The sequence below is a fragment of the Haliotis asinina genome, chromosome 15 (genome assembly GCF_037392515.1).
Source record: "Haliotis asinina isolate JCU_RB_2024 chromosome 15, JCU_Hal_asi_v2, whole genome shotgun sequence".
In the NCBI taxonomy this organism is placed as follows: domain Eukaryota; kingdom Metazoa; phylum Mollusca; class Gastropoda; order Lepetellida; family Haliotidae; genus Haliotis; species Haliotis asinina.
The window spans coordinates 52,608,096-52,720,045 of NC_090294.1; the positions used below are offsets into that span (position 1 = coordinate 52,608,096).

The following is a 111,950-nucleotide window of genomic DNA, read 5'->3' on the forward strand; positions in this document are numbered from 1 at the left end:
TCGGAGTAGTGTAATGTCACTATAGTAGTAGTGTAGTGTCATCTTCGTAAGGTACTGTCATTATCTTAGTGTCATTATCGGAGTATACTGTCATTATCGTAGTAGTGTACTGTCATTATCGTAGTAGTGCACTCTCATTATCGTAGTGTGCTGTCATTATCGTAGTAGTGCACTGTCATTATCGTAGTGTGCTGTCATTATCGTAGTATTATACTGTTATTGTCGTAGTATTATACCGTCATTATCGTAGTGTACTGTCATTTTCATAGTAGTGTACTGTTTCTATTGTAGTAGTACGAGTATACTGTCATTATCGTTATAGAGTACTGTCATTATCCTAGTGTACTATCATTATCGTGGCGTACTGTCATTGTCGTAGTAGTGTGCTGTCATTATCGTAGTGTACTATCATTATCGTAGAAGTGTAATGTCATTATCGTAGTGTCATTATCGGAGTAAACTGTCATTATCGTAGTGGTGTACTCTCATTATCGTAGTAGTGCACTCTCATTATCGTAGTGTGCTGTCATTATCGTAGTATTATACTGTCATTATCGTAATATTACATTGTCATTATGGTAGTGTACTGTCATTTTCATAGTAGTGTCTGTTGTTATTGTAGTAGTATACTGTCATTATCGTTATAGTGTACTGTCCTTATCCTAGTGTACTATCATTATCGTGGCGTACTGTCATTGTCGTAGTAGTGTACTCTTATTATCCTAGTGTGTTGTCATTATCGTAGTATTATACTGTCATTTTCGTAGTGTACTGTCAGTTTCAGGGTAGTGTACTGTTATTAATGTAGTAGTATACTGTCATTATCGTTATAGTGTACTGTCATTATCGTAGTGTACTGTCATTATCGTAGTCTACTGTCATTATCGTAGTGTACTGACATTATCGTAGTGTACTGACATTATCGTAGTGTACTGTCATTATCGTAGTAGTGTACTGACATTATCGTAGTGTATTGCCATTATCGTAGTAGTGTACTGACATTATCGTAGTAGTGTACTTCCATTATCGTAGTAATGTACTGTCATTATTGTAGTAGTGTACTGCCATTATCGTAGTAGTGTACTTTCATTATCGTAGTGTACTGACATTATCGTAGTAGTGTATTGTCATTATCGTAGTAGTGTACTGTCATTATCGTAGTGTAGTGACATTATCGTAGTGTACTGTCATTATCGTAGTAGTGTACTGACATTATCGTAGTGTATTGCCATTATCGTAGTAGTGTACTGACATTATCGTAGTAGTGTACTTCCATTATCGTAGTAGTGTACTTTCATTATCGTAGTGTACTGACATTATCGTAGTAGTGTATTGTCATTATCGTAGTAGTGTACTGTCATTATCGTAGTGTAGTGACATTATCGTAGTGTAATGTCATTATCGTAGTGCACTGTCATCATCGTAGTGCACTGTCATCATCGGAGTGTACTGTCATCAGTGCATCAAAATAGCATTTTGTTATATTTTTCAGTAGTCAAATAAGGCTTCGCCGTTTAAGGCAGTTTAAAACTGTGATATATTTGCTGGAAATGTTGGGTATGGCAAGGGTTGTGTCCAGAGTATTTCCGTAAGTATATCATTTACGTCATGGTCAGCACCATTCTAAAATATGACTTGCAAGCAAGCAATTTAAACATCTAGATATATAGAAAAAGAAATTACATAAACAGCACCAGTTGGATTTTACTTTAGCATAAGCTTCTGGTTATTGATAGTTTCTGAGCAGGTATTACTGTCTTCATATTTGGCATATCAAATCCTCCATCTTGTTTGTCACAGTTAAGCTGACTTCTGTTATTTTATCAGGTTTATTATCCCAGATACATATAAGCATTTCTGTTGTTAGTTTCATTATGTTTATGTAGCAATTTTCCATCATGCAACAGTTCGTGAAAAGTAACCTTTTGCTGAAGACACATATGTGACCACTTGGGTAGGAAATCCATCTATAGCATCATGTACCTGTACCATGATTTAAATGTTCTGCTTATGTGCCGGTTGATTACTTGATGTTGCAAGAACATGTTCGGGCCGGACCAGCAGTGGTATGTTATTTTTTTAAGTCTTTTTAAATGAAACTATATTTAAAAGTTGATGCAAACAATATGTATTGTTTTGTGCCGTTCACGTTCAATACATAATGTCTTTTACTTCCGTAATCATCACATGACAATCAGACATACGGCGAATTTAGCTGACGAATATAATCACTTTTTTGGTCAATTGGCATGTAAAAAGTAGTCGTTCAGTACATGCACAGTAAAGATTCTGACAGCTTGTGTTATGGACCTGGTCGCTACATGTCGGCTTGATGCAGCTGACGACAGGCTTTCACACTCGTCTGACGTGCCACGGTGAAGCAGAGTCAGTCACACTCGTGCATTGTTTAGTCCGGCCACGCACCCGGTTCAGGTAGCAAACGTTCACTTTGTAATATCTGCTGTCTCCATATTTACGGCTGTCGTTCATATAAAACACGACCGCGTGGTTCATTACCTCCCTTGGTACATCACAAATGTACAGTGAAACACTACTACAGTCACCCTATACATTGTAACTGCTAATCGCTATAGACTTCGTACATAACATGCATTCCTTTACTTTGTTGATCATTAACAACTGTCACAAAGTGGCTTCGAAAAATGCAGATAGACAAGGATTGTGTTGTACGTCACTCTTATTTTATTTCCTTGGAATTAGGACTTCCAGAACCTCCTGATGTTCACTTTCTTCACCTGGTCACATGACCGGATCGTGTTCCTGTCAAATATAACAGGCGTGTATAAAGAGTGTGTATTCACCCCGAACAATTTGATTTATTATTAAGATGCTAGTATCATGAACCACGTTGATTGTAACAGGTAAATGTGGGACTGACAGTGTATACGACATAAACATCAAACGAGCCTGATGAAAGCCCACTGACGTTCTCTGAACCTTAGTTAGGGTGATTCACCACATGTCCTTCGCTACGATAATTGCAGAATATTTGGCAAGCACCTTTCTAAACGTCCATCATGACGTATGCCTTGATCAACGAGCTGATCCACAGTCAGTCCTCTTTGTTTGGTACAGTGGAATACATGAAAGTTTTTAATTCAACATTCATAGACGAAATGTATTTCACCTCGCTTGACCTATGTCTAATGGAACAATCACAGGTGCTTCACGCTTGCTTTAGGCAGCTCGAAGCCAGGAGATTCGCTGTTGTGAATGAACTGTTTAAAAAAGATATAAGACTATTTTTTTCAGAAAAAGAGGTTTAGAGTTATTTCCCTTTGCAAAACATGTTTGAACATCAGAAATTCTTCATAGTCTTCAAACTGGCTTTATCCCAGTTAATCACAATCATGTAAGTAATTATTCTTCCCACCTCTCAGTGTAATGCTATTTGCTGTCATTTAAAGCCTAAATCATGTCATGAATTTCTATAATCTTGTCCAAAACCCACATTTTACACTACTGGAGTGCTAGTCATTCTAATGTTTCTTACTTAATTTACCCTCTCCGGAGGTTCTGTGGAATGACCAAAACTGAATAAAAATCAGAGAACACCACAGCTGCCATCTGTTGTTCTGTAGAATCTGATACAACTAACACAGGAATCTTTAACTTATGGAACTCTCTCGTCCATGATAGTCAAAGAGCTTCCAGATATTAAACTAGATATCCAGAACGAACACGTATTCCCTGGAGCGGAATGTTCTTGTGTGCACTAAGTGAAAACTTTCCACATGTCCTATTCTACGAGGGGATGTCAATAAGTTTTGAGCCTTCAGCATTTTTCATACCTTGAGCATTTTTCACAGCCTATGGTGCGCCATTGAACCTTGGGGTGTAGCTGATAAGATATATAAGTTTTGGTATCCTACTCTCAGAAGTTATTGAACAGCTCACATTGACAGAAAGAGAGCCCCCAGTTTGTGGGAAGCCTTCCCCCTCATCTGCTACCATCAAACGATGGGTCAATGAATTTAAGCATGGTAGAGAGAGTCTTGAAGATGACGCCCGTCCAGGTCGCCCAACAACAAGCACTAGTCAGGAAAACATTGACAGAGTGCATAGACTTGTGCTGGAAAATCGTCGAATCCCACTCCAAGAGTTAGAGGAGACCACAGGCATTTCACACGGATCCATCGAGACAATTCTTCATGAACATCTCGTCATGTCTAAGGTGTGCGCAAGGTGGGTGCCAAGAATGCTTACAGATGAACAAGGGTCACCATAAGCAACTCCATGCTAACCAGATACAACATGAATCCAGAAGATTTTCACTTTAAGCTAGTAACCTGTGATGAAACCTGGATCCACCACTATGATCCTGAGAGCAAAGAAGAATCCATGGAATGGAAACATGTCACTTCTCCCAGGACCAAAAAGTTCAAAGCCTCCAGATCAATGCAGAGGGTGATGGCGACAGTCCCCTGGGACACCAAAGGCGTCATCCACATAGATTACTTACCAAAAGGCAGAACAATGAATGGGGAATATTACGCTAACTTCTTGAGGCACGTGCGACAGTCAATCAAGGAGAAGCGCCGGGGCAAGATCAGACTTGGTATTCTTCTACATCAAGACAATGCTCCAGTACACACCTCTCGCGTTGCAGCCACTGCTGTCCAGGAATGCGGGTACGAAATCTTCCCGCTTCCCTTCTACTCTCCAGAACTGGCAGCAAGTGATTACCATCTGTTCCCAAATCCCAAGAAACACTTGCGTGGTCGTAGATTTCAGGATGATAATGAGCTTTATTGCTGCTACTGAGGCTTGGTTTGTGGACCGAAATGGCGCCTTCAACAGAGATGGCATCAGCGACTGGCAGAAAAGATGGAACAAGTGTCTTGACTCACAAGGGGGCTATGTTGAAAAATAAATGTGGTTCATGCCAATATTTTGCGTTTTTCTATGCAAGGCTCAAAACTTATTGACATCCCCTCGTATATATCGTGTTTTGTGGCCTTTTAAGAATGAAAACTGAGAAAAGCCTTGATCTTGTCAACTCCAGAAATAGACTCCTTTAAGGAAGACAGCCTACAGATTAGTAATGATCATATCGTATCTGTATTACGTCATATAGTAAGATTTGTCTTCACAAGCACTGTGGTACTATTATATGACTTGCTTAAAACTATGTTTTAAGTCATTATTAAAGTATTTGGATAACTATGATCTCAGCGCGACGGCTGTTCTCTGCACTGTGAGGCTGAGTAGTCTCATGGTAACACAAGCATTGACTTACCTTTGTTTGGCATCAGCACGGCGGCTGCTCTGTAGACCGCGATATAGCCTCATGGTAATACAAGCATTGACTTATCTTTGTGTGGCATCAGCACGGCGGCTGCCCTGTAGCCCGCGATATAGCCTCATGGTAACACAAGCATTGACTTACCTTTATTTGGCATCAGCACGACGGCTGCCCTGTAGACCGCGATATAGCCTCATGGTAATACAAGCATTGACTTATCTTTGTGTGGCATTAACACGGCGGCTGCCCTGTAGACCGCGATATAGCCTCATGGTAATACAAGCATTGACTTACCTTTCTTTTGCATCAGCACGACGGCTGCCCTGTAGACCGCGATATAGCCTCATGGTAATACAAGCATTGACTTATCTTTGTGTGGCATCAGCACGTCGACTGCTCTGTAGACCGCGATATAGCCTCATGGTAATACAAGCATTGACTTATCTTTGTGTGGCATCAGCACGGCGGCTGCCCTGTAGACCGCGATATAGCCTCATGGTAATACAAGCATTGACTTACCTTTCTTTGGTATCAGCATGACGGCTGCCCTGTAGACCGCGATATAGCCTCATGGTAACACAAGCATTGACTTACCTTTGTTTGGCATCAGCACGGCGGCTGCCCTGTAGACCGCGATATAGCCTCATGGTAATACAAGCATTGACTTATCTTTGTGTGGCATCAGCACGGCGGCTGCCCTGTAGACCGCGATATAGCCTCATGGTAATACAAGCATTGACTTACCTTTGTGTGGCATCAGCACGGCGGCTGCCCTGTAGACCGCGATATAGCCTCATGGTAATACAAGCATTGACTTATCTTTGTGTGGCATCAGCACGGCGGCTGCCCTGTAGACTGCGATATAGCCTCATGGTAATACAAACATTGACTTATCTTTGTTTTGCATCAGCACGGCGGCTGCTCTGTAAATCGCGATATAGCCTCATGGTAATACAAGCATTGACTTACCTTTCTTTGGCATCAGCACGACGGCTGCCCTGTAGACCGCGATATAGCCTCATGGTAATACAAGCATTGACTTACCTTTGTTTGGCATCAGCATGGCGGCTGCCCTGTAGACCGCGATATAGCCTCATGGTAATACAAGCATTGACTTATCTTTGTGTGGCATCAGCACGGCGGCTGCTCTGTAGACCGCGATATAGCCTCATGGTAATACAAGCATTGACTTACCTTTGTTTGACATCAGCACGGCGGCTGCCCTGTAGACCGCGATATAGCCTCATGGTAATACAAGCATTGACTTATCTTTGTGTGGCATCAGCACGGCGGCTGCCCTGTAGACCGCGATATAGCCTCATGGTAATACAAGCATTGACTTATCTTTGTGTGGCATCAGCACGGCGGCTGCCCTGTAGACCGCGATATAGCCTCATGGTAATACAAACATTGACTTATCTTTGTGTGGCATCAGCACGGCGGCTGCTCTGTAGACCGCGATATAGCCTCATGGTAATACAAGCATTGACTTATCTTTGTGTGGCATCAGCACGGCGGCTGCCCTGTAGACCACGATATAGCCTCATGGTAATACAAGCATTGACTTATCTTTGTTTGGCATCAGCACGTCGGCTGCTCTGTAGACCGCGATATAGCCTCATGGTAATGCAAGCGTTGACTTACCTTTGTTTGGCATCAGCATGGCAGCTGCTCTGTAGACCGCGATATAGCCTCATGGTAATACAAGCATTGACTTATCTTTGTGTGGCATCAGCACGGCGGCTGCCCTGTAGACCGCGATATAGCCTCATGGTAATACAAGCATTGACTTATCTTTGTTTGGCATCAGCACGGCGGCTGCCCTGTAGACCGCGATATAGCCTCATGGTAATACAAGCATTGACTTATCTTTGTGTGGCATCAGCACGACGGCTGCCCTGTAGACCGCGATATAGCCTCATGGTAATACAAGCATTGACTTATCTTTGTGTGGCATCAGCACGACGGCTGCCCTGTAGACCGCGATATAGCTTCATGGGTAATAGCACAAGCATTATCTTACCTCACACATGAATGTCGCTTTCCGATTGGCTAAGCGCTATTTTCAATGTACCCTGCTTACAGGCGATGTATTATTTTCAATGTACACCGCGGGGAATTCCGAACTCTTCTGGTGCTTCATGGTAGAATTTCTTTGCCTCGAATGACATTGAATCACGCATCAAGCACGGAAGTTACCGATGTTTTGCGATTGAAAATCGGTGGAAGGGAGATAACTCTAAATGTGTTTACCTTGTGTCGTCTGCAAAATGCCGATTCGTCTAGCATTCAACAGAAGTGCCTCAAGCAGTTCAAAATTAAAAATCACATGTTCGGTAAGATAAATACGCTGTTCACTGGTCCCTTGGGGTCCATGGGCACATAAACACATAAACACACCTCGAGGGTACTTGGCCCCCTCGTGACAAGTGAACAACTTATATTGACTTACCCTTCTGTGGCATTGGTTAGTGGAAGGCTGAACGCTCTGGGTTGGATGGTCTGGAAGCTGTCGGCATTGTCACAGATGATTCTGGACAGCGAGGCCTTCTTCAGTTGATCGATTTGAGCTGAAAGAGAATCATCGGATATCACTGCGAGGGACGTCAGAGCTATTCTTCGCATCTTGTTCACTTACTGGGCCCAAAAATAATAGTAGTGTTTGGACTGATGCCAAACTCCGTTACTCCTTATTATGACCCAATATCCGTACTTTAAACAGTTCAAACTTAACACAGAGGTGTTCTATAAGATAAATTCGTTGTTTACTGGTCCACCGGGGACCATGGGTTCGTGTGCCCTCAACCTCTATATAGAGCAAAGATAGAGGGTACATCAACCCATATCCCCCTCGTGACCAAGGTATTTAGCAATTATATATATGCTATCATTTCATGTACGTTTCTTTCCTGTTCTGTTGATATACAATGCACTAGACAAACGATTACATACAAGGATCATGCAGACGCTGTGTAAACCGGCTTTCTATGGTTATTAATAATCAGAGTACTGTAGAAGCCGGATGATTACAGGTGTCATGCATTAGCTACGTGAAGCGGCCTTCTATTGTTGAGTATTTTTTCTTGAAAATAGATTCCTGACACCTGCCAGACTGAAGATACCTTTCCTAAATATTTAAATGCGTAAGCTAACAGTTGTGTGAAAATCTACCCAAATTTCGCTTACAGGCTGTGAATCCTGTGACGCTGTCCGTCGACTCGAACCAGAATCTGTCGCCATCCCTGAGTTTCCTGAATTGTTCACCAATCAAACACATGTATGTCTTTCCCACAGCCGCTGGTAGGTTAGGAACTTCGGAAATGCCCCCACTGTATAGGTCAATGTCATCAACGCTCTCACTGGTAACAGAATGATAGAATATGTTTGTACAACAACTAACACTAGATACTAGTCCTACACTTAATACTAGACCTACATAGTCTAGATCCTAAAACTCCACCTACTTCGTCTAAATCCTAGCACTACACCTACATCGTCTAGATCCTAAAACTCCACCTACTTCGTCTAAATCCTAGCACTACACCTACATCGTCTAGATCCTAAAACTCCACCTACTTCGTCTAAATCCTAGCACTACACCTACATCGTCTAGATCCTAACACTACACCTACTTCGTCTAAATCCTAGCACTACACCTACATCTTCTAGATCCTAACACTACACCTGCATCTTCTAAATCCTAGCACTACACCTACATCGTCTAGATCCTAACACTACACCTACATCTTCTAGATCCTAAAACTCCACCTACTTCGTCTAAATCCTAGCACTACACCTACATCGTTTTTATCCTAGTACTATACCTCCATTATCTAGATCATCCTAGCACAACACCTACAGCGTCTAACTCCTAACACTACAACTACATCTTCTAGATCGCAACACTACACCTACATCTTCTAGATCCTAGCACTACACCTACATCGTCTAGATCCTACTACTACACCTACATCGTCTAGATCCTAACACTACACCTACATAGTCTAGATCCTAAAACTCCACCTACTTCGTCTAAATCCTAGCACTACACCTACATCGTCTAGATCCTAGCACTATCCTTACATCGTTTTTATCCTAGTACTATACCTGCATTATCTAGATCATCCTAGCACAACACCTACAGCGTCTAACTCCTAACACTACACCTACATCTTCTAGATCGCAACACTACACCTACATCTTCTAGATCCTAGCACTACACCTACATCGTCTAGATCCTACTACTACACCTACATCGTCTAGATCCTAACACTACACCTACATTGTCTAGATCCTAAAACTCCACCTACTTCGTCTAAATCCTAGCACTACACCTACATCGTCTAGATCCTAGCACTATCCTTACATCGTTTTTATCCTAGTACTATACCTGCATTATCTAGATCATCCTAGCACAACACCTACATCGTCTAGATCCTAGCACTATAACTATATCGTTATGATCCTAGCACTACACCTACATCGTCTAAATCCTAGCACTACACCTACATCTTCTAGATCCTAACACTATACCTACATCGTCTAGATCCTAACACTACACCTATATCGTCTAGATCCTAACACTACACCTACATCGTCTAGATCCTAACACTATACCTACATCGTCTAGATCCTAGCACAATACCTACATCGTCTAGATCCTAACACTATGCCTACATCGTCTAGATCATAACACTACACCTACATCTTCTACATCCTAGCACTATACCTACATCTTCTAGATCCTAACACTATAGATACATCGTCTAGATCCTAACACTATACCTACATGGTCTAGATCCTAACACTATGCCTACATCGTCTAGATCCTAACACTACACCTACATCTTCTACATCCTAGCACAATACCTACATCGTCTAGATCCTAACACTATAGATACATCGTCTAGATCCTAACACTATACCTACATCGTCTAGATCCTAACACTACACCTACATCGTCTAGATCTTACTACTACACCTACATCTTCTAGATCCTAACACTATACCTACATCTTCTAGATCCTAACACTACACCTACATCGTCTAGATCCTAGCACTATACCTACATCGTCTAGATCCTAGCACTACACCTACATCTTCCACATCCTAGCACTATACCTACATCGTCTAGATCCTAACACTATAGATACATCGTCTAGATCCTAGCACTACACCTACATCGTCTAGATCCTACTACTACACCTACATCGTCTAGATCCTAGCACTATACCTACATCGTCTAGATCCTAACACTATAGATACATCGTCTAGATCCTAGCACTACACCTACATCGTCTAGATCCTAAAACTCCACCTACTTCGTCTAAATCCTAGCACTACACCTACATCGTCTAGATCCTAACACTACACCTACTTCGTCTAAATCCTAGCACTACACCTACATCTTCTAGATCCTAACACTACACCTGCATCTTCTAAATCCTAGCACTACACCTACATCGTCTAGATCCTAACACTACACCTACATCTTCTAGATCCTAAAACTCCACCTACTTCGTCTAAATCCTAGCACTACACCTACATCGTTTTTATCCTAGTACTATACCTCCATTATCTAGATCATCCTAGCACAACACCTACAGCGTCTAACTCCTAACACTACAACTACATCTTCTAGATCGCAACACTACACCTACATCTTCTAGATCCTAGCACTACACCTACATCGTCTAGATCCTACTACTACACCTACATCGTCTAGATCCTAACACTACACCTACATAGTCTAGATCCTAAAACTCCACCTACTTCGTCTAAATCCTAGCACTACACCTACATCGTCTAGATCCTAGCACTATCCTTACATCGTTTTTATCCTAGTACTATACCTGCATTATCTAGATCATCCTAGCACAACACCTACAGCGTCTAACTCCTAACACTACACCTACATCTTCTAGATCGCAACACTACACCTACATCTTCTAGATCCTAGCACTACACCTACATCGTCTAGATCCTACTACTACACCTACATCGTCTAGATCCTAACACTACACCTACATTGTCTAGATCCTAAAACTCCACCTACTTCGTCTAAATCCTAGCACTACACCTACATCGTCTAGATCCTAGCACTATCCTTACATCGTTTTTATCCTAGTACTATACCTGCATTATCTAGATCATCCTAGCACAACACCTACATCGTCTAGATCCTAGCACTATAACTATATCGTTATGATCCTAGCACTACACCTACATCGTCTAAATCCTAGCACTACACCTACATCTTCTAGATCCTAACACTATACCTACATCGTCTAGATCCTAACACTACACCTATATCGTCTAGATCCTAACACTACACCTACATCGTCTAGATCCTAACACTATACCTACATCGTCTAGATCCTAGCACAATACCTACATCGTCTAGATCCTAACACTATGCCTACATCGTCTAGATCCTAACACTACACCTACATCTTCTACATCCTAGCACTATACCTACATCTTCTAGATCCTAACACTATAGATACATCGTCTAGATCCTAACACTATACCTACATGGTCTAGATCCTAACACTATGCCTACATCGTCTAGATCCTAACACTACACCTACATCTTCTACATCCTAGCACAATACCTACATCGTCTAGATCCTAACACTATAGATACATCGTCTAGATCCTAACACTATACCTACATCGTCTAGATCCTAACACTACACCTACATCGTCTAGATCTTACTACTACACCTACATCTTCTAGATCCTAACACTATACCTACATCTTCTAGATCCTAACACTACACCTACATCGTCTAGATCCTAGCACTATACCTACATCGTCTAGATCCTAGCACTACACCTACATCTTCTACATCCTAGCACTATACCTACATCGTCTAGATCCTAACACTATAGATACATCGTCTAGATCCTAGCACTACACCTACATCGTCTAGATCCTACTACTACACCTACATCGTCTAGATCCTAGCACTATACCTACATCGTCTAGATCCTAACACTATAGATACATCGTCTAGATCCTAGCACTACACCTACATCGTCTAGATCCTACTACTACACATACATCGTCTAATCCTAGCACTACACCTACATCGTCTAGATCCTACTACTACACCTACATCGTCTAGATCCTAGCACTATACCTACATCGTCTAGATCCTAACACTATAGATACATCGTCTAGATCCTAGCACTACACCTACATCGTCTAGATCCTACTACTACACCTACATCGTCTAGATCCTAGCACTATACCTACATCGTCTAGATCCTAGCACTACGCCTACATTGTCTAGATCCTAACACTACACCTACATCGTCTAGATCCTAGCACAATACCTACATCGTCTAGATCCTAACACTATAGCTACATCGTCTAGATCCTAACACTATACCTACATCGTCTAGATCCTAACACTACACCTATATCGTCTAGATCCTACTACTACACCTACATCGTCTAGATCCTAACACTACACCTACATCGTCTAGATCCTAACACTATAGATACATCGTCTAGATCCTAGCACTACACCTACATCGTCTAGATCCTACTACTACACATACATCGTCTAATCCTAGCACTACACCTACATCGTCTAGATCCTACTACTACACCTACATCGTCTAGATCCTAGCACTATACCTACATCGTCTAGATCCTAGCACTACGCCTACATTGTCTAGATCCTAACACTACACCTACATCGTCTAGATCCTAGCACAATACCTACATCGTCTAGATCCTAACACTATAGATACATCGTCTAGATCCTAACACTATACCTACATCGTCTAGATCCTAACACTACACCTATATCGTCTAGATCCTACTACTACACCTACATCGTCTAGATCCTAACACTACACCTACATCGTCTAGATCCTAGCACAATACCTACATCGTCTAGATCCTAACACTATGCCTACATCGTCTAGATCCTAACACTACACCTACATCTTCTACATCCTAGCACTATACCTACATCGTCTAGATCCTAACACTATAGATACATCGTCTAGATCCTAACACTATACCTACATCGTCTAGATCCTAACACTACACCTACATCGTCTAGATCCTAGCACTACACCTACATCTTCTACATCCTAGCACAATACCTACATCGTCTAGATCCTAACACTATAGATACATCGTCTAGATCCTAACACTATACCTACATCGTCTAGATCCTAACACTACACCTACATCGTCTAGATCCTAACACTATACCTACATCGTCTAGATCCTAGCACAATACCTACATCGTCTAGATCCTAACACTATAGATACATCGTCTAGATCCTAGCACAATACCTACATCGTCTAGATCCTAGCACTACACCTACATCGTCTAGATCCTAACACTACACCTACATCTTCTACATCCTAGCACAATACCTACATCGTCTAGATCCTAACACTATAGATACATCGTCTAGATCCTAACACTATACCTACATCGTCTAGATCCTAACACTACACCTACATCGTCTAGATCCTAACACTATACCTACATCGTCTAGATCCTAGCACAATACCTACATCGTCTAGATCCTAACACTACCTACATCGTCTAGATCCTAACACTATAGATACATCGTCTAGATCCTAACACTATACCTACATCGTCTAGATCCTAACACTACACCTATATCGTCTGGATCCTACTACTACACCTACATCGTCTAGATCCTAGCACTACACCTACATCTTCTACATCCTAGCACTACACCTACATCGTTTTTATCCTAGTGCTATACCTGCATTATCTAGATCATCCTAGCACAACACCTACAGCGTCTAACTCCTAACAATACACCTACATCTTCTAGATCGCAACACTACACCTACATCTTCTAGATCCTAGCACTACACCTACATCGTCTAGATCCTACTACTACACCTACATCGTCTAGATCCTAACACTACACCTACATTGTCTAGATCCTAAAACTCCACCTACTTCGTCTAAATCCTAGCACTACACCTACATCGTCTAGATCCTAGCACTATCCTTACATCGTTTTTATCCTAGTACTATACCTGCATTATCTAGATCATCCTAGCACAACACCTACATCGTCTAGATCCTAGCACTATAACTATATCGTTATGATCCTAGCACTACACCTACATCGTCTAAATCCTAGCACTACACCTACATCTTCTAGATCCTAACACTATACCTACATCGTCTAGATCCTAACACTACACCTATATCGTCTAGATCCTAACACTACACCTACATTGTCTAGATCCTAACACTATACCTACATCGTCTAGATCCTAGCACAATACCTACATCGTCTAGATCCTAACACTATGCCTACATCGTCTAGATCCTAACACTACACCTACATCTTCTACATCCTAGCACAATACCTACATCGTCTAGATCCTAACACTATAGATACATCGTCTAGATCCTAACACTATACCTACATCGTCTAGATCCTAACACTACACCTACATCGTCTAGATCTTACTACTACACCTACATCTTCTAGATCCTAACACTATACCTACATCTTCTAGATCCTAACACTACACCTACATCGTCTAGATCCTAGCACTATACCTACATCGTCTAGATCCTAGCACTACACCTACATCTTCTACATCCTAGCACTATACCTACATCGTCTAGATCCTAACACTATAGATACATCGTCTACATCCTAGCACTACACCTACATCGTCTAGATCCTACTACTACACCTACATCGTCTAGATCCTAGCACTATACCTACATCGTCTAGATCCTAACACTATAGATACATCGTCTAGATCCTAGCACTACACCTACATCGTCTAGATCCTACTACTACACATACATCGTCTAATCCTAGCACTACACCTACATCGTCTAGATCCTACTACTACACCTACATCGTCTAGATCCTAGCACTATACCTACATCGTCTAGATCCTAACACTATAGATACATCGTCTAGATCCTAGTACTACACCTACATCGTCTAGATCCTACTACTACACCTACATCGTCTAGATCCTAGCACTATACCTACATCGTCTAGATCCTAGCACTACGCCTACATTGTCTAGATCCTAACACTACACCTACATCGTCTAGATCCTAGCACAATACCTACATCGTCTAGATCCTAACACTATAGCTACATCGTCTAGATCCTAACACTATACCTACATCGTCTAGATCCTAACACTACACCTATATCGTCTAGATCCTACTACTACACCTACATCGTCTAGATCCTAACACTACACCTACATCGTCTAGATCCTAACACTATAGATACATCGTCTAGATCCTAGCACTACACCTACATCGTCTAGATCCTACTACTACACATACATCGTCTAATCCTAGCACTACACCTACATCGTCTAGATCCTACTACTACACCTACATCGTCTAGATCCTAGCACTATACCTACATCGTCTAGATCCTAGCACTACGCCTACATTGTCTAGATCCTAACACTACACCTACATCGTCTAGATCCTAGCACAATACCTACATCGTCTAGATCCTAACACTATAGATACATCGTCTAGATCCTAACACTATACCTACATCGTCTAGATCCTAACACTACACCTATATCGTCTAGATCCTACTACTACACCTACATCGTCTAGATCCTAACACTACACCTACATCTTCTACATCCTAGCACTATACCTACATCGTCTAGATCCTAACACTATAGATACATCGTCTAGATCCTAACACTATACCTACATCGTCTAGATCCTAACACTACACCTACATCGTCTAGATCCTAGCACTACACCTACATCTTCTACATCCTAGCACAATACCTACATCGTCTAGATCCTAACACTATAGATACATCGTCTAGATCCTAACACTATACCTACATCGTCTAGATCCTAACACTACACCTACATCGTCTAGATCCTAACACTATACCTACATCGTCTAGATCCTAGCACAATACCTACATCGTCTAGATCCTAACACTATGCCTACATCGTCTAGATCCCAACACTACACCTACATCTTCTACATCCTAGCACTATACCTACATCGTCTAGATCCTAACACTATAGATACATCGTCTAGATCCTAACACTATACCTACATCGTCTAGATCCTAACACTACACCTACATCGTCTAGATCCTAGCACTACACCTACATCTTCTACATCCTAGCACAATACCTACATCGTCTAGATCCTAACACTATAGATACATCGTCTAGATCCTAACACTATACCTACATCGTCTAGATCCTAACACTACACCTACATCGTCTAGATCCTAACACTATACCTACATCGTCTAGATCCTAGCACAATACCTACATCGTCTAGATCCTAACACTATAGATACATCGTCCAGATCCTAGCACAATACCTACATCGTCTAGATCCTAACACTACACCTACATCGTCTAGATCCTAACACTACACCTACATCTTCTACATCCTAGCACAATACCTACATCGTCTAGATCCTAACACTATAGATACATCGTCTAGATCCTAACACTATACCTACATCGTCTAGATCCTAACACTACACCTACATCGTCTAGATCCTAACACTATACCTACATCGTCTAGATCCTAGCACAATACCTACATCGTCTAGATCCTAACACTATAGATACATCGTCTACATCCTAACACTATACCTACATCGTCTAGATCCTAGCACAATACCTACATCGTCTAGATCCTAGCACTATAGATACATCGTCTAGATCCTAACACTATACCTACATCGTCTAGATCCTAACACTACACCTATATCGTCTAGATCCTACTACTACACCTACATCGTCTAGATCCTAGCACTACACCTACATCTTCTACATCCTAGCACTACACCTACATCGTCTAGATCCTAACACTATAGATACATCGTCTAGATCCTAGCACTACACCTACATCGTCTAGATCCTACTACTACACCTACATCGTCTAGATCCTAGCACTATACCTACATCGTCTAGATCCTAACACTATAGATACATCGTCTAGATCCTAGCACTACACCTATATCGTCTAGATCCTACTACTACACATACATCGTCTAATCCTAGTACTACACCTACATCGTCTAGATCCTACTACTACACCTACATCGTCTAGATCCTAGCACTATACCTACATCGTCTAGATCCTAGCACTACGCCTACATTGTCTAGATCCTAACACTACACCTACATCGTCTAGATCCTAGCACAATACCTACATCGTCTAGATCCTAACACTATAGATACATCGTCTAGATCCTAACACTATACCTACATCGTCTAGATCCTATCACTACACCTATATCGTCTAGATCCTACTACTACACCTACATCGTCTAGATCCTAACACTACACCTACATCGTCTAGATCCTAGCACAATACCTACATCGTCTACATCCTAGCACTATGCCTACATCGTCTAGATCCTAACACTACACCTACATCTTCTACATCCTAGCACTATACCTACATCGTCTAGATCCTAACACTATAGATACATCGTCTAGATCCTAGCACAATACCTACATCGTCTAGATCCTAACACTACACCTACATCGTCTAGATCCTAACACTACACCTACATCTTCTACATCCTAGCACAATACCTACATCGTCTAGATCCTAACACTATAGATACATCGTCTAGATCCTAACACTATACCTACATCGTCTAGATCCTAACACTACACCTACATCGTCTAGATCCTAACACTATACCTACATAGTCTAGATCCTAGCACAATACCTACAGCGTCTAGATCCTAACACTATAGATACATCGTCTAGATCCTAGCACAATACCTACATCGTCTAGATCCTAACACTACACCTACATCGTCTAGATCCTAACACTACACCTACATCTTCTACATCCTAGCACAATACCTACATCGTCTAGATCCTAACACTATAGATACATCGTCTAGATCCTAACACTATACCTACATCGTCTAGATCCTAACACTACACCTACATCGTCTAGATCCTAACACTATACCTACATCGTCTAGATCCTAGCACAATACCTACATCGTCTAGATCCTAACACTATAGATACATCGTCTAGATCCTAACACTACACCTACATCGTCTAGATCCTAACACTATAGATACATCGTCTAGATCCTAACACTATACCTACATCGTCTAGATCCTAACACTACACCTATATCGTCTAGATCCTACTACTACACCTACATCGTATAGATCCTAACACTATACCTACATCGTCTAGATCCTAGCACAATACCTACATCGTCTAGATCCTAACACTATGCCTACATCGTCTAGATCGTATCACTACACCTACATCTTCTACATCCTAGCACTATACCTACATCGTCTAGATCCTAACACTATAGATACATCGTCTAGATCCTAGCACAATACCTACATCGTCTAGATCCTAACACTATGCCTACATCGTCTAGATCCTAACACTACACCTACATCTTCTAGATCCTAGCACTACACCTACATCGTCTAGATCCTACTACTACACCTACATAGTCTAGATCCTAACACTACACCTACATAGTCTAGATCCTAAAACTCCACCTACTTCGTCTAAATCCTAGCACTACACCTACATCGTCTAGATCCTAGCACTATCCTTACATCGTTTTTATCCTAGTACTATACCTGCATTATCTAGATCATCCTAGCACAACACCTACAGCGTCTAACTCCTAACACTACACCTACATCTTCTAGATCGTAACACTACACCTACATCTTCTAGATCCTAGCACTACACCTACATCGTCTAGATCCTACTACTACACCTACATCGTCTAGATCCTAACACTACACCTACATTGTCTAGATCCTAAAACTCCACCTACTTCGTCTAAATCCTAGCACTACACCTACATCGTCTAGATCCTAGCACTATCCTTACATCGTTTTTATCCTAGTACTATACCTGCATTATCTAGATCATCCTAGCACAACACCTACATCGTCTAGATCCTAGCACTATAACTATATCGTTATGATCCTAGCACTACACCTACATCGTCTAAATCCTAGCACTACACCTACATCTTCTAGATCCTAACACTATACCTACATCGTCTAGATCCTAACACTACACCTATATCATCTAGATCCTAACACTACACCTACATCGTCTAGATCCTAACACTATACCTACATCTTCTAGATCCTAGCACAATACCTACATCGTCTAGATCCTAACACTATGCCTACATCGTCTAGATCCTAACACTACACCTACATCTTCTACATCCTAGCACTATACCTACATCTTCTAGATCCTAACACTATAGATACATCGTCTAGATCCTAACACTATACCTACATGGTCTAGATCCTAACACTATAGATACATCGTCTAGATCCTAACACTATAGATACATCGTCTAGATCCTAACACTATACCTACATCGTCTAGATCCTAACACTACACCTACATCGTCTAGATCTTACTACTACACCTACATCTTCTAGATCCCAACACTATGCCTACATCGTCTAGATCCTAACACTACACCTACATCTTCTACATCCTATCACAATACCTACATCGTCTAGATCCTAACACTATAGATACATCGTCTAGATCCTAACACTATACCTACATCGTCTAGATCCTAACACTACACCTACATCGTCTAGATCTTACTACTACACCTACATCTTCTAGATCCTAACACTATACCTACATCTTCTAGATCCTAACACTACACCTACATCGTCTAGATCCTAGCACTATACCTACATCGTCTAGATCCTAGCACTACACCTACATCTTCTACATCCTGGCACTATACCTACATCGTCTAGATCCTAACACTATAGATACATCGTCTAGATCCTAGCACTACACCTACATCGCCTAGATCCTACTACTACACCTACATCGTCTAGATCCTAGCACTATACCTACATCGTCTAGATCCTAACACTATAGATACATCGTCTAGATCCTAGCACTACACCTACATCGTCTAGATCCTACTACTACACATACATCGTCTAATCCTAGCACTACACCTACATCGTCTAGATCCTACTACTACACCTACATCGTCTAGATGCTAGCACTATACCTACATCGTCTAGATCCTAGCACTACGCCTACATTGTCTAGATCCTAACACTACACCTACATCGTCTAGATCCTAGCACAATACCTACATCGTCTAGATCCTAACACTATAGATACATCGTCTAGATCCTAACACTATACCTACATCGTCTAGATCCTAACACTACACCTATATCGTCTAGATCCTACTACTACACCTACATCGTCTAGATCCTAACACTATACCTACATCGTCTAGATCCTAACACTATGCCTACATCGTCTAGATCCTAGCACTACACCTACATCTTCTACATCCTAGCACTATACCTACATCGTCTAGATCCTAACACTATAGATACATCGTCTAGATCCTAGCACAATACCTACATCGTCTAGATCCTAACACTACACCTACATCGTCTAGATCCTAACACTACACCTACATCTTCTACATCCTAGCACAATACCTACATCGTCTAGATCCTAACACTATAGATACATCGTCTAGATCCTAACACTACACCTATATCGTCTAGATCCTACTACTACACCTACATCGTATAGATCCTAACACTATACCTACATCGTCTAGATCCTAGCACAATACCTACATCGTCTAGATCCTAACACTATGCCTACATCGTCTAGATCGTAACACTACACCTACATCTTCTACATCCTAGCACTATACCTACATCGTCTAGATCCTAACACTATAGATACATCGTCTAGATCCTAGCACAATACCTACATCGTCTAGATCCTAACACTATGCCTACATCGTCTAGATCCTAACACTACGCCTACATCTTCTACATCCTAGCACAATACCTACATCGTCTAGATCCTAACACTATACCTACATCGTCTAGATCCTAACACTACACCTACATCGTCTAGATCTTACTACTACACCTACATCTTCTAGATCCTAACACTATACCTACATCTTCTAGATCCTAACACTATACCTACATCGTCTAGATCCTAGCACTATACCTACATCGTCTAGATCCTAGCACTACACCTACATCTTCTACATCCTAGCACTATACCTACATCGTCTAGATCCTAACACTATAGATACATCGTCTAGATCCTAGCACTACACCTACATCGTCTAGATCCTACTACTACACCTACATCGTCTAGATCCTAGCACTATACCTACATCGTCTAGATCCTAACACTATACATACATCGTCTAATCCTAGCACTACACCTACATCGTCTAGATCCTAGCACTACACCTACATCGTCTAGATCCTAGCACTATACCTACATCGTCTAGATCCTAGCACTACGCCTACATTGTCTAGATCCTAACACTACACCTACATCGTCTAGATCCTAGCACTATACCTACACCGTCTAGATCCTAACACTATACCTACATCGTCTAGATCCTACTACTACACCTACATCGTCTTATACCTATTACTCCACCTACATCGTCTAGATTTCAGCACTATACTTAATATTACACCTACATCGTCTAGATCCTAATAATACATATGTGTTTTTTAGATCCTAGTACTAAACCTTATGCAACATCTACTATATATCTTCTGGATATCAACAGCCAAACACCTACTGTATATCTTCTAGGTTATAGTACTAGACTCTAGTATTAAACTTGGTACACTCTTGCTCTTAACGCTAAACATTACACAGCACCTATTTTAACCTTGAGCATCCAAGTACTTGGTACTGCAGCTACATTATATCTTCTAGATGCTGGCATTATACCTACTATATATCTTTCAGATCCTGTGCTTGAATCCCTCCAAAATCCGTGCCGTTCGTGAAGGAATTGATCTTGGTTAAACCACAGTATTCTCTCCACTCGTTGTAAGATCGAAGACCATGTTCTCTTCCTCTCTGAATGTTTAGTGACACGATATCAAGCCCATCTTTAGCAGCGGGATCCTCCTCGAACATTCTATCTCTCATTCCATCCACGTACCATGCATCGGCCCGTTCACCTGGAGCTTCCAGAAGACTACCCACTACGTCATTGAGATTGTTGATGAGGAAGTTGGTTCTCTTGAACAGGTCGCCGGTATCTACGACTTTGGAACCTATGGTAAAGTTTTCTGGCACCATCGAGTGCCCAAATCTGAAAGCGGCCGTGGAGAAGACGTTGCTAAGAGACGGATCAAGGCTTTCGTTATAGTTGTAGTTGCCAAGATTAAGGTTGTACTTTGACATACCGTCCTTGCCAAGAATTTCAGGTAACCACTCGTCGTATGTGATCACCTATTGGACAAAGAAATATAAACATATATTTTCTGAATTATGATACTTTCAAACGTCGTAAATATTTCAATGCAGGACCGCTCTCACCAAATTTAATTCAAACATTTACTATGATGTATCGATAACAAGATGTGATAAATCATAACATGATATGATAACAGCCATCCGATTACATCATCGAAGGATCTCATTAGCGAGTGCCATACCTGTTATCGTACGGAAGGAAGGCTCCTCATCTTTGGTGATTTCAAGTTCAGCGTTGAGATACGTTTGTGCTATATTGATCAAATTCGGTTCTAACGACCTCATATTGATGATAAAGTGGCAGTACTTGCTGCGGACTGGTTATTGTACCCAAGTGTTGTTATTGTACTCAAGTGTTGTTATTGTACCCAAGTGCTGTTATATCCGTGGAATCGCATGAACGTAGATCAGCCTCTGAAGTACCTCCAGGATGTATGTAGTTTCTACTCACCTGTAGTTCAGCTATGACTATTTTCCTTGCCTCCTGGAAGAGAGTCTCGTCATTCCATAGTGGTTGGATGGTTTTCAACACTCCTGCTACACGATTGTGTTCTCTCAGAAAGAGGGTGTGGAGAAGAGACAGTCCGGGGACCACATTCACTCTGGAGTCACCTGGTGGTATATGTTGGTAAGACCCAATAAGCGGTGCAAGCCTACGGTCAGATAATCTCTCATTTAAGTGAATTTGCTTGGCCTCAACGACAGATGTTCATTTGGATATCATGAAGTCATAGCCGGTAAGGATTCGGGATTCATTTTGTGCGCTTTGAGTATGTCACAGACATAGATGTATGCGCTATATAAATAAACTTATTATTATTAGAATGATATTCCTATGATTATTGTAAGCAGTGAACTAATAGATCTGGTTCTCAGGGTCATTGACTGGTTATAACACCAAGGGCGTTTTTGTTGTGTGCTAAACAACCTGAAAGGAGAACAAGTAACTAATGAACTGGTTTTCTGAGTCTGCACGCACCTGCTTTAAAACAGAAGCTGTTTGAATCAGAAGTGTTCAGGAAACAGTCGGAGTCATCTCCCTTTGGTAGGAGATTCCCATCGCTTACTTTCATCAAGCCGGCTGAAAGACAAATAGTGAAAAATAATAATAATCAGTTTCAAAAAAATTACATAATCCCTGTTAGAAGTATAAACTGTTTTACGATTTCATTTTGATGCTGAATGTGTAAGAATCGCCGTCAAGTAGCAATTAAACCACGCTAGGAGATTATCATGTCCTAGCCCATCAGATATGCCTATCACAAACAAACAAACACACACAAACATCACATAAACAAACTCGAGAAAATGCATCAGATATCCTGTTATCAGTTGGAATTAGTCAGCTTTAAGGTATTCCAAAGGAGGCGGACACCGACCTTAGCCACTTTGGGGGATTCATGAAGTAACGTTTTGCAAGCCTTTTTCACATTGATTAAGAAATTACACATATCTTCAATTGTATTAAAGATATGTGTATCATGTGTAAATTTGACAATGATGCTTTAAAGATATCTGTAAATAACTAAAGATATCTTGAACGAATTTCATACATCCAAGATAGAATTGCTGATGTATGAAAATGTTATGGAGACGCCAATAACGTATTTCGTGATATCTCTAAATATGTTAAACATATCTTTAAAATAATTACAGTTATGATGTACATATTTGAATTAGAAATTAAATGAACATATTGAAATAATTGATTGATACTCACAATTGTATTAATTAGATAATAAATATCTTCAATTTTGATACTATTGATACCTAAACGTGTTTTAAAGATATCTTGAATTGAATAAGAAATGTCTTGACTGGTAACGATTTCAAGATATCTTAAAATGCTTCTGGCCACATATCCGTAAGTACTTCCGGTTCAGAAAATGGCGGGTGACCGTATACAGGCTCATACAGGTCCTGTATAATTTCTAAATTATCTCAAGGAAACGTGAGGGGTAATCGGCCAAGAAAACCTGAATGGGACTAGGTTGAGTTTTACGTCGTATCAGCATTACTTCAGCTGTTTAGCATCGTATCTGATTGGTATTTATACTTATACAGGCGGTCTTCTCGGCCGCGATGCTGGGTCATGTCTTCATTGTACAGGGCCGCATCTCTTCTGTTGGCATGTACGAGGTATACATGCATGGTTTTATGAACCGGAAGTATTTACGGATATATTGCCGGAAGTATTTGAAGTTGTCTTGAAATCGTTTATACAAAGATACCTTTAATTTATTTCAAAATATCTCATACTCAATTCAATATATCTTCAGATCAAGATATCTGTAAATCAATTAAGATATCAGCAATTCCTCAATACACATTCTCTATTTCAAATATGTTTAATTTTTTTAAAGATGTCCCTAATTCAGTTCAAGATATCAGCAATTCTTTATAAGATATCCTTAATACATGACTAAACATATCCTTTATTCAATTCGCGATATCATGAACTTTTTTGGTGAAATCCATAAATATCTCAATTCGAGATATCTTCAATTCAAAATATTTTCAGCTCAATTCAAGATATCTTTAAGACAATTGAAGACAATTGCTTAATAAGTGAAACGGCTTTCTGTGAAGTAGGACAGGCACCGACCTGAACTATGAAGGATTACACTCTCGGCGAGGGGTTCGAACCAGTGATTAGAGGAAGATTTGTTTGCAACAGAAATATATCAGGATGTCACAGTGATTGCTTGTGGCACATTGTTTGATATCCTCGGTGATGTTTGGTAAACTTGTGTTGCCTGACCCACACCTACCTCCTGATGTTTTATTTCGGAGATCATCTGTCTCAGTCGTGGAAATGCCGTAGATGTGGGAGCCATCGATGAAGGCAGACAATTCGTTATATTGTTGTCTTGGATCTGAATGACAACCGTATTACAGAAACGTGATTTTCATAATGCTTGTGTAGTTGAGAAGGAAGATTGACAACACTGAGCCAAATTCACACTGACAACTTCTTGAATGCTATCAGTACTCATAATAACATGCCACACTCATGCTTTTACATGCAAGGAATAACCTTACCAGCTTGTCTGTGATGTAAGAAACAATCTTGTGAGCTTGTTTATCAAACAAGGATTAGTCTCATCAGCTTCATTATCTCTCTATCATGTCAGGAATAGGTGCTCAAGGCGTTATCAGTTTATCAGTTATCAGTTTACAGGAGATACACTTACTTGAGGAGTTTGTTCCCGTCCCCGAGGCGGCCTGGGATCTCACTGAGTTCATGCACTTCCCTTCGGGAAAGAAAGGATCACCGGCCTCGATATGAATAGGGTTACACGGCGAGTCTTTGCTGGGAATTAGATACAACGTTTGCATATGTACAGTGAATCACAGACTACGTAAGTGATTTCGGGGGATGGGGTTGGGATGTGGGTGTGGGTGTGGGTGTGGGTGTGGGTGTGGGTGTGGGTGTGGGTGTGGGTGTGGGTGTGGGTGTGGGTGTGGGTGTGGGTGTGGGTGTGGGTGTGGGTGTGGGTGTAGGTGTGGGTGAAGTGATAATGACTGGCTGATACAATATGGCTTTTTATTAATTTCCTCATGGTCAGTCGCCTTGCGAATATCGTTCGAATGAGAGTCTGCTAGGTGCGCAACACCGTTTCACTGCTATGTATTTTACCTGTAGGATTGTAGCATGACCAGCAGTGACTCTATCAATTTTGCAGATATATCTATGCTTTTTCTTTCGTATATAAGGGACTTGATGGCATAAGAGGGTAGCTGCTTATTGCCTGTCTTCTGATATTATATCTCACGTCAACAGAAAACCAGCGCTGTCTGTGATGATTACACCATACCTAGAGGTGAAAATTACCGTTAATGTCTTTATTGCTAAGATCACTGATCTTGTATTATATTACCTCTGAAACTGAACTGCAACAAAAATTTCACTAGCACTTTTGTATTGATTTGTGATGACAGCATCATATAACTACCATTATGTTTAGGCACCCTAGACACCTTGCCGTACTCCACACACTGGCCTAACACATGTAGACAGCTGACGGCAACTTTCAGCTTGTTTGTTTTGATACGTAGTGGATAATCAGACACATGAGCAGGAAGACATCGTTCAAATCATGACTTACTTGCTTTGAACTGAGTCGGGCCATGTGCAGCAGTCAATGTCCTCGTCTCCATCTGCCACAAAGCACAGTCTTTATGCATGCTGTTTAGCATACGTGTTGTGAGACACAGTAAACGTTTACTTTCTTCAGTGACCGAGGGCTGTTACTGAAGTCATCGTTAAAAGTCCCCCTTTCCAATGCAACATGGTGATTGTGTGACATACACACAATTATTCAGGCATAGGTCCTTCATATTTGAATATCATAATTATTCAGACAATATGATGTGATCATCGATGTACCAACCTCCCATCACCGTAGCTCCTGTTATGTTAGACAATGTTATCTGGTCATCAATGTACCAACCTGTCATCACCGGAGTTCCTGTAATGTCATGATCAATGAACTGTCCCCACTGCATCACCATGATGGTGTTTTTGTTGGAGAGAAAGCTCTTCTCGAAGTGAACGTGATTACTGATTACCCTGGGGTGGGGCAAAGGAGCACCACTGACAGCAAGGGTCCGAGGGGTTCCGACACCTGTACGTATAAGAGTTCACAGATTACTGCAGTTAATTAAATGCGAAATATTTCGTAATACAAAAATATACTACCCATCAAAACTTTAGACTCACTGGTGTACAATTTCTACTGAAATTGTCAATTTATACTGAACTGTTTAGATGTATCGTTTACACAGGTCTTGACGTAACGTAAAGCAAATTCGTAACACCGGTTCCCTCACTATCTTGAGTTCCATACAGAATGAAAGTTCTTGAAAAATGGTAAAATTTTCACAAAACATCCCATCGAAACGCAGCTGCTGACATGCATGCAATTTTCATGTGCACTTAGCAATTTGCAGCATGATCCTCGTGCAATTCACCTTTATAAGGTTTGCAGTTGATTCCTTTGAGTTAGTGGCAAAATTTATCCTTGAAGTGACCAAGGGTCGTGGAAGAAGTTTAACCATTGATCAACGACATCAAGCCTTAGTACTCCTGCAAGATGGGAGATCACAACGATGTGTTGCTGGACGTCTTCGTGTATCCCAAAAGACAATTTCCAACCTATGGATACGGTTCCAGCAGTCAAACTCTGTCAAGGATCGACCAAGATCCGGTAGGCCAAAAGTGACGTCACAACAGGATGACAGGTACATTCGTTTGACTGCTCTCAGGAGCAGACTAGTCACCGCCACTGCAGTCAATAATGCGTTTAGACAGGCTTCTGGACACCGTGTATCTGTATCAACAACACAGCGCCGATTACGTCAGTATGGACTGCGGGCGCGACGTCCAGCCGTTAGATCCCCTCTTACCCCACGCCACCGTCAGTCTCGATTGAATTGGGCAAATGGGCATTTGCCTTGGGATGCTCGCAGATGATCACGTATTCTGTTCACGGATGAATCAAGATTTCACCTGCACTTCAATGATCGAATCCCTGTTTACAGACTTAAAGGTGAACGTTTCGATGACGCCAACGTTGTTGAACACGATCGCTTTGAAGGAGGGTCAGTTATGATGTGGGGCGGCATCACAATGAATGGCAGAACTGATTTAGTGGTGGTGGATGGTAATCTGACCTGCCAGAGGTACCGAGATGAAATTCTCATTCCAGTTGTCATTCCATTCCTTAGAGCCATGCCAGGACGTGTTGTTTTTCAAGACGACAATGCCAGACCACACAGAACTCACATCGTGAGAGCCTGTTGGCAGTAGAATGGTGTCAATCACATGGAATGGCCGGCACTATCCCCCGATATGAGCCCGATTGAGCATGTATGGGACATTTTGGGACGTCGCGTGTAGACTAGAGTTCCTCCCCCTGCCAAGCTTGACCATCTTCGAAATGCGTTGTTGCAAGAGTGGAGAAACATTCCCCAGAGACAGATTGGACTGTTGGTGCGTGGTATGCCACGTCGATGCAATACCTGTGTTGCAGCCAGGAGTGGTCACACCCAATATTGACTTTTTGTCATTCACGTTTTGAGGGTAGTACTCTTTAGTGCTCCATGTTTAAATTTGGGTCAACTTAACCTCCGATATTGTACACTGACTAAAGAAATAGATGAACGATGTAGTGTTTATTGATTATTTTATAACACATATGACTTTTCCCTGCAAGATATCTACATTTTATTAACTGACTCTAAACTTTTGATAGGTAGTATATGTTAACATGTTTTGGGGTGTTTTTCATAATCACTAGTTGACTTCTGGTCGAAATCTGCATGAGTTGAGACAAGATATCGTGACACGCCTTTGAAGAGATTTGGCGTCAAAAGTCAGTTTACAAATACGGTATCGTGTGTGTCCGATTTGCGTTGATGCAGGTTTGACAATGACAACAATGACAATGACATTAGGCAGTTGACAAAAAGCTTGAGGAAAGCTCCTTGACTGAATCGTCGCTTGCCCCTGTTCAGCTAATGTCAGCGGCTTTTCTCGGCTGAATCAGTGACTGATTCTCGGCTTGACAGAACACTGAGGCTCCTGTGTGCCCGGAATGTACTTCTGTCTCTGTGAATGTGTCACAACACGAGCGAAATGTGGACTCTCATCAACGTGCTGAATTGCACGTGATTTTACGTCGCTGTCCTTGAATACATCCTTGTGTCGCAGACCTGTCAGATTACCATTGACAATTACAATTGTGTCGAACCATAAGATGTGACAGCACCCCATGCTATAATGCTCCCCTACCAAGATGTCAACGTTGACCTCGTCGTCTTTACACCTTCAGCTCTTCAGATGAAAACTTCGCCAATGAACCAAACCCCAGCCCATTCTCGTCTCCTGCACCGCACATGTCACGTGCACTAAGCCGTTCATGCCGCTGACATTGTAGCAAAATAGGACGAACTGCAGGCCGTGGAGGCCAGAACTCATCTAAGCAGTAAAACTGGAAGTCTGCAATCGATTCCTTAGATGGTTCAGACGAATGCGTCACGTGATGTCATGCCTGGACGACCGGTTCGAAACAAATATCTCGCGTTCCCATTTTGTTGGAAACGTTTCCATAGAGATTAGATCATGGCCACTTCATTATGAGCCATTCCAGTGTCCAGCACTCATACGGCGCGGGGAAGCTGTTATTCTGTAAGGAGTTGCATGGCGTATGGTTGAAATTGACGTGTTTCCAACAGCTTTCAGAAGCTAGAGAATAATCAAACATTCTCCAAATTTCAGTTTCAGTTGTGTGAACTTCACTCAGTTGTGAAAAAGCATGTAAAGTTAGCATGTAAAGTTCATAGTGTACAAATTGCACGTGCCATACGCGATACGTGACACCAAAGTTCAAGCTTTGCTACATGTGTATTTAAGTTTATTTTGATAAATGTCCAAATACCTTTATCCGTGTGTATTAGTTACATTTAGCCTCACGTGGACACAAGTGTACTGACGATGAGCGGCGAGTCGGGCTCAAATTAAGATGAACAGATTGTGGGAATGATAAACTGTCCCTCTATTCAGAATGCGGGTAGATGATCACATGAACCTACTGTTCCAGCAGTCACTCCAATTATACCCATTCATTTGAGTAACATGATGCTTCTATATTTGCCTTGGCTGCCTGTTTGTATAATCGTATTCTGGTTGTTCTGGAACGGTTGGCCTGCATCCCTTGGTTCGTCAGTAAAATGTACATTCACCCCACCAGCATGGATATTTGCTCAGAATGTCGATCACGTCAAAGTTTGATGCGGAACGTATACTGCGACGGTAAACTTGATTTTCATATCATGATTATATTGCAAATTATTTCTTCCATTGAAAATTTTGTTTCACCCTAATTAACTCGTCTACCCCTTGTGTCAGCTCGTGCTTACCGTCAGCGTACACTGGAGTGAGAGTCCGACGGAGAGGGACTCCGGCTGCTCCCCACAGGCGGTTTTTCACATTGTTGCAGCTCCCATCAGGTGTTCGGTAGGTCTCAGATCCGTCACAGGATGATGCTCGTCTGTCATGGAAACAACGTGTGATGATTCATGTAACACATTGATCATAATCCGATACAGATTCAATTGGACAACATCTAATTTTCCGATGCCAACTCGACTCATTTTGTTCATAATGATCTCAGAGGACACAATCAGGGGCACGTGGTACCGTCTCTATGTCCATGATCTCATAATGAACAAAATCAGGGGAACACTGTACCGTCTCTATGTCCGTGATCTCATAATGAACAAGGTTCGGGTTCGTGGTGCCTTCTGTATGTCCATGATCTGATGATGAACACGGTCATGGGCACCTGATACAGGGGTACAAGGACAGGTAGTACCGTCTCTGTGTCCTTTCTCTCATCATGACTAAGATCAGGGACACTTGGTACCGTCTCTATGTTCACGATCTCATATGAACAAGATCGGTTGCGCTGGATCAGTTCCAGGACTTACGAGTCAGTCTTGTGTGGACAACTTACCTGTTTCTGTTGACGGACTCCGTGTACTTTCTGCTGTTCGGTGACCGGGAGAGATGGGCGCATGGCGATCTGCTCCCACCTCCCTCTGTGCAGACACATGTTTTGTGGTTTAATGAATTATACGTCATATGTTAGATGTCTGTTTTATGTGATATATATTCAGATATTTCAGGGAAGATGAGTGCACGATATAAACATCAGGCAAGAAAAAATTATTATAAAATATTAAAATTAATATTAACCTGAATACTGTCTCTAGTTCGCTGTCTCTTTTGATCACATCTTGGAAAATACATATTAAATTTCTAATCACTGTGCACGTTTCCTCGCCTGTACATCTAAACTGATTTCAGTTTTTCTTTAATTCATAATCTATGTGAAAAAAGAACATACCAATGAAACACTCACCCGCTAGAGCAAAAAAGAGCGTGAGCGAAAGGACCTCTATGATGAAGGTGTGCATCGTGATACTGACACCTTACCAAGTGGAATGGCTCCAATTCACTCCCCCTTATATACATCCAGTTACAAGCAATTTCAGACCTACTCCAAAACACCATTATCAAGAAGATAAATGTCTGTCGCTCGAGGGTAGAGGCATGTCGATAGGCTCACTTAAGTGATTTTGACGTCAATAGACTCCAGAATGCACAAACAGGGCATCATTAACTGGGAAAGTCCTATACAATTACGCACTAGTAGGATAACAATAGGGACATCCATTGTGAACACATGGCTTGAAATCAGGTAGATGATGGCGATTGTCCTGCAACAATACAGCTTAGATTGGACTGGAATACATGGTGTTTTTGATTCATCAACAATACTCTGATATATACAAAACACAATATAGGATTTGGGAACTATTAATTACTTTAAAACTATAATACAAAGGACGAGGACTTAAGATGAATAAAGATATAGAAACAGGTGTCCATTCACACCTGGGAAATGTCACGTTGGGTATTCCAGAGTAATTAAACATGGACTTCAAAATCGACCCTCACCTGATCTTGACAGCATGGATTATAATACACGGCTGTGCGAGAACCGGATGATTTTATTTATCGTGTTCTGTACATGTACATACTGTGCATATGTGCGCGTGTGATGTCCCCGCTCTTTTGGCGGCAATCAAGGCAAACAGATATTCCTAACCATATGACCAATACTTTTGAAATGTGTGCACAAGAAAGAATTATGCATGCGAGTTTCGACAGTACAGCCCATTAGAGCAATGTCTCATATTTTCCCGTGTCTCACGTCTGGCTCAACTCAACGGCCACAGATGCACGTATGTGTGATGTAGTACACAATGATTACTTTATTTTGAGGACACACAAGTTATATTCTAATTTGGCGATTTGTCAGCTCTCATTTATGATACTATATAATTTTTAGTTTAAAAGAGGTAACTCGATTTGAAACTCGGAGATAGGATTACAAAAAGCCACAAAAGTCAGCATACAATGTTCGCTATATCAAGCCAACAGAGCCTTGTACCTATTTATTTTACCTATTGTACCTGTGGTGATGCAAGACTCATGATGAAAGCAACGAATTCCACAGCTATTTTAAGCGTGCTAAGGTTGCTGGACTGAATCTGAAATTCAGTATTTACCATTGTTATATATTTCTAGATTAGTAAGCACTATGATCTTCTTCCTCGGACCAGGTCTTGCCAGCAGAAAAAAAGACGTTTGATTTAAAAAAGCCTGTCGGTCGTAATTCAGTTATATCTCTGCGTGGCACCTCGGTAAAATACACCCACACAGCATTGTTTACGTCATCACCTCGGTGAAACACACCCACACAGCATTGTTTACGTCATCACCTCGGTGAAATACACCCACGCAGCATTGTTTACGTCATCACCTCGGTGAAATACACCCACACAGCATTGTTTACGTCATCACCTCGGTGAAATCACACGTGCAGAGTATGGTACCTGCTAATCTAGGAAACTGTAACAATGGTAAATGATAAAGGGATGGGAGTGGAGAACATGGCGTTCTGACGTTTTGTTTATTAACCTGTCTCCGATTTTCTCTGCAGTCAAAAGTAGGTTCCTTTCAGAATCGGGTTGACTTCTGCCCTGACTTTGCACCGATCATTTTGAGATTTCGGAATGACCACGATTTATGATTGGTACAATTTTGTCTTTCTGTCACTGTTCGTAAAGTGTCACGTTATTGAAAACCCTTCGCTCTCTAGCCTAGTGGTTTTATTGTGATGAATGAGGCTTTTCGTCAGTATGAACCATGTGTTCGTGTAGGACACGGATAACCCTGGCACTGCGCGTGGAAGACAAAGTGTTGATGGGCAATTCCATCAATGTTGTTTTGTTCAGTGCACAAACATTTGCATAAATTGAAAAGAATGTCTGTTTCTGTTTAACATCCATGACAGTTCACGATTTCTCGGCTTTTCGTGGCAAATGTGAACCCTTGGAATCTGTAAAACCCCTCGGGCCTTCGGTACCTCCTCCGCGAGTTTTACCGAAAACATCGGAGAAGTGTTTTATCCTTGACACCAAGGACAATAAACAGCAAATCAGGGTAATTCCAATCAGTCATCATTGTTGTTCTATCTTCTTATTTGAAAAGATTTGTGACATCCTTGATGCAGACACTTTCGTTTATTCCTGTCATTCCTCCTTGGCGGTATACCTGGCGACTATAAAGATGTTACATCTGGTCAGCCGTGATAGTAACCAATAGTTCCTCCGTTTGCAGGTGGGAGAGCATTGTTCATGAATACCTACAGGTCTTAGCGTACCCCGACATTGTTCATGAATACCTACAGGTCTTAGCGTACCCCGACATTGTTCATGAATACCTACACGTCTTCTCGTACCCCGACATTGTTCATGAATACCTACACGTCTTCTCGTACTCCGGCATTGTTCATGAATACCTACAGGTCTTCTCGTAATCCGGCATTGTTCATGAATACATACACGTCTTTTCGTACTCCGGCATTGTTCATGAATACCTATACGTCTTAGCGTACTCCGACATTGTTCACGAATACCTACACGTCTTAGCGTACTCCGGCATTGTTCATGAATACCTACACGTCTTAGCGTACTCCGACATTGTTCATGAATACCTACACGTCTTTTCGTACTCCGACATTGTTCATGAATACCTACAGGTCTTAGCGTACTCCGGCATTGTTCATGAATACCTACACGTCTTCTCGTACTCCGACATTGTTCATGAATACCTACACGTCTTAGCGTACTCCGGCATTGTTCATGAATACCTACACGTCTTCTCGTACTCCGGCATTGTTCATGAATACCTACAGGTCTTCTCGTAATCCGGCATTGTTCATGAATACCTACACGTCTTTTCGTACTCCGGCATTGTTCATGAATACCTATACGTCTTAGCGTACTCCGACATTGTTCACGAATACCTACACGTCTTCTCGTACTCCGACATTGTTCATGAATACCTACACGTCTTAGCGTACTCCGGCATTGTTCATGAATACCTACACGTCTTCTCGTACTCCGACATTGTTCATGAATACCTACACGTCTTAGCGTACTCCGGCATTGTTCATGAATACCTACAGGTCTTCTCGTACTCCGACATTGTTCAAGAATACATACACGTCTTCTCGTACTCCGACATTGTTCATGAATACCTACACGTCTTAGCGTACTCCGGCATTGTTCAAGAATACATCTGGTCAGCCGTGATAGTAACCAATAGTTCCTCCGTTTGCAGGTGGGAGAGCATTGTTCATGAATACCTACAGGTCTTAGCGTACTCCGACATTGTTCATGAATACCTACACGTCTTCTCGTACTCCGACATTGTTCATGAATACCTACACGTCTTCTCGTACTCCAACATTGTTCATGAATACCTACACGTCTTCTCGTACTCCGACATTGTTCATGAATATCTACAGGTCTTTCACAGTTGAATACTAGTATATAGTATAATTACAGATAGTTGATCGTTTTCTGTGCTGTTCCCATCACATAAATGTAATATTCATTTTTACAAAGGCAATGCAGAATATTTATCTATATATCCCCAGTATATCTACAATGTCAGAATGTTGACTTCAGTGTATGTGTATTCCAAGGATGTTTACTCCAGTATATCTGTATTCCAAGGATGTTTACTCCAGTATATCTGTATTCCAAGGATGTTTACTCCAGTATATCTGTATTCCAAGGATGTTTACACCAGTATATCTGTATTCCAAGGATGTTTACACCAGTATATCTGTATTCCAAGGATGCTTACTCCAGTATAGCTGTATTCCAAGGATGTTTACTCCAGTATATCTGTATTCCAAGGATGTTTACTCCAGTATATCTGTATTCCAAGGATGTTTACTCCAGTATATCTGTATTCCAAGGATGTTTACTCCAGTATATCTGTATTCCAAGGATGTTTACTCCAGTATATCTGTATTCCAAGGATGTTTACACCAGTATATCTGTATTCCAAGGATGTTTACTCCAGTATATCTGTATTCCAAGGATGTTTACTCCAGTATATCTGTATTCCAAGGATGTTTACACCAGTATATCTGTATTCCAAGGATGTTTACTCCAGTATAGCTGTATTCCAAGGATGTTTACACCAGTATATCTGTATTCCAAGGATGTTTACTCCAGTATATCTGTATTCCAAGGATGTTTACTCCAGTATAGCTGTATTCCAAGGATGTTTACTCCAGTATAGCTGTATTCCAAGGATGTTTACACCAGTATATCTGTATTCCAAGGATGTTTACTCCAGTATAGCTGTATTCCAAGGATGTTTACTCCAGTATAGCTGTATTCCAAGGATGTTTACTCCAGTATATCTGTATTCCAAGGATGTTTACTCCAGTATATCTGTATTCCAAGGATGTTTACTCCAGTATATCTGTATTCCAAGGATGTTTACACCAGTATATCTGTATTCCAAGGATGTTTACTCCAGTATATCTGTATTCCAAGGATGCTTACTCCAGTATAGCTGTATTCCAAGGATGTTTACTCCAGTATAGCTGTATTCCAAGGATGTTTACACCAGTATATCTGTATTCCAAGGATGTTTACTCCAGTATATCTGTATTCCAAGGATGTTTACTCCAGTATATCTGTATTCCAAGGATGCTTACTCCAGTATATCTGTATTCCAAGGATGTTTACACCAGTATATCTGTATTCCAAGGATGTTTACTCCAGTATATCTGTATTCCAAGGATGTTTACACCAGTATATCTGTATTCCAAGGATGTTTACACCAGTATATCTGTATTCCAAGGATGCTTACTCCAGTATATCTGTATTCCAAGGATGTTTACACCAGTATATCTGTATTCCAAGGATGTTTACACCAGTATATCTGTATTCCAAGGATGTTTACTCCAGTATATCTGTATTCCAAGGATGCTTACTCCAGTATAGCTGTATTCCAAGGATGTTTACTCCAGTATAGCTGTATTCCAAGGATGTTTACACCAGTATATCTGTATTCCAAGGATGTTTACTCCAGTATATCTGTATTCCAAGGATGTTTACTCCAGTATATCTGTATTCCAAGGATGCTTACTCCAGTATATCTGTATTCCAAGGATGTTTACACCAGTATATCTGTATTCCAAGGATGTTTACTCCAGTATATCTGTATTCCAAGGATGTTTACTCCAGTATATCTGTATTCCAAGGATGCTTACTCCAGTATATCTGTATTCCAAGGATGTTTACACCAGTATATCTGTATTCCAAGGATGTTTACTCCAGTATATCTGTATTCCAAGGATGCTTACTCCAGTATAGCTGTATTCCAAGGATGTTTACTCCAGTATAGCTGTATTCCAAGGATGTTTACACCAGTATATCTGTATTCCAAGGATGTTTACTCCAGTATATCTGTATTCCAAGGATGTTTACTCCAGTATATCTGTATTCCAAGGATGCTTACTCCAGTATATCTGTATTCCAAGGATGTTTACACCAGTATATCTGTATTCCAAGGATGTTTACTCCAGTATATCTGTATTCCAAGGATGTTTACACCAGTATATCTGTATTCCAAGGATGTTTACACCAGTATATCTGTATTCCAAGGATGCTTACTCCAGTATATCTGTATTCCAAGGATGTTTACACCAGTATATCTGTATTCCAAGGATGTTTACACCAGTATATCTGTATTCCAAGGATGTTTACTCCAGTATATCTGTATTCCAAGGATGCTTACTCCAGTATAGCTGTATTCCAAGGATGTTTACTCCAGTATAGCTGTATTCCAAGGATGTTTACACCAGTATATCTGTATTCCAAGGATGTTTACTCCAGTATATCTGTATTCCAAGGATGTTTACTCCAGTATATCTGTATTCCAAGGATGCTTACTCCAGTATATCTGTATTCCAAGGATGTTTACACCAGTATATCTGTATTCCAAGGATGCTTACTCCAGTATATCTGTATTCCAAGGATGCTTACTCCAGTATAGCTGTATTCCAAGGATGTTTACTCCAGTATAGCTGTATTCCAAGGATGTTTACACCAGTATATCTGTATTCCAAGGATGTTTACTCCAGTATATCTGTATTCCAAGGATGTTTACTCCAGTATATCTGTATTCCAAGGATGTTTACACCAGTATATCTGTATTCCAAGGATGTTTACACCAGTATATCTGTATTCCAAGGATGCTTACTCCAGTATAGCTGTATTCCAAGGATGTTTACTCCAGTATATCTGTATTCCAAGGATGTTTACTCCAGTATAGCTGTATTCCAAGGATGTTTACACCAGTATATCTGTATTCCAAGGATGTTTACTCCAGTATATCTGTATTCCAAGGATGCTTACTCCAGTATATCTGTATTCCAAGGATGTTTACACCAGTATATCTGTATTCCAAGGATGTTTACTCCAGTATATCTGTATTCCAAGGATGTTTACTCCAGTATATCTGTATTCCAAGGATGTTTACTCCAGTATATCTGTATTCCAAGGATGTTTACACCAGTATATCTGTATTCCAAGGATGTTTACACCAGTATATCTGTATTCCAAGGATGCTTACTCCAGTATAGCTGTATTCCAAGGATGTTTACTCCAGTATATCTGTATTCCAAGGATGTTTACTCCAGTATAGCTGTATTCCAAGGATGTTTACACCAGTATATCTGTATTCCAAGGATGTTTACTCCAGTATATCTGTATTCCAAGGATGTTTACTCCAGTATATCTGTATTCCAAGGATGTTTACACCAGTATATCTGTATTCCAAGGATGTTTACTCCAGTATATCTGTATTCCAAGGATGTTTACACCAGTATAGCTGTATTCCAAGGATAGTTACTCCAGTATATCTGTATTCTCAGAATGTTTACTCCAGTGCATCTGTGTTCTAAGGATGTTTACTCCAAACTAAAAGTGCTTTATGGTTCAACTTCTTTATTATACAAGGTCACAACGTTTCGAGACAGAAACCTAATCAACACAAGCCTGCACACCAATCAGTTTAAGCCTGCACATCTCAATCAATCAAACCCTGTACATCAATTAATAGAAACCTGTATATCTTGTTACCCATTGTTATCAGTCTTTCAGTATTTATGTGTATATATACTACAACCCTTTAGTTTTACCCTCACTTCACCTGAAGAAGACTAGGATCGGTCTTGAAACGTTGTGACCTTGTATAATAAAGAAGTTGAACCATAAAGCACTTTTACTTTGATTCCTCCAACTTCTAAATGCCTTTGAAACAACTTACTGTTTACTCCAGTATATCTGTATTCTGAGGATGCTTACTCCAGTATATCTGATTTCTAAGGATGCTTACTCCAGTATATCTGTGTTCTAAGGATGCTTACTCCAGTATATCTGTATTCTAAGGATGCTTACTCCAGTATATCTGTCTTCTACGGATGTTTACTCCAGTATATCTGTATTCTAAGTATGCTTACTCCAGTATATCTGTATTCTAAGGATGTTTTCTCCAGTATATCTGTATTATGGCGATGTTTATCTTAGTACGTGTCCTCTATTTCACCAATTTTTGGATATTTACTCCAGGATCTAGATTTTGATGATATTTATTACAGTATATTTGCATTGTACCTTACTCTTAGTGTATTGTCTGCTTTTATGATCAGCAAGTAGAGATTACGTATTATTGCAACAAAATGGTATCAAACAATAGAGAGATGGCTGAAATGCTTGTTAATGGCGTGTGTGTTGTAGATACATGCCACTTTATGCTTCTACGAGCAATCTGAAACAGAGCCCTTGGGAAAGTAGGATTTTGTGATGATACCATGTGTTTTCGATACATGCATGGTGCGATGTTTGCAGAACACCAGCCACACATGCGTGTTAAAAGAATGTTTGGGTGTATATACAGTTGCGGAGAGAAATTTACATTGCGACTATCCAAATATACAGTAATTCTTTCCAGTTCCCCTTGACGTTTGAGCAATGAAGCATACGACTTTATGAATATATTTACTGTAGGCAGCGTTCAAGTTAAAATATGTTTTGTACGTGCTGTGTTGTGACATACATGCAATAGAAGGTCAGCGGTACACAGCTGGATGAGACCAGTGAGGGAATAAGCCCACTGACCTTAGTTACAAAAAGCCTTCTGGCCTCATCCGGCTCTGAGCTAAATGCTCGAAACAAGGACAAAGCCACCAATTGTTTTGTTGTGCCAGTCCCCCGTCTTCTCTTTCGTTGAAGTAGTTGATTAGACAAACTAGGACATCCATAGAGTTGACCGCCTGACCAGAAGGATCATGTCTGATAACAGTGCACACCACCCTCGTTCCTCTCTTAATTGTTTATATGTGCCAATCAGTTCTTCAGGTCGGGGTTTGATTAATGTGGAGGCTCTTCATGACAGAATTTTATTGTGCACGTTTGTACCTATTTATCTATCGGGTGATCCTGCGGTGATACATGTCAAGATTCATGATGAAAGCAACGAATTCCAACGAATCTGAAATTTTAGGCTGCTTTTATTCATGGCTTTGCACTGCTGGAAGGAACAGCGATGGGAGTAAACCAGGTGAAGTTATTCGCAAAGTCTGCTCAGAGTCAGTCATTTGTAGAGAAGCTTTTCGAGAAGCCTGCTTTGAGAGAGCCATGACATATGTACATATTGTTATTAATAATCGTGCATCGTGTGTCAGCAATTCCACTGACTGCTTTGCCTTGATGAAGTTGGCTGGCTTCCTTTTTGCTCTTCAGGACCAGTCACCTCGCAATCGCCAAAGTGCTAAATTTCGAGTATGTAATGAATTCCCAGAGACCGTCCAATACCTTGTCAGTGGATGCCCTTCAATGGCACAAATAGCATGGCTTAAAAGACATGGCATGACTCGCTGTTTCTACTACCGTCTTCGCCATGCCTGTAGGTTTGCTTCTGAGGTCCATCTGTGAAACGACGTCATGGAAAATTATGCTTTCAAACGTTTTTGGAACAGGCCCAAATACAGCCTTAGAAGAATAAGAAACCTGATATTGTCCTTTTTGACCAAGCCAGTGAATTTATTTATATCTTTGAATTTTGTGTCCCTTTTGACAGCATAGTGACTGGCATGAATCATTAAAAGCATGTTAAGCATGCGATCCTCGCATTTGAAATGTCCGTCTTGCATCCCAAGTACACTGTTGTCAGACTAATCATTGTCCTCGCTGCCCCCCCCCCCCCCCCCCCCCCCCCCCCCCAGTTTGGTACTTGCTGATATCTGGGCACAGATCAGGAGAGTGCCCAGATTCTCCACCAGGAGCACAGTCCTGACACTAATGTAATAATGTAGATGGCTGCAGTGTTGGGGAGTCTATATATGCTCTGGAAAGTGTTTGGTGGGTTCAATAAGGCAGTTTTTCCTGGGAGAAGTCCTATGTGCTGTCTGGCCTGCGTGTAGAGGGGGCCGAGGGCATTGAGATGATGATGAGTGAGTGAGTGAGTTAACATTTAACGTCACATCGGCAATATCTCAGCCATATCGTGACGAGAACATTCAACAATGAAAAAAAGCATATATACATCATAAAGACCTGTCGACGAAGGACAGTAAAACAACTAGAATATCACAATTTCAATTAAAACTAGCATGGAAAGTTAAAACTAATAGCACTATTTAGACAATACAGTATAAAAACAGACTATAGATCGCCAACAACAGAAGGTAGATCACCACACTAGGAACCATGGGGACTTGCAGTACCTTTGCTACCTACATGGTCCCTAGTTGGATTTACACCATCCCTTCAGCTGCTGGCGATTGTATGAAAAGTTAGCCGAAATTAAAATCACATGATTACTACGATTAAAATCCTGGTAGACTTAAATTTACTGTGAATGTTGTGGACTTGCGTACCCTCTCAGGAGGACAATAATTTTACAGTACTTCAATCCCCTTTGAGGGTACAGCCACCAACAATTCAAGTTACTAATCCAAACTACCAATCATTAAAATACATCTATTTACACAACATAACATTCAAAATTCCATCAAAAAATCAATTTCTTTTAAAAAACCTATAATTAAAAATGAATTAACGCTGGTAAAAAGATCCTTCATTGTTTTAACTGTAAAATATTTATCCCTTGTGATGGAGAATTCAACACAGTCAAGCAGAATATGCTTGACCGTGACTCTCTCATCACAAGGGATACAAAACGGAGGATCCTCACCTTTTAACAGGTGCACATGAGTATATCTAGTATGGCCAATACGACATCGTCTTAAAATAACCTCTTCAAATCTGGACTGACAACCCAAGTAGGTGAAACCAATATACGGTTTTATTTCATGTAATTTATTTATACCTACTTGGGTGTCCCACTTCGTCTGCATCAGATCTCGGATGTAAGTTCTAATGCTAGCTTTATAATCAGAGTATGGAATAAGAAGTGGTGTCACAGATTTGTTGAGTGCTGCCTTGGCAGCAAGATCGGCCATTGCGTTACCAGAAATGCCTACGTGGCTGGGTAACCAACAAAAGACGATGTCGTATTGGCCAGTGGCAAGCTTATTATACAATTCAATAATTTCAATTAAAAGTGGATGTTTGCAAGAGATATTTTTAATAGCCTGAAGACAAGAAAGAGAGTCGGAATATATTATATACTGTTTACGTTTCGGGCGTCTTTGAATATATTTAAGAGCTGTTAGTATGGCGTTAGCTTCTGCTGTAAAAAAAAGAACTCTTATCTGGTAATCTAGACGATATTGTTCTGGATCCAATGACAGTGGCACAAGCCACAGCGCCACCGTCCTTGGACCCATCTGTAAATAAGGATTTATAATTGCTATATTTATGTTTCAGTTGATTATATTCTTGTTTATACTGTAATTCATTCGTTTCTGATTTTTTAAATGTTAATGTTAGGTCAACTTGTGGCCTAACCATCTGCCAAGGAGGAGAAGAAAGAAGACGGGAAGGAGCTATGTTTTCCAGCTCAATGCTGGCAGCAGAATTAAGTGGTTTTATTCTTAAACCAAGAGGCGAAACAAGAGAAGACTTCTCATTGTATAAATCCTCATACAGGGGATTGAAAACACAGTTATATGCAGGGTTTGACTTATTTGAATATAGTTTTATTACATACTGTAAAGCTAATTTTATACGTCGCTGCTCAAGAGATGGTTCATTAGCCTCGACATACAGGCTGTCAACAGGTGAAGTTCTAAAGGAGCCAAGACAAAGTCTTAGACCTTGATGATGGACTGAATCTAATAGTTTTAAGTTGCTTTTGCAGGCTCCACCATAGACAATGGAGCCATAATCGAGTTTAGAACGCACGAGAGATCGATATAGATGGAGAAGGGTAGCTTGATCCCCTCCCCATTTAGAATTTGAGACCACTTTCAACAAGTCAAGTGCTTTCAGGCATTTAGTCTTTAGTGATTTAATATGCGGTAAAAACGTTAAGTGTGAGTCAAAAATGAGACCCAAGAACTTAGCTTCCTTCACAATTTTAATTGGTGTGCCATCTAGAGATAGTTCAGGGTCTTTATGTGGTTTATATTTACGACAAAAATGTATACAGTTAGTTTTCGATTTAGAAAATGTGAAGCCATTTTCAAGACACCATTTATTAATTTTGTTTAAACACAACTGTAGTTGTCGTTCAATGGTATGCATATTTTTACCACGACAAGAAATATTAAAATCATCCACAAATAACGATCCATCAATTGAATCGTTTAAAACTTTTGATAGACTGTTTATCTTAATACTAAAAAGTGTGACTGACAAAATGCTGCCTTGTGGAACACCCTGATCCTGATTGTAATGATCAGACAGGGTAGAACCCACTCGGACTTGAAATTGTCTGTTATTTAAAAATTTTGCCTATGAATTCAGGCAAACGACCTCGCAAACCGAAGTCATGTAAATCTCTCAGAATGCCATACTTCCAGGTTGTGTCATATGCCTTCTCAAGATCAAAAAAGATAGACACAGCATGTTGTTTATTAATCAGCGCATTTTTCACAAATGATTCTAAACGCACTAAATGATCGACAGTACTTCTGTTTTTACGGAAACCACATTGTATATCTGTGATAAGGTTATTTGTTTCCAAGTACCAAACAAGTCGATTATTTATCATGCGTTCCATGGTCTTGCAAACACAGCTAGTTAATGAAATCGGACGATAATTGGATGGATCCGTATGATCACGTCCAGGTTTAGGTATGTGTACTACTATAGCATCACGCCATGAAGAAGGAAATTTCCCGGAAGTCCAAATATCATCAAAAATTGACAAGAGCGTCTCTAAACAGGATTCTGGTAAGTGCTTCAGGAGCTGATAATGGATGTTATCAGCTCCAGTAGCAGTGTCATGAGCTTGATCAAGAGCAGTATGGAGTTCATGAATAGAAAAAGTTTCATTATAATCTTCCCCATTATCAGAAGTGAAATTAATACTTTTCTTTTCTTGTTGTTTTTTATATTGCTGAAATTTAGGTGTATAATTCGGAGAGGCAGAGTGTTTAGCAAGAGTTTCGCCCAGTTTATTCACAATATCTAATTTATCAGTAAGTAATTGATCTCCATGTTTAAGATGATGGACAGTAGATTTAGTACCTTTACCTTTGATTTTCTGGACCATGTTCCATACTTTGGACATGGGTGTCCGAGAATTTATTTTGGATACATAATTTTGCCAAGATTGGCGTTTGTTCTGCTTAAAAGTACGCCGCGCTTTAGCATTTAAAATTTTAAATTTATTTAAATTATGCACCATAGGGTGAGTGAGTGAGTGAGTGAGTTAATATTTAACGTCACATCGGCAATATTGCAGCCATATCGTGACGAGAACAAGTAATTATGATAATACAAATGAATTAATAGCACATACATTGTAAAACCCTGTCGACGAAGGGCAGTAAAACTAACTAGAATATCACAGAGTAGAATGTAAAACTAGTGAATAGACCTAAAACAATGCATCTATAGAGGACAGTACAATATAAAAATGGGCTATAGGTTGCCAACAACTGAAGGCAGATCACCATACTAAGGACCATGGGGACTTACAGTACATTTGCTTCCTGCATGGACCCTAGCTGGATTTACATCATCCCCTCAGCTGTTAGCAATTTATACAAATCTAGCAATAAAGTGAAAACACACTTATTCTACGATTAAAAGGATGGAAATCTTAAATTTACTTCAAATGTTTTTGGACTTATATACCCTCTCAGGAGGACAATTATTTTACGGTACTTCAACCCCCTTTGAGGGTACAGCCACTAACGATTTGAGTTACTAATTTAATCTTCCATTTTTAAAATATTTATCTATTTACAGTTCAATTAACAAATCTAATTCCTTTAAAAATGCAATAATTAAATGAGGGCTAATATTGCTAAAAAGATCCTTCATAGTTTGTGAATTAAAATACTGATCCCTTGTGATGGAATACTCAACACAGTCAAGCAAGATATGCTTGACTGTGATTCTTTCATCACAAGGGATGCAGAATGGAGGATCCTCACCTTTCAAAAGGTATTCATGAGTATATCTCGTATGGCCAATACGACATCGCCTCATAATGACCTCCTCAAATCTGGACTGACAACCCAAGTGGGTATAACCAATATAAGGTTTTATTGAATGTAATTTATTTACACCCACTTGGGTGTCCCACCTCCTTTGCATCAGATCTCGAATATACGATCTAATTGTAGTTTTATAATCAGAGTATGGGATAAGAAGTGGAGTCACAGATTTGTTGAGTGCTGCCTTGGCAGCAAGATCGACCATAGTATTGCCAGAAATGCCCACATGGCTGGGTAACCAACAAAAGACGATGTCGTATTGGCCAGTTGCAAGATTATTAAATAATTCAATTATTTCTATTAAAAGTGGATGTTCACATGACAGGTTTTTAATTGCCTGGAGGCAAGAAAGAGAATCGGAATAGATAATATACTGTTTATGTCTAGGATGTCTTTCAATATATTTAAGAGCCGTTAATATAGCGTTTGCTTCTGCTGTGAAAATAGAACTATTATCTGGTAATCTGAAAGATATTGTTCTGGATCCAATGACAGTGGCACAAGCCACTGCGCCACCATCCTTGGACCCATCTGTAAATAAAGATTTGTATGTATTATAGTTACTTTTTAATTGATTATATTCTTGTTTATATTGTAATTCATTTGTTTCTGACTTTTTAAACCTCGTCAGTGTTAGGTCAACTTCGGGTCTAACTAACTGCCAAGGTGGAGACGAAAGTAGACGGGAAGGAGATATATTGGCTAGCTCAATGCCGCAAGCAGACAGAAAAGGTTTTACTCTAAGTCCAAGAGGTGGAACAAGAGAAGACTTTTTATTGTATAAATCCTCATAAAGAGGATTAAAAACACAGATAAATGCAGGGTTGGCCTCATTTGAATACAGTTTTGTTATATACTGTAAGGAGAGTTTTATACGCCGTTGAGTAAGAGATGGCTCATCGGCCTCGACGTAAAGACTATCAATAGGAGAAGTTCTAAATGACCCAAGACATAGTCTTAGACCTTGATGGTGGATAGAATCAAGTATTTTGAGGTTGCTTTTACAGGCTCCACCATAAACGATGGAGCCGTAATCAAGTTTCGAACGGATGAGAGATCTGTATAAATGGAGTAGGGTAGTTTGGTCTCCTCCCCACTTTGAATTGGAAACAACTTTTAACAGATCAAGTGCCTTCAGGCATTTAGTGTTAAGGGATTTAATGTGGGGTAGAAAAGTTAGATGTGAGTCGAAAATAAGACCCAAGAACCTGGCCTCCTTTACTATTTTGATGGGGGTGCCATTTAAAAATAGTTCTGGATCTTTATGCGGTTTATACTTTCTGCAGAAATGCAAGCAATTTGTTTTTGTTATCGAAAATTTAAACCCGTTTTCAAGTGACCATTTTTCAATTTTATTGAGACAAATTTGTAATTGCCTCTCTATTGTATGCATATTTCTACCTCTACAAGAAACATTAAAATCATCCACAAATAGTGATCCATCTACTGAATCACTTAAAACCTTAGAAAGACTATTGATTTTAATACTAAATAAAGTCACAGACAAAATACTACCTTGTGGAACACCCTGATCTTGATGAAAGTAGTCCGAGAGGGTTGTTCCCACACGTACTTGAAACTGTCTGTCATTTAAAAAATTAGATATAAACTGAGGCAAGCGACCTCTCAACCCAAAAGAATGTAAATCTTTCAAAATACCATGCTTCCAAGTAGTATCATATGCTTTTTCAAGATCAAAAAAGATTGATACTGCATGTTGCTTTTTAATGAAAGAATTTTTAACAAATGATTCCAAACGAACCAAGTGGTCAATTGTGCTTCGGTTTTTACGAAAACCACATTGTATATCAGTAATCAGATTGTTGGTTTCCAAAAACCAGACTAAGCGATTATTTACCATTCGCTCCATGGTTTTGCAAACGCAGCTAGTTAAGGAAATAGGTCGGTAATTTGATGGATCTGTATGATCCCTCCCAGGCTTTGGAATAGGAACAACTGTGGCTTTTCGCCATGAAGAGGGAAAATGTTGTGTTGTCCAAATATAGTCAAAAATGCCAAGTAACGTTTCGAGACAGGATTCAGGCAAGTGTTTTAAGAGTTGGTAATGGATATCATCAGGTCCTGTTGCAGTGTCGTGAGCCTGTGATAGCGCAGTATGAAGTTCATGTAATGAAAATACCTCATTATAATCTTCACCATTATCAGATTTAAAATTCACTGGTTTCTTCTCTTGGTGTGTTTGATAAGTCTGGAATTTTGGATGATAATTTGAGGAGGACGAATGTTTAGCCAAAGTTTCACCCAACTTGTTTGCAATATCAGATTTTTCAGTTAGTATGTTATTATCATTTTTGAGAATACTGAATACTACTGGATTTGGAACCCTTGCCTTTACTTTTTTGGATCATATTCCATACCCTTGACATAGGTGTACGGGAATTTATTTTGGAAACGTAATTTTTCCAAGTATTTCGTTTAATGTGTTTAAACGTTCGTCGAGCTTTAGCGTAACTGACTTTTACATTATTTAAGTTATGAACAGTGGGATGAAGACGAAAATATTTCTCTGCTTTCTTCCTGTTTTTCCAAGCCTGTTTGCATTCATCATTAAACCATGGTTTACGGATGTGCGGATTTACAGAGGACTTAGGAATAGTTTCATCAGCTATATGTTTCAGTTTGTCCGAGAACATTTTAATTGGATCAGGTACATCCATGAAAAGGTCTGGTTTAAGTTCCTTAAGGCAGGTGACCTGAAATAATGGCCAAATGGCCTTTGAAAAATTCCATCTTGTTACAGGCGGATCATCGGAAGGGTTAATTGCTGTAAGTACTGTTGGAAAATGGTCACTACCACAAAGATCATTATGGACTGACCATTCAAACTCATTATAAACGTTTGAATCAGTGAGTGACAGGTCTAAGGAAGAATATGTTCCCGTTCCAGGATGTAAATATGTGTCAGAGCCATCATTGAGTATACATAAATTATTATCAGATATAAACTCTTCAAGAACTTTCCCTTTACTGTTGGTATCAGGACTTCCCCATAATGGGTTATGACCATTGAGATCACCCATTATGATACAGGGTTTTGGTAATTGGTCATACAAATCTTGAAGATCATTCTGATGGAGAATGGAAGAAGGGGAGATATACAAGGAACAAAGAGTAAGGGTTATATGTAAAGTAAGACGAACAGCAACGGCCTGAAGATTGGTTTTGAGAGGAACAGGGCTATGAATTATACCATGTCTCACCAATATGGAAGATCCACCAGTGGCTTTGTCACCAGGGGGTGAAAAAGAATGATAAGAATGGTATTTACGCAATTCGAACTTATCATTTTGTTTCAGGTACGTTTCTTGAAAACTAAATGCTGATGGTTTATAATCCTGTGCTAGTAACTGTACTTCATTAAAATTGGTCCTAAGTCCTCTGCAATTCCACTGGATTAAGGAGTTATTGTTCATTTTATAGCAGGTGGTAGTACTGGGGACCGACTTTTCCCCTTCCGAGGCTAACTGCTTCTATTTCGCGCACGGGGATGAGGAGAGACGTCCATGTCTTCTAAAAGTTGAAACTTGTTATAGATTTGAACAGGATCACGTGATCCCTTTGGTACTCGATCAGTTTTTTGTCTGTAATCCACTTTTTGACAAGTATTTTTCACAATAGGTGATATTGTTTGTGATTCAGTCTGACAAGCTGATGTGGCATGATTCTTATCACCAGCAGAATCTGTTGTACTTAAAGTTTGTTTGTCAGCTTTGACCCAGGTGATATCTGTCTGACATGAAACAGACAGCACAGATTTAGCATGAGGGCGAGAGCAACGACAGCAGAGTATGTTATACTTGATGACTGAGGCGAGGCTGCATTTACTAAACGTTTTGCCTCATGATAGGTGACATTCTTTTGAGTTTTGATTTTGATAATTTCATATTCACGTTTCCAGATTTCACATGACTTAGATGAAGACATATGGTCTCCCAGACAATTAACACATTTTGGAGAAGACAAACAGTCAGAACCTTCATGATCTTCTTCACCACATCTGTAGCATGTTGCACGATTCCTGCAAGATTGGGCACCGTGACCAAACTTTTGATACTTGTAACAACGAAGTGGATTTGGAATATATTGCTCCACTTCGATATTACAATATCCAGCTTTGATATACTTTGGATGTTTCGGTTGTGAAAAAGAAATCAAATAAGTATTGAAAGTTTCTCCATTTTTCTTAAAAGTGAATCGTTTGACATGAGTGACTCCTTGATTTTGTAGTTCAGTGGCGATTTCTGTTTCACTCATGTGGGCAAGCCACCGGTCCCTGTCTCTCAAGATGCCTTTGCTGCTGTTCAAAGACTTATGGGGTGAAACAGATACTGCAGTATTTGCAAGCTGTTTTGTACCTATGAGGGTAGCTGATTGTTTCGCTGTTTTACACTCTATGAGGAGAAACCCAGATCTAATTTTTGTAACAGCTTGGACACCCCCAACAAGTCCATAAATTGCTTTTGATGTGGCAAATGGATTGAGTTTTAGAGGTTCACCGTCAGTAGAAGATACAACCAAAAATCTGCTCCATGTATCCGGTAATCTGTTTGTAGCACTGTCCTCGTCCGAGGACAAACACTCATCTAGTGCTCGTTTGTGTTTTTTGGGTTGAGCCATGGTAAATAATAGAAAGTTCACCATCCCAGCTCCCCACCCTCCACCGAGTATCACATGGACAATGCTATATACCAGTGGCTCTCAGACTGGCAGCACCAAGGATACTGGAATGGTATACTCCAGCAGGAGACTAATTCAAAAGTAATCGATCCACCAGATTGGCCCATGAGCCACCGCCTTCTGGGCATAAGACTCTAGGCAAAGTTCATAACGTCAGTTTTCAAATCTAAAAGTTATATATGAATGAAAAAGCCAAGGCCAAAATTGAAACAGTACAAAATCAAATCTGTGCAATTACATAAAGAATCCACGCACAGGGCTTGGCATGACCAGCCGATTTGTCGAACCGGGCCCATTCGACCACCCGTCTAGGCGAAGTCAGGGCCAAAGTGGTGTATTGAGCAACAGGAACACGGTTACAGGTCCCTATTGCCCTCAACCACCAGGATCCCCTCCTCCGCCGACACAGGGCCGCAACCCACGCAACCCCGGGTCCACTACGGGGGTGTCGGCGAGCTCTTGGCGTTACCCAGCACCCACCACGAGGAGGTGGCTCGCCACGGGTGCCTATGCACCATAGGATGGCGACGGAAATAATGTTCTGCTTTTTTCCTTGCCTTCCTAGCTTGTTTGCATTCATCGTTGAACCATGGTTTTCGAATGTGTGGAACCGCAGAGGAATTTGGTATACACTCATCAGCTATGGAGTTTAGTTCATCCAAAAAACATTTAATAGCATCGGGAGTGTCAATAAAACGTTCGGGTTTAAGTTTTTCATCACACAGTGTTTCAAACAAAGCCCAGTTAGCCTTTTTAAAATTCTGCCTTGATGATGGAGGTACATCTGATGGAGTTACAGGCTTTAGAATAGTAGGAAAATGGTCACTTCCGCAGAGGTCATCGTGCACTGACCATTCAAATTCATTTAGTAATTCTGAATTTGTGATTGACAGGTCGAGAGAAGAATAAGTCCCTGTAGCAGGGTGTAAATATGTGTTGGAACCATCATTATAAATACATAAATCATTATCAGAACAAAACTCTTCTAGTAATTTACCTTTAGTGTTTGTAGTTACACTACCCCAGAGTGGGTTGTGTCCATTCAGATCTCCCATTATAATACAGGGCTTCGGGAGTTCATACAGCACTTGAAGATCGGTTTTGTGAAACGTTGATGACGGAGAAATATAGAGAGAGCATAATGTAAACGCAACATGCAAAGTTAGTCGCACTGCAACGGCCTGAAGATCAGTAGTAAGTGAAACAGGGCTATGGATAATATTCTGTTTGACTAGGATGGAAGACCCTCCCGTGGCCTGTCACCCGAAGGTGAAAAACAATGATATGCCTTGTAATGACGCAGGTCAAAAGTATCTGTCTGTTTTATATAGGTCTCCTGCAGACAGAAAGCTGATGGTGTTAAATCCTGGACTAAGAGCTGCAACTCATTAAAATTAGTCCTTAGACCTCTACAATTCCACTGTAAAAGATTATGCTGATAACCTATCTTTTGGGGGGTTTATTGGGGATCTACCCCCGCACTTTTTTGGTGGGCGACAAGCTGTGAGCCCTAGAATGGACGTTTTCACACACGTCCATATCCTCAAGCGATCCGTATTTATTGAATAACTGAATTTTATTTTGTGACCCTTTCGGGGCTCTCCCACTCAGTTTCTTTGAAGAATCTTGCTGTTTACCTTTAATTTTACTGAGACTTTGCTGAGACTTTGTCGATGACAAAGAAGATGGTTCTAGATCAGGGGATGTTTCTAATTGTATTTGGGACGTACCAGTAAGTGATTCTCGTGTTTGAGTAGATGTAGCGGGTGAGAAAAGGTTTGGGGAATCCGTTTTGACCCAAGTCAAGTTTGTCTGACAGCTAGTGGATACTGTAGGTACTCTAGATGCTGTTTCTGGCGCTCTTCTGGCAATGGAAGCATAGCTTTCTGTTTGATCTAAGCTTAACACTTGTCTCTTTGCATCAGCAAAGCTGATGTTTTGTGTAAACTTTAGTTTATTTATTGCCATTTGTTCTTTCCAAACAGGACACTCTTTAGAATAAGACGGGTGATTCCCTGAGCAGTTGGTGCATTTTGTAACAGAACTGTCACAATCCTCTGTTGTGTGTGTCTTTTCACCACAGCGAGCACACACAACGGATAATGTACAAGAATTTACACCATGTCCGAATTGTAGGCATTTGAAGCATCTGAGAGGATTCGGAATGTACGTGTCAACATTTAGATTGCAATAGCCGGCCTCGAGTGATCTTGGAGCAGAAGGTAGGGAAAAGGAAAACAGATAAGTGTTGGTTGTGACAGTTTCATTATTTTTACGAGTTGAGAATCGTTTCACATAAAGAACACCCTGATCTTTCATTTCAGAGGCAATATCTAATTCTGACATGTCAACGAGTAATCTATCGCGGTCCCGTACAATTCCCTTACTCGTGTTGAGCGTTTTGTGTGCCGTGATGGTGACGGGAATGCCGACAAATGTCTTAGTGTTTAACAGGTTTGTTGACTGTTGCCTTTTGGTACACTCAATCAAGAGTGCACCAGAACGTAATCTTCTGATATTTTTCACGTCCCCAGCAATGCCTTGGATACCCTTCGACACAGCAAAAGGGTTTAATTTCAAGGGTATTCTATCTTCAGTCTCAACAACTAGAAAACGTGGCCAGTATTCAGTAGGATTGGACAGTCTAAGGTCAGTATCAGTATGATCTTCTTCAAGGAGACGTTTTGGTTTTTTGTAGGGGGTTTCATACGCCATGGTTATTGTTTTTTGTCATTTCATCATCCGAGCTCCCCGCCCACCACGGAGTATCACAAGGACAATGCTAAAGCAAGCGGACCTCCAGCTTGCAGCACCAAGGATACTCGGATGATATACTCCAGCAGAAGAATTACAAATAACAAATCCACCAGATTGGCCCATGAGCCACCGCCTTCTGGCATAGGACTCTAGGCAAAGTGCAAAACATCATTGTTCAAAAGTTTAAACATCTTTTATGAACAATTTCACCAAGACCCAATGGTTAACATTAATAAATCCAATTTGTGTGATGACAAATAAGTATAGTCCATACACACAGGGCTTGGCGTGACCAGCCGATTGATACAATCGGGCCGATTCTACCACCCGTCTAGGTGAAGTAAGGGCCGAAGTGGTGTGTTGGGCAACAGGAACACGGTTCAGGCTCCTGCTACCCTCAACCACCAGACTACCGTCCTCCACCGACACGGGACGCAACCCACGGCAAACAGGTTGCCCAACTCGGTTGCTCCTTGCAACCAGCAATGGGGTGCTATGGACCTAGTTGACCCGGGTCCACACGGGGTTTTGAACGGCTCTTGGCGTGACCCAGCACCCACCACGAGGAGGTGGCCGTTCACGGGTGCCCAGCTGATGATGAGCCTCACCAACTTGAATGAGCAAGGATCAGCCAAACCCTCTCTGCTGCATATTATCTTTATTCCGCAAAACATATTAATATTAATTAGTCCATTTATGGCATGCTCATACCTCAGGTAAGATAGGCTGTAGGAGTCACTTGTAAAACACAGAGAAAAGGTATGTCTTTAGGTTTGCTTTCATATGTGTGACGTTTCACTTTGTTCTAAGGTGAGCTGGTAACTCATTCCACTTGCAATGAGCGAAAACCATTTTTGATTGTTAAGTAAGTTTTTTGTAACCGGGGCGAAGCTGTCTGCATGGAAGATATGATTTGAACAATTCTTTGAGGATGTCGGAGCAGTGCCTAGTATGTGTAACCCAGTCCAGATGGGTTTTAATGACGTCCAAACACAGCCTACGGGTGTGAGATTTTATTTCCAACACGTGGTAAGAGAGGTAACGACACCCTGCAATACACAAAGCAATAAAATGAGATAGTATCCAAAAGACAAGCACATCTGTAGCATAGAAGTACACGTGCATGTTCACATATAAATGTCTTTGTCAATGAGGCATAAAATCATTGTCTGGATTTCATAACTGTTCCATCAAGGGTGATGACTCCGTGTATGTGTAATATGCATGAGGTATAAAATGAACATGTATTCTTGTTATAATTTTATAACATACATGAGATGTTATCAATACCATAATTAATTACCACTTGGTGGTACTTTTACAGTAAATACAGATAATAAGTATTTGTATTCAAATTATCATACCCTGATGATGACACTGGGGTAATAACTCTGGGGCAGCCGCCTCAGCTGTTCAGTGATAGCTATCACCTACAACTGAGCTCATGATTTCTAAGTCATCGATACCATATCATAGACACCCGATGCACAAAAAATATCAGGAGAGGAATTTTAGGTACAAGAAATGCCTGAATGCTGAGAGAAGTGCTTCACATTGCAAATAATATTTAAAAGACGTTAATTAGGGTTGCGGATTCACTCACTAAACATTCACAGGGAAAGAATACAACATGTCAGAATAATTAATGGCTGTGACTACTGATTACATGATCACCATACCAAGATAAATATATTAAAGGTGTTGAAATATGATTAGACATGGCTTAAACTACATATAGCATATGCATATAAAACAGCCATCAATGATATGTATGACTAACCTTTAACAATTAAAATCCTCTGTTCCAAATACTCAAGATCAGACGAGTCTGTAAGTCGGTGTCTTGTCAAGTGCAAGATGAATGAAAAAGTATACAGTTTAAAAAGAAACGATCGAAAACCAAGGCTTATGTTAGAACAAATGATATACTGACTTATAAATGAAATAACCTACAGTGACACTCAGGCACGTTGCAAGAATCTTTGGTTGTTCTCGTGTTACCGATGGCAACTTGTTGCTACGTTTCAGTCAAAGTGGTCTTCACGGACGAAAGCAGGTTCTGCTTATTTAGAGGTAATGGCAGACAGTTTGCTTACCGTCGCCGAGGTGAACAGATAGTTGGTTGCTGCGTTCAAGATATTGTTCCATACGGCTGTGGTGACGTTATGGTTTGGGGAGACATTTTTGGAGCCCAGAAAACACCAGTCGTCGTCATCAATGGAAACCTCAATGCGTACTGCCAGAGATGACATTCTCCGCCAATTAGTGCTGTCCTTCCTTCAGCAACAACCCGGAGGTGTTTTGTATCAACATGTCATCACCTGGCCCCACGCAGCTTGTATCCTTTCCACCAACAACGTCGACGCCGTATTGTGGCCGCCTTACTGACTCGACTTATCACACATAGAACACCTCTGGGACATCTTGGACTGAGGTATGGTGGCTATACTCGATTTTAGAGTGACACAGTTTGTGTCCGTGACCACTTTCTGTGAAAATCTGGACAACTGAATTTTGAACTTTGTTTGTCTGGTGTACAATCGTTGTCCATGTGAAGTCTGAGTTGTTGACAACTTTGTAAAATTGTTGGTTTATTAAATATACTTTATCTGATACTTTTGCTATTTATGGTCTATTAATCACAGTCACTTCAGTCTGGTATAAAGTTTCTTTTGCAGTTCAGTTGATAACAATATTGAACATGGACTAATTTAATATTTACGTTTGGATTATAGACACTATCCATAGTGATCTGTATACCCTCGTAAATGTGGACAGTTGACCATTGATACAGTGAACAATGGATCTTAGATAATGTCCACAGTTGACCATAGATACAGTGAACAGTGGGTCTTCGGTCCTATCCACAAATGACCATAGATACAGTGAATAATGGGTCTTAGACACTGTGCGCGGCTGACCATATATTCAGCGAACAATTTGTCTTAGATACTGTCCACAGTTGACCATAGATACTATGAACAATGGGTCTTAGATACAATGGAAGCTGTCAAAACCGGCATCTGTCCAATCCGGCAAGCTGTCAGCACCAGCATAAAATCTCAGTTCCACCTTTGGCTTCTACATTTATCTCCAGGTCTACAATCAAGGACGTTGTCTAAACCGGAAATTTCCTCAGTCCCGATGTGTGTCCGTTTAGACAGCTGCCACTGTATTGTGCGCGGCTGACCAAAGATACTGTGAACAACTAGTCTTAAATATTGTCCACAGTTGACCATAGACACTGTGAACAATGGGTCTTAGATACTGTCCACAGTTGACCATAGACACTGTGAACAATGGGTCTTAGATACTGTCCACAGTTGACCATAGACACTGTGAACAATGGGTCTTAGATACTGTCCACAGTTGACCATAGACACTGTGAACAATGGGTCTTAGATATTGTCCACAGTTGACCATAGACACTGTGAACAATGGGTCTTAGATATTGTCCACAGTTGACCATAGACACTGTGAACAATGGGTCTTAGATACTGTCCACAGTTGACCATGGTCACTGTGAACAATGGGTCTTAGATACTGTCCACAGTTGACCATAGACACTGTGAACAATGGGTCTTAGATACTGTCCACAGTTGACAATAGACACTGTGAACAATGGGTCTTAGATACTGTCCACAGTTGACCATGGTCACTGTGAACAATGGGTCTTAGATACTGTCCACAGTTGACCATAGACACTGTGAACAATGGGTCTTAGATACTGCCCACAGTTGACCATATACACTGTGAACAATGGGTCTTAGATATTGTCCACAGTTGACCATAGACACTGTGAACAATGGGTCTTAGATACTGTCCACAGATGGCCATGCGTTCAGTGAACAATGGGTCTTAGATACTCTCCACAGATAACCATGCGTTCAGTGAACAATGGGTCTTAGATACTCTCCACAGTTGACCATGCGTTCAGTGAACAATGGGTCTTAGATACTGTCCACATTTGACCATGGGTTCAGTGAACAATGGGTCTTAGATACTGTCCACAGTTGATCATGCATTCAGTGAACAATGGGTCTTAGATACTGTCCACAGTTGACCATAGACACTGTGAACAATGGGTCTTAGATACTGTCCACAGTTGACCATGCGTTCAGTGAACAATGGGTCTCATGTGATGTCCACTATATCTCCACTGTGCAAACCAGTGAAATATGAAAATCTCCAGACTAACAATCACGATTTTTGTGGCGAATCGTAACAATCTGAAGGGTGTAAACGGGATCGATGCGGCTTCGCACGACAAATTACAGTCTACTATCACAACTGTCTCCATCACTGATTTATTCGTACAACTGCCAATGAAATATCAATCTAACATTACAACAGAATGATGTGGTGCACAAGCATGGTTGCAATACTTTCATTCTCTAAAATTTCATTGTACGAGGATAACATGATCTTCAGGGTCTGAGTGCCTGTTAGGATCTGCAAGGTCTCTCGAGCCAATTGTGTCACCGTCACACAGAATGTTTCTCAACCTCTCCTTAAAAAGTGCCTTGGCCTCAGTGTCATTGCACCAAGGCATCATTGTGGTAGACATCATCAGTGCTCGAAGTGATGACGTCACGAAATCTACTTTGATCGGGTGTAGTAAAATCACCACAATGTCAGTTTCATGTTTGAGAAATGAGTAAAGAGCCATCTGAAGCTCAAACTGGCACCAGTCACTCTTCATGTACTCATTGGAGATTACCAGGATGGTTTTCCTACTGCTGTCCAAGGCTCCCATGACATTGTCGACAATGAATGTTCCTACTTGGAAGTCTCTGCTGTGTTCGCACAGAGACAATCCAAGCTCCCTTTCGAGGAAGTCCAAAAGCTCGTCATAAACCCAATCTCCGTCAGATTCACTGTAGGATACAAAGGCGTCGAATCGCTTCTCTTCTGTTCCACTTTTGGTTTGTCGTCGTCGTCTGAACAGCGATATCCAGTACAGGAGGTGCCACCGATACCGATAGACTACAAGAACTGTTACAGTAATGGTCAGACTCACAGTCAATACGACTGTAAGAATTAGGGTGTACAGTTTTGTGATTGTGCATGATTTTTCTGTAGGATGGAAATCCTCAAGACTGAGAGCGTTGATATTCGGTGCTCTACAGTTGTATCTGTGTGGGTACTGGGAAAATGTAATGCTCCTATTAGACCTCACTTTATCTAGCCATGTTTTAAACCACAGCAAATCACATGTACACACAAAAGGGTTATTAGCTAAGTCAATTTCCTTTATGCTTAAGCGGAATTCCAACGGCAGAGAGCTTTCATTGATTGTTTTTATGTTGCATCCGTCAAAGAATATGTGCTTTATGTTGGTGACGTTAGCAAATACGTCTTTACTCCATCCTGTTAACATGTTTCCTGAAAAGGAGACATTTTCTAGCTTTGATAATTTTGAAAAAACACCTGTTGGCAACTCCTTGATAAATGTTCGCTGCATCGTGAGGTGTTTAACATTTTTAAGTGTAAGGAGTAACGCCTTCAATTCGTTCACACTTATATCGAGTTTAGTGTTGGTGAGATCTAGTGTTGCAAGGTTAGGAGTTTCCGAAAACAAAGACGCAGGTTTGAATTTCCTGTTTGTCATTTTAGGATTCTCGGTAAAAAGTATTTTAGATAAAGATGTCGAATTGAAGGCCAAATGCTCCACGTATTGTAATGACGTCAGTCTTGACAATTGAAGTTCTGTGAGTTGTGCTAATGTTGCAAAAACGTTATCGTTCAAGGTTTCGATTCTGTTTTGGGAAAGTACCAACTTCTTCATGTTCTTCAAGCAAGATATTCCACGTGTTTCCAAAATTCGGATAGCGTTGTCTTGTAGAATAAGTATGGAGAGTCTTGGAATGGTTGGGACAGACATGTTTAAACAGAGTTGAGGAATCTCCGTCAGGTCATTTTGCCCCAGATTTAAGTGTTTCAGTTTCGGCAAGTTCTCTGTGAGTGAGAAACTGCTCAATCTGTTGGTACTTAAGTCCAAACTAGTCAAGTTTACTAGTTGGCTTAATCCTGTTGCATTGAAGAATTTCAACTGATGCATGTTTATCTTAAGTGCTTGAAGATTCACAAGGCTTCGAAAGCTGGATGCAGACGCCACATGCTTGTCAAGGATCAACGCGGATATCGAAATATCACTGATTTTACTGGACACGTGTTCAAGCAACAGTTCAAAGTCGGAAAGTGGAAAGAAATCTTGCTCCCAAAACAGTTTCTGCAAATAACGTAGGTCAACAAACGCATCGGTGCCAATGCCTGTGATGTTGTTTTTCTTCAGGATCAAGTGTGTGAGCACACAGTGTGTCAGGTTCATCATGTGCTCTTTGGTCAAGAGACCAATACTGGCGCCGCTCAGCTCGTACTTGGTCACGAAGCTTGGTGCCCTTGGTATATAGGTGAGGACCGCTCCATGACAGGACATGGCGTGCTTCGTCTCGTTACACACGCAACGTTTCGGACATCGTTTGATGTGGGAAGAAGCTTGTATAATGGCCAAGAAAAAGACGATGCGACGCATCACGTCCATTGCGGGCTCTATAACAGAAATTATAGACATGAAAAAAATGATAACATGTAGCATTTGACAAAAGGCTTAGCACTGTGGGTTGGGGGTGGGAGGGGTACATGGCACATGTTAAGTGACATATTTTCCATAAAATATATGCTTAGTATTTTCCACATTGTAAACAGTTGGGTAACTGAGGCGTTTAGTGGGGCGGCAAAGGCAAAAAATTGTGCACTCTGGGTTAAATCAACTAAATTGGCACACTTATATATTGAACCATTCCAAACATTTCTGGATATGGATCACCCTCAGCAGCACCCCCTGGTGGCAGAAAATCCAAGATGGCAGCTAATTTGACCGAAATCTTTAATGATGTCAGTCTACGCTCAGTATGTCATAAATTATTGTCACATTCACTATTTTCTTTCACTTTCATGATTGTATCTCACAGTGCCCTATATATGCAGTGCCACCTGGTGGTGATAAAAATGCGTTGTGGCTGCAAAACTAATATTTTCGAAGAATTATTCTTGTTTCTACAACTCAGTGTGAGTATTATTTGTTCAGTGCATTTCAATTTTAGATTAAACAATTCCATGTTATGAGTTATTGAATGTTTACCTGTTTATGGCACTGCTATTCCCATTTAAAGCATCGTTTTATATTGTGTTACTCAGAAAATGTAAAATGTCATTGCTTACAATGTTAAACTACAATGTAAGCAAAAACAATTCCATAATCTTTGCTCAATGCACTTCAAACTTATTTACTTTAGGCATTAACAAACTTTACACTGTGTATTGAAATTGTACAAAGACATTTGGTTGAATACGCATTGGAACAGCATTTCATTAAACTTATCAAAAATTGTTTACCAGTAATTATATATAACTCATTATTACTACAACTAATATAGGAATAAATGTAGAAGTGATATGAGTTCAAAGTAACTTACATTTGTTCCTTAACATGCTGTAATTAGCAGACAGTGAGGTGAGCAACTTTCCCGCATGGTGATCAGGCAGACTGAAGTGCATGCTTTTTTAGACCATGTGCTACCTTAGGGATGTCATGTGATAAACAAGTGCTGGAAACGAGGCCAATTTAAATACATAATGAATATGAGCTAAATTAGTTACAAACATTTTACCTGGTGCAAGGGGGATTTGAACCTGTAAGTATAGGATTTCAAATCCACAGCCATAACCATTAGACCAACGAGTTAAGATGTTTGAATTTGAAGTTTTAGTGAACTTAAGTTTAAGATGAAGTTTAAACTTTAAGCGATGTTAACACATAAAATTAATGGAATATTGAAACATGCAATCTTGCATTTACAAGTAAACACAATGTAACATGACGAATGCAGTGTTTATCCAATGAATTATGTTACAGTCAGTTTACCCACATTCAGCTGGAGATATGATGGCAGACATGAATGTAAGAATTCAAGTGAAAATGATTCTCTACTTTGTACAACCTCTGCTGAAGGTTTTTGTTTTCATCGAAACATTTAGAAATTCATTGGAAGTAAGGCCTGTATTTCACCTTGAAAATCTGCAAAATCTATACTCATGTAGACTGCATGAAGTTGGTTTGAAGTCTGCAACTGTACGCACCACATGACTACAGAATCAAATATTGTCAGCAATTCCACATCTAAGAACACACAATTAAAGCAAACAAGTCCTGCTGGCATTTGATAAGGATACTGGTCTGCCTTTTAAGCATGCTTACAGTCATGATTATGATTCCGTGGCATTGGGGCTAGCTCGGACAGCAACGATTATCTTTAGAGACAGCTTGAAACAAACTTTCAGGGGCACATTTTCTCCAGATTTCAATGAACAGTCTGTCCCTGTCAATTTGAAAGCCCTTGTGACACATTTCACAATGTGGGTTTGTGCATTTTTCATGACTGCGTCTTGTGTATTTCGACAGACATAGCCAACAAAGTCTGTGATATGTACGAGGACGAAAGTTAGGTATGCCCAACACAAGTCTTAAGAGATCTCAGCAAGTGTTGACAACATTGGTCATAATCCCAGCTTTACGACAGCAACAGGATCCTTTCATGGTACCATCATTCCATTAATGTAGCAGCCATCACATACAGTTCTGCTAACGGGAAAAAGTAGTAAAAACAGGAAGACCATTGCCAAGCTGCAGTTAGTCTATACCAGTGTACCCCCAGCATGTTTTACCGAGGCAGATCACTATGTGCTTCCCCTAAACGGACCCTTCACTCAAGACGTACAGGAGTACGCAATAAATGATCATGAGTATGAGTGGTTGGATTTCCTCTCATAGGCAGCATTCAATGCATCATTAACAGTCCCCACTAACAATGAATCATTGCAGACCCCACTAACACTGCATCGCTACAGACCCCACTAACAATCAATCATTACAGTCCCCGCTAACAATGCAACATTACAGACCCCACTAATAGATCCTCCGACCACGATTGTGCTTGTGCCTTTGTTTCTAGAATGTGTGCACTCTGTATGATATAACATTCAATGAATGCGGTAAGGAAGGCTGTTGAGCACGTAAATCCAGGTCAGATGTCTTTACCTACCATGGATCAACCTTTGTATGCAATTGCTTAAACAATCCAGTGGAACTTTCCAGAATCATTTGGAGAATCCAATTTCCTTATTGGTTGGTGAATTGCATATTGAAATAGGATCCATTCAGGATCCTGGGTTGAAGGGAGTGGATGGACAATCTGTGGTAGTATTTGTGTCTAGTATTTCACCTTTATAATACCATTTCACTTTAGCAGCAAAATTACCTCTCTTCCTTAAAACGACTATTTTAGTTTTGTATATATTTACGCCTAGTTTCCATTCATTGCAGTATTTTTCTAATTCATATATTTCTCTGCTTGAAAAGTATGATATCATCAGCAAATAATAGAAGAAATAGCTGTACTATGTCGGGATATAGCTGGATACCATTTGAGCAGTTTTCATGGATCTGCATTGCTAGTTCATTGATAAAGAAAGAAAATATAAATGGACTCAAGATACAACCTTGTCTTACTCCTATGTGACTCTCAAAAGTTTCAGATATTTCATTATTGTTTCTCACGTGCATCTTTACGTTATCATGGATACTTCTTAACAGTTTACTCATCTTATAGCCTAGAATGATTATCTAGAAGATCCCGTAACTTCTCTCTGTGAACAGAATCGAAAGCCTTTGCAAAATCAACAAAGAGAATATAAAATTCGGTACCTTTCTTATTAAAGTATTCCTGTATAGGTGAGTGTAAAACAAATATGTTGTCAGCAGTAGTATCTCCTTTTCTAAAACCATCTTGGGATTCAGTTATCTTATCAAAGGATTCTGCCCAGAATACTAAACGTTTGTTTATGATGGCTGTGAACATTTTACTGAAGATACTTAGAAGAGTAATGCCTCTATAATTTCCAGTTTGGTTTTTATCCCCATGCTTATGAATAGGTACAATGATACCAATGGACCATGAATGTAGGAAAACCCCATTCTCAAGCATAACGTTAAACTGTAATTCAACATATGGGGAGTAGAATATCTGATGAGTGTAATAAAAATTCGGATATAGTATCATCTATTCCTGGTGATTTGTTCAGCTTCCGTTGCCCAATGCTATTTAAAATGTCTTCTGTACTTTTGTCAATATTTGTCAATACGAAATCTACTGACTGTTTCAGTAACTCTTGGGTACTTTCTAAGAACATATTTTGTGTAAAGTTCAAGTTTATCATTATCCCAAACAAGTCTGTATGACGATTCCTCAGTTGTATGGTACGTGTGAAGCGCACGTAACTTCACAGTGAGAGGAAGATGGTCAGATTCTGAGCGAGACGGGATTGCAAAGTCAAGCAAAACTATCAAATATTGAAGTAAAATTTATCATATAATCTACTACACCTGTTCCGTTATGACCAATAATTGTACATGTAGGCTCACCTTTTTCTGAATCGGATCCTCATCGTCCATTCATTATATGAATGTTGAGAACTGAACATAGGTCTAACAAGCATTTGCCATACGCATTTACAATTTGGTCAGTTGAAAATCATTTAATACTTTCTAAAAGGAAATCCCACACTGAGTGGTCTTGTCCTTCTGTATGGTCAATGATATCCCACACTGAGTGGTCTTGTCTTTCTGTATGGTCGATGATATCCCACACTGAGTGGTCTTGTCCTTCTGTATGGTCGATGATATCATCCACAATGAAATCGGACTCTGTACCTGTACGAGCATTGAAATCCACTCCCCACAAAATATGTACATCTGACATGTTTGATGAAATATCTAATAAACTATCTTGGAAAACAATTATGCCATTTTGCAGTACAGACCAGGTCTGTTGTAGAATGTGGATCCCTCTGGGTGGATGTATGTACAAGAGCACAGTAAATCTAGATTAAGACCGAAAAGCGTATCGAATAGAATGAATATTGCATTTTCTGTTACTTTTGAAGATAAAATGAATTCTTTAAACTGTTTTCTCACCATGACAAAATTTCCACCCGAAAGTCGCCCACTCGATGATATCGTCTCTGCATTTTTATTGTATATTTCATAGCATGGAAATGTATCGCCTAAGTCAATATCAGAGGTCCATGTTTCACATAGATCAATGATATCAAATTTGTTGATATAACTGGCAAAATCTTTGTCACTTAGCTTTCTGTAAATACCTGCTATGTTCCAAAATTAAAAGTCAACAAATTGACGTGTTATCCTTCGAGTGTGTTAATGTCATTGTCAGTATCTCTGTGCTGAGGCGTAAAATCACCGAGACCCTAGTCGGCTACCTATGTGCTACCTACCTACCTTAGCACACACTCTCTCCGATCCCCTGGTGGTATTCTTCTTGACCCCTGCTTCTGTCTTCTTGGTTCTTGGTTTCTCTAGCACAATTTAGAATATCCAAGACTTTAAGCTTGTTATCTGTATAGGTCTCCTTTGGAGCCCCCGGTATTCCCACATTACCACATCATTCCGTCGGTTTCGCCGTTCTTGATCTTCTTGAAGCGAGTTTCCGTATCAGACGTCTTGTCCACTAGATATGTTACATCAACCCTCATTTCCTCTTGTTCCTTTCTAGTTGTCTTGATGTCTGCTCGTAATTTGTTTAACTCATCTTTTGTTGATTTTACGTCCTCTTTAACAGTGTGTATATCACTTGATAATCTTTTCTCTGATTCCCTAATTTCCAAAATACAAGATTTCCTCATCTCTTCCAGTTCCCTAGTTCCAGACCCAGGGTTACGCTCAACGTCGCCAGCTCTATGAATCATTGATGGCCCATAGGTCCGAGACAACATGTACCCTTCATAATTGTTCGGTTTTCGTACTGTCAACAAACAACATTTTGTTGAAAACTTGTCGCAAATCTCACCTGGGGGACACATGGTGGGGGACACATGGGGGCGGAATCATGTCTGGAGCCATGTGTTCTATCCAAGCTGCTGTAAGTGTGCCTAGCGAGTTTACAGTTAATAGCAGAATCCCACATAACAAGTCGGCATGCGTCAGCCATACCCGGCGTTCATTGTGACTGGGGCGTGTAGCGGCGAAGATTTTCTACCTGCCTACAACTCCTTGGATGCAAGAAAGTCAGTAACCGAGCCCTCCAGACGTCAATGGGGATCACCACTGTTATTGTATAATAAATATTTTGCAGTGTACAAGTAATAGTATATCGACTTTCGTTCACTTATATCAGAGATCAAGTTGACACGTCTCACTTGCCAATAAAGGGAGACAATCACTTCAGTCAGAAATGGATGTCAGTATTTCATGCCGTCACCGGTTGTGATGTCACTTCAGTTTTTGCTGGGATAGGGAAGAATCTGTTTGGGATGCTTGGAATCCTGAAGTCACCACTGCATTCCTGTCACTTGCAGATGCCCCAGAAGTTATTTCTGACAACACAATGCGGCTCCTTGAGCGGTTTGTCGTTCTTATGTATAATAGAACTAGCGTGGCTTGGGACATCAATAAGGCCAGAGAGAATCTCTTTTCAAGACGATCTAGGCCCATTGAAAACATTCCACCTACATAGGCAGACTGAAAACAACATGCAATGTGTGCAATCGTCCGGGGGGGTGGGGGGGTGGGGGGGAGGGCATGTATGGGGTGAGGTTCTTGTCCAGCCCTGTTGAGTCCTCCAGACTGGACTTGGAGGTAGGCATGTAATAATACATAAATACCTAAGTGGACAATACATGGTCAGGCACATGAACAGTGTTATGAACTAATATACTGCAACTGCAAGACGCCTTGCACAGGCCTTTGCAAATGTTACAAAGCCAGTCTGATGTGCACTGCTGTGTACCACTGTGAAGGAAAGTGTTTCAAGTGACTGATCATGAATTATCGAACTGTAGAAAGAAACTGGTCAAATCTCAAGGAACATAAGGTGGTTTCATAAGTTCATACACAAAAGTGAACCAGTTTATACGTTTATCTATTGCTATTTAAAATGTCTCCTCTGAATATTAGATTTATCTAAATTAACTTTTCTAAAGCCAAAAGTTAATAACTTACAAATTGATATCAACATATGTAGTACATGCAAATTCTGAGATTTAAGCTATTTTGGCGGCCGCCATGGATTTTTATCACCACCAAGTGGCACGGCATATTAGCCTAGGAATATATAGAGCACTGTGAAGTATAATCCTGAAAGAAAATAGTGAAAGTGACAAAATAATGTATGACATATTGAGCACCGACTGACATCATTAGAGATTTCGGTTATGACATGGCATGACATTTGTCTGCACTAGAAATCAAAACGTTTTGTCTTACAATACCAATGAGTGTGATCAGGCCAAAAACTTTCATTTCGAAAACAATTTGTGACACTATTCACTTATTCAACTCAAAACATTGCGTGTCATCGGTTTTGTGAAGGGGTCGAGCTGTCTCAGACGAGCACGGTTTATCAGACACGTTGGACACCATGCTGCTTCCCCATGCCGTGGTTGTCCGTCTGGCACGTTGTGTTATCAGTCGGACTTTACCGCCTTTCTCATATCTGTTCAAATAGTTTGACATTAGGAAAAACCGTGACGACACATTTTCTTGACTACCCTCTCTCTCTCTCTCTCTGCTGTAGTAAATAATGCAGGGACAATTCCCCGGTTGTCACTTATACAACCCCATGTCTGGTTCAATGTTTCTAGTATCGACACGTATATAGCAACGCCTTGAACAATAAATCACAGTGGGCAAACATAATTTGAGTGAACAGCGCCAATGCCTGAATATTTCGAGCATCTACCGCTGTGGTGAAAGTCGTACTGGGTAAGACAGACATTAGAATCAGAGCGAATACAGGAATCGAATCGGCTCATGGCACAAACACGACAAGCAACTCTTAAACTTATCGTCGGCGTTCCCTTTGATCTGAAGCATTGCTCCCCTGAGTATATTTATAAGTATACAAGTATATCAGAACACGTTTATCAGGACACATATGTAAGAAAACACATCCATCAGATCACATATCAGAACACGTCTATCTGGACACATATGTCAGAAAACACATCCATCAGATCACATATCAGAACACGTCTATCTGGACACATATGTCAGAAAACACATCCATCAGATCACATATCAGAACACGTCTATCTGGACACATATGTCAGAAAACACATCCATCAGATCACATATCAGAACACGTCTATCTGGACATATATGTCAGAAAACACATCCATCAGATCACATATCAGAACACGTCTATCTGGACACATATGTCAGAAAACACATCCATCAGATCACATATCAGAACACGTCTATCTGGACACATATGTCAGAAAACACATCCATCAGATCACATATCAGAACACGTCTATCGGGACACATATGTCAGAAAACACATCCATCAGATCACATATCAGAACACGTCTATCGGGACACATATGTCAGAACACATATCAGGACACATCTTTCAGAACACATTTATCAGGACATATATGTAAGAAAACACATCCCTAAGGTCACATATATCAGAACACGTCTCAGGACACATATATCAGAACACATCGATCATCCAGTTAAGCTAAGAGATCCAATTACGGTCTTTGCACTGTTTCATGCAAGCACGACTCCTCAAGTAAATGCAATACGTAATGCAGTACAGATGCCACAATGTCAAGCACATGTAAATATACATACTGAAAAAGGATTCAAGAATCGATTGTACTTTTCCTTTTGACCTTGGGGCTCGTGTTTATTGATTCAATAAACCAATATTAACATACATCTGACTGGGTGTCCCTGTCCTCGCTGCCACTGCCTACTGTTTCCTGGTAAAGAACATTCTGATGTACTTGCCTGACAATGTTTTCGAATCACGCCGTGGGCCTTGTGTCAATGTAGAACAAATGCAAGAGTGTCCACTGGGAACTGTCCTGTTGGGGATGAAATGAAACTCCGCTGAATGTTTCCTGAGATGTGGTACACGATGTTTCAACAGCGCACGCTCTGAAATCGTCACTGTGAGTGGGTGTCAAACATACAAGCAGATCACGTGACACCTGATTGCAGTTTGCACTACGTGACAGAGGTGGGGAGAGCATAACTAATATCCTGGCCATCATATCACGTTAACCTACTTCCTGGCAACAGCATGTAAAGTTGTTTTTTAGAACATTTACCTTGTGTTGTGACGACAAACTTGTGTACTAGATTGTATTTAGTTTAACAAAGAAGTAGGTAAGCTGGAAGATCGAATCTACGATTGGTCATCCCTTGGGATCGGATGGCCAGACTCGTTGACTTCGTTGATGTATATCGTGGTTACCCTATTGCACAGATAGATGCTTGTGATGTCATTCACTAGATTGTCTGTGCCGACTCGGTGGTCCATACATTGCCGTCATATAACTGGAATATTGCTGAGAACGACGTTGCACAACAAACAAATCAAGCAGAACAAAGTAATTGGAAGTGCACACACACACTCCCAGTTTGTTCATCCAAGTACACTCTCGCCAACATCAAACAAGTTTGATAGGTGTGTTCACTGTTGTGCTCTCTGTTTAACAAAAACATTATATCTAACCATACGCACAGCATGATTTGAACATGGTATTGTTTCTAGACATGAAAAGTCATTTAGCATGAACAAAACGCGAAACACGTCATTCACGCACAGTTAGTCATGTGATCACCCTTAGAATTTCACTGAGTACTGAGTCAATGTTAAACAGGAAAACGCATTAAAACAACGGTGCAACCTGTTCCAGCAGTTGCACGAACCATGTGTTTTTACCGTAAGACAATATATATAGTCACAGAACTAGCGTGCAACAGTGTCACGTTACACCTACAAATCAGGTAACATCATTTCGGCAATCAGTTTGTGAAAAAAGTCCATATTGCATCACTAGTACACAATATGTCAGAGTTGGAGTGTCGGCAAATACTACCAGGAACTGAACCACTGGTATCCATGCTAGACGGTCATACGCAGGTCCTATCCTGACGCTTGTAATGTGTTTTTTTTATGATGGATGCCAAATTCCTCCAAAGGCAGTGGGACAGGGCTGTCTAAACGCTTCACGCAGCGGTGGAAGGGTATGGGTGTGGTGATGGCAAGTGTCCAAAACAGCGGTGTGCTCATGATGCTAGCCTATTTGAAGGATGCAGGGTAATGATTTGAGTAACAATCTGTGTCAGTCGTACACCTTTGCTGATTGCCATTTAGGTGTTTCGTGCTGCCATGCCGTATAGAGACAACATTGGCACCCCTGTATTTGTGACATTATACAGCTACACGATTTCTCTTTCAGCATGACAGTCCAATATTGCGATTCTGAAGAGCAGCAGTGACCCTGGTGTTGTTCTCAGAGTTTGACAGCACATGACTGAATCCCAGACCTTACAGTAACTCCAGCCAGCACACACTGAGCATTGGCGAAAACATCCGGTTATTGTTCCGGCAACAGAAGGTGGGCAAACAATGTCTGTTGCCGCAACACAATGCATGTCTTCTACAGAACGAGTCACCAAAGCGAGAAACAATTAAGAAAATAACTCGGGATTAACTAATCACGCAACTTTAGAAGGCGTCTCTTCTTCTCCCACACAGAGCATCGACTACCATAGTGTTGAATGACGAGAGAAAATGAGGTCACCTCAACTTCCAAAAAGTCTATCAAAGAATGAGTGAGTGAGTTTAGTTTTACACCGCACTCAGCAATATTCCAGCTTTAAGGTGGCGGTCTGTAAATAATTTCGTCTGAACCAGATATTATCCAAGTGATCTGCAGCATGAGCATCGATCTATACAGTTGGAATTCGATGACGTGTGAACTAAGTCAGCGACCCTGACCAATCGTCCCATTAGTCGCCATTTATGACAAGCATGTGGTAGGCTACTGATGGTCAATTCCGGCCCTGTTCCTCACGTGCTGATCAAAGAAGAAATTGGAATTGATTAAATATTCAGTGTTATGGTTGGTGAGATGAACTTACATAAATCATTCTTAATTACAGCTCCTGGGAATGAGGCAGTTCTTACTTGGTCTTACGAAAACATCAGTTTCCTTCTGTTCAGCTCCTAAATTTTAAGAAAATGCCATTGCAGTTTATTAGGTGAATGATGTTCAGAATACACTGCTGTTGCTGTTTGGAAATGGACGAACACGTGGCCTTCTAACATAACGCATCATGAAAAAATGTCCTGGTAAATGTTTAGCACATTCCCAATTCTCAGGGTGGGGAAAACTTGGTACATTAAGGATACAAATTAAGAGTGAGGGGAAGGAGGTCAGACTGCGTATATTGGAGGTGTTCTATCCCCCACCAGAATCCACAACCATGCTGCCAGAAATCAAGAAGGCTGTAACGCAAGCAGAAGCCTCAGATACAACAGTTGTGTTGTTGTTGTTGTGAAATTCTTTGTTGTGTGATTCCAGACTGTGGAGTATTAACCAGTCCAAGATGCCCGAGTGTCGCATACAAACAGACCCAGTTCTGAGTGGAATGGCGGAAGAATATGGAACCACTTCCACACGCAAGGTCCACCTACGACAAACCATGTTGAAGGATAGCACGCAAAGATTACCTCTGTTGTAATTCGTAAACTCAACCGAACCTAACACATTTACAAATGATCACAGAACTCTGTATGTGGGTACGTTGACGTCGCCTGACTGAACACAATCTTCATGGCTCTTCAATGCTATACTATCGGACATCCTGATTCTGCCAGTCTGCTCCGGTAGAGATTCTCGATCTGAATTACTGGAAACCTGAAAAAAACTTAGAAAACTATTTGAATACATTGCAACATATCTGACATTCATAGATGTGACCCACTGACCCAGCTTCCGACTGAGTAATTTCGCTGCTTAGTGTCCACTTATGTATGTTTCACTTGACCAATATTTACCCTGGCGGGCGGGCAGTCCTGCCCCGTCAGTCGTGAATCTCAAGTGCCAGATTCACGTTCGGTCCACCCTTTTAAAGCACACTCATCATGTTACTTAATACGCGTACCCAAGTACGCCTGCATTGAATACTCTCGTACCCAAATACACTATCACGCATTTGTACATATATTTATGTTCTAATTCGTAAACTCAACCGAACATAAAACATTTACAAATGATCACAGAACTCTGCATTTGGGTACCTTCACGTCGCCTTCAAGAACTAAGAGAGCATGCAAATGCAAGAATATGCAAATCTTTTTAATCATTTATTACTGAAACAGGAGATAACATTCAGATTCCCAAGCTTATCGAGACACTGAGTCTTGCTAATAAGAATCCTTTGCAGTCTCTGACTGCCACCGACCATGGCGTTTACATAGCCTGTCAGGCACTCCAGCATTGGCCGCCTCAGTCGCCCCTCTCGACCTGGGGCTATGCACCCCAAAATCTTGTCTCCGATCTTGTCAACCGCCTCTAACATACTAACATAATAATTTCTCGCATGCGTGTACAAGAGACTGGCTTGCTACCTCTCAAGTTATAGGTGTTTGACTTTCTACAATAATTCAATGAATTAAAGATATATTAATCAAAGTAAGTTTTAAAGGTTTGTTCTAGGTATGACTTCATCATACCAACTGGGCACAATTCTGATTGAGTCGCAACAATCACCAAATGATGGCCATCTCGATATTTATCAGTTTTGCTTTTTGTCAATAAAGATAACCATGTGACTGACCTTCCCGGAATCTGATGTCAGAATATCTTAAGTTAGGTGCTTCCGAAACCTTAGGAAGCCTGCAAAAGAAACTATACAGAATGTTAAATTTCTCAGATCATACAAGCTGTCAACAGGAATCTTATCTTTTAACTGTTGTAAAATATCTACTGTAATCGGCTCTTTTCGAATGATTTGTACACCGAGAGTTCTCCGCGAAGATTCAAGCACAGATTTGACAAAATGTGATTGACATGGGTGTGGTAGACCTGCTAAATTATGTGTCCAGCCTGTCGCATATATAGACTGCCGAATAGATGTGGGATTCTTTCCACTCTGCTTCAGGGATAATGATACAACACAACTGATACTAAACTGATTACACCAAGCCTGATTTTTTTTCTTTGATTTCCCAGACATCTGAAATACCTTATTTGCTTCACGGTTGAACAATCTCGGCCAAAATAAATCAGACTTCCAAAACGGTACCGCAATATAGTAGCTCTGTAACCATTATACAAAACAAAATCAATGGTTTTACCTATTAGATTGAAAGGGGACACAACCCAATTATTATCAAGTGATCAATCTTGAGTAAAACAATCCACCGCTTCTGTACCTTGAACCATGAACCTAGAATTGAACCATTCCAGTTTCTTGTTCTTATGATCAGCAAACCTGTCTATAGTGAACGGACCCCAAAGTTTATTTACCTGGGCAAACACTTGATCTACTAATGTCCAATCGTCCTGATCTCCTGCCTTGCTCAAACTGTCTGCCATCGTATTGTTCTCCCTGGGAGTCCACTGGAATTCAACTTTAGTATTGTTTCTTCTCGTGAACATGAAGATGCCAACTGCCAACTTTTGTAATTCTGATACTGTATCAACAAAACTACACATAGCCAAGTCTATAGCCCTCAGTTCCCGCCAAGCCGAACTCTTTTGGGATTCATCCTCATTCCAAGCTATATAGAACTGAGTGTGGGATAAAAGCTCCACACCCGAATTCGCTCGCATCAGCAAAAATTGACAAACTCGGCGAATGATACATTTCAAAGAATTTCACATTAAATGAATGACATTGCTGATTATTTTTCCAAAATATCGGTTCCGACACGCACTCTTTCGCTGGTCTGACGTAATCCCTGTCCCATGACCTACATTCTGCAATCTGTTTATACAATTGATGCAAATGTCGAGTCATAATCCAGCAAACATTTCCAGAATGAACGTCAAGGAAAGTATTTTACCCGTGATCTTGGCCAAACATTTCCAGAATGAAAGTCAAGGGAAGTATGTTACCCGTGATCTTGGCCAACAATCTCGCTGTAAATGCAGGAAACCTTTGTAAACACTGCTCAATTTCACGCGCAATGTTATCTGTTTTTCTTTGGGAAAGCAATGCCCTGTTCAGTATTCCAGTTAAAACCAAGCCAATCCAAGTTCTGTGTAGACAGCCATACTGACTTTTCAACATGACACAGAAAAGCCGCCTTTGTCAAAGTATCATTCACAAAGTCGGAAACCGTTTGACAAAAGGAAAGACTTTGACTAAACCAGAAACCATCATCAAGAAAAACCACAATATTCACCCCATTGCCTCTCCAATATCTGACCATACGGAGCCGACGTCAACCCAAAGGGAAGTACAGTAAAATGAAAATATCTCATTTTCCACCAAAATACCACGAAAACCCCAACAATGTTTGCTGTTTCTCACAAATGTCAATAGGATGATATCCCGACTTCAAATCACATTTGAACATGTAACCTGACTTGGAAATAAACTGTAAAGCCGAATTATGATCTTCAAAACCTACCGATTGTTTCCAGACATGAGAATTCACCTGTCTCACATCTAAGAGTAGACGTTTTGTACCCGAATGTTGTACTGAAACTGATAACGGACTGATTACATGGGGAGGTGAAAATACCTCTAGTATACATCCACTACCTAACAATTCAGAAATAGCTCCTTCTACAAAACTCGAATGGTTGTAAGCAGATTTGATATTCCTAGAACACATCCTCTCTGCAGTTGACACAAATGGAATAACATACCCCGATGTGATAGACTGCAAGACCAGCTCCGAAGCTCCAATTTCCACACAAAATTTCACGTTAGATTTCAAACATCCCTTTATTGACGTACCAGACGAACCGTTTCTGCTTAAATCAACGTTGATCAAAGAACGAGAATACGTTTGTACAGTACCTGAATCAGCCATCTTGCTTGCTGTGGTTGTAGACGGCTTCGTCGCACCCTTGTTACTTCTTGTCAGTGGCAGAACCTGTGACGTCGTACTGCACGTCACGGGAAGACAACACTTTAGCTGACGGACATGTCTGCCTCCAGTGACCGAATTCTCCGCAGAAGTAACACTGCTGGTTAGGTCTGGGACCCCTCCGGCTCTGGCTCGTTCTGCATCTCCTGCTGTAATGTACGTTGATTGACTTATGTATGTGTAAGGCCATATGGACCACTTGGGCTGCTGCTGCGGCCTCGGCTACTTTTTCTGAGAGCTTTGGCTTCAGCTCTCTCAAAACGACGTTCCTCATCAGAATCTGAATTAACACCACTCCCTTCCAGTTCTGTAACAACACCCCAACCAGCTGGGGACTTGTCCGCTAAACGAATGAGCTTGTAGAGAGAGTCAATAGTTTCACACATATCAGTGTTATCTTTCTTGTATAGTGATGACTTAATGTTGTCTAAACCATCCATAATCTCACAATTAAACTTATATTGTACAGAATTTCCTTTATATTTCAAGTCAGGATATTTATCATATTTCACTTTCTTTGCAGTAGACAAAGACAGCTGCTCAGATTCGCTGATAAATTCTCTCTTAAGTGTTGAGAGTTTAGCGTCTAAAAAGTTCCGGAACAGCTTAAAATGCGTCACCTTTTGATTGTTCAGAACGTTTCGGAGAAGCAGACTCTTGAACACCGTCATCCGAAAAATGCTCCATGTTGTGTGCAGCCGAGACACGCAACGCCAGTCATGCCCAGTCAGTCGTGAATCTCAAGTGCCAGATTCACGTGCGGTCCACCCTTTTAAAGCACACTCATCACGTGACTTAATGCACGGCCCCAAGCACGTCCGCACTGAATACTCTCGTACCCAAATATACTATCACGCATTCGTAAATATATATCCACACTTGCGTCGCCTCATTCTTACATTTTTCACTTGGTGGACTTCTTGGAGCATGAACAGGCAAACTCTGGGGCAGCAATCATGCCACCAAGGTTATGACTGCCGAAGGCAAACTGAGCCTTACGAAAAGGAAATACCGGCCATTAGATCAGAGATGATCTTTGAGTATGCTGATTTTGTATCAAATCTAACTCGATTTAAACTTTCCAGAATTGTTAACACAGCACTATGTACAAGCAGCAGCAAATTGAAAACAAAAGCATGTAAAATTTAACGGACGGTTCCCCATGTCCTATTTCCTGAATTTCAACTTCTTTGTTCTTGCCGATGACTGTGATATTCAGAGCTTACCTGGTTCGAAATTCTTTCATCAGTGCAAACATCTGTGTTTTAAATGAATTATTTTAATGTCTCTCAATCATTCTGAAATACTTCTTAAATTGTTTCAAACTGTTTTGAATTCTAATTTTAATGACCATGTATTTCAAATATGTTATTACTTATTCATCGTGTATTTCTACTTCATATGTTGTGTTTTCAATATGCAACCGTTACAGCAAATTTCCTTTAGGATGATAAAGTATTTTCCTAACCGCAATGTAAATGAATTTGGACATTGTATTGAGTGTCTTTGATGAATCTACGCTGATGATCAGTGACGACTAACAGTGGAATGAGCTATCTGCTTGCAAAAGGAGCAAAAGGTAAAGTGTAATATTTGTGATGTTTTGGGAATTGCTTGGGGGATTCGATTAGCAACTAAGAGTGGTTGCCATCAGCTAGACAGCCTGTTTGCGTGCGCGGTGAATTCGACACAAAGACGTTGTACGGGTTAGAGACGTGGCAAAGATGGAGAGCCATTTGGCACGTGCGGCGGGGATTCGCGGTCCATAATTACCTTCTTGTTTTGGAATTAGAAATATTTATTTAATTTATCTGATGGGATGACTATAGGGAAAGTATTAGACATGTTTTCCACTTGCAGGGTACCAACTTGGTTCACAAACAGATGTGGCACCCGTGAAGAGCCACCTCCTCGTGGTGGGTGCTGGGTAACGCTAAGTGCTCTTCTCCCGTGTGGACCCGGGGCAGAATGTGTCCACAGCACCCTATTGCTGGTCGTAAGAGGCGACTAAATTGGGCAACCTGTTTGCCGTGGGTTGCGCCCCTGTGTCGGTGGAGGAGGGGATCCTGGTGGCTGAGGGCATGGGAGCAATGAATAGCGTTACTGTGCCCAACACGCCACTTTGGCCCTAACTTCACCTAGACGGGAGGTAGAATGGGCCCGATTCTATCAATCGGCTGGTCACGCCGAGCCCTGTGGTATGTAATTTTGTTATATCTTGACTCGGTACCTTCATTCTGAATACTCAGAACGTTCATGAATTTGTTTTATGTTCTTGCCTAGAGCTTATTCCCAGAAGGCGGTGGCTCATGGGCCAATCTGGTTGATCCTTTGGATTAACTGGAGTATATCATTTCTGTAACCCTTTGGTGTCAGTTTGCTGGAACTCCGCTTACGCATGACATCGCCCTTGTAGGCGCTCCATGGTGGGCAGGGAACAGATTTGATGAACCATTCTACTATTCATTATGGGTAAGCAAAATCCAAAAAAAACAAAACGGCAACTTTCAGAATCTGATTCTGAGCTTGACTCTGATGAAGATGACGTTGTGACGAAATTGTTATATTCTGAGAGGGATACTTGGCCACGCTTTCTTGTTTTGGAAGCAAAGGGTGAACGAACCCTTGCTTCCTATTCCCCATTTCTGTTAGAAAAGGGCCTACAAGGTAAAGCTGGTGAGTTGAAGAATGTTTCCAAATTACGGTCTGGGGGTCTTCTGGTTGAATGTGTCAGGAAGTCACATGCCATTAATCTCATGACGTCAACCAAACTAGCTGACATTCCAATTACATGTTCGGCACACAAGACACTTAACTTTTCCAAAGGACTAATCCGTGACAGAGACCGAAGTCTCGCTGACATTTCTGTTGAAGACATTGTCTCTCAACTCAGAGGTCAAGGTGTCATTGAGGCAAAAAGATTCACATACCGTAAAGATGACCGTGTATTCCTGTCCAATACATATCTTTTGACTTTTGACACCTCAGTTCTGCCTCCTTCTATTAAGGTTGGATGTTTCTCCATGAGTATAGATCTCTTTATCCCACGCCTTACTCGTTGTTTTAACTGTCAAAAGTTCGGCCATGGGCAAAATTCTTGTAGGAATAAGCTAGCTAGCACTGTGCAGAGATTTAAAAGTGAAAAACGACTGAGTTGCTCTGATGCCAGAACACAAGCCAGACTTCTTGCACCTATTTCAGAAAGTCCATCATATGCTTCAGTAGCTAAAAAGGTCACGGTGTCTATACCCTGTCAGACAGATCTTTCCTGGGTACATTCCGACCATCCCAAATCCCTTTCAGATCAATTACAAACTACCGTAAGTTCCACACCGGTCACAGATCCATCACCAAAACAGAAAGGAACATCTTCTACACAGACAGACTCAAATCAAATCAAACCGTCCAAATCTACCAAAGTGGATACAAAGAAAAAACATATTCAGTCTGACAGATTGCCAAAAGCACTAAAAGATACAGTGCAATTTCATAATAAATATGGATTGCTCGAAGATATGGATACTGAAGTATCCACCCATGTGAGCGCTGGTGGCCATTCAAATGGTCACTCACCCAAAAAGAAAGGTAGAGCAGTATCTCCTGTTACTGCTCCTTAGATACTTATCCCTCCATGAGCCATTCAGCTAATCTAGTACAATGGAATTGCAGAGGACTTAAACATAACTTTAATGAACTACAGAAACTGTTGTTAGTGCAAGACCTTAAACCGTCAGCACTATGTCTCCAAGAGACGTATCTCAAACATACTGATACATTTGATTTAAGGCCGTACACTTGTTATCACTCTTTTTCTCCTCCAGGGGATAAAACGACTGGAGGTTCAACGATATTAGTTAGACGTAACATCATTCACAGCGATGTTCATTTGAATACCAATCTCCAAGCCGTAGCAATTCGCCTCAGCCTGCACATTGCGTTTACTCTGTGCTCTTTGTACATTCCACCTTCATCTGTTCTCCAACAAACTGATCTCCAAAATCTGTATGATCAATTACCAAAGCCCTGTGTCATCATGGGCGATTTGAATGGGCACAACCCTCTATGGGGAAGTACAAGCACAAACCATAAAGGTCAGATTATTGAGGATTTTATATTTGATAATAGCTTGTGTGTTTATAATGACGAATCAAACACCTATTTACATCCTGGAACAGGAACCTATTCTATACTTGATCTGTCCCTCGTTGATTCGAATGTTTACAACGAATTTGACTGGTCTGTTCATGATGACCTTTGCGGAAGTGACCACTTCCCAACTGTCCTCAAAGCTATCAAACCCGATGATGATCCCCCTTTATCACGGTGGAATTTTAATAAAGCTAATTGGCCTTTATATGAAATGCTGTGTATGGAAAAATTAATACCGGAAAACTTTATGAATGTATCAGATCCGATAGCGTTGTTTTCAGCTGAGTTAAATGAAATCGCTGACCAATCAATTCCTAAGTCCTCTGAAATTCCACACCTTCGTAAACCATGGTTCAACAATGAATGTAAACAAGCAAGAAAGTGTAGGAAGAAAGCAGAAAAATACTTTCGCAGACATCCTACCGTTCACAACTTAAATACTGTTAAAATTACGAGTGCCAAAGCACAACGAACTTATAAACAAAACAAGCACCAGTCTTGGAGGAAATATGTTTCCAACATTAATTCGCGCACACCCATGTCTAAGGTGTGGAATATGGTCCAAAGAATAAAAGGCAAAGGTTCCAAATCCTCTGTTAAACATCTCAAAGAAGGTGATAAATTGATAACTGGTAAGGGTGATATTGCCAATAAAATTGGTGAAACTCTTTCCAGAAATTCATCATCATCAAATTATATACCTGAATTTCAGAAATATAAAAATCGACAAGAAAAACAAAGAATTAACTTTGACTCTAATAACGGTGAAGATTATAATGAAGTATTTTCATTACATGAGCTACATACTGCTCTCGAGCAAGCTCATGATACTGCAGCTGGTGATGACAACATTCATTACCAGTTACTGAAACATTTACCTGAGCACGTCTTTTGACACTTTTGGAAATATTTGACCGTATTTGGATTTCAGGAAATTTTCCTCAGTCGTGGCACAATGCCATTGTAATCCCCATACCAAAGCCTGGCCGGGATCATACAGATCCATCAAATTATCGTTAACCAGTTGCGTTTGTAAAACCATGGAACGAATGGTAAACAATAGATTAGTCTGGTATTTGGAAACGAATAATCTTATCACAGATATTCAATGTTGTTTCCGGAAAAACCGAAGTACTATTGATCATTTAGTACGATTAGAATCCTATGTTAAGAATGCTATTGTAAATAAACAACACGTTGTATCAATTTTCTTCGATCTGGAGAAAGCATATGATACCACTTGGAAGTATGGCATTTTAAAGGATTTATATGATTTCGGTTTGAGAGGTCGTTTGCCTCATTTTATCTCACAATTTTTAAAAGACAGGCGATTTCAAGTCCGAGTGGGATCATCCCTGTCTGACCATTATAATCAGGATCAGGGTGTTCCCCAAGGCAGTATTTTGTCTGTAACACTCTTTAGTATCAAGATCAACAGTTTATCCAAGGTTTTAAATGATTCAATCGATGGATCACTTTTTGTGGATGATTTTAATATTTCTTGTCGTGGTAAAAATATGTATACTATTGAACGGCAACTGCAGTTGTGCTTAAACAAAATTAACAAATGGTGTCTTGAAAACGGCTTTAAATTTTCTAAATCGAAAACCAATTGTATACATTTCTGTAGAAAATACAAACCGCATAAAGATCCAGAATTGTTTTTAAATAACACTCCCATCAAAGTCGTTAAGGAGGCAAAGTTCTTGGGTCTGATTTTCGACTCACAGTTAACGTTTCTCACCCATATCAAATCTTTAAAAAATAAATGCCTGAAGGCGCTGGATTTATTAAAAGTCGTTTCTAATTCAAAGTGGGGAGGTGATCAAGCTACCCTCCTACATTTATATCGATCACTTGTCCGCTCAAAACTTGACTATGGTTCCATCGTGTATGGCGGAGCCTGCAAAAGCAACCTGAAACTATTAGATTCTGTCCATCACCAAGGTCTAAGACTTTGTCTTGGGTCCTTCAGAACTTCACCTATCGACAGTCTCTACGTTGAAGCAGACGAACCATCTCTTACCCAACGTCGCATAAAATTATCCTTACAATATATTACAAAGTTATATTCTAATGAGTCTAATCCTGCATTTCACTGTGTCTTTAATTCCCCTTATGAAGATTTATATAACAAGAAATCATCTCTTGTTCCACCTCTTGGGCTGAGAATTAAGCCTTTCATTACTGCTGCCGGCATTGAGCTAGATAATATAGCTCCTTCCCGTCTTCTTTGTTCTCCTCCTTGGCAGTTGGTTAGACCACAAGTTGACTTAACGTTAACTACATTTAAAAAATCAGAAACTAATGACTTACAATATAAACAAGAATATCATCAATTAAAAAACAAATATAACAATTACAAATCCTTATTTACAGACGGATCCAAGGACGGTGGTGCAGTGGCTTGTGCCACTGTCATTGGATCCAGAACAATATCTTCTAGAATACCATATAACAGCTCTATTTTTACTGCAGAAGCAAACGCCATATTAACAGCTCTCAAATATATTCAAAGACACCCTAAACATAAACAGTACATAATTTTCTCTGACTCTCTTTCGTGCCTTCAGGCTATTAAAAACCTATTATGTAAACATCCACTTTTAATTGAAATTATTGAATTGTATAATTATCTTGCCACTGGTCAATACGACATCGTCTTCTGTTGGTTACCTAGCCATGTTGGAATCTCTGGTAACACTTTGGTTGACCTTGCTGCTAAGGCAGCACTCAACAAATCTATGACACCACTTCTTATTCCCTATACCGATTATAAAGCTACCATTAGATCTTACATCCGTGATCTGATGCAGAAGAAGTGGGACACCCAAGTAGATATCAATAAATTACATGAAATAAAACCATATGTTGGTTACACCTACTTGGGTTGTCAGTCCAGATTTGAAGAGGTCATTATACGGCGATGTCGTATTGGCCACACCAGGTATACGCATCAATATCTTTTGAAAGGTGAGGATCCTCCGTTCTGTGTCCCTTGTGATGAGATAGTCACGGTCAAGCATGTCTTGCTTGACTGTGTTGAATATTCCATCAAAAGGGACAATTATTTCAAGTCAAGAACTATGAAGGACCTTTTAAGTAACGTAAGTTCTCATTTAATTATTGGATTTTTAAAAGAATTGGATTTATTGACTGACATGTAAATAAATATTTTTTAAGATTGGAAGTTGAATTAGTAACTGAGATTGTTAGAGGCTGTATCCTCGAGGGGGGTTGAAGTACCGTAAAATTATTGTCCTCCTGAGAGGGTACGTAAGTCCAAAAACAGTTGAAGTCAAATTTAGTCTTCCATTTCCTTTTAGCCGTAGTATTTCTGTCATTTTAATTTGTGGCTAATCTTGCGTACAATCGCCAGCAGCTGAGGGGATGGTGTAAATCCAGCTAGGGACCATGCAGGTAGCAGAAGTACTGTAAGTCCCCATGGCCCCTAGTATGGTGCTCTACCTTCAGCTGTTGGCAATCTATAGCCTGTTTTTATATTGTATTGTCTGAATAGTGATATTGGTTTTAATTTTTGACGCTAGTTTCAATTCTTATTGTGATATTCTAGTTGTTTTACTGTCCTTCGTTGACAAGGTTTTACCATATACATAAATTCCTTCTTCCAAGAATCTTTTCGTCACGATATGGCTGCAATATTGCCGATGTGACGTTAAATATTAACTCACTCACTCACTCACAAACAGATGTGTAAATCCGAAACATTGAACTCTCTCTTACATGAACTGGGGTTATTGCTTCTCTCGCGAGGTATTCCGGAACATGCCTGAATGTGTCGAGGTATTCTCGGTGGGTCGTAATGTGCCTGAAGCTACGGAGATATTCTGAGTGGGCCGGAATGTGCCTGAAGCTACGAAGATATTCAGAGTGGGCCGGAATGTTGGTGGTAATAGTAAAGTTGAACCGAATCAACAATGGATCGTGACTAGGTGTATTTTGTTGTTGTTCTTGTTGTTGTTGGGTGGCATTTAAATGACGAGAGAAGATGTAGGACATTCAAATTGTGTGTGACAGTGCATTAAGTTAGAGAGGGCACTGTCGGAGTGAAGAAGGTGGAAAGATACGTTTTGCATACTGTGCCTATTAGTGCAGGGGTTATGTGTCCAAGAAACTATTGAGATGAAAAAGGGCATTGGGTAAACGTGCAAGCAGCATGTTTACTTTTGCATTTTATTTATTATTTATTTATAGGGGTGTACACATCCATTTAATGCAGTACTAGTAACTATCACACAGAGTTGGTGCAACGAGGGTACTTGTGATGATTAGTCAACGTGTTTAGTCAGACTGGCAAAACACTCGATGACTTATGAAAGAAGGTTTGTTCTGGTCGTCTGGACTGTCTCATCAACCTAGCAGCACAGCGTTGATTCAGCGACCCATCGTTGGTGATAGGTTGATGTGAAGTGTGTATATATTTGAATATTAGTCAAAATATGCAAAACACTGAACCATTCCCATGGCTCTCATTTCCATAAACCTGTTTGCTGTACTACGCTGCCCAGTATAACAGGTAGACTAGAATGCAAGCTGCGATCCATTTCCAAACTGTTAGTGTTATTATTAACATCATGGCTGATATTGTTGATTACAACAGAGTTTGCAAAAACATTAAACACGGAAAACAGTGACTGACGAAAACCTGAAATATTAGGTTATATATTTACATCATTTATATATTTTGACGGAAACAATTGCTTGGTGTCCATGAAAGCAGGCATTGTATTTGTTTCTTGGCAATAGGTGCTATCTGTCTTCTCTTGTATAACATGATTTCTGTATGTTTGTCTTGTACATATTGGTATGAGTGATCATGTTAGAACAAGTGTCGATGCTACTATAATTTACCTTGTTTGTACAATTTGTTACACACACAAATATATAAAGGGCTTAAGTCTCCCACTGAATATATTATATCATTCGATCACGGTATTCTGTTCTACATGAGTCTGACATTGATTTCAGGTTGGAGAAGATCCTTAGCAGCCTAATAATGTTGATGCCAAGTCCTTGTATCTGAATGGCATAAATAGATGCAGACAACATTGATCACTGGATTTGTGAATTAGACTCGATAAATTCCAAGTCGCCACTGACTAGCTGGAATATCGCTGTGCGTGGCGTTTTCGTGGACGGCAGCTGAAAGAGTGATTACATTGGTCACACTGACAAACCCTAATTATCTGTGCTTAGGACTACATCAGTGAATAGCTATGACGTGATTGTGACATTCTAGCAGTAGATGATCACTGTATCAACACTGGTTTGTGTGCTCAGATAATGTTTTCAGATAATGATACCCATACATATTTGATTCCTCATAACTTGAAGCCAGAATGTTCACTAGTAAAAACTGAAGGCAATCCAATTTCCAGATATTTTAGACAGTTGATGAAACTTAATAACGAACAAATCGTCCCCCGTGTCATTTTGATAATATTTGTCTCGTGCTACATAGGATTAGTTAAACCATTCTTGGAAACTGGCTAGAGACTGAATCTGTTCAGCAAATAGTTTTCAGCTTTGATTTATTTCAGCAATACTGATAAAAACATGAAACTAAGAAATAAACATAAAACCTTTCAACTATAACAGCAAGTGAATGTCTAGAGCATCGTTTGTGTATTGTCAGTGTGGGGTAATTGTGTTTGTTTGCATATATTTATCCTACAGTAACTTGACAGTACCAATATTGTGTGTTTAGTGATGTCGTGGGCTCCGTATATGAAGGGTGGTTATATGGTTGGTTTGGTCACAGCACGGGGTTAGGTCACAGGACAGGGTCGGATATGTGCTTGTGAGTAAGCGAGTATAGTGGATGCATGCATAAAGATGTTTTTAAGGGGTGCATATTTTGTTGCCGCAATGAAGTGCGTTGTAGTAGATTGTAGGTATCTTCCCTAGCAACTATCTCGAGAAAGTGACACACACTTCAGGGGAGGGAGAGGCTCGTCTCAGTACGAAGACTTTCAACTGAGATTCCCACGGCGGAAGATTTGCTCCTCAGTTGATACACAATCACCGATTGCAGATGATTGAGCAACCGTAACTAAGGTTAACCTTAACTCCCATTCTTTGACAATGCACTAAGGTTACCTAAGTCTAAGGTAACCCTGGTGCAGTGTTAAAGAATGACGGTTAAGGTTAACAGTAAAGGTTGCTTCGTGAAAGGAGCTTCTGTTTTGCTGAGGAAATAGGACCACATGATAAATATCTGCAGTTGGCCGACACAGAGGATAACGTCACCAACAGAAGATTGGCATGCCACCAAGGGATTATACTGGCAAACATGGAAATATCCCGATCCGAACCTAACATGTTTCACTGTCTAAGAGGGCAATAACTCTCCTGAATGTGTAATGTAATTTAGTGCTGAAGATTAGTCGAACAGACTTGGATGATATTCCTGCAATGGGCAGGATGTTGGTTTAGAGTTTGGGGCATGTGGGAGTACACATTATTAGACAGGTTGACTGAAGAATTGAGTATCTGTTTTCCTTTCGGGAAAATCAAGCAGGCCTTTGCCCAAGATCCAGTATCAAAAGAAAGGCTGCAGCTCCCAAAAGACCACGTTTGGAACAGACACCTGACCATGCTGACTGTGACTTGGCATCCAGATTGTCTCATGCAACATATGTCATATTTGGGATTACACTTTCTTAGTAAAGTACAGTACTTTTTCTAGTACTTTTTAGGGATTACACTTTCTTAGTAAGGTATAATACTTTTTCTAGTACTTTTTGGTTGAGTCTCAACCCACACCCTCAGAGTCAGGCACCTAATCGCCAGCACACAAAGTCAACCGCCTAGCTCGCTCAGCCACCGCGACTTCCACAAAAATGGAAGTCGGACAAAAGGTAGTCTAGACTGTCCACAGAAGGGACGAATGCGAAGGTGTAGACGCAGCCACATGAGGCTTTGGTTCTACTAAACCAAGATCACTTAGATAGGATATGTCGGAAACATGGCCACCTTGAAGCGGACACGTACGATAAGCCGGCCAGACACTAGGGGAGAATTGAATTTGCAAGTCGAATTCTGACTGTTTTTGGAGGGAGCTTCTGACGCTAGTTCTAAGGCCCTCGCTAAATGTTTTGGACATAACCAGATGAGCAGAATCAGGTTAAGGAACGGACGGTTCGCTTCGCCTCTCCGGTACAAAACGCATATCCTGGCCCGCCTCAACCTATGCTTTTACCTTATGGCTCAGCAATATTTCGGCTACATGGCGGCGGTCTGTAAAATAATCGAGCATGGACCAGACAATCAAGTGATCAACAGCATGAGCACCGAAATTAGGAGTTAGGCACCTATATCCATAGACACATAGGTTAATAATGAACAGAAAGTTTTGGGGGCATAGGTAGCAATTACGTACGTACAGGCCAGTGTAAGTACATTGGTCGGTATTGGGCCAAAGGGTATTTTATGAGTTCTCCTCTTATTGCGAATACAAGTACTGGGGCAGTAATGTAGCTCTGAGTAATAAGTGTTTTGTGTTTAAACAGGCCGAGAGTGTCAAAGGCTCTGAGCAGCCCTATTGGTTGCCAGTTGTGTCAGTTTGGGAGAAAAATGCCCCGTTTGATACATTGGCGGCATGTAAAGGGCAAAGGAAATCACCACAGTTGTTGTCATTTGCACTGGGCAGGAGGAGAAACCAGACCTCGGCCCAGAGGTTTCTAGATAAGCTTCTCAGACCTTCTGAATACGCGCTATGGTTTAAAATAAGAAGCACGCTTACCCACGATGCTTACTTCGCTGTGGTCTCTATCCCCCCAGTAAACTCTCGATATTCCTCAATCGAAAAAATTGACGTTTATGAAAAGGAAGTAATTGAATTTAGTAATATCTCAGATCTGATATGCATTTTTGGAGACTTCAACGCTCGTACTAAGACAATGGCTGATTACATAACATATGATACACCCGATGGAATCGAAATGGACGAAGATCTTTATATGAATCAAGCACTTACACTACAACAGAACCGTATCCCACTTACTAGGGTTAACAGAGACAGAATCTCCAACAACTACGGCCATAGACTTATCAAACTGTGCATAGCTAATAACGTATTCATTGTAAACGGGCGACTCGGTAATGATTCTGAGGAAGGCTAGTTTACCTCGAAAGACTGTGTAGTTATGGACTATTTCATATGCAGCAGTGACCTATTAAAACGTGCAACAAATTTCCTAGTAGAAGACTTTACACCCCTCTTCTCGGATGCACACTGCACCCTATCGATGTGTTTCACCTTTAACCAGGTCCAACCACCCGAGGTACCCAGTGAGCCAGACCGACCCAGACGGAGGCAGCCTGAACGTGAGCACTTATTCCTCGCTAACCTGGACAGGGAGGGTATTGCAGCCCTCAACCAGGAGGCAGCCCGTCTTTCTCATGAGGCATGTACCACTTTCGATATTAATAGCTTAACCGACACATTGTCTACATTATTATGCGACTCTGTCGTAAAATCATTTGGCTTCAGAAGAAAAGTAAAGAAAGGTATACACTCAAACTCTGTTTGGTTTTGATATAAATGTAAGCTGGCTAGAAAAAAGTATCATCTAGCAAGGAAAATTCATAACCAGCACAGAAATCTTGCCAACAGAACAATGTTATGTTAAATACGGCAAAACTGTACAGAAAGACATTGAAGTTTTACAAAAAAAGATCTGATGAAAAGTTTCGTAAACAATTAAGTAAAATGAAGTCAAAACGACCAAAGGAATTTTGGAAGGTCATAAATTCTTTATCGAAAAAAAATAAAGACGAACATATTACTCTCGAAAAGCTTTCTGCTTATTTCAAGGAAATTAACGATGGCCCCGACGAGGCTGTAGATGAAGAAGCTGCCGACGATATCAACGAAGACATTAGCACATCCATCACTCAGGAAGAAATATTAAAAGCAATAGACAATCTTAAAAACGACAAAGCCTGTGGCATTGATAATGTGTACAATGAATATATTAAGTCTTCAAAAGGTATACTCATTCCCACGTATGAAAAACTTTTTAATCTTGTGCTACAGACGGGTGTGTTCCCTGATAAGTGGTTAGTGGGTATCATAAAACCTATATATAAAAAAAGGTAAAGGTAAGCAAGATGATCCATCAAATTACCGTCCTTCTTCATCGATGACTTCACAGTTCATGTGGAATTCCTAGAACTGGCTGTTTTCTGGGAACGGTACAGTCAAGCATTTAACGTGGTAGCCGTGCTTTTACATTCTGGGTCATAGCATGGAAGTCATCCATTTTTTCCAGCTTCATCTGTGAAGCTCAAACCAGTGTAACCATTGACAGGGTGAGCAATGTTAAATTAGCGGGGACCCGTTACCTAAGATGACGTAGGTCTTCCTGTCTACGCCGATGGTGAAATAACGGAGCTATAATATTGCAGTCAGTGTATCTACTGGCTCTACAATGCTGAAGGGCACAAACACCAGTCGTATGAGAGAGGTGCGTGAGTTAGGTTTCACGCGACACTCACTTATATTCCAACCATATGGTGGCGGCCTGTACATAAATGAATCTGGACAAGACAATCCAGTGATCAACAGCATGAGCATCAATCTACACATCTGACATATGATGACATTTGGTAATCACGCCACATGCGTTTTACAGTACCATCTTAAGGGTAACTTTAGGCTTATTTTTAAGGGATGCACATAAAACATAACATTGAAAGACAGGCATGTAAGCAACTCCCTCTGCGGTCACCACTTTTAAGGACAAAGGTTCCATGGATCAAGAAATATAGTTTTGGCTTCCTACCATATATCCTACCATGCACTATCTGACGTGCTGACTGTTGATATTCTTTGACGTGAATTAAGAATCCACATGTCGTCAGTGTTTTAACATAGCTAGACGTACCGATGCGTGATTTAGACGATTTCTCCTCCCCAGTAAGTAGCATTATCACTTGAATGAGTGAGTGATTTTGGTTTCACGCCAGTTCCATTCACCAATATTCCAGCAATGTCACAGCGGAGGTTCACACAATGTACACATGTCAGGAATCGAATCCGGGTCTTCGGCACGATGAAAGGTAAAGTACTGAACAGTAAACATGAAAACAAAACAAATCGCTTTTGTGCTCGGAATATTCAACAATAGCCGCGGTACTCGGGGCATACTATATATCAAAATAACATTCCCTTGAGCAGTCCAGGGGAGATAACCCGCAAGGATTACGATCGATGAGCTCGCGGCCCCTGTCCACAAGCCGTCGTACTATCTAGCACCTGCAATATCTGAGCGCCAAATATTACCCAGTAATAAAAGCAAGCCTCAATTGCTGCCGTTTTGTCCCCACACATTCCCCATTCTCACGTTTGTTCGTCATTTAATGAAGCAGTAGATGGGTTAACGAAGGTTGAACGTAGCTATGCTCCAAACACGATGACAACATCATTAAACATTGATGAACCCATGTGTGTGTATACTTCATTTAATATCTGAATCGTTACTGAATATGAATTGAATAATTATAACCATTAAACTATCTATGTTGTCCTGAATGATTACGGATCAAATGAACATAAGACATTTCTTTGATTGCCGTGTATGTGATTGGTATCACGTTATTCATAATTAATGTAGTATGGTAGCAATACATCCATTTCTGAGGTGTCCAGAGGGGACATAGTGATCGACAAACTATACGTGATCACTCGGTATCAGTAAACTTGTTAACGATGACCCAAACTGTGTTCTGGCTATTCTGTGTAGTGATTCCGTGTTTGCCTGTGATGGAGTCCACCAGTATTTGCATTGATGTCAGCAAACTGCCAGAGATGATGTCCGATTCTAATCTACTCTTGAGGAGTTGGCAGTTCGAAAGGATGACCGTAACCTCGCTCATGAGATGCGTGAGACTTTGTCTTGGGTGGAACATGTGCAAATCCTTTGATTTTGCTCCTGGTCTATCCAGGTGTGATCTTAACATTTACAACAGTTCTGAATTAGTTCCTGAACACAAAGCGGGAACGTTCCATAGGTAAGCGTTTGAAGGTACTTGACCATGTTCAGACATCGATGTGGAACTTGTACACAAAAGTCATTTACACACACAAGGGGGCAATCCAGTGTGATTGTAAATGCTTCTAAAATATGTTTCTGTTTCTGTTCACTCCATGTTCTCTTGTCCCAAGATACCTTAAAAAGAAGAACCGAATTCATATCTGGAACGCCTTGTGCCCGAACAAGCCAGTTTGTGTATTCCGTTGTGCACGGGAATGCACACATGCAAAAACTGAAACATACACATGAACTCTGACTGTGCTGTACACAACTTTGGATGAGGGAAAAGTCTATCCACTATGCACAAAATTTGATTCTTTGTAGTCTAGACTTTCTAAGCATGTCAAAGATTCTGTCAACAAATTGCCACGAGTATATTTCAACAGAGCTAGCTCGGGCATCCGATGTACCATATGCAGCGTAAACCATTCACCATAACAGGACCCATTTACTAACTTGAAACAGACAAAAGAAATGGATACGAATGAATACCAGTGACCAATGAAAATGATTAATACTATCATGTCACTATTAACTAAGGTTAAGCTGATGCAATCATTATTTTTCCTACAATACCAAAGCAACAGTGTAAATGAACTAACAACGAACTAAATATATGCAAAGACTATGTTTACCATGGTGACCAGGAACAGATGAAGTAATTCAAATCGGCCTCGATTATATAATTAAACGGTTTGGGATCAAATTGAGTGAGTGAGTTTAGTATTACGCCGCACTCAGCAATATTCCAGCCATATGGCGACGATCTGCAAATATTCGAGTCTGGACCAGACAATCTAGTGATCAACAGTATGAGCATCAATCTGCGCAAGTGGGAACCGATGTGTCAACCATGTCATGCGAGTCTGACCACCCGATCCCTTTAGTCACCTTTTATGGCAATCATGGGTCGCTGAAGGCCTATTCTACCCCGGAACTTCATGGATTAGGAGTTTACATTTCTCTAGTTCACTCCAAATTACACTCAATGTATTTAGCTTACCGTGATGCACAGAAGAAATAATACAAATCAGTTTTCCTTTTTATATTGGTGAAAAGATGAAGTAATTCAAATTTTGTTTGATTATCTATCACAGTTTCTTAATAAACGACATACGTTTTTTCTTTTCAGTTCGATATCAGTATGGTCGAAGAGTTTCGGTGGCATGTGTCAAGATCACGGTTGCCTTAGTGATGAATACTGTGAGGAAGATCACGGAACCCCAAGATGCATCCGGTTTCCCTGAACTTTCAGAGTGATGTTTCATTAAAAGCACAAGTAAATGGACTTGTCCATTCTCATCTAACGCATACGAGCCTGAAGGAACGTAACAAGAGTACTATTAAGAGTTAGGCACCTGTACATCTGTTTGTGACAGTCCACTTTCAGTCAACTGGAGTTTTGAACAGGTTGGAAAGGGGACGTGTATTATTTACTTGTTGCGATTCTCCAGTGATATTGATATGAAAATATCATATAGGGAATACGGTGGTGCGCCTTATTAAATCTCTTCTCCTAGAGTCGTTGTTAATATATCTGGTCTGTGGTGAAATGTTGTACATCTCTGACGTCTTCAACCTGCTTAATTCTATCATGTTCAGGGCAGAGTATAGCGATGTATCACCGAGAACAATGACAATTTCACTTATTAAACGCTATTAGACATGCACCTATACTGACGGGGAAGGCTACTGTGCTCCATAAAACGTTCAGTATACAAAAATAAATTCATTACGACATTCTATGAACGTTTCGGTAGTACTTCTTTATCACGAATAACATTGAATCACGCATGATGCACGGAAATTACAGATGTTTCGTGAATGCAAATCGATGGAAGGGAGACAACTTTAAATCGGGTTTTCTCATGTCGTCTGCAAAATCTAGCGATGGCTAGATTGCCTCACATTCCAATAACTATGAATTAGGTGTTGCATTTAGGTGTTGTTGGCCCCCCGTCCATTAGCTGATAGGGTTATTGTTTCCCTTTGTCTGCATCCATGATAACTGTGGCTAACAACCCAGCAGGATGCATCTACCAGATCCAATGCAGTTGTAAAGAGGCATATATTGGTGAAACTGGTCGACCACTGACTATCAGGTTAAAAGAGCACAAAACATCAGTTCAAAATTTGGATCAGAAGTCTGCTGTATGTGAACACATTATGCACAACCCCAATCACAAGATTGTTTGGGACAACACCAGGACATTAGTTAGGAACACCAATGACTTAAAAAATGGAAACTCCTAGAAGCCATTGCAATCAAACGGAACAAGCCCTCAATCAACAGAGACGGAGGTGTTTACTTACCCAATGCATGGAACCACCTTATCCTCAGTGACTAATCTTTATCGAAACATCTTCACCTGTAACTCGTTAACCTAATCAACACAAGCCTGCACACTAATGAGTTGAAGCCTGTACATAAGTTGAAGCCTGTACATCTATCAATCGAAGCCTGTACATCAATTAATAGAAACCTGTATATCTTGTTACCCATTGTTATCAGTCTACTGTTATGTGTATATATACTACAACCCTTTAGTTTTACCCTCACTTCACCTGAAGAAGAGACTAGAATCTGTCTCGAAACGTTGTGACCTTGTATAATAAAGACGTTGAACCAAAAGCACTTTAAGTTTGACAGTTTAATAATATTGGTGATTGTGTTCTGACGATTGTGCCTCCTGTCGCACGGAAGACTAGGGGTCTTTGATGGACACGACGTTTGTCTACAGTGCAATAACTTTGTATACGTTTACGGAAACAAGTTCTTTTAATTGGCGGATGTATTAGGTAGTATTGAATCATGACAAGCAATTTGTATGAAGGACAAATTGGATGTTATAGGTTTATTGACTGAACGTCTTCACCAGACAAATGGTGGCCTACCTTCAGTTGATGACAATGTATAGACTGTTTTCACATTGTCTTGTTATTTCTGGTTACTATATTTAATTGCTAATGTTAAATTGATATCTCTTATACACTAGTGATATTAGTGTTGTTCGTCAACAGGGTTTTAGTTTCTCATTATGTCGATCTACAATATCATTGTTAATTGTTCTTGTCACAATACGGCTGAGGTATTGCCGAGTTGGCGATAAATATTAACTCAAACACTCACCATACAAACGACGTAACTATTGGACCGTTAATTATTGAGGATGGCTACTAATTGGTCTCAAACCACGTATTGCTGTTAATGTGGCAGTTTGCTACGAATTCTCCAGATCAATCCACAGAATGTTGAAGTCTTTTTGAATTCTTCGGGCTCAGGGAACATAAACAAACCTCGAGGGTAACATCAACCCCATGGTTCATGAGGAACCACTGAACAACGTACCTATTTTACGGAACACCTCAATGTTAAAATATTAAACCATGGGTATCGGATCGTACACTCAGCCAGCCTGTATGAATCAAACGATTCGTATCTTGCATCTTGCTGTTTTCCCCGCAGGTATTGTCTTAGTAACGTCGTCGCGGTGTAATTCCCTCTCTTAATATTCATGGGAACTGCATTTGGACGTTTGTCAAAATAATTTATAGTTATTGGAATGTGAGGCAATCTAGCCATCGCTAGATTTTGCAGACGACATGAGAAAACCCGATTTAAAGTTGTCTCCCTTCCATCGATTTGCATTCACGAAACATCTGTAATTTCCGTGCATCATGCGTGATTCAATGTTATTCGAGATAAAGAAGTACTACCGAAGCGCAGTATGGAATGAGTTGCCATTGGCAGCGGGGTACATCGAAATGGGGTACACTGAATATATTAGAAGAGTGCTTAGCCAATCAGAAAACGACATTAATATGTGAGATAAGATAATACATTATGAACCAACATCTCAACGTTCATAGAATGTCGTAATGAATTTATCTTTGTATACTGAGCGTTTTATGGAGCACAGTAGCCTTTCCCGTCAGTATAGGTGCATGTCTAATAGCGTTTAATAAGTGAAATTGTCATTGTTCTCGGTGATACATCGCTATACTCTGCCCTGAACATGATGGAATTAAGCAGGTTGAAGACGTCAGAGATGTACAACATTTCACCACAGACCAGATATATTAACAACGACTCTAGGAGAAGAGATTTAATAAGGCGCACCACCGTATTCCCTATATGATATTTTCATATCAATATCACTGGAGAATCGCAACAAGTAAATAATACACGTCCCCTTTCCAACCTGTTCAAAACTCCAGTTGACTGAAAGTGGACTGTCACAAACAGATGTACAGGTGCCTAACTCTTAATAGTACTCTTGTTACGTTCCTTCAGGTACGTATGCGTTAGATGAGAATGGACAAGTCCATTTACTTGTGCTTTTAATGAAACATCACTCTGAAAGTTCAGGGAAACCGGATGCATCTTGGGGTTCCGTGATCTTCCTCACAGTATTCATCACTAAGGCAACCGTGATCTTGACACATGCCACCGAAACTCTTCGACCATACTGATATCGAACTGAAAAGAAAAAACGTATGTCGTTTATTAAGAAACTGTGATAGATAATCAAACAAAATTTGAATTACTTCATCTTTTCACCAATATAAAAAGGAAAACTGATTTGTATTACTTCTTCTGTGCATCACGGTAAGCTAAATACGTTGAGTGTAATTTGGAGTGAACTAGAGAAATGTAAACTCCTAATCCATGAAGTTCCGGGGTAGAATAGGCCTTCAGCGACCCATGATTGCCATAAAAGGTGACTAAAGGGATCGGGTGGTCAGACTCGCATGACATGGTTGACACATCGGTTCCCACTTGCGCAGATTGATGCTCATACTGTTGATCACTAGATTGTCTGGTCCAGACTCGAATATTTGCAGATCGTCGCCATATGGCTGGAATATTGCTGAGTGCGGCGTAATACTAAACTCACTCACTCAATTTGATCCCAAACCGTTTAATTATATAATCGAGGCCGATTTGAATTACTTCATCTGTTCCTGGTCACCATGGTAAACATAGTCTTTGCATATATTTAGTTCGTTGTTAGTTCATTTACACTGTTGCTTTGGTATTGTAGGAAAAATAATGATTGCATCAGCTTAACCTTAGTTAATAGTGACATGATAGTATTAATCATTTTCATTGGTCACTGGTGTTCATTCGTATCCATTTCTTTTGTCTGTTTCAAGTTAGTAAATGGGTCCTGTTATGGTGAATGGTTTACGCTGCATATGGTACATCGGATGCCCGAGCTAGCTCTGTTGAAATATACTCGTGGCAATTTGTTGACAGAATCTTTGACATGCTTAGAAAGTCTAGACTACAAAGAATCAAATTTTGTGCATAGTGGATAGACTTTTCCCTCATCCAAAGTTGTGTACAGCACAGTCAGAGTTCATGTGTATGTTTCAGTTTTTGCATGTGTGCATTCCCGTGCACAACGGAATACACAAACTGGCTTGTTCGGGCACAAGGCGTTCCAGATATGAATTCGGTTCTTCTTTTTAAGGTATCTTGGGACAAGAGAACATGGAGTGAACAGAAACAGAAACATATTTTAGAAGCATTTACAATCACACTGGATTGCCCCCTTGTGTGTGTAAATGACTTTTGTGTACAAGTTCCACATCGATGTCTGAACATGGTCAAGTACCTTCAAACGCTTACCTATGGAACGTTCCCGCTTTGTGTTCAGGAACTAATTCAGAACTGTTGTAAATGTTAAGATCACACCTGGATAGACCAGGAGCAAAATCAAAGGATTTGCACATGTTCCACCCAAGACAAAGTCTCACGCATCTCATGAGCGAGGTTACGGTCATCCTTTCGAACTGCCAACTCCTCAAGAGTAGATTAGAATCGGACATCATCTCTGGCAGTTTGCTGACATCAATGCAAATACTGGTGGACTCCATCACAGGCAAACACGGAATCACTACACAGAATAGCCAGAACACAGTTTGGGTCATCGTTAACAAGTTTACTGATACCGAGTGATCACGTATAGTTTGTCGATCACTATGTCCCCTCTGGACACCTCAGAAATGGATGTATTGCTACCATACTACATTAATTATGAATAACGTGATACCAATCACATACACGGCAATCAAAGAAATGTCTTATGTTCATTTGATCCGTAATCATTCAGGACAACATAGATAGTTTAATGGTTATAATTATTCAATTCATATTCAGTAACGATTCAGATATTAAATGAAGTATACACACACATGGGTTCATCAATGTTTAATGATGTTGTCATCGTGTTTGGAGCATAGCTACGTTCAACCTTCGTTAACCCATCTACTGCTTCATTAAATGACGAACAAACGTGAGAATGGGGAATGTGTGGGGACAAAACGGCAGCAATTGAGGCTTGCTTTTATTACTGGGTAATATTTGGCGCTCAGATATTGCAGGTGCTAGATAGTACGACGGCTTGTGGACAGGGGCCGCGAGCTCATCGATCGTAATCCTTGCGGGTTATCTCCCCTGGACTGCTCAAGGGAATGTTATTTTGATATATAGTATGCCCCGAGTACCGCGGCTATTGTTGAATATTCCGAGCACAAAAGCGATTTGTTTTGTTTTCATGTTTACTGTTCAGTACTTTACCTTTCATCGTGCCGAAGACCCGGATTCGATTCCTGACATGTGTACATTGTGTGAACCTCCGCTGTGACATTGCTGGAATATTGGTGAATGGAACTGGCGTGAAACCAAAATCACTCACTCATTCAAGTGATAATGCTACTTACTGGGGAGGAGAAATCGTCTAAATCACGCATCGGTACGTCTAGCTATGTTAAAACACTGACGACATGTGGATTCTTAATTCACGTCAAAGAATATCAACAGTCAGCACGTCAGATAGTGCATGGTAGGATATATGGTAGGAAGCCAAAACTATATTTCTTGATCCATGGAACCTTTGTCCTTAAAAGTGGTGACCGCAGAGGGAGTTGCTTACATGCCTGTCTTTCAATGTTATGTTTTATGTGCATCCCTTAAAAATAAGCCTAAAGTTACCCTTAAGATGGTACTGTAAAACGCATGTGGCGTGATTACCAAATGTCATCATATGTCAGATGTGTAGATTGATGCTCATGCTGTTGATCACTGGATTGTCTTGTCCAGATTCATTTATGTACAGGCCGCCACCATATGGTTGGAATATAAGTGAGTGTCGCGTGAAACCTAACTCACGCACCTCTCTCATACGACTGGTGTTTGTGCCCTTCAGCATTGTAGAGCCAGTAGATACACTGACTGCAATATTATAGCTCCGTTATTTCACCATCGGCGTAGACAGGAAGACCTACGTCATCTTAGGTCACGGGTCCCCGCTAATTTAACATTGCTCACCCTGTCAATGGTTACACTGGTTTGAGCTTCACAGATGAAGCTGGAAAAAATGGATGACTTCCATGCTATGACCCAGAATGTAAAGGCAGGGCTACCACGTTAAATATTTGACTGTACCGTTCCCAGAAAACAGCCAGTTCTAGGAATTCCACATGAACTGTGAAGTCATCGATGACGTCACCGTTATGCAATGTCTAACGTAAACACAACAGCGGTAGCCATTTGCAGTGAACCGTCACCTTGTAAGAGGATGGTCTTTCGCCTGCTCTTTACAGTTAAACCTCGGGATCACGGGATGATAGTTACGATCATGACACAGTATTATGAAGGCCTGTAAACAATTCTCCAGAAACAAGTGGGCCAAGGGTATAGTGGCTAGGAAACTCAGAGAATGAAAACAACGTGTGTGAGTACCGTTACTGGGTCACTGTGTTGTACACTTTACATCATTTAGTAGTAGAGACAATGAATTCACAGCGTTGGTAAGATGATTACGTGAAGATCTCATCACTGATCACTTGAGGGCTCGCAGCAAGAGGTTAGAAACGACTGAGCCCACCACGGCAGTAGAAGAGCCGACGGGCACACTCACCCTACCTCCACCGGGAGCAGACACGCTTGCATCATTGCTAACAGAAACAGACACGCCGATCACCTCACCACCACCAAAACAACGGCCCTTTTCAGGGCCACCCCAACTCTTCTCAAAAGAAAGTTGAACCATGCTATGAACCATGCTTGACACACTCTCCATCCCTCCCCTTCCTCCCTTCCTCCCTTCCTCCCTCCCTTCCTTCCTCCCTCCCTTCCCTACCACCCGCCATCTGGTGCGCCGTCGCCATCTTGGCAGCCGTCGCCATCTTGCCCGCCCTCTTGGTTGCCGCCGCCATCTTGCCGCCGTCACCATGGTGATGACGCGACGCCATCTTGGCCGCCGCCATCATTGTCACCCTGGCGTCACTCTGGCGTCACGTGACTGACGCCAGAGTGACGCCAGGGTGACAATGTTCACTACTGATGTACCAAGGTATTAAATCCTGTGTTGAACACAATGGCCAACACTCTCATTATTTCTTATGCAAAAATGGTGTACGACAAGGAGAAAATCTGTCTCCCATACTATTTGCATTGTACATAACTTATTTAGAAAACTCGCTTCTTTCAAATAATGTACATCGGGTAACAGTTACACTTGATGATGATAATGTGTACATATTTGTTCGGCTTCTTGTCTTATTATATGCTGACGATACTGTCATACTATCAGATGATCAAAAAAATTACAAACTTCGCTGGACTGCTTTTACAACTATTGTTTAGAAAACAAATTAGCCATAAATACAGAAAAGACCAAACTCTTAATGTTAGGTAAAAAGAACCAGATAGGAAATTATAATTTTATGATTGGACAAGATAGCATCGAGGTTGTGAACCAATATAAATATCTTGACGTTGTCTTCAGTAATACTCGTTCCTATGCAAATACCAGAAAATCTAATATTACCCAGGCCAATAAAGCAATGGATTTGTTGTATAAGCGATTAAGAAGTATTGACATGTCCATAGAATGTAAGCTCTATTTATTTGATTGCACTATATGCCCAATCTTACTCTACGGAAGCGAAACATGGGGATTTGAAAATGTAAAAGCAATAGAAAGGATTCCGACTGACTTTATTAGATATATCTTAAACCTAAGACGCAGTACTCCAACATATATGTTGTATCGGGAAACTGGGAGAGTACCTCTTGTTGATAAAATCAAACTGCGCATGTTGTGTTACTGGTCTAGAAAAGTGTCAGACAGATGTAATTCAACGTTAACAGCACTATATCAAATATTATTAACAAATTCAGTAAAATACAACCACGGCTATAAATGGCTTAACTACATTAAAGCCACATTAGATAATATTGGTATGTCCAATATATGGCAGTCTCAAGATATAGTCTCATTTTCCTGGTTCAAAAATGCCGTCCAACTTAGAATTTCAGACCAATCGCTACAACTGTTTAACAACCCGATGAGATCTTCCTCCAAAGCTGTTATCTATGAATGTACGAAATCCCACTATGATATTTCTATACTGGAACGTAGACTAGGAACAAAGCACTGTAATACCTTTATCAAATTTAAAACTGACAACCATAAATGACCTATTGAAACAGGCCGCTGGGAAAATATTCCCTCAAATAAACGATTTTGTCCACTATGCCCTTTCCAAATCGGAGATGAGTTCCATTACTTGTTTCAATGTAATAAACTTTCTACCGCCAGAAATATGTACTTAAAGAAATATTTATAAACAATCCTAACTATTATAAAATGTCGGCCCTCTTTGAAGCTCACAATGTAAATCAATTACGAAATCTGTGTAAATTCCTTTCCATCATAATGTCTGTCAATATGAAATGATTAGCTCATCTATACATAATTGCTGGAGTTGTACCTTTCTAAGCCATAGTCTCCATTGTGATATATTTCTGTAAAATACCCAGATGATGCTTTACATGTATTTGTAAACTCACGGAAATAAAAAGGATGATGATGATGATGATGATGATGATGATGATGATGATGATGATGATACTTTGGAATTCGATTTGAAAGGTGGATTTTGTACAGCTTATCTTTTCGTTGGAACGCTTCCCCACTACATATACCGGACCATTGGCATAACGGTAACTATTTATCTGAGGGAGGAAGGTCTTAGTACATCACGACATATTTATACTGATATTTGGAGTTTCCAGTGGAAGGAATGTCAGTCAGTCAGTCTGAATGAAAAGATTCACATATATGAGGCTAGTATCGTCAGGACACTGACAAGATTAGACAACTTGGCACTCAAAAAATGCATCCTACATATGTCATGCATATATAATATGTATAGGAGAAAACACGCCTCCGAGGTTTTTGTAGACAATGTAAAACCATCGGGGTCGGGAATTCCCTCGGTGCTCCGTCCCTCTGGATTCCCCCGGGGTTTTACATTGTCTACCAAAAGCTCGGAGCTGTGTTTTTTCTAACATATATACCGTCAATGATGGGTAATTACAATGTAGATGATCATTTAAAGAAGCTACATAACAATAACTGAAGCGCGCGTAAAATCAACTTAATGACAGTGACTATACGTTGATAATTTAACCCCTCCACCTTCGTCGGCACGGTGGCCGTGCGGTAGAATGTCTGTCTACGGATGGGAGACCCGCGGTCTCAATACCGCTTCGGAAAACCTTTGTATTGTGACTTTAATCTTCAACGATGTTTTTCTAGCGAAAAGTAAAACCCGTCCCTCCAAAACAAACGCCTCAAATAAGGTTGTTCTGGAAAAACAAGAGATGACATAATACATAGTGAGAAGCACACTTTAGGTTTATATATTCAATATCTATTCAATATTTAGGTTTTATTTTGATATCCGTATGAGAGGCATTCTTACTCCCAGAAGATAAAAAAGCATCATTTAAAGTTTCTGAGAGAGTTCATTTTGGCACAGGACATAGTGGATATTAAGAATTAACAAAGATTTGCCGGCAAGTGCATTGCAATGTACCTGAAATTGCCGGCTAAATTATACCATGGGAATGTCAGTAATTCCCGGGCCATGCTTAATAGCAACCAGGTGAGGATGAATGGTTCTATAGGGAAAGAAACAGAACATTGGAAATTCTTAGCTTCATGGGAGGGATACTCCCCGTGGAGGAACGAAAGACATCAGCAGTTATGGTTGGCCACAGATGCTTCAGCTTTCAAGTTTGGAGCTGTGGATCTTTATGGTGACATAAATGCGGCTCCTTTGGAAGCCGAAGCCGTTCTAAGGGCAGTCAAAGTATTAGGAGGTAAAGTAGACAATCACAGGTTGGCTGTTTTGACAAACAGGCAGTCCGTTATGTATAAATTAGGCAAAGGTAGTCTGTCCAACAGATCCTGGAGCAAATATACCACAGGAAGCCCATGCAAGTTTAAATTTCCACAACTTCAGGAAGAGAAGTAGGTCTCGGAGCTACTTTTCATTACATATGGAAACGTCCTCGCGAAACAGGGTGAACTTTTTCTTCTCCTAATTAGGACTTAATATTTCCTAATTAGTACTTATCATCTCCTAATTAGGACTCAATATTTCCTAATTAGGACATAGTATCTCATAATTAGGGCATAGTACCACCTAATTAGGACTTAATATCTCCTAATTAGGACTTATTAGAGTTTAGAGGTTTGTATTGGACCGGAGCAAGATGGTTGCCTTCGTTGTCTGAACCTTGATTGGAGCAGCGTTTTTAATTGGCATTGGTTTTCATTTGTCTGCGTCATCACTGTATTGGGATTCTTGAGAGGCATTTAGAAGCTGCTGTTCTTGAGAGGCATTTAGAAGCTTCTGAATATAATAAGACGAGTATACTGATGACAACTTCTTTTTATTGTCTAACATGACGTTTCATTCCCCTTCTTCAGATAATAGAGACGGGAGTACAAGACATATTATATATACCAATACTTACAGGAAGGAGACAAGTACATGTATATGCACACAAATCGCAGAGGACGATCAATTGCAGTTATGAAAACAATGATAACAGGTATTAAGTGGAGCCAGTTAACAGATGTGTACACAGCAGAGAGATATACACATAATTAGATTTACAGGAAGCCTGAGGTGTGCATGTGTATACAATCAAAGAGGTAGATGAAATAAACGTCATATATACAATCATGATGGGAAGATGTAAACACAACAGAGTGATATACAGCTGATTAAATGACATCAGGGGTGCCTTTTGTGATGTTCCAGGCATTGGGGAGATATACACCTTGATCTCTTTTAATCTCAGGGGTTCAGCTCCTGATGTTGATGACTTCTAGTAGTTATCGTTTGCGCCAATCGTGAATGTTGGTAGCCAGGACGCTAGTCTGTTGCCAGTCAGTGGAATGCATGGGGTTGTTTTTGACGTGCTCTAAAAGGACAGATTTGTTGTCGGCCTTTTCAACTGATGTTATGCGTTCTTTGAGATGTATGTCAAATGGGCGTGACATTTCTCCAATGTAGCTACTGCCACCATTGCAGTTTAGTTGGTATATGCGGCCTCGGGGGTTTTGCACAGTTTGGTTGCTGGTACCCCGTCCATTTGCCTTAAGGACGGTCTTCAAAGTTTTGTCCTAATAAAATGAAGAAATTTCCAGACCCTCACTACCATTCAACAATGCCACCGACAAACGACAAGATTAAGCAGTTCAAGAAAAAAGTTCAGCAATCTCCAGCAACAAGCGGTAGTCAACACCTCCCATGGTAGCACTTCCATCGTAAACCGTGGAACTACAACCAAAAGACAATCGTCAACCTTAGCTCCAAAACCTTGTCACCAGCCCAGACCTCCCTTCTGTCGAAGGGCCTAAAATTCATCCCAACCTGCAGAATCACAGATGAATTCATCACTAGCATTGAGAGTGGCCTTCAACAATTAGCTCCCAATGGCAATATTGACTACCTGGGACATCAGATAGCTGATATTACAAGAAAACCCATTAGACAACGCAGCAACCTCTCCTCCCAAGAATGAAAATCCGTCAAAGAACTCCGTGAAGACAAACCCATAACCATTACCGAAGCAGACAAAGGCAAAGCAGCAGTAGTTATGGACACCCCCGACTTCCTGAACTTGGTCAACACCAGTCTGAGTGAGAGTTCAACCAACACAATCCCGTCAAGGATCCCACAGCAAAGTTAGAGCGACAACACAAGAAAGCCCTGCAGACCCTCCACAACAATAAGGAAATAAGAGTGACTCTGTATTCAATAAGCTAAATCCGATCAATGGTCAAGCTCCCTGTGCTCGTGTCACTGTTAAAACTCTGTTAGAACGATGTTAAAGCAAGAATTTTTGTTTGCTCACGTAGATCAGTATTCTACAGCACTACACAATTTCTCAGTAAATTACTTGCTCTCTTGGGCAAAGAAGGGAAGTCCTTCATCAGTGACTCATCGTCCTTTGTTAGCAAACTGCGAGATTCAAACGTGTCAGGAAGGATGGCCAGCTGCGATGTTGTAGATTTCTTTACTAACATACCTCTCCACGGAGCCCTCGACGTCCTACGTGCCAGGTTAAACAACTGTATGGACTCTTTGGACACAAAACTTAGCATGGACAGTATTATCAACTTGGTATCCAGCTGTTTCCACACCTCTTATTTCACGTGGCAGAACAAACTTTATCAACAAATTCATGGACTACCCATGGGCGGCAATCCCCTCTCTGAACTCATCACTGAAGTTTACATGACCAGCTTTGAAGAATCTGCATTATCCTTATCACCATTCCAGCCTCTATGTTGGTACAGGAAGGTAGATGATGTGTTTGCCATCGTCCACGCTGCCTAGGACACTGTCTCACTACTTGACCACCTCAACAGTCAACATGACCGCATTCAACTCACCACGGAGACCGAACAACAACAGGCCATGCCTTTCCTCGATGTTTCCCTTCATAACTCGCCTGACAAAATCACCTCATCAGTCTACAGAAATCCAACTCACACCGACCAATATATCCACTACCTGTCCAATCACCACCCCCAGATAAAAAGTGCCATAATATCAACTCTAAAAAGAAGCGCCAAGTCAATCTGTGACACAGTTCAACTACGTGGCGAGATAGATCGCCTCGTTCAAGACCCTAAATGGCTATTCCAAAACCTTGTAGATTGGACTACAGCCCAAACCCTGAACCAGCAAAACCAACGGCCACCCAAAAATCAAGCATCCTCATTCAGAATCTATATCCCCTACCAAGGCCAGACTAGTCATCACATCAGCAGGCGTCTCGGGACAACTACAAGCACAGATGTTTAATTTTATTCAGACAACACTTTGAAGACCGTCCTTAAGGCAAATGGACGAGGTACCAGCACCCAGACCATGCAAAAAACCCCGAGGCTGCATATACCAACTAAACTGCAATGGTGGCAGTAGCTACATTGGAGAAACGTCACGCCCATTTGACATACATCTCAAAGAACGCAAAACATCAGTTGAAAAGGCCGACAACAAATCTGTCCTTTTAGAGCACATCTAAAACAACCCCATGCATTCCACTGACTGCCAACAGACTAGCATCCTGGCTACCAACATTCACGATTGGCGCAAACGAAAAATACTAGAAGTCATCAACTTCAGGAGCTGAACCCCTGAGGTTAACAGAGATCAAGGTGTATATCTCCCCAATGCCTGGAACATCACAAAAGGCACCCCCGATGTCATTTAATCAGCTGTATATCACTCTGTTGTGTTTACATCTTCCTATCATGATTGTATATATGACGTTTGTTTCATCTACCTCATTGATTGTAAAAACATGCACACCTCAGGCTATTTCCTTTACAGGTTTGTACAAACCTGAAAACGCGAAAGCTGTGAAGAAAAATTGTAAGCTGTATGTTCTCACAATCTACTATCATTTGGTTTTGTCGCCTGCTTTGCCTAGTTTTCGAGTTACAACCCTTGTTTTCATATACGATTCTGTCAAAATCACTTGGTGTCGCTAGGTTGTAATCCGTGTTAGGTGCCATAAACCTACACGTTCTTTGTCATCATTCACTTGATGCTCAGTTAATGAATATATAACAGGTATTAGTGGTAACGCCACTTAGATTACCCGACAAAGGCCCCCATTTGCATTTCTTTTCTCTGGATCGATCAAAGGATTAACCGATAACACGCGGATTGATTAATTAGTTTTATGGGGATTTAAATGGGGGATTCGTCAAAATGTAGTGTTTATGTATGTACATTTACTAACCTATACTGAATACACTCTGTCGTGTCTGTGTCTATGTAAAACAACATCCTTCTTTAAAAGGACTAAACGCCAATAAATTGATTGATTGCTCATCATTGGATAACTAAATAACTTTTTAAAAAGAATGACGCACATCATGGAATTAGTTGCCACGTGTGCTATCTTGGGTAACCAATGAAACTATGCAGCAATGTGAAAAACCTCAAACGACACTTCACGTTTTCGTATATCAGACTGTTAAAAGACACATCACTTGGGAAATCTGCAGATGAATTATATATCACTTGCTTTTGTGGATATTGATGGATACACTCCTTGAAGGAGGTAATAGCAGACAATGCTCCTGTAACTTTAATTTTAATATTTGCATTTTTGCATTTTGTCGTAGCTTTCAACAGAATCATTGTTTTCGTCGTTACGTGTAATGATGCAGACGACATACACTAGGGCGTGCGAGCGAATTATGATTCATATAGGAAAACTATGAAATGTCTACATATCACATTTCTGTTATACATTCGCAGATCGCGTCTTTTTATTAAGCTTCAAAATGCATACAAGTATGATTATATAAGTTTTTTATAAGTTAATTATAAGTAATTAGGATTATGAGACCAAGAATAAAGACGTACATTGACAAGTGTCTACATACTGGTGAGTGAACGCTGCAAACCAAGTAAATTTAGCAAGTGAAGAAATTTATCGCGCAGTATTTTAACTTCGACCCCGGCCTCGCTTAGGTTATGTTACAGGTTGTGCCATGCTTTTGGTAATGATTCAAATACATATTTATGTAGTTTTGATTTTCTAACTTGATGAGAACAAACCAAACATAATCTCATTAATTCAAATGGATTTGACTTCACGATTTTCAAAAATGGCGGCGTCCTGTCTTGGGATGAATGCTATTTAAGTTTGTTTTCACCGACTTACAAAAGAACAATTATTTTCTACTGGTAGTAGAATATGTATTTTATTGATGGACAATATACGTACAATAGGATTTTGCATGACATTGCTTATAACATAACATTTTCACTCTTGGAAGTGAGGTGGAGGTCAATATAACATTGCTTGCAATATAAATGTCACTTCGACTCCCACCTTGCTTCCTTGGAAGAAGTCCTTATGCTAAAAGTTGTGTCATGCAAAATCCTTTTGGACGTGATTCAAATGCATATTTAACTACCAGTAAAAAGCAGTTTTGATTTTCTAACTTGATGAGAACAAATCATAATCTCAATAATTCTAACTGACTTTAGTCCGTGACTTCACGATTTTCAAAAATGGCGGCGCCCTGTCTGAGGATGAATGCTTTTCAAGTTTGTTTTCACCGACTTACAAAATCAAAATTACTTTCTACTGGTAGTACAAAATGTATTGTATTGATGGACATTAGGATTCTACATAACATTGCTTATAACGTAACAATTTCACTCTTGGGATCAGTCAATATAAGGGGTCAGTATAATATTACTTACGATAATATTGTCACTTCGACCACAACCTCGTTTCTGAGGAAGAAAGCGTTATATCCATGCAAAATCCTTTTGGTCAGCAACGTGTAGTAAGCAGTCTTGATTTTATAAACTCGATGAAACTTGAACTCCATTTTCTATCCTGGAAGCGATTTAGTATATACCGCAGGCTTCCACAACGCTCACTTTGCACACACTAACAACCAATTCAAGCACAAACTACGGAGTCTGGTGGAAATCTGTGCATAGTGACACCATCACCCAACCTCAAGGAACAATTGACGGCAACACAACAATTCGGCATGTCTTTGGTGACGGCGAGAAATCAGCAAAATGAAGAGCTTCCTACACATTCTCTATACATTTAACTGGAAATCGTTCCTTCTATGACGTCACTACGTAGGGCTCTGGCGACAGAGTTACGTAACCTGTCTGCGGTTTCGTTTGCGGGCGAGAGAGAAGCAGACGGCTTTTTAGCAACTTTTAAGCGCTTGGTATTAATTAACCACAAGTTGTTCTTTTTTAAAACTGGTGTTTCGTTTATGACTAACCAAAAGTCTTTAATATGCAGTGATAAAAAGAGTACCAAAAAATTGAGTTTAGTGGTCCTTTAAACGTCTCCCTAGAGCCCTCAGTGATCCTCGCACAAGCAGGCGGAGACCTGCCGACTGTGGGGGTGCATTGCCTTCTGCCAAACGTCCCTGTGGGCGGCAGGCTGTCACTATTCCTTATGGAATGGCAGGCAGCCACTTCAAATCCCTGGGTCCTGTCCACACTCAGGGATGGCCCCATGCCACAGTGGAAGCGAGACCCTCCGATCTTCTCAGGGCTTAGGCACACACCTGTGCCGTTCTCCCGGGAAAAAAGCAGAGGTGCTCTGTGCCGAGGTCCAGTCATTACTGGACAAGGCAGTCATCGAGGTGGTTCCGGAAGGTCAACAAGAAGACGGGTTTCATTCCACATACTTCCTTGTGACCAAGAAGGACGGAGGGTTCAGGCCCATTCTGAATCTCAGAAGGCTGAACAAACTCATAGAGGTTCCGTACTTGAAGATGGAGACACTGTGTTCAGTGATCTCTTCCGTCGAGACGGGGGATTGGCTCACGTCAGTCGATCTCAAGGACGCTTACCTCCATGACTCAATACACTCTGAGTTAAAAGAAGTACCTTCGGTTTTCGTTCAACGGGAAGTGTTCTCAGTTTCGGGTTCTGTCCTTCGGCATCACTACGGCGCCGAGGGTGTTCACCAAACTTATGTTGATCCCAGCTCAGCTAGCCAGGTCACAGGTCAGATGTTGTCATTCGTACCTGGACGATTGGCTCTTGAAGTCTCTAGGGCACCTGTTATCACACGATTCCACACAATGAGTGATGGACATCCTGTTGAAGCTGGTATGGATCATCAATCTCAAGAAATCAGACCTGATCCCTACGCAGGATCTGGTGTTCTTGGGAGCTCGGTTCGCTACGGCGCAGGTGATTGTTTCCCTAGCCCCAGACCGCATTGTCAAAGTCAAGCGGACTGTATCTCAGTTCCTCGAGTCCCCCTGGGCCACAACAAGAACTTGGCTTCATCTGCTGGGCAATATGGCGGCTACAGTGGACGTGGTCTGGCGTGCGAGATTGAGGATGCGACCCATTCAACAAGCACTAGCCCAGTTGTGGTCACACTCGGCCAGCTACAAGAAAGTACTCGAGACGCCCGATTGGTTGATTCCTCACCTGGTGGTGGTGGACGAAAGTCGGGAATTTGTCCAGGGGGATCCCCTTAGAGACCCCGACACCTTCTCTCTCAATGCTTCCCTCAAGGCTTGGGGGGTGTCCTGGGTGAACTATCAGTCTCGGTCCGTTGGTCCGAGCAAGAAGTCACCATACATATCAATGTGTTGGAATTGAGAGCAGTCCGCCAGGTGTTCGAGAGCTTCGTGGAGTCAATATAGGGTCAAGTGGTTCGTCTAGAGATGGACAACCAGACCGCTATGATGTATATCCTGAAGCAAGGCGGCACAGTGTCTCCGTCTCTCCTTCAGGAGGCTTGGCAGTTTCTGCTGTGGTGCGACCAGTTTGATATTCAGGTGTTACCCGTCTATCTCCCAGGCATAGACAATGTTCGCGCACATGCGCTATCACGATGTATACTAGATCCACACGATTGGATGTTACTTTGGGGGATATTCGGGATTATTCCCTGGTTGTCCAGGTCGTTCCAGGTAGATTTGTTTGCCTCTGAATCGACGAATCAGATTCCTGTGTTTTGCTCCCGGATACTGGATCCGAGGGCGATAGCCAATGACGCCTTTCTGCTCGATTGGATAGACAGAGTTCTGTGGGCATTCCCACCAGTTCCTCTGATCTCACAAGTCCTCTTGCACCTGGCCACACAACCAGATCAACTACTTGTGCCTCTGGCACCCCTTTGGTCGGCCCAAAGCTGGTTTCCGTTAATCAGCAGGTTTCTGGCTCAGGATCCTGTACTGTTACCATTTTGACTGGACCTTCTATCCCAGAACGGAGCGCCGCACCCGAAACCCAGGGTTCAGTGGGTGGCCTGGCAGCTGTCTGGAATCGCCTCCAACTGAGAGCAATTCCTGCACCAGTTGCAGACACAATTCTGGCTTCATGGAGGGATTCAACAAACGTTCAGTATGAGGATAGATGGGCCTGTTATGCGTGCTGGTGTGTCAACAGGGGGATTCTCGATCCCTTTTCTGCAGATCTGGTGTCTGTTTTGGAGTTCCTTCAGCCTAGGTTGGAAGCCAGTCTACCCGCTTCAACTGTTAGGCGATACTCTACGGCAGTTTCTGCCTTCCTTGTTCCTATTGACTGTGCACTGTTGAAGCAACACCCTTTAGTTCAGTGCTTTCTAGCAGGCGTGGACAGAATCCATCTGGCGATGCAGATTGGGACTTGCCAATCGTTCTTGATTGGTTGTCCGGTTCTCTGTTTCACCTGTCGGCTCTTTCCCTCCAGCTGTTGATATGGAAGACTGCTTTTCTTGTGGCGGTAACTTCTGGCAGATGGGTCGGCGACATACATGCTATGTCCGCTAACCCGGGATTGACTGTGTTCGACAAAGATAGCGTGAGCATCAGACTGCCAGATACTTACCGTCCTTAGAGAGATAGCACCTTTCACGTAACGGTGCCTACTGAGCTCCCTGCTTTCACGCAACCTTCGCCGCCCGGTACCTCTCTTCGACGTGGCATCCTACGTATATATCCTTAGATGAAGTAGGATTATTAGACCATCTGATGTCCTGGTCCTGGTCCCCACCCTGCCACAAGGCAAATACGGTCAGGTGACCAGGTAAGTGTGATTCCTTGTTACTTACAGTTTGTAATAAAGGCTATCATCTTGTGTCAGGTTTATAGGCAGACAGAATGCCTCTCCCTAAGATCAGTCTTTAGGAGTCTGTCTTATGCTTATAAGTACCCCAAGGAGGATCTCTATGAAAAAGAATCGAACAAACCTGCAGAGGTTGCAGATTCTTTGAATAGAGTCCTCCTTGGGGTGCGATCACCCGCCTCCACACATTCTGTCTGTCCTTGTTACAGAACGGAAGTGTTTGGCTTGAGGCCATAGCCTTGGGGTCATAGTACTTGGGGTTAATGCTTATAAGTACCCAAAGGAGGACCTCTATGAAAAAAGAATCAGCCTGTGGTACTAGGACGTTTCCGTAGGAGAATACAGAAGTTGTTTACACTTAGGCGAGGCAGGGGAGGTAGCGTGCGTGTATGGGAGGCGCGGGCATCAGAGAGGACGACCTGTGCCAAGGAAGTGTTTTAGATAGATTTAACCCAGTTAGACTTGTTTGTGTTGTAGTTTGTTTGGTAGTTGCTTGTACTGTGTGAGATTTGATAATTTGTTTAATCTGTCATTTAGATGTGTGTTGGTTTGTGGAGGGTGAAGGGTGGGTGGGGGCAAGCTTAATTGTTGGACATGAATACCCAGCAGGCAAGTGATGTTGTTTGTATTGGTTGATGCATCTGTGTAGATATGTGCGTGGTGTTGGTACGTTTTCATGTGGGTATTTATTTGGTGAGTTATGGTGGGAATGTCATTATTTTTGTCTAGTTGGTGGATAATAGATGCTAGAGAGGTGTTGATGTTGGTTTGTTGTGGATGTAGGTTGTGATGGGAGGGGAGTGGGGTATGTTATTTAGCTGTTGTGTGTGTAACCGACTGGTGAGGTGGATGAGGTAAGGTGCTTTATTTGGATTCAGTTTGAGTTTTAATTGTGGATCTTTTGGCGCTATTGTTTTTTGTGTTTAATGAGTTTGAAGATAAGGTTGTGTTGGGCGCCAGAACAATAGTTGATTGCATGATTACACGATGCCATTTAGAAAGTGGTCAAATGCAACATATGTCATATTTGGGATTTCACTTTCTTAGTAAAGTACAAATTCTAGTACTTTTTTCGGTTGAGTCCCATCCGGGATTCGAACCCGCACCCTCAGAGTCAGGCACCTAATCGCCAGCACACAAAGTCAGCCGCCTAGCCCGCTCAGCCACCGCGACTTCCACAAAAATGAAAGTCGGACAACTTACTAAATTTGACCACTTTCTAAATGGCATCGTGTAATCATAGCTTTCGGCCATGGGAGCCGTGCCAATTTACACTCATCAGAGGGGTACACAAAGTACGCAGTCTAGACTACCAGTAAAAGGAGTGTACTAAGTAGAAACACTCAACGCACTGTATTTCAAAGACTGATCAGATCAGATCGGTGATATGTCATTCTTTCCACACAACTCAAATACACCCTAACGATTTTTTATAAAAGTTATAAAACTATCACCATTACTTGCAAATGTTTCAACTAAAGGTATGTTTCTCTTCTGAAAATTAAACGAATATGTGAAAGACGTTTTCAGCGATGGAACATAGTCTTTTTTTTCACTGTGTACCAAGAATTGAAGCATGTGAGCCATAACATGCTGACTTAAAGCTTCACTACAAATCACCTGTACCAACACCGACACTTACAGTGTTCCCAGAAATTATTGAGAAAATCTTTGTTTTTTTTCTAATGATGCTAAGATTGGAAAAAGGGCTTTCACTATGCACTAAGCATACTAAATAAGGGAGACAACTCTTGAAGACTTAGAAGGCAGCTCATTACGTCAAGAGTTATCTCCCTTGTCTGAGCAGACTGCTTCCTGTGTTGACATGGCACAATTTACAGCAAGAGAGAAAAGAAAGCTCATTCTAGATGATTTTGAAAGGGGTGAGGCTGATGCTAAAGTGTTAGCTTGTAGACATGGTATTCCTCTGTCTACAGTATACAGAAGAATATTCAAACAGGAACCGGTATAGAGCACAAAGCAGGGGCAGGTCGGCCTAGGAAATTCAGTGTTGTGGATCGCCGAAGACTTGGGCAGATTGTGAGTAGGGGCAAATTAAAAAGTGTTGAGAACATCAGAAATGAAATGATTAGCAGAGGAGGTCCTCAGGTATGCATGAAACAGTTAGGCAGGAATTACAGAGACTTAATTGGGTGAAAAAATGTGGAATTCCCTCGCCGTTGATGAAAGATGCACAAAAGGAAAAACGTTTAAACTGGTGTCAGGCTCATGAAAATCAAGATTGGGATAATGTTTTCTTTTCGGATGAAAGTTCTGTTTGGCTTTTCCCTAATTGTGTGAAAATTTGGACCAAAGATACTGTCAAACCTATCTACCAGCGACCAAAACATAGCCCGAAGTTTCACATGTGGGGTGGCATATCGGCTCACGGAGTGACGCCATTGTGTGTTTTCACGGGAAACTTGACAAAAGAAAGATACGTTGACATTCTAAATGGTCACCTTCTTCCGACAGCACAAACATTGTATGAAGATGATTGGATTTTCCAGCATGATAATGACACAAAACACACTGCGCGCTACACAAAAGAGTGGTTGTCGGGCGAAAATGTTCAAGTTTTAGACTGGCCCAGTTACAGCCCAGACCTAAACCCAATTGAGAATGTGTGGGGAGTCATGAAGGACAGAATAAACCAAAAGGGACTGAGAAATATTGAAGATATGAAGGCCGAGGTGGTCCAATATTGGGATACCCTGTCACACGATTACCTACAAACTTTGATGGGTAGTGTGCCTAGGCGTATTCAGGCATGCATTGCTGAGCGAGGAGGTCTAACAAAGTACTAAAACAAGACTGAGACTGTAAAAGGATGATGTTTTAACATGTTTATGTAAGTAAAACGCCAGAAGTTAATGAACGTAATGAGTTACATGACGCAACATGATTCTCAATAATTTCTGGGAATACTATATAACAATTGTTTGACTTAAAATGAAATAACAAAACAAGTAACTTATCTTCTACATATACATTTTCAGTTATCACAACACTCAGCAAATGTAATCAGTTATTGCGTGTGACTGATACAACAAACTGGCTAAGTACTGTTAGACACACTTGCAGCCAAAGTTGTGTTGGGAATGAACCACGTCACTGTGTGTGTTGGAGCATATCGAGGCATGTGCTAACAGGCTT

At 40.8% G+C, this 111,950-nt stretch overlaps 2 protein-coding genes across 2 annotated transcripts; both read right to left on the minus strand.

The window, feature by feature from the left end:
* Positions 1–2,680: 2,680 nt before the first annotated feature.
* Positions 2,681–31,629, minus strand: LOC137265328 (peroxidase-like). Its single transcript, XM_067800697.1, has 13 exons — positions 31,532–31,629; positions 31,124–31,208; positions 30,528–30,658; positions 27,059–27,232; positions 26,714–26,765; positions 25,799–25,917; positions 25,376–25,480; positions 23,584–23,685; positions 23,056–23,216; positions 22,075–22,580; positions 8,453–8,625; positions 7,719–7,836; positions 2,681–2,781 (listed from the first exon to the last, which is right to left on the minus strand). The coding sequence occupies exons 1-13, from the start codon at positions 31,584–31,586 to the stop codon at positions 2,718–2,720; spliced, it is 1,845 nt and encodes a 614-aa protein (XP_067656798.1). The 5' UTR covers positions 31,587–31,629; the 3' UTR covers positions 2,681–2,717.
* A 25,301-nt stretch (positions 31,630–56,930) lies between these two features.
* On the minus strand, positions 56,931–67,722 carry LOC137265655 (toll-like receptor 13). Its single transcript, XM_067801088.1, has 2 exons — positions 67,518–67,722; positions 56,931–59,194 (listed from the first exon to the last, which is right to left on the minus strand). The coding sequence occupies exon 2, from the start codon at positions 59,184–59,186 to the stop codon at positions 57,045–57,047; it is 2,142 nt and encodes a 713-aa protein (XP_067657189.1). The 5' UTR covers positions 59,187–59,194; positions 67,518–67,722; the 3' UTR covers positions 56,931–57,044.
* Between the last annotated feature and the right edge of the window lie 44,228 nt (positions 67,723–111,950).

What these genes read in the sequence shown, in the direction of transcription:
- LOC137265328 (XM_067800697.1), bottom strand. Translation starts at nt 31,586, where the DNA reads ATGCACACCTTCATCATAGAGGTCCTTTCGCTCACGCTCTTTTTTGCT. An exon ending in CCGAAATAAAACATCAGGAG is followed by an intron (nt 23,686 to 25,375) that starts GTAGGTGTGGGT and finishes TTTGTCTTTCAG; the next exon opens with CCGGCTTGATGAAAGTAAGC. An exon ending in CGTCACAGGATTCACAGCCT is followed by an intron (nt 7,837 to 8,452) that starts GTAAGCGAAATT and finishes ATTCTCTTTCAG; the next exon opens with CTCAAATCGATCAACTGAAG.
- LOC137265655 (XM_067801088.1), bottom strand. Translation starts at nt 59,186, where the DNA reads ATGGACGTGATGCGTCGCATCGTCTTTTTCTTGGCCATTATACAAGCT.